The sequence below is a fragment of the Oncorhynchus kisutch genome, linkage group LG3, assembly GCF_002021735.2.
Source record: "Oncorhynchus kisutch isolate 150728-3 linkage group LG3, Okis_V2, whole genome shotgun sequence".
Taxonomy (NCBI): domain Eukaryota; kingdom Metazoa; phylum Chordata; class Actinopteri; order Salmoniformes; family Salmonidae; genus Oncorhynchus; species Oncorhynchus kisutch.
The window spans coordinates 47,822,087-47,936,301 of NC_034176.2; the positions used below are offsets into that span (position 1 = coordinate 47,822,087).

At 41.7% G+C, this 114,215-nt stretch overlaps 2 protein-coding genes across 3 annotated transcripts; both read right to left on the reverse strand.

Moving 5' to 3' along the window:
• Nucleotides 1-6,908: 6,908 nt before the first annotated feature.
• LOC109880079 (myosin light chain 4) lies at nucleotides 6,909-7,718 on the reverse strand. The gene has a single exon (XM_074933796.1). The coding sequence runs from the start codon at nucleotides 7,637-7,639 to the stop codon at nucleotides 7,043-7,045; it is 597 nt and encodes a 198-aa protein (XP_074789897.1). The 5' UTR covers nucleotides 7,640-7,718; the 3' UTR covers nucleotides 6,909-7,042.
• A 17,368-nt stretch (nucleotides 7,719-25,086) lies between these two features.
• Nucleotides 25,087-99,158, reverse strand: rgs3b (regulator of G protein signaling 3b). Of its 2 annotated transcripts, XM_020472334.2 has the most exons (23): nucleotides 98,908-99,158; nucleotides 98,062-98,112; nucleotides 97,604-97,662; nucleotides 97,091-97,185; nucleotides 96,853-96,921; nucleotides 96,141-96,201; nucleotides 95,069-95,207; nucleotides 93,795-93,874; nucleotides 80,193-80,274; nucleotides 74,065-74,170; nucleotides 72,113-72,503; nucleotides 71,609-71,648; nucleotides 65,390-65,658; nucleotides 64,662-64,742; nucleotides 50,742-50,853; nucleotides 50,157-50,200; nucleotides 45,377-45,499; nucleotides 44,058-44,822; nucleotides 37,438-37,508; nucleotides 36,965-37,063; nucleotides 36,392-36,453; nucleotides 34,421-34,587; nucleotides 25,087-25,756 (listed from the first exon to the last, which is right to left on the reverse strand). In XM_020472334.2, exons 1-23 carry the CDS (start codon nucleotides 98,984-98,986, stop codon nucleotides 25,559-25,561), a joined length of 3,243 nt encoding a protein of 1,080 aa, XP_020327923.1. In that variant the 5' UTR covers nucleotides 98,987-99,158; the 3' UTR covers nucleotides 25,087-25,558. The 2 variants fall into 2 exon arrangements, with proteins under 2 accessions (XP_020327923.1, XP_020327924.1); XM_020472335.2 differs by lacking the exons at nucleotides 93,795-93,874; nucleotides 95,069-95,207; nucleotides 96,141-96,201; ... (3 more) ...; nucleotides 98,062-98,112; nucleotides 98,908-99,158 and adding an exon at nucleotides 85,601-85,772.
• Nucleotides 99,159-114,215: the final 15,057 nt, after the last annotated feature.

A 114,215-nucleotide genomic window follows, 5' to 3' on the forward strand; every position in this document is an offset into this window, starting at 1 on the left:
GAATTCCATAAAGTCAGTGTGGAAGAGGTGAAAAAATTATTATTGTCTATCAACAATGACAAGCCAACGGGGTCTGACAATCTAGATGGAAAATTACTGAGGATAATAGCAGACGATATTGCCACTCCTATTTGCCACATCTTCAATTTAAGCCACCTAGAGAGCCTGTCTTGTTAGAGATCAGTGCAGCTTTTGACGTTATTGATCAGAGTCTGCTGCTGGAAAAACTTATGAGTTAGGGCTTTACACCTCCTGCTATAATGTGGATAAAGAGTTACTTCTTTGGGATAGGGGGCAGCATTTTCACTTTTGGATAAATAGCGTGCCCAATTTTTTTTAGGTCTGTGTCTGTTCAGTGAGTCTCGTTGGCAAACGATATTTCTTAGGAACTGGTTTTCAGTTCCTACCGCTTCCACTGGATGTCACCAATCTTTGGAATTTGGTTGAGGTTATTCCTTTGTGCAATGAAGAAGTAGGCCATCTAGGAACTGGGTAACACTGTGAGTGCGCAAGATGTGAAAAGTAGCATGGTTTGTTGTCTTCCTGTATTGAACACAGATAGACCCGTCTACAATTTGATAGATTATTAATGTTTAAAAATACCTAAAGTTGCATTACAAAAGTAGTTTGAAATATTTTGGCAAAGTTTATAGGCAACTTTTGAAATATTTTTTAGTGACGTTGCGTTTTTTGGAAGCTGTTTTTTTTGGATCAAACGCGCTTTATAAATTGACATTGGGATATATATGGACGGAATTAATCGAACAAAAGGACCAATTGTGATGTTTATGGGACATAATGGAGTGCCAACAAAAGAAGCTCGTCAAAGGTAATGCATGTTTTATATTTTATTTCTGCATTTTGTGTAGTGCCTGCAGGGTTAAAATATGCTACCCTCTTTGTTTACTATTGTGCTATCATCAGATAATAGCTTCTTGTGCTTTCGCCGAAAAGCCTTTTTAAAATCTGACATGTTATCTTACATTTGTGATTTAATGAGTTTGATTTTTATATCATTTTTTTACATTTGCGGTGGGACGCAACCGTCCCCTATACCATAAGAAGGTAATGGAAGCCTATCAAATATTATCCTGTTAGAATCAGGAATTCCCCAGGGTAGCTGTTTAGGCCTCTTACTTTTTCAATTTTTACTAATTACATGCAACTGATTTTGATTAAAGCCAGTGTTTCTATGTATGCGGATGACTCAACACTATACATGTCAACTACTACCGTGACTGAAATGACTGCAACACTCAACAAAGAGCTGCAGTTGGTTTCAAAGTGGGTGGCAAGGAATACTTTAGTCCTAAATTAGAGGTCAACCGATTATGATTTTTCAACGCCTATACCAATACCGATTATTGGAGGACCAAAAAAAGCGGATACCGATTAATCGGCCGATTTTTCAAATGTATTTGTAATAATGACAATTACAACAATACTGAATGAACACTTATTTTAACTTAATATAATACATCAATAAAAATACATTTAGCCTCAAATAAATAATGAAACATGTTCAATTTGGTTTAAATAATGCAAAAACAAAGTGTTGAAGAAGAAAGTAAAAGTGCAATATGTGCCATGTAATAAAACTAACGTTCAAGTCCCTTGCTCAGAACATGAGAACATATGAAAGTTGGTGGTTCCTTTTAACATAAGACTTCAATATTCCAAGGTAAGAGGTTTTAGGTTGTAGTTAATATAGTATTTATAGGACTATTTCTCTCTATACCATTTGTATTTCATATACCTTTGACTATTGTATGTTCTTAAAGGTACTTTAGTATTACCAGTGTAACAGTATAGCTTCCGTTCCTCTCCTCGCTCCTACCTGGGCTCGAACCAGGAACACATCGACAACAGCCACCCTCGAAGCAGCATTACCCATGCAGAGCAAGGGGAACAACTACTCCAAGTCTCAGAGCGAGTGACGTTTGAAATGCTATTAGCGCACACCCCGCTAACTAGCTAGCCATTTCACATCAGTTACACTAGCTGGAAACTATCATTTAGAAAACAAAACGTTTATTATTTCAGTGAAATACGGAACTGTTCGGTATTTTATTTAACGGGAGGCATCCCAAAGTCTAAATAATCATGTTACATTGTACAACCTTCAGTTTTATGTCATAATTACATAAAATTCTGGCAAATTAGTTTGCAATGAGCCAGGCTGCCCAAACTGTTGCATATTCCCTGACTCTACATGCAATGAACATAAGAGAAATGACACAATTTTACCTGGTTAATATTGCCTGCTAACCTGGATTTTTTCAGCTAAATATGCAAGTTTAAAAATATATACTTCTGTGTATTGATTTTAAGAAAAGCATGGGTGTTTATGGTTAGGTACAGTTGTGCAACGATTGTGCTTTTTCGCAAATGCGCTTTTGTTAAATCATCCCCCTGCATTGCATCGATTATATGCAACACAGGACACGCCAGATAAACTAGTAATATCATCAACCATAACTAGTGATTATGATTGATTGATTGATTGTTTTTTATAAGATAAGTTTAATGCTAGCTAGCAACTTACCTTGGCTTCTACTGCATTCGCGTAACAGGCAGGCTCCTCGTGGAGTGCAATGTGAGGCAGGTGTTTAGAGCATTAGACTAGTTAACTGTAAGGTTGCAAGATTGAATCCCGGAGCTGACCAGGTAAAAATGTGTCGTTCTTCCCCTGAACAAGGCAGTTAACCCACCGTTCCTAGGCCGTCATTGAAAATAAGAATGTTAAATAAAGGTTTAAAACAAAAAAACAAAAATCGGCCAAATTGGTGTCCAAAAATACAGATTTCCGATTGTTATGAAAACTTGAAATCGGCTCTAATTAATCGGCCATTCCGATTAATTGGCCGACCTCTACCCTAAATATTTCTAAAACTAAACACACTGTATTTGGAACAAAAAACTCACTAAACCCTAAACCTCAACCAAATCTTGTAATAACTCATGTGGAAATTGAGTGAGTTGAGATGACTAAACTGCTTAGAGTAACACTAGATTGTAAACTGTCATGGTCAAAACATATTGATGCAAGGACTTATGAAAATTGCAACTGGCTCAGAACAGGGCAGCACGGCTTGCCCTTGGATGTACACAGAGAGCTAATATTTATAATGTCAATCTCTCCTGGTGGAAAGTGGAGGAGATACCTACTTAATCACTACTCCTTATTCATGAGAGGAATTGACATGTTAAACCCCCCGAGTTGTCTGTCTAAACTAGTGGCACACAGCTCGGATACTCATGCATACCCCACAAGACATGCCACAAGAGGTCTTTTCACAGTCTCCACACACACACACACACACACACACACACACACACACACACACACACACACACAATACATACACATGGATTTAGTACTGTAGATATGTGGTGGTGGTGGAGTTGGGGCTTGAGGACACACAGTGTGTTGTGAAATCTCTGAACGTATTGTAACGTTTTAAACTGCCTTAATTTTGCTGGACCCCATGAAGAGTAGCTACTGCTTTGGCATAACCGAATGGGGATCCATAATAAATACAAATACAAATACAAATTGAGATGGTTTGGGATGAGTTGGACCTGCAGAGTGAAGGAAAAGCAGCCAACAAGTGCTCAGCATATGTGGGAACTCCTTCAAGACTGTTGGAAAAGCATTCCTCATGAAGCTGGTTGAGAGAATGCCAAGAGTATGCAAAGCTGTCATCAAGGCAAAGGGTGACTACTTTGAAGAATCTAAAATGTTAAATATATTTTGATTTGTTTAACAGTTCTTTGGTTACTACACGATTCCGTATGTGTTATTTAATAGTTTTTATGTCTTCACTGTTATTCTACAATGTAGAGAATAGTAAAAATAAAGAAAAACCCTGGAATGGTTTGTTGTGTTCAAACTTTTGACTGGTACTGTAAGTATCCGGACCTCTGGCAGTCTCTATGGGGGTACCACAGGGTTCAATTCTCGGGCCGACTCTTTTCTCTGTATATATCAATGATGTCTTGCTGCGGGCGATTCCCTGATCCACCTCTACGCAGACGACACCATTCTGTACACTTCTGACCCTTCCTTGGACACTGTGCTAACTAACCTCCAAACGAGCTTCAATGCCATACAACACTCCTTCCGTGGCCTCCAACTGCTCTTAAACGCTAGTAAAACCAAATGCATGCTTTTCAACCATTCACTGCCCGCACCCGCCCGCCCTACTAGCATCACCACCCTGGATGGTTCCGACCTAGAATATGTGGACAACTATAAGTACCTAGGTGTCTGGCTAGACTGTAAACTCTCCTTCCAGACTCATATTAAACATCTACAATCCAAAATCAAATTTAGAATCGGCTTTCTTTTTCGCAACAAAGCCTCCTTCACTCACGTCGCCAAACTTACCCTTGTAAAACTGACTATCCTACTGATCCTCGACTTCAGCGATGTCATCTACAAAATAGCTTCCAACAACTCTACTCAGCAAACTGTATGCAGTCTATCACAGTGTCATCCGTTTTGTTACCAAATCACCTTACACCACCCACCACTGCGACCTGCTCTAGTTGGCTGCTCTAGTTGGCTGGCACTCGCTACATATTCGTCTCCAGACCCACTGGCTCCAGGTCATCTATAAGTCTATGCTAGGAAAAGCTCCGCCTTATCTCAGTTCACTGGTCATGATAACAACACCCACCCGTAGCACACGTTCTAGCAGGTATATCTCACTGATCATCCCCAAAGCCAACACCTCATTTGGCCCCCTTTCTCTCCAGTTCTCTGCTGCCAGTGACTGGAACTAATTGCAAAAATCGCTGAAGTTGGAGACTTTCATTTCCCTGACCAACTTTAAACATCAACTATCTGGGCAGCTAACCGATCACTGCAGCAGTACAGAGTCTATCTGTAAATAGCCCACCCAATCTACCTACCTCATCCCCATACTGTTTTTATTTTATTTACTTTTCTGCTCTTTTGCACATCAGTATCTCTACTTGCACTTCATCATCTGCTCATTTATCACTCCAGTGTTAATCTGCTAAATTGTAATTATTCACTCCTATGGCCTATTTATTGCCTACCTCCTCATGCCTTTTGCACACACTGTATATAGACTTTCTTTTTTCTACTGTGTCATTGATTTGTTTGTGTTATTGTCTTGTTTATTGTTTACTCCATGTGTAACTCTGTGTTGTTGTCTGTGTCACACTGCTTTGCTTTATCTTGGCCAGGTCGCAGTTGCAAATGAGAACTTGTTCTCAACTAGCCTACCTGGTTACATAAAGGTGAAAAAAAAAATAATAATAATAATATTAAATTCACACCCCTGAGTCAAAACATACTAGAATCACCTTTGGCAGCAATTACAGCTGTGAGTCTTTATGGGTAAGTCACTAAGAGCTTTGCACACCTGGATTGTACAATATTTGCACTTAAAAAAAAAAAATATTCATCAACTCTGTCAAATTGGTTGTTGATCATTGCTAGAAAGCCATTTTCAAGCTTTGTCATCGATTTTCAAGCAGATTTAAGTCAAAACCATAACTAGGCCACTCAGGAACATTCAATGTCACAAGCAACTCCAGTGTATATTTGGCATTGCATTTTAGGTTACTGTCTTGCTGAACGGAGAATGTGTCTCCAAGTGTCTTGAACCAGGTTTTCCTCCAGGATGTTGGTTGTGCTTAGCTCTTTTCTGTTTTATTTATCCTAAAACAACTCCTTAGACCTTGCCGATGACAAGCATACCCATAACATCACCACGCTTGAAAATATTCTTGAAAATATAAAGAGTGGTATATACAGTATTGTATTCAGAACATAAAGTTAATTTCATTACCACATTTTTCCAATTTTACATTAGTGCCCTATTGCAAGAATGCATGTTTAGGAATATTTTTATTCTGTACAGGCTTCCTTCTAACAATAGGTGCCCTACTTTGCGAGGCATTGGAAACCTCCCTGGTCTTTGTGGTTGAATCTGTGGTTGAAATGTATTGCTCGACTGAGGGACCTTACAGATATTGTATGTGTGGGGTACAGAGATGGGGTAGTCAGTTAAAAATCATGTTAATAAACACTATTATTGCACACAGTGAGTGAGTCCATGCAACTTATCATGGGATATGTTAAGCAAACGTTACTCCTGAACTTATTTAGGCTTGCCATAACAAAGGGGTTGTATTCTTCTTGACTCAAGACATTTCAAAAACATAATTCCACTTTGACATTATGGGGTTTTGTGTTTAGGACAGTGACAAAAGAAATATCTAAATGTGGAAATTAGGGTAGAGATAAATGTTATATTCAGGCTCAAATCAAAAACATGTGGAAAAAGTCAAGGGGTGTGAATACTTTCTGAAGGCACTGTATATTCAGAAACTGTGCCTGGGATTCAATGAATTTCAATCTGACACGCGCTGTACAGCGCTTGACATGAAAAGGTCATGAATGCAATCTCAGCGAACGTGGGGACCTTGGCTTCAGAAGGCGCATTGTCGACAGCGCCCTACAACATGCCTCAGATTGAATCCTGGCCTATGATCTATTGTGACCTTTTCAAAAATATAGCAAATCCTAGACCTTGTTGTGACATGTGGGGTATCAATCAGTCTTGAGCTCTGGAAAGCAGCTGGTGTGTGATCTGTCCCTGTAGGAAGCCTGTGATTGACTCACAAACCCAACTCTCACACTTACTAATTGATGTCATGTACTGTATTTATACAAAGTCCGTATTGTGACTTATTTGGTTTTGAATCAGACACTAAATGGGTTTCAACAGCTTGTCTTCACCGGAGATACATTCTGACTGTATTTCTCAGCAATGACCGTATATCATCAAACCTAGCCAACTTTGGAGGCTTATATCTACTGCTGCTGTTGCGTTTTAAACAGTATTTCTCAAAAAATGACTGAACACACATAGAATGATGGGCATTTATTTAGGAATCAACATTGTTCAGCATACAGACAGAAAGGGCAATATATGTTCCATTCAGTCCTTTGAGCCAGGCAATGTTAAAGTAGAATTTGTAATGTGACTCAAGAAAGAGCAGCTCACGTAGAGAGGATGTGTTTGACAAATTCGGTGTAATTGATATGGCCACTTGAGTCCTCTTGTCCGATCATTAGTTGGTCCACTTCGCTCTCCATCAGCTTCTCCCCAAGGGTAGCCAAAACGTGCCTGAGCTCGGCCCCCATCACCGTGCCATTCCCCTCTTTGTCGAAGACTCTCAGACCCTCCACAAAGTCCTCAAAGGTCCCTGTCTCCTTGGTTCGGGAGATATGCTGCAGCATTGGCAGGAAAGTCTCAAAGTCCACCAGCTTGGAATTCATCTCCTCAGCCTTGGGCTTGCCCAGCAGCTTCAGCACATCAGTGTTGGTGGGGTTATGACCCAAGGCCCGCATTAGGTCTCCGCACTGGGCGTACCTGATCTTCATCTCGCCCGTCGGTGTTTCATCGAACAAGGTGAACGCCTCCTTGAACTCCTCGATCTGGTCCAGCGTGAAATCTAGAATGATACTCTTGAGGTCCACCTCAGGCTCCTTGGGAGGCTCAGGTACAGGGGCCTTTGCTGGCTCTGCCTTGGCCTCTGCTTTGGGCTCTGGTTTCTTAGGCTCTACTTTCTTGGGTTCCACTTTTTTCGGGGCCATGTTGCCAGTATACCTACTGCCACGTCAATGTCTGCGGATGTGAGGAGAGAACGAGCGAGTGATACAGGGCACACTGTGCAAGCCTCTAGAGCTTTTATACTGTTCTTAGTGCGTATAAGATAAGGGTTATCTAAACCAGTACACTGATGCCTATAAAAGGAATATACTTTAAATAGAACCACTTACCGTTCACTTCACAATAGAACTTTTCCAGCAGCTGTCAAGATAGAGAGATTTATTACACGAGACGGAAATGTTTCTTCTGCTTTTTATCCAACCCACTGATACACACACACACACTAGGTTGGAGAGCCAGTCAAGCCTTCAACAAATTCTACACATTGGGGTTCAATTAGGATTTTGGAGGTTGGCTCTACCCTAATTTCCAAAATGACACCTTAGTTCAACTGCTCACTCAACATTGACTTGATTTTCAAAGGTACAGTGCATAAAACATTTCATACTAAAAGTATTTTGAGAACAGTTAAACCATTCAATATTTCCTTCATGGTCCTTCAAACCTGCTAGTGCAATTTTTTTCCAAGGTTAAAATTCATTGACAGTAATTACACATAAAAAAAATGAAGGGTCACACTTTAAACAAGGTATATCCAATAACGCTTAATAAAGCCCTTATAAGCCCTTTTAAGGCCACCAATAATGCGTCACAAATTATTTAGAAGCTAATGTCTACCATACCATCCTCACGTCTTTTGCTTTGTCATATGTGGCATAAGCCTTATATTACCCTTTTATATAGTTCAACATCTGCTTGTAAATGCTTCAGGCCTTATGATGGCTTCATAAGGTATCATTTGCTTACTGTGACCACAAAAATATATATATATATATCTTGTGCATAAGCACTTGACCACCAAAACTCAATTGGTTTCAGGCTGAGAAGTGAGAAGATAGGGCAGGAATGAGGCAAGTGATATCCCAGGAGCAAGAGTGGCTTTGAGCTGTTGAGAGAGAGAGAGAGAGAGCAAGAGAGAGAGAGCAAGAGAGAGAGAGCGAGCGAGAGCAAGAGAGAGAGAGCAAGCGAGAGCGAGCAAGCGAGAGAGAGCAAGCGAGAGAGAGGGAGGGAGGGAGGGAGAGAGAGAGAGAGAGAGAGAGAGAGAGAGAGAGAGAGAGAGAGAGAGAGAGAGAGAGAGAGAGAGAGAGAGAGAGAGAGAGAGAGAGAGAGAGAGAGAGAGAGAGAGAGAGAGAGAGAGAGAGAGAGAGAGAGAGAGAGAGAGAGAGAGAGAGAGAGAGAGAGAATCATTGTAGCATCTAAACCACTGTGAGAGAGAGAGAGAGAGAGAGAGAGAGAGAGGCCTACTGGGTGTCTGGCATACATCTCTGTTGATGGAGGTGCTATTTCGGGTGATATGAGCTCAGCTCGTAAAGGACTGATAGGAACCATTCACATTCCAGACGATCCCCGTATTGTCAGCCTCGATCAATTCACTTTTCTAAACACTTGAAAGCCCATCTCAATCAAATGTGAGTCTCCCTAATAACAGGTATTGAAATAAAGAGGCTTATCACAGTATATGGCCCCTGGGGGCCACCTTCTATATCGTTTATCATTATGACCTTGTGAATAATATGGTGTGGAAATCAGCATCATGATCACATCTGGACCAAATTGGTGGTCAACTCTCTCTGTACTATATGTGTCAGAACTGTCCCGAACTGTCCAAATGTCCAGACATAACACAGTCCTGTGTCCCCTGTGGTGTCGGGGGGCTTAGACCTTTCAGTTCAAACTTATGCCCCCTCAGTTTTAGTTTTTTGTCTGTACATAAAAGTTGCAAAAAACATTTGAATGCGTGACAGCTTGGGGCCCAAATATCGGTGTTTCTGCTGCACTGCGTTGCTGTTTGTAGGCAGCCTGGTCTCATAGACTAGATGTAACATAGTAAATGTAGATCCGGGACACTCAAAATATATGTTACATTTGGTATGGTTACATAATACAGAAGGTTACTTAATAAAGGTGCAAAATGCAGAAATCGTTCTGCTATTTCCTGGTTGCTAAAATTGTCACGATCGTTGGAATAAATGGACCAAGGCGCAGCGTGCGTAGAGTTCCACATGTTTATTAGATGAAACTCACCAAAAACAATAAAGAGTAACAAAACGTGAAGCACATTTTTTTAAGGACATTGAACATGTTTTTTTGTTTGTTTTTCTCACAGGCACTACACAAAAACAAGATCCCATAAAAACCCAGTGGGAAAAGGCTGCCTAAATATGATCCCCAATCAGAGACAACGATAGACAGCTGCCTCTGATTGGGAATCATTCCAGGCCAACATAGAAATGCAAAAACTAGAGTACCCACCCTAGTCACATCCTGACCTAACCAAAAAAATAGAGAATAAAAAGGATCTCTAAGGTCAGGGCGTGACAAAAATTGCAATAGTTTGCCTAATTTCAGTTTATGTGAAAAAACAAGCAGTCATTGTCTAAAGAATCATTGTAGCATCTAAACCACTGTGAAATATATTTTCCCGTAACATATCATACAAAAATGGATGATGGACAATCTCAAATTAATACATATATATCACTTTAATAAATAAAGTCAACCCTCCTGTACTCCCTGTTCACCCATGACTGCATGGCCAAGAATGACTCCAACACCATCATTAGGTTTGCGGACGACACAACAGTGGCCTGATAACTGACAACAATGAGACAGCCTCTAGGGAGGAGGTCAGAGACCAGGCAGTGTGTTGCCAGGATAACAACCTCTCCCTCAACGTGATCAAGAGAAAGGAGATGATTGCGGACTACAGAAAAAGGAAAACGGAGTACACCCCCATTCTCATCGACGGGGCTGTAGTGCAGTAAGTTGAGCGCTTCAAGATCCTTGATGTCCACATCTCCAACAAACTACCATGGTCCAAACACACCAAGACAGTCATGAAGAGGGCACGACAATGCCTATTCCCCCTCAGGAGATTTGGCATGGGTCCTCAGATCCTCAAAGTTCTGCAGCTGCACCCTCGAGAGCATCATGACTGGTTGCATCACCGCCTGGTATGGCAACTGCATGGCCTCCGACTACAAGGCACTACAGAGCGTAGTGCGTACAGCCCAGTACATCACTGGGACCAAACTTCCTGCCATCCAGGACCTCTATACCAGGCGGTGTCAGAGGAAGGCCCTAAAAATTGACAAAGACTCCAGCCACCCTAGTCATACACTGTTCTCTCTGCTACCGCATGGCAAGCAATACCGGGAGCACCAAGTCTAGGTCAAAAAGTCTTCTTAACAGCATCTATCCTCAAGCCATAATTCTCTTGAACAGTTAGTTAATCAAATGGCTTCCCAGACTATTTGCATTGTCGTCACCCCCCCATTTTTACGCTGCTGCTACTCTCTGTTTATTATCCATGCATAGTCACTTTACCTCTACCTACCTGTACATATTACCACGACTAACTGGTGCCTCACACATTTACTCTGTACCAGAACCCCTTGTATATAGCCTCTCTACTCTTACTTTATTGTTGCTCCTTAATTATTTGTTATTTATTTTTAAAACTGCATTGGTGGTGAAGGGCTACAGCTTCAGTTACAGTGGCAAGAAAAAGTATGTGAACCATTTGGAATTATCTGGATTTCTACATAAATTGGTCATAACATTTTATCCGATCTTCATCTAAGTCACAACAACAGACAAACAGTCTGCTTAAACTGCATTGTATATTGTATTTTTCTTGTCTATATTGAAAACATAATTTAAAACATTCACAATGCAGGTTGGAAAAAGTATGTGAACCCCTAGGCTAATGACTTCTCCAAAAGCTAATTGGAGTCAGGAGTCAGCTAACCTGGAGTACAATCTCTGAGACGAGATTGGAGATGTTGGTTAGAGCTGCCTTGCCCCATAAAAAAACTCACAAAATTTGAGTCTGCTATTTATAAGAAGCATTGCCTCTCAGAAGACCCAAGATTAAGAATAGTTGACTGGCATAAAGCTGGAAAGGGTTACAAAAGTATCTTTAAAAGCCTTGACGTTCATCAGTCCATAGTAAACAAATTGTCTATAATTGGAGAAAGTTCAGCACTGTTGCTACTCTCCCTAGGAGTGGCCGTTCTGCAAAGATGACTGCAAGAGCAGAGCGCAGAATGGTGAATGAGGTTGAGAAGAATCCTAGAGTGTCAGCTAAAGGCTTACATAAATCTCTAGAATATGCTAACATCTCTGTTGACGAGTTTACAATATGTAAAACACAAAAGAATTGTGTTCATGGGAGGACACCACGGAAGAAGCCACTGCTGTCCAAAAAAAAACATTTCTGCATTTCTGAGGTTCGCAAAAGAGCATCTGGATCTTCCACAGCACATGTGTGGAGGGAAAAAAATGCACAGCACACCAACATCAAAACCTCATCCCAACTGTAAAGTATGGTGAAGGGAGCATCATGGTTTGGAGCTGCTTTGCTGCCTCAGGGCCTGGACAGCTTGCTATCGTCGACGGAAAAACGAATTCCCAAGCTTATCAAGACATTTTGGAGGAGAATGTTGGGCTATCTGTTCCCCAATTGAAGGTCAGCAGAAGTTGGTGATGCAACAGGACAACGACCCAAAACACAGAAGTAAATCAACAACAGAATGGCTTCAACAAAAGAAAATACGCCTTCTGGAGTGGCCCAGTCAGCCCTGAACTCAACCCGATTGAGATGCTGTGGCATGACCTCAAGACAGCAGTTCTCACCAGACATCTGAAGAATATTGCTAAACTGAAACAGTTTTGTAAAGAGGAATGGTCCAAAATTGCTCCTGACCGTTGTGCAGGTCTGATCAGCAACTACAGGAAACGTTTGGTTGCGCTTATAAAGTTAAGAATTAGCCTAATAGTTTAGCAACATTTTAAACTAAACGTTCTGACCTGTTGCATCAGCCTCATTGCGTAAAACATGTTTTTTGATGTTAGTGGTTGTATTAATTTGGGATCTATCGCATCCCACAACTGTCCCAGAATATGTTTGGAATATTTATTTATTGCACAAAATACAAATGTTTGCCATTATCACGGGTGGCACTGGGGGATGCTGGCCTCCTAGGCAGATTTGGAAAGTAAAAGCCATATCTCAGACTGGCCAATAAAAAGAAAAGATTAAGATGGGCAAAAGAACACAGACACTGGATAGAGGAACTCTGCCTAGAAGTTCAGCATCCTGGAGTCCCCTCTTCACTGTTGACATTGAATCTGGTGTTTTGCGGGTACTATTTAATGAAGCTGCCAGTTGAGGACTTGAGAGGCATCTGTTTCTCAAACTAGACACCCGAATGTACTTGTCCTCTTGCTCAGTTGTGCACCGGGGCCTCCCACTCGCCTTTCTGTTCTGTGAAGGAAGTACTACACAGCGTTGTACGAGATCTAGTTTCTTGGCAATTTCTTGCATGGATAGCCATAATTTCTCAGAACGAGAATAGACTGACGAGTTTCATTAGTTATTTGTTTCTGGCCATTTGGAGCCTGTAATCTAACCCACAAATTCTGATGCTCCAGATACTCAACTAGTCTAAAGAAGGCCAGTTTTATTGCTGCTTTAAATCAGCACAACAGTTTTCAGCTGTGCTAACACAATTGCAAAAGGGTTTTCTAATGATCAATTAGCTTTTTAAAAATGATGAACTTGGATTATCTAACAACGTGCCATTGGAACACAGGAGTGATGGTTGCTGATAATGGGCCTCTGTACGTCTATGTAGGTATTCCATAAAAAAATCTGCCGTTTCCAGCTACAATAATAATTTAAAACATTAACAATGTCTACTGTATTTCTGATCAATTTAATGTTATTCAATGGATTATTCAATCAAATCAATGATAGGCATGCGGGTGCATAGACATGTTACAATTTGTAGTACATCACTACATGTTGGGCGGCAGGGTAGCCTAGTGGTTAGAGTGTTGGACTAGTAACCGGAAGGTTGCAAGAATCCCCAAGCTGACAAGGTCATCTGTCGTTCTGCCCCTGAACAAGGCAGTTAACCCACTGTTCCTAGGCGTCATTGAAAATAAGAATTTGTTCTTAACTGACTTGCCTAGTTAAAAAAGGTTAAATAAATAGTAGTTCACTTAGTTATTTTTGTTTTTCATTCAAAAACAAGGACATTTCAAAGTGACCCCAAACACTTTGAGCGGTAGTGTGCGGTAGTGTGTGTGTGTATATATATATATATACACTGCCTACATTACTACAAATATTAACAGCTATTTATGGAAAATAAGATAAACAGGATATATATATATATATCCTGTTTATCTTATTTTCCATAAATAGCTGTTAATATTTGTAGTAATGTAGGCAGTTTATGGAATGTTGACCTCTCACCAGTCTCGCCATTACCAAAATTACAGTATGACAAGCAATTATTATTTTAGCAAACTATTTTTGTGATTCATCCTTTATTGTCCCTAACATCTTTTACTCCCTCGCAACAGTTGTGGGATACATACACACACTCAACCCCTTTCCCCCACAACAACCATAGACTCTAGATTCTCAACAGTTGCACCATCCCAGAGCCCAACTCAAGAAAGGTCTTGATTTACAAATGCACATACAGTTGCAGCCTTATGAGAAGGCCTGCAAATGGGCAGAAATGGGGAGATTTGATTAAACATTGTCACGTCCTAGGTGGAAGTCAGATATACCCCCTTCCCCTGAAATACCCACACAGTCCCCCATTTTGACCATATTCCCAAGCATCTCTGTGCAGTCAGACCTTTGATTTTGTGCCACCAGGGCCACAATAATATTCCCCCTCTCTGAATGTCCGAGTGTGACCCCTCCCCATGTTGCCAGCACAGCCACTGCCTGGGTGGGGGCACCCCACCGGCTAGGTACAAGGTCGTCAAGGTTCTCATTAGCAGCTTTGAGAATTTCCTTGTATATTATGCTCTCCCATCAGGGGGCTCTGGCTTTGCAGGACCAACCCTGTCAGGCAGGCTCAGAATCCTGGGGGAAAGGGAAATCTTAACGCTACAGCATACAATGACACTCTAGACAATTCTGTGCTTCCATCTTTGTGGCAACAGTTTGGGGAAGGCCCTTTCCGGATTCAGCATGACAATGCACCCGTGCACAAAGCGAGGTCCATACAGAAATTATTTGTCGATCGGTGTGGAAGAACTTGACTCGCCTGCACAGAGCCCTGACCTCAACCTTATTGAACACCTTTGCAATGTAAGGGGTGACTGAAAAAGTAAAATTTTTGCCGCCAGCCAGCAGTCAAAACATTGCAATATTGCAACACCGTGTATCGCTTCATGAAATGTTTGGCATAATCTTTAAGGACTTCTACTATTAGTAGAGTATCCAGACACTACTTTTTGCGATTTCACTTGATTTAGAGAAACTTACCCCACTAGCAATCGACTTCCTCATGCTTGTTCTGCAGTTTGTTCTGCAGTTGCAGTGGGGACAGATAACATGAACAAAGGTTCCAAAAACATCCAAATACTTCATTTTAGAAACAACACTCTTCAGTATAGTGGTGCAGGTTGTCATGACTCTCTCTCCTTGGTGAGGATCAAATGTGCCAGATCAATTGGCAATGGCTGAAAGATAGCCAGAACCCCCCCCCCCCCCCTCTCCCACAGGAGATTAGAGGTTTAGAGAACTTTTTGCCCTGCAGTATTGGGAAAGAAATTCCTTTGCTGCAGAGAGACTCTTACCTAAACTCTAATGTCCAAATATTGGACATTGGAACAGTATTTCTGCCATCCAAATGTTTGGAACGGTATCTAAAGAATAATCATGTTAGTGTTTATTATTTTGTGATGTCATTAACTTCTTGGTGACAGGCAGTATTTTCACTTCCGGATGAAATGCATGCCCAAATTCAACTGCCTGCTACTCATCCCCAGAAGATAAGATATGTATATTATTAGTATTTGGATAGTATTTGAATAGAAAACACTCTGACGTTTCTAAAACTGTTTGAATCATGTCTGTGAGTATAACAGAACTTATGTAGCAGTTGAAACCCAGAGGAAAAACATTTCCGATTTCTTTTTTTGAGGTCACTCTTTTCATTGGGAATCCAGATCTTTAAGGGACTTTCTTGCAGTTCCTTCCGCATCCACTGGATGTCACTAGTCTTTAGAAATTGGTTGAGGTTTTTCCTTTGTGTAATGAAGAAGTAGCCCTGTTCAAAACGAGGGTCACTTCAAGTGTACAGTTTGTTAGAGGCGCGTGACCAGAAGGTAGCATACTACCTGTATTGAACACAGATCATCCAGTCTTCAATTTTGTCGATTTATTTACGTTAAAAAAATACCTAAAGTTCTATTACAAAAGTAGTTTGTAATGTTTTGGCAAAGTTTACTGGTAACTTTTGAGATATTTTGTAGTCACGTTGCGCAAGTAGGAACCGGTGTTTTTCTGAATCTAATGCGCCAAATAAATTGACATTTTGGATATCGACGGAATTAATCGATCAAAAGGACCATTTGTGATGTTTATGGAACATATTGGAGTGCCAACAGAAGAAGCTCGTCAAAGGTAAGGGATGATTTATATTTTTATTTCTGCGTTTTGTGTTGCGCCTGCAGGGTTGAAATATGTTCTCTCTCTGTTTACTGAGGTACTACTCTTAGATAATAATTTTTATAGTAATTTACTTGAATTTGGCACTCTGCATTTTCTCTGGCTTTTGGCCAGGTGGAACCGTAGCGTCCCACATATCCCAGAGAGGATGGTATAACTAAATAACTATCTCTGAAGGTGTACACATTCTAGTTGTCAGGTTTACATCTAAATGTTGTATAAATATAAGTATGACAATACTTTTGTGAAGATAGCAATGTGATTTTAGCCTTCTAAATGAATTGTTTTTCATCTAAACTTGTACCCAAGTCAGTAGCCATGCCCCAGTGAGCTCAGAGTTCCTGCCAGCATGATGGAACGCCCCTTTGGCCAGAGTGCTAAGAATTAACATACTAGACCAAGTAGACGGACAGTGTGAACTGGAACTTAAAACTACAAGACCAGTGTGAGCGGAACGTTACGAAATGGTTAGAAGCTCTGAAACTCTCAATCTCTACAGAATGAATAATTTACCAAGGAGACCAGAAACGTTCAGTCTGCAGCTGTGCATGTAAAAAGTGGTCCTAGAACTTTGACTAAAAGACTTGCGGTGGGAAGGAAGACAATCCCCTTTGAGACAACTGTTGGTACGTCTGAAGTATCTATCTAACGAACACTCCAAGACCATAGAATCTCTACAACTAAGGACATTGTGACCTCTGGTGGACAACCAGAGCCTTGCATTACCTATAGACGAATCAATTGGTTTCAACAGAGATCGACAGAGAAAAACAGCTACGCGTAAGTATATATATTGCATTCCTAATCCGAATGAGCGGGTGTTAGGGTGCTAAGTATTCATATTTCCGTGACCGTAACTTCCAAATGTATGTAAGATAAGTTGACTCCATCTTTCCCCACCCCCTCTTCCCATTGTGTAACAAGCCGTCATATCATGTCAGTCCACTAGGGACTTCTCATGTAAGTATGTCTATTCTGTTATTATTTAGTTAGTTAATAAATAAATAAATACATTTGTGTAGTACTGAATATTCAAAAGGGAGGGTTCTTGTGGATCCATGGGTTATGCGACATTCAAAATGAGACTGAGGTAGTAATTGACTGTTATTGATGTAAGAGATATCTGTATATTCTTAGAGTTGAAGTCGGGAGATAGTAACTCATTAAACAACTTTTCCGATGGTGCCCCAAATTCCTAATGAGTTAGTTGTTACATGATTCATTTAATCAAGTAACAATTAATCAAACATTTTATGCGACGTTTATATTATTCTATTTTGTTGGACTTGAGCGATACTTCTCTGTCTAGCCTGTGCATGCGCACATGGAAAAGTATCGCTCGAGTCCAACAAAATGGAATATTGCAGATTAAGTCGGTTCTTCAGATTGGAGCATAGAAAGCGGTGAAACACTACAAACTCAGTGTTTGTCAAACAAAAAAAACTCAGTTCTTGGTTCAGTCTACTCCACTGGACCCAGAGTTACAGTAGGAACATTGGTACACTTAATTGTTGCTGTATTGTCTCCTGCTCGCTTCTCAAACATGGCAATCAACAAATTCTATTAATAAATAAATAAAGCCGCAACCAAGTCTGTAGTGTCCTCCATATGGCATCCTATCCCCGTAGTGCACTACTTTTGACCAGGACCCATAGTGCACTTTATAGGGAATAGGGTGCCATTTGGGATGCAGACTAAGAGTCACTCAGTCAGCAAGGAATCATGAACAATAAATGTTGTATTTAAAAAAAAAGATTTTACACCCCCCATAGAACACTCACTCCCCACTAGGTGCGATCTAGAACCTAAAAGGGTTCTTCGCTGTCCCCATAGGAGAACCCTTTGAAGAACTCGTTCCAGGTAGAACCCTTTTCGGATCCATGTAGAACCCTTTCCACAGAGGGTTCTACATGGAACCAAAAAGGGTTTTCTTATCGGGACAGCTGAAGAACCCTTTTGGAACCCTTTTTTTCTAAGAGCGTAGTTTGCCAAAACCTATTCCCTCGAAGCGGGAAAAAAACACCAGTTGAACAGGAAACTCTGTGTCCTGCACGTCCTGACTTGAACTTGTTTCCACATCCGTCCAGAGTGTAGGGTGCAGGCAGAGAAATCAATATCTCAGGAAAATGGTTGCCTAGATGGATAGTGGTCTGGAGGACACCCAATCCTCAGTTTGTGTGCTGTTTGCAAATAATATTACTTGACCTTATGTCCTCAAGTTCATGTAAATGTATATTTTAACCTCTCGTCTTTCCTAAACTTGTAGAAATACCTTTTAAGTAATTGTTTAAGTGAATTGCAATTGCATATTGCTGGCCCTAAATTTGACCAGTGACCGTGGCTTTCATTTGAAATGATAAAATGTGTATTAAAGTAGTAAAAAGTTGAGTATTTGATTGCATATTCATAGCACACAATGACTACATCAAGCTTGTGATTCTACAAATTTGTTGGATGCATTTGCTGTTAGTTTTGGTTGTATTTCAGTAAATGGTAAATGAGTGAGAAAGTTACATACATGATGCACATGTATCTACCGTCTTTGTTGTAGTCATTCCTATTGTATGATTGTCACTGCCCTCTAGTGTTCTGTAGGTGACAGTACACAGTCCACCAGCTGGCCCTCTATGCAGCTGCAGTAGCAATTACTAAGTCCTTTGTCCGGGCCCATAGGGAAGGAAGCTAGCTTCTGTTTCTGTAGCATTTAGCAGCTTGATGTGCCCCCTGGACAGGACAGTAGTCTAATGCAGGGACTTACCCTCAATCCATCTCCTTAATGCCAAGCAGAGGCATCAGAACCCATCTTTAAAGTACACCTCGACCTGGGATCGAACCTTCTAATCTTAGTGAGGGCACTAACCACAACTTCCAGTGTCCTTTGGGCTGTGGAATAGCTTGACAGTTTATGCAATTAAATGATACGAGGCCATGTTATACTTGATTTTATTGTATTTTGGTATTGATAAAAACAAGACTAGTCTGACATGACAAGATTAGACTGACATTTTTATTGTATTTTTTGTCTAAAGCAACAGCCATTTCAGAGTACTTTATTTTGCCTAATGGTGGAGAACAAAAGTAATATTGTGGTCATACTGCATTGAAGTTAATGTTAACAATACATTAAGAAATACAGTAAAACGATCAGTATATCTCTTTGCATCCATTGAATAGGAACTGACAATTAAAATGATACAAGTTCAGAATCTACAGTCCCTGCTCTTATCAGTCATTTTATTTGAAGGTCTGATCTAAGCCCTTGGTTCGCGTTATCTACTAAGCTAACATGTTTTAAGATAGTCATACCATGGATCATTTAGCTAAATAGCTTTTTAGGACCCCTGTAGGTATAAAATAATGAATTTGTATTTTACTGTTATAGCCCATAGAAACACATTGATAACAGATTCATAAATGGCAAAACAGCCCAAAAAGAAATCAAAAAGAACATGTTTTTGAAATGTCTGTCCTATAGTTCGAGTCAATAGTCACGTAATAATAAGGAATTCCCCTCGACCACGCTCACAAATTGGGGAAAACAAATATTTCCATTGTACAAGAGCCAACTCCGTCGTTGATTTTGCAATGCTCCCACGTAGGAAAATGGAGCCTGAGAGAAGAGCCCTGTGGCTTCAGGCTATTCAGCGTAAGAGAGTGTTTAGTACAGTCAGTTTGTAACTCCACCCACTACTTGTATCTGTATAGTCAGTTTGTTTGTGTTGTTGGTCTTGGCTAGCTTAATGTTCCGGTCGGTAGCTACCTAGCACACACGCTCGCTCGAATGGCTGCAAGCTTCGTCATGAAAAGGGGCATGAGGGAAGACCTACAATATTACATCTTTCTAAGTAATGAGAATGCTATGGAGCAGGCAATGCTGAAAAGTTATCTTTATACATGTTGTACTTTTCTTAAATGTAGTTTTGTAATTGACTAAAACAAGCAGACAACTACAAAACTATGTTTTGAAAAAGGTCAAGTTGTTGTTGTGAGCCAATAGAGTAATCTAGGTTACCACAGTTTGTTTCCCCCACAGGCAGGCTGGGCCGCGACAGTCCATGTAATACCGACTGGGACTATATGTAGGAGATATAAGCAACATTTTATTTATATATATAACCTGTGAAAATAGCACAACATGAATAGGGTATAAAAAGTACCATAAACAAAGTGACTAAATATGGATATATATATATATATATATATATATCCAAATATATCCAAATATACAATTTTCTATTAGTTTGTAGCTCAAACGGACTTCTGTGAGAAGACATCTTTGAAATTAAGATGTGGGTGTCAAAGTTCAGACGACATTGTCATGTTTGAGTCTCCTCTTTGATGGGGTCGTATGAGTTGCCAGCTCAAAAGGTTCGAGTTTTAAATATGATTTTGTGACAATTTTCTTGTCTGGATCCTCTCATGTGTAGAAAAACACCGCTTTCACAAACACTATATTATGACATAGGCCAAGCTTTATATCAGTGGATAGGGGATTGAGCTGCAGCCACGGAAAGAAACAGTAAATCTCTAGAATAAACACATTGGGAGCTAATCAATATTCAAAATTACGTCTCGCACATGTCAATTAACTATAGGCTAATTAAAATGCTCCATATGTTAGATTGTACATAGTGAATACACCAAAATGCACTCTTATTAAGCAAAGCGTCTTTATACATTTGCAGCATAAGTAACAAACCAGTTATTCTATAACTTCAGTCTCTCTTTTTCATATGACCCATTTGTTTGGTTAACGTGTTTGTTTTTTCTCCTTGAGGATAAATGTTTCTCCTTAGGGGTCTCTAAAAGTCAGATATGTGCTGTGGATGTCATGAGCTTAATTATTGATGACAAATTGCTTTTCCATTTTATCCCTGTTTGTTACTTGTATGTAGTATATGAGCCTCCCTAAAACAATTACTATTATATAAGATACTATAATACAAAAACGTACAGGGTAATATACTATTTCTCCTTTATACAGTACCTTCAGAAAGTATTCACACCCCTTGACTCTTTCCACATTCTGTTGCGTTATAGCCTGAATTTAAAATAGATTAAATTAAGATACTTTTCGTTACTAGCCTACACATAATAGCCCATAATGTCAAAAATGTCTGGAGTCAAGTGTTCGACTCCCAAATAAATTAATGAGTAAAAGTTTGCTTAACAAGTCACATAAGTTGCATGGACTCTGTGCAATAATTTTATATAGCTTACAGTTTATTCACCATTAGTCAGCACCTCTACATTAAAATCATTTTCTCTGGGTGTGTGCCAGCAAATGCATTTTATTAGACAATAATAGCGTTTAACATGATTACCTCATCGGTGTACACAACACATACAGATAATTGTAAGGTCCCTCAGTCGAGCAAGCAAAAAAAATAAGAAATTGAATATCCCTTTCAGCATGGTGAAGTTATTAGTTACACTTTAGATGGTGTATTAATACACCCAGTCACTACAAAGATACAGAAGTCCTTCCTAACTTGCTAGAGAGGAAGGAAACCATTCAGGGATTTCACAATGACATCAATGGAGGAAACGGGTAGAAATGTATCTATATCCACAGTAAAACGAGTCCTATATCAACATAACCTGAAAGGCCGCTCAGCAAGGACGATGCCACTGCTCCAAAACCTCCATTAAAAAAAGCCAGACTACGGTTTGCAACTGCACATGGGGACAAAGGATGTACAGTGCCTTGCGAAAGTATCGAAAGTATCGGCCCCCTTGAACTTTGCGACCTTTTGCCACATTTCAGGCTTCAAACATAAAGATATAAAACTGTATTTTTTTGTGAAGAATCAACAAGTGGGACACAATCATGAAGTGGAACGACATTTATTGGATATTTCAAACTTTTTTAACAAATCAAAAACTGAAAAATTGGGCGTGCAAAATTATTCAGACCCTTTACTTTCAGTGCAGCAAACTCTCTCCAGAAGTTCAGTGAGGATCTCTGAATGATCCAATGTTGACCTAAATGACTAATGATGATAAATACAATCCACCTGTGTGTAATCAAGTCTCCGTATAAATGCACCTGCACTGTGATAGTCTCAGAGGTCCGTTAAAAGCGCAGAGAGCATCATGAAGAACAAGGAACACACCAGGCAGGTCCGAGATACTGTTGTGAAGAAGTTTAAAGCCGGATTTGGATACAAAAAGATTTCCCAAGCTTTAAACATCCCAAGGAGCACTGTGCAAGCGATAATATTGAAATGGAAGGAGTATCAGACCACTGCAAATCTACCAAGACCTGGCCGTCCCTCTAAACTTTCAGCTCATACAAGGAGAAGACTGATCAGAGATGCAGCCAAGAGGCCCATGATCACTCTGGATGAACTGCAGAGATCTACAGCTGAGGTGGGAGACTCTGTCCATAGGACAACAATCAGTCGTATATTGCACAAATCTGGCCTTTATGGAAGAGTGACAAGAAGAAAGCCATTTCTTAAAGATATCCATAAAAAGTGTTGTTTAAAGTTTGACACAAGCCACCTGGGAGACACACCAAACATGTGGAAGAAGGTGCTCTGGTCAGATGAAACCAAAATTGAACTTTTTGGCAACAATGCAAAACGTTATGTTTGGCGTAAAAGCAACACAGCTCATCACCCTGAACACACCATCCCCACTGTCAAACATGGTGGTGGCAGCATCATGGTTTGGGCCTGCTTTTCTTCAGCAGGGACAGGGAAGATGGTTAAAATTGATGGGAAGATGGATGGAGCCAAATACAGGACCATTCTGGAAGAAAACCTGATGGAGTCTGCAAAAGACCTGAGACTGGGACGGAGATTTGTCTTCCAACAAGACAATGATCCAAAACATAAAGCAAAATCTACAATGGAATGGTTCAAAAATAAACATATCCAGGTGTTAGAATGGCCAAGTCAAAGTCCAGACCTGAATCCAATCGAGAATCTGTGGAAAGAACTGAAAACTGCTGTTCACAAATGCTCTCCATCCAACCTCACTGAGCTCGAGCTGTTTTGCAAGGAGGAATGGGAAAAAATGTCAGTCTCTCGATGTGCAAAACTGATAGAGACATACCCCAAGCGACTTACAGCTGTAATCGCAGCAAAAGGTGGCGCTACAAAGTATTAACTTAAGGGGTCTGAATAATTTTGCACGCCCAATTTTTCAGTTTTTGATTTGTTAAAAAAGTTTGAAATATCCAATAAATGTCGTTCCACTTCATGATTGTGTCCCACTTGTTGTTGATTCTTCACAAAAAAATACAGTCTTATATCTTTATGTTTGAAGCCTGAAATGTGGCAAAAGGTCGCAAAGTTCAAGGGGGCCGAATACTTTCGCAATGCACTGTACTTTTTGGAGAAATGTCCTTTGGTCTGATGGAACAAAAATAGAACTGTTTGGCCATGATGACCATCGTTATGTTTGGATGAAAAAGGGGGAGGCTTGCAAGCTGAAGAACACCATCCCAACCGTGAAGCACGGGGGTGGGAGCATCGTGCTGTGGAGGTGCTTTGCTGCAGGAGGGCCTGGTGCACTTCACAAAATAGATGGCATCATATGGAAGGGAAATGATGTGGATATATTGAAGCAACATCTCAAAGCTTGGTGGCAAATGGGTCTTCCAAATGGACAATGACCCCAAGCATACTTCCAAAGTTGTGGCAAAATGGCTTAAGGACAACAAAGTTAAGGTATTGGAGTGGCTATCACAAAGCCCTGACCTCAATCCTATAGAAAATGTGTGGGCAGAACTGAAATTCATGTGCGAGCAAGGAGGCTGACAAACCTGACTCCGTTACACCAGCTCTATCAGGAGGAATGGGCCAAAATTCACCCAACTTATTGTGGGAAGCTTGTGGAAGGCTACCTGACATGTTTGACCCAAGTTAAACCATTTAAAGGCAATGCTGCCAAATACTAATTGAGTGTATGTAAACTTCTGACCCACTGGGAATGTGATGAAATAAATAAAAGCTGAAATAAATCATTCTCTCTACTATTATTCTGACATTTCACATTCTTAAAATAAAGTGGTGATCCTAACTTATCTTAGACAGGGAATTTTTACTAGGATTAAATGTCAGGAATTGTGAAAAGAAAAACTTAGTTAAAATGATATTTGGCTAATGTGTATGTAAACTTCAACTCTATAGTTGTGGCTGCATCATGTTATGGGTATGTTGTAATCGTTAAGGACTGGGCAGTTTGCGCTAAGCACAGGCAACAGTTCAGAGGAAAACCTGGTTCAGTCTGCTTTCCATCAAACACTGGACGATGAATTCACCTTCCAGCAGGACAATAACCAAAAACACAAGGCAAAATCTACACTGGAGTTGCTTACCAAGAAGATTGTGAAAGTTCCTGAGTGGCTGAGTTACAGTTTTGACTTAAAATCTACTTAAATCTGTTGTCTAGCAATGATCAATAAACAATTTGACAGAGCTTGACTACTTTTGTAAAGAATGGCAAATGTTCCACAATCTAGGTGTAGAAAGCTCTTAGAGACTTACCCAGAAAGGCTCACAGCTGTAATCGCTTCCAAGGGTGATTCTAACAGGTATTGACTCAGGCAGTTGAATACTTATCTAATCAAGATATAATTGATTAGGTTTAATTTTCCTTTTATATCTATATATATTTTTGTACATATGTTTGAGTATTGTGTAAATCGTTGATAAAAAAATTACAATGAAATACATTTTAATCTCAAATGAGGAAAGGTTGTGTGAATAGTTTCTGAAGGCACTGTACATAAAACATTCATATTGCACTTAGAATCTGGATGCTGATGGTGAAGGTTTTCTGTAAGCAGTGGCAACCACCTTGTATTGCAGAGATTCCAATGCTGAAATATTAAAAGATCATATAGGATTGCTTGTATAATGTTTGGGCGGGGGGGGGGGGGGGGGGGGATTTAATTGCACCATGTTTGCTGATTGCATAATGGTTTGAATACACTGGAAGGCCTCTTGGCTATGTTGAACAACTCCTAGATATAGTGTATAGCATCTTCTAGTCTTTGGAATAGTGTCAGAAATCTGCCTGTGTTACACACAGAAATAGAAGGCAGTGAAGGTTTGGGCTATGCCACAAACAGGAAGGCCCATGAGGATATGGAAGCTGTATTTGGTCAAAACATTTTTCAAATTAACTCGTCAGAAACCAATGACCACAGAACCAGGTTGGGAAAATGCCCATGGAGAATCAGATGAGGTAAGTATATAACACTGACAAAAATAGTACCAAACCATAATCTAAACCAATTTAGACAACGTGAATGTCACCTGGGCACAGCTCTCCAATGTCCATCCCTCTAATGAACACAAACCAGGGCTCCAAGTCATCCAATGTCCTCAATCTCTCTTCCAACTCAGGGCAGATCTGGCACCATGGCGTTGAACCTCTTTTGGTTGGTCAAGTCCCTGTAGAGGTCCGAGCGCAGGAAGCGAGGGTACGGGTCCTTCTCCATGAGGCCATAGATCCTGTTCTGGGCCAGGTCAAAGGTCAATGCCGAGGTGCTCTGCAAGTTCTCCTTCGTGACCTCTCGGGTATAGGAGTCCAGATTCACCTGTTATTGGAAGGAGGCTCTTAAAAGGGATCTGCAGTAGCTACATACATTTATAAATTAATGATATGTATACATTGATTTTTGTAGAATATAACGTAAATGCCTCATGGGCGGAGTTCAACTGTTGTACCCCATCAGAACCCAAAATATAAGCTTGTTTTACTCCGTAAGCAAAGTAATGTAAACAAACACCGTATAGCCTCAAAACATGGTTAAAACTATACTTTTGCATCCATAGTTCGGTCTATGCATTTGAGTGGTTAGATTTCTCCAGGCCCATCCCTCAGCTTTTTAGCAAAACCGTGGCGGGAGAACACTTTATTGTTTCAACCGCTGATTGCCACATTAAATATCACACCCTGCTAACGTTTCATATACTCCGGAGTGAGGTTTCCCCTAGGCACAAATCTCGGATCAGCTTCCCTTCCCCCAATCCTAACCTTAGTGACTCCTTAATTGAAACAAATTGGCTACCTCTGTTTTGGTAAAAAGCTGAGGGACAGGCCTGGAGAAATGTAACCACTCTCAAATGCATATAGACTGACCATCCATCATATCAAAATTATAATTTGAACCATGTTTTGAGGCTATACACTGTTTGTTCACATGTACAAAAAAAGTGTATATTTTGGTACAACAATTGAAATAAGCTCCTATATATCACCAATTTATACATCCAAAGATGGATGGAGTAACTAAGGATTCTAGATTTAAAGGATCAATGCAGAGTTAAATACTGTACCTTACTGTGATTTGTTTTCATTCAAAATGGTAAAGAAACAAAAATAGCTTCTTACCAAGAGCAATTTCTTAAGCAATAATTGTCTGGGAGTGGTCTGAGTGGGGAGGGGAAAACGGAAAACTCCATTATTGGCAGAGAGGTTTGGAACTCTTTCTTATTGGTCTATTAAAGGGGAGGTTTACCTAAAAACCAACATTTCCCAAGTGATTCCATACACTGAAACTAGGTAGGTGGCGTTTGCCTTTTTCCCCTCTCAGAAAATGTGTAGTTTTCCACCTAAAACGATTGCGATTATTTTATATCATTAATTTATGTGGCAGACTGCAACAGCAGAGCTCTCGTGGGGGAATCCCTTTACATAAAAACTGCACGTAAGGCCCTTATTCACAATCAGAGGCTAGTTTTTTTTCTGAGGAAAAGTGAAGACAGTAGCATAGTGTTACAGATTAGTTTTAAGAAGTAAACAACAACCTACAAACGTGTCTGACGACGAAATACTTGTGAGTGATGGAAAAAACTAGTGGAGGACGCTAATGTATCGTTGAATGGTACTTTTTTATATTTTGTTTATGAATTTACAGTTTTACAAACAGACAGATAATGAAAACAAACAATATAGTACCCCCCAACCGAAGACAGAAAAACAAAAACACAACACAACAGGAATTGGCAACGTGATTATGGATTATGCTCCATTAAAAATAATTACTTTGGATCAGGGTGGGTTGCAGGTTGTTACCCATCTTCATGTGAATGATAAGCCAAACCACTCGATTTCATCCCTACGTTATATCGGCATCGAACAGGTCACCCTCCCTAGGAGAGGGGGTGACCTCGACCATTTATTATTAAAATGAGAGGCTGCCTGGATCTTTAATTAATTTAAAGACCCTTGCTCCCTTCGGTGTTAATGTAGACTTTGATCTGAAGCCATTCTAGTGATAATTGTAAATGTTTGTAGGCCTATGTAGCCAAATTGTATCTATGATCGTATGCTATCCTTTCATGTTTTTGGTATGTTATTTTTTACATCTGAGAATTAACCAATGATATCAGGCCACACCCGCCAATGATTACAGACACCTGTGTGTATCCTTTGACACTATATAAACTAGTCACCACTCAGTGTTTGTCCTTATACCCTGATGAAGACATCTTGTCTGTCGAAACATTGGTTATTAGGTTATTAAATTATTGCATCTGAGCTCCTAGAGTGTGCAGCTCTCCCTTTAATTTTTCAAGTGTTCTACTCCGCTAGCCAGCACCTCGCCTATAATATGTTTGCGTTTCTTTCGCTTCTAAGCCAAAAAGGGCTGCCCATATCTTAACGTGCTGCTTGGAAAGCACTATGGTGTGTCCTCCGTGGTAAGTCCTCTTGTGGTAAGACATTGGGTCCAGGAGTCCGGATTCCAGTCCCATCCTGCGTGGTAAATGCCATCCGAGCCAAATATCTATCGCCTTATGGGGTCTACACTGGTTTTCAGGAAGTGGAAGAATCCAAGGACTTGTGAATAGTCGAAGTTACAGGTAGAGTGCATTCAAAAAGTATTCAGATCCCTTGACTTTTTACACCTTTTGTTACAACCTTGTTCTAAAATTGATTACATTTTTAAAATCAATCTACAAACAATACACCGTGATGAAAGTAAAAACGTTTTTTTTTTTATGTTTGCAAATTTATTCAAAATAAAAAAAACTGAAATATCACAATTACTTAAGTATTGAGCCCCTTTGGTTGCACAACTACTTCCATGTCTCTCCAGAGATGTTCGATCGGGTTCAAGTCCAGTCTGGCTGGGCCACTCCCGAAGCCACTCCTGCATTGTCTTGGCTGAGGTCCTGAGTGCTCTGGAGCAGGTTTTCATCAAGGATCTCTCTATACTTTGCTCCTTTCAACTTTCCCTCGATCCTGACTAGTCACCCAGTCTCTGCTGCTGAAAAACATCCCCACAGCATGATGCTGCCACCACCATGCTTCACCGTAGGGATGGTGCCAGTTTTCTTCCAGACGTGATGCTTGGCATTCAGGCCAAAGAGTTCAATTTGGTTTGAGTTTGGTTTCATCAGACCAGAGAATGTTGTTTCTCATGGTCTGAGAGTCCTTTAGGTGCATTTAAAAAAAAATCCAAGTGGGCTCTCATGTCCCTTTTACTGAGGAGTAGCTTCCGTCTTGTCACTCTGCCATAAAAGCCTGATTGGTGGAATGCTGCAGATATTGTTGTCCTTCTGGAAAGTTCTCACATCTCCACAGAGGAACTCTGGAGCTCTATCAGAGTGACCATCGGATTCTTGGTCACCTACCTGAGAAAGGCCTTTCTCCCCCGATTGCTCAGTTTGCCCGGTCGGCCAGCTCTAGGAAGTGTCTTGGGGGTTCCAAACTTCTTCTATTTAAGAATGATGGAGGCCACTGTGTTCTTGGAACTTCAATTCTGCAGAAATGTTTTGGTACCCTTCCCCAGATTAGTGCCTCGACATAATCCTTTCTCTGAGCTCTACAAACAATTTCTTCAACCACATGGCTTGGTTTTTGCTCTGACATGCACTGCCAACTGTGGGACTCTATATAGACAGGTGGGTGCCTTTCCAAATCATGTCCAATCGATTGCATTGACCACAGGTGGACTCCAAGTTGTAGAAAGGATCTCAAGGATGATCAATGGTAACAGGATGCAATTGAGCTCGATTTCGAGTCTCATAGCAAAAGGTCTGAATACCTGTTTTTAATTTTTAATACATTCGCAAAAAAAGGTTAGGTACTGTGACTGGAAAAATAAATAAATACAAATAAACACACCAGGTGGATCTTGGGCCAAGCTATTCCACGCAATCAAAAGTATTTATAACAGCTTTTTTACGTCAGCATTAAGGGCTATACAGAAACCCAGCCTAAAACCCCAAACAGCAAGCAATGCATATGTAGATGGACGGTGGCTAGGAAAAACTCCCTAGAAAGGCAGGAACCTAGGAAGAAACCTTGAGAGGAACAAGGCTCTGAGGGGTTGCCAGTCCTCTTCTGGCTGTGCCGGGTGGAGATAAGAGTACATTGCCATTTATGCCAGGTTGTTCTAAAACGATTTTCAAACATTTATAGATGACCAGGATAGTCACATAATAATCACAGCGGTTGTAGATGGTGCAACAGGTCAGTACCTCAGGAGTAAATGTCAGTTGGCTATACAGTTGCCTGACATGTTGTCATGCTAATACGCCATGGCTAGGCAACACATCAGGAAAAGGTGTGAAAATATACAGTTGACAACATCAACTCACATGGGTTCTTTGAGGCCAGAATCGGCGAGTGAGTTGGGGTCATTGACCTCTCAGTTATTTGTGACACAATGGTAGTCTGTTATATATAAAATTGTAAACGTGAAAGGAATTGACAGTTGGTATAGTATGGGTTATTGCCAAATTATTATTCTTGTGTATTGACAAAGCAAAACTTCCATCCTAACACAAGTATAATGTGATACCATGTTTGTAATCTCTAATGAATGTTTGTTTTTTATGGCCATGGGGCTAAAAGTAATTATATTGTTAGGATACTCATGGCCGCTATCGTCAGGGGAGGTGGAGGTTACGAATACACAATAGAACAGACTACATGCAACCAAATAGGCCTACCTGGGGCCATGTAGTTCACGCATTGCAAAACTGTCACACCCGTCTTTGTGCTTGTCTCCCCTCATTATCCCCTGTGTAAAACCTGTGTTCTTTGTTTGTCTATTGCCAGTTCGTTTCGTTCGTCAAGCTTACCAGCGGTTTCCCTCTTGCTCCTGTCTTTTTCCTAGTTCTTGTTTCCCAGTTTTGACCATTCTGCCCCCCATCCGGTACCTTTCTGGATTACTGACCTCTGCCTGCCCTTCTTGACTTGACCTGTCGTTTTTTGCCTGCCCCCTGTTCGAGTAATAAACGTTTGTTACTTTGACACTGTCTGCATCTAGGTCTTCCCTAAAACATGATCTATACAGTTGTTAAAAGCAAGAAATGTTAAATGAAAATAAACCATGGCTTGCACAACACACATCAGACATTGGAGATTCTGATTATGAAATAAGTGAGTAGACAAGTAATTAAAATGCAACAACCTTACATTTTAATCTGTCTATTCTGCAGTGTTAGGTGACAATTCCTGTCTCATCTCTTCAAACCCCTTGTCATAAAGACAGGCCACACATGCTAACCGGTAGAGCGCCCAGGCCATATCTAGATTATACAGTGCAATGGTTACAACACAAATAAGATCAACTCAAACTGCAATGATTAGATTACCAACCACCAGATGCTCGCTTTGACACTTTTCTCATAAGCGCCTCTGTATTTTGGCACGGTACCATATCCAGTCGATGGGAATACAAATCAAATGTTATTTGTCAAATGTGCCGAATACAACAATGCAGAATAGAGAAGGAACCGTTGTCTGAGTTGTGTGTTTTTTTTGTATATCTCTTTCGTAGTCAATGAAGTGCAAGGCTATTACACACATTTAGATTGGCTGTAGGAGTGTTTACATAGAATTTACAGTTTTTTTTCATTGCTACGAGCCATCTACGAAACAGTGACATTTTGGGTCTTCTTCCCTAGATTTCTTGATAGAGCTCTTGATACCATCTTCGGATTTTCACTTTTCAGAAATAACTTCAGGCTAACTGGTTTTAACTTTTGCGCCAGCTCCTTCTCCCCATAAAACTCACACGGAAACTAAACCGGCTGCGCGTGCGCACATTTATTTGTCCCCCCACACCAAACGCGATCACGACACGCATGTTAAAATATAAAAAACTCTGAACCAATTACATTCATTTGGGGACAGGTCAAAAAGTATTAATGGCAATTTAGCTAGCTAGTTTGCAATTGCTAGCTCATTTGCCCTGGAATATAAACATTGAGTTGTTATTTTACCTGAAATGCATAAGGTCCTCTACTCCAACATTTAATCCACACATAAAAACGGTCAACCGAATCGTTTCTAGTCATCTCTCCTCCCAAGGCTTTTTCTTTGGACTATTGCGATTGGCAACTTTCATAAATTAGGTGCATTATCGCCACCGACCTCGTTCGTCTTTCAGTCACCCACGTGGGTATAACCAATGAGGAAATGGCACGTGGGTACCTGCTTCTATAAACCAATGAGGAGATGTGAGAGGCAAGACTTGCAGCATGATCTGCGTCACAAATAGAACTGACTTCTATTTTAGCCCTTGGCAACGCAGATGTTTGTTGGCGCGCGTGAGCAGTGTGGGTGCAATAATTGAATAATATATATATTCTTTTTTTAAATTGCAGCGCTCGCGCACTCGATGCGAGCTGTGTAGTCACCCTGCAAGAGTTTGCCTCATGAGAGTGCACATGCGCAGTTGTTAGCCACATCTGCTGTTTGCAGTCAGCCAAAAATAATATGAAATAATAGGTGGAAAACATTTTCTGAATCAAAACCGATAGTAGGTGTATATATACAGTACCAGCTAAAAGTTTAAACACACCTACTCATTCAAGAGTTTTTCTATATTTTTACTATTTTCTACATTGTAGGATAATAGTTAAGACAAACCATGAAGTAACACATATGGAATCATGTAGTAACCAAAAAAGTAGTAAAATAATATATTTTATATTTGAGATTCTTCAAAGTAGCCATCCTTTGCCTTGATGACAGCTTTGCAAACTCTTGGCATTCTCTCAACCTGCTTCATGAGGAATGATTGTCCAACAGTCGAAGTAGTTCCCACATAATGCTGAGCACTTGTTGGCTGCTTTTTCTTCACACTGTGGTCCAACTCATCCCAAACCATCTCATTTGGGTTGAGGTCAGGTGATTGTGGAGGCCAGGTCATCTGATGGAGCACCATCACTCTCCTTCCTGGTCAAATAGCCCTTACACAGCCTAGAGGTGTGTTTTGGGTCCTTGTCCCACTAAGCACAAACCTAATGGAATGGCGTATCGCGGCAGAATGTTGTGGTAGCCATGCTGGTTAAGTGTGCCTTGAATTCTAAATAAATCACATAGTGTCACCAGCAAAGCACCCCAACACTATCACACCACCTCCTTGCTTCACGGCGGGAAGCCCACATGCAGAGATCATCCGTTCACCTACTCTACATCTCGCAAAGACACGACGGTTGGAACCAAAAATCTCAAATTTGGACTCATCGGACCAAAGGACAGATTTCCACCGGTGTAATGTCCATTTCTAGTGTTTCTTGGCCCAAGCAAGTCTATTCTTCTTATTGGTGTCCTTCAGTAGTAGTTTCTTTACAGCATTTCGACCATGAAGGCCTGATTCACGCAGTCCCTTCCACAGTTTATGTTGATGTGTCTGTTACTTGAACACAAAACATTTATTTGAGCTGCAATCTGAGGTGCAGGTAACTCTCATGAATTTATCCTCTGCAGCAGAGGTAACTCTGGGTCTTCCTTTCCTGTGGTGGTCCTCATGAGAGCCAGTTTAATCATAGTTACGTAACAACCCTATTCTAAAATGGATTAAATAAATATTTTTCCTTTTCGATCTACACACAATACCCCACAATTACAAAGCAAAAACAGATTCTAGAAATGTATATGTATTTTTTTAACACATACCTTATTTACCTAAGCATTCAGACCCTTTGCTATGAGACTTGAAATTTAGCTCAGGTACATCCTGCTTCCATTGATCATCCATGAGATGTATCTACAACTTGATTCGAGTCCACCTGTGGCAAATTCAATTGATTGGACATGATTTGGAAGGGAGGTGACCAAGAACCAGATGGTCACTCTGAAAGAGCTCCAGAGTTCCTCTGTGGCGATGGGACATGATTTGGAAGGGAGGTGACCAAGAACCAGATGGTCACTCTGACAGAGCTCCAGAGTTCCTCTGTGGCGATGGGAGAATCTTCCAGAAAGATGACCATCTCTGCAGCACTTCACCAATCAGGCCTTTATTGTAGAGTGGCCAGACAGAAGCCACTCCTCAGTAAAAGGCACATGACAGCCCGCTTGGAGTTTGCTAAAAGGCACCTAAAGACTCTGACCATGGAGAAACAAGATTCTCTGGTCTGGCGAAGGTTAACCTTCCAACAGGAAACGACCCTAAGCACACAGCTTAGACAACGCAGGAGTAGCTTCGGGACAAGCCTCTGAATGCCCTTGAGTGGCCCAGCCAGAGCCCGGACTTGAACCCAATCGAACATCTCTGGAGAGACCTAAAAATAGCTGTGCAGCGATGCTCCCGAACAATGGAGTGCCAAGCTTGTAGCAGTCAAGAAGACTCGAGGCTGCAATCGCTGCCAAAGGTGCTTCAACAATGTACTGAGTAAAGGGTCTGAATACTTGTGTAAATGTGATGTTTCAGCTATTTATTTTTAATAACTTAAAAACCGTTTTTTGCTTTGTCATTATGGGGTAAAATGTGTAGGAAAAAAAAACAATTTAATCAATTTTAGAATAAGGCTGTAACGTAACAAAATGTGGGGAAAAAATCATGGGGTCTGAATACTCCGAATGTACTATATATATATATCATGGGGTCTGAATACTGAATAATGAAATCATGGGGTCTGAATATTCCGAATGTACTATATAATATATATATAATATATAATATAATATAATATATATATATATATATATATATATATATATATAATATAATATAATTTAATATAATATATATATATATATAATATAATATAATATATAATATAATATATATAATAATATAATATAATATAATATAATATATTATAAATTATAATATAATATATATATATATATATATATATAGTATAAATAAATAATCACTGGACAAACTGACCCAAGATCAGCACCTAGGGGCAACACACTTTCTCACAAAAACGCACTGCTCAAATAGTAGCAGCATCACTAAATTATTACTCTAAAGATGAACCATGGTGTGTGTACTGTGTATTGGCTTTACCTCTTTACAGGACTGTATGGACATGTATTCTGAGAAGATTTGTTTTGCTCGGGAGGCCATTTTGAACTGGGATTTGATTTTCCTGTACTTCTCACAGGCCAACCAGAAGTCCAAGTTCTCCTCACTGAACTCTGTCTGCAGGAACCTTTGGAAGACTGCCACTCCATCTGTCCAAGACAATATATCATATTATATAGTATGTATCAACATACAGGACCACAATGGAAATAAGTCTGTTGACTGTGTTCTTATGCTGGCTGTATTTACATTGCAATTGTATATTTCAAAATGGTCAAATTCATTCATTCAGTCATTTTGAGACCAAGGTATTTTTTGTATGGCTCCCTTGGAAAATATACATTGCCTAAACAAAAGCCTAAACAAAAGTTAAAGGTGATGCACATGCATTTTTGCATTATATTTCAGAAAATGTCCATAACGTATCTGGCACTAATAGTGGGATGATAGTGTTTCACAGTATTACTTACAGTTTTGTAATCAAATCAAATTTGATTGGTCACATACACATGGTTAGCAGGTATTATTGCGAGTGTAGTGAAAAGCTTAAGCTTCTAGATCCGACAGTGCAGCAGTATCTAACAGGTAATATCTAACAATTCCACAACAAAACCTAATACACACAATCTAGTAAAGGAAATGGGATAAGAATATATAAAATATAGATGAGCAGTGAGCGACAAGAGCGGCTAAGATGCCATAGATAGTGTTGGATACAGTATATACATGACATAAGTAATGTGAGATATGTAAACATTCTTAAAGTGGCATTATTAAAGTGACTAGTGTTCCATTTATTAAAGTGGCCAATGATATCAAGTCTGTTGGTAGGCAGCCGCCTCTCGGTGCTAGTGATGGCTGTTTAACAATCTGATGGCCTTGAGATAGAAGCTGTTTTTCAATCTCTCTGTCCCAGCTTTGATGTACCTCGCCTTCTGGATGGAAGCGGGGTGAACAGGCAGTGGCTCGGTTGGTGGTTGTTGTCCTTGATTATCTTTTTTGGGTGTTGTAGGTGTCCTGGTGGGCAGGTAGTTTCCTCCCGGTGATGTGTTGTGCAGACCGCACCACCCTCTGGAGAGCCCTGCTGTTGTGGGCGGTACAGTTACAGTACCAGGCAGTGATACGGCACGACAGGATGCTCTCGATTGTGCACTAGTCAGGGTTTTCTGGGACAAGCCACATTTTTTCACCCTCCTGAGGTTGAAGAGGTGCTGTTGCACCTTCTTCACCACACTGTGTGCGTGGACCATTTCAGTTTGTCGGTGATAGGAACTTAAAACTTTCCACCTTCTCCACTGCTGTCCTGTCGATGTGGATACAGTGGTGCTCCCTTTGCTGTTCCCTGAAGTCCACGATCATCTCTTTTGTTTTGCTGACATTGAGTAAGAGGTTATTTTCCTGACACCACACTCCAAGGGCCCTCACCTCCTCCCTGCAGGCTGTCTCGTCGTTGTTGGTAATCAAGCCTACCACTGTTGTGTTGTCTGCAAACTTGATCATTGGCTGAGATATTCGTCTATTGATGACAGGCATCTGTTGCCAAAATGGGAAAGCGGTTCTGACATTGTGGCTGTGTTATCTAGTGGAAAGCTCTCATTTTCTGCTTGCTAAAATTCTACACTTCGCTCAATTTCAATTTATGTGAGAAAACAAGCACTGAATAGTGTAGGGAATCATTGTACCATCTAAATCGCTAGGAACCAGGAAATGACAGAGCTATTGCCACCAGATAGCACAGCCACAAAGTCAGAACATCTTTCTGGCAACCAACAGGCAAATATCACAGCCAATCACAACACTGGCGGGGAAGTAATACTGTGAAATACTATCATTCCACTATTAGCGGCAAATACATTATGGACATTTTCTGAAATTACAATAAAAAATACTATGTGTAGCACCTTATAAATAAAAAATAAAGACATTAGGATCTTAGTGCGTTGAAAAACGTACATTTGTGAGCCAGCAGCGTATCAAAGCATTCCCCCCACTTTAGGGCCTCCTCTGGCGAGGGCCTAAAAATGACAGCACAGAAAGACAAAGGACATCACGTTTCGTATTATTGTGTGTGAGCTTTTCAAAGAAAAACCCTTCTCTCACACTGTGCCTCTGGTACTGTAAGTGTTTATCATTATAATCTGACTATGATTAAATGTATTTCCTACTGTGAGCAGCACGGAGTTGAGGTGATTGAGGAAAACGGTGACAGTAACTGTTCTCTCATTGCAAAAACATGACATGCTGACCATAAACTGATCGACAGGTGTTGGTTTGTTACTGTAATGCTTTTCAAATGACTAGTGTATGAAGTCAGTTTGAGTTACAGTATCCTCTTCTGAGGTCTTGGGATGCACCAGTGGATGGAGTGTGCTTTACAGTGAAGTTGCCCCTAGACGATGATCTTGGGTCAGTTATGCATTTCCACCACTAATGGTTAAGGACAGGATTGGACGAGGGGAAGCTGGTCCTAGATCTGTAACTAGGGGAAACTCATATCTAGAGTGTTCTTTACAAGGAGGCTCTTACTTGACTGACTTCAGGACTTTCTCCAGCCCGTTTGTTGGGTTGCTGCCATGGAAATCGTTCTTCCTCAAGAAAGTCAAGCGATTTTTCATGTCTTTGGCCCTGTGGAAAACATATATTTTTATTATGAGTATAACCCATGGAGTCTAGCTAGCTAGGAGATTCTATGATGCTGCTAAATAACCAGCTTGAAGAAAATGAAAAAGGTTTGGATGAAACAACAACATTCTAGGTAAATCAAAAAGAAGATAAATCAGATTTGTTTTTAAATGAAAAAGCAAATGTCTCTAGTCTCCACAGTTCTTGCTCCAAAATGAGGAGAGATCATTTTGGGAATGAAAATGAGAGTAGTTATATCATGATAGAAATATTTGAGCATAGCAACATTTGGTAATGATTGTGATTGAGTCTGCATCTGCTGAAGAACAGAGAAGAAAACAGAGGAGGAGGTCAAATAGGATTTTTTCAGGACTTACAGGTTCATGGATTTCTTCTTTTTCGTGCAGCCATGTTTAAACTCACAGTTACAGTCGGATTCACTGCATACCTTGGAGGAAAGAAAGAAACATAAAGAGAGAGAGTTAGAGAGAGTTAGAACATGAGAAAGGCAGAGAAAAATAAGAGAGCAAGTACAGTACCAGTCAAAAGTTTGGACACACCTCATTCCAGAGTTTCTTCTTTATTTGTACTATTTTCTACATTGTAGAATAATAGTGAAGGCAAGAAAACTATGAAATAACACATGGAATCATGTAGTATACAAAATTGTTAAATCAAAATATATTTTATATTTGAGATTCTTCAATGTAGCCAGCCACCCTTTGCACACTCTTGCCATTATCTCAACACCATATATACATCTTTAAAAAATATATTTTCCTTCATCATTTTCCACTAACCATACTACACTTCCTCTAATTCAAGTAAACTAATGAACAGCAACAGGCCTCTACTTTCAGCTTATACATACTATATATATATTTTACGGACACAATCTATTTTACCGTGGCTGTATTTTGTTTGTTTTTAATCCTCTATCCTCAACTTCTCCCATCTATTTTTGGTGTCCATCCAGTTTGATTTATATTTGCCATATATTTTTAACTGTGCTGTTTGGGGTCACTTAGACATTTCCTTGTTTTTGAAAGAAAAGCACTTTTTTTGTCCATTAAATGTGCAAGTAGCGATACTGGGGTGCAAAGGAGCAAGATGAATAAATAAATAAATACAATATCGGGATGAGGTAGGTAGATAGATGGGCTATGTACAGGTGCAGTGATCGGTGAGCTGCTCTGATAGCTGGTGCTTAAAGCTAGTGAGGGAGATATGAGTCTCCAGCTTCAGTGATTTTTGCAGTTCGTTCCAGTCATTGGCAGCAGAGAACTGGAAGGAAAGGTGACCAAAGGAGGAATTGGCTTTGTGGGTGACCAGTGAGATATACCTGCTGGAGCGCGTGCTATGAGTGGGTGCTGCTATGGTGACCAGTGAGCTGAGATAAGGCGGGGCTACCTAGCAGAGACTTGTAGATAACCTGTAGCCAGTGGGTTTGGCAACAAGTATGAAGCGAGGGCCAACCAACGAGAGCGTACAGGTCGCAGTGGTGGGTAGTGTATGGGGCTTTGGTGACAAAACGGATGGCACTGTGATAGACTGCATCCAATTTGTTGAGTAGAGTGTTGGAGGCTATTTTATAGATGACATCGCCGAAGTCGAGGATCGGTAGGATGGTCAGTTTTACGAGGGTATGTTTGATAGCATAAGTGAAGGATGCTTTGTTACGATATAGGAAACCGATTCCAGATTTAATTTTGGATTGGAGATGCTTAATGTGAGTCTGAAAGCAGAGTTTACAGTCTAACCAGACACCTTGAAGCTCGTCTGGAGGTTAGTTAACACAGTGTCCAAAGAGGGGCCAGAAGTATACAGAATGGTTGTCACGCTCGTCTTAGTAGGAAGTAGTAGGAAGGATCGGAGGACCAATGCACAGCGTGGTACGTGTTCATGATGATCTTTAATAAACTCAGAACACTAAAACAAAAATAACAAAGAGAATGACACGAAACAGCTCCGTCAGGTGCAAAACACACTAAACAGAAAGTATAATCACCCACAACTCAAAGGTGAAACCAGGCTACCTAAGTATGGTTCTCAATCAGGAACAACGATTGAGAGCTGCCTCTGAGAAGCATACCAGGCCAAAGACAGAAATCCCAAATTATAGAAAAAAGAACATAGACTGCCCACCCCAACTCACACCCTGACCATACTAAAACAAAGACAAAACAAAGGAACTAAGGTCAGAACGTGACAATGGTGTCGTCTGCGTAGAGGTGGATCAGAGAATCACCAGCAGCAAGAGCGACATCATTGATGTATACAGAGAAGAGAGTCAGCCCGAGAATTGAACCCTGTGGCACCCCCGTAGAGACTGCCAGAGGTCCGGACAACAGGCCTTCCGATTTGACACACTGAACTCTATCTGAGAAGTAGTTGCTATACCAGGGGAGGCGATCATTTGAGAAACCAAGGCTGTCGAGTCTGCCAATAAGAGTGCGGTGATTGACAGAGTCGAAAGCCTTGGCCAGGTCGATGAATACTGCTGCACAGTAATGTCTCTTATCAATGGCGGTTATGATGTCGTTTAGGACCTTGAGTGTGGCTGAGATGCACCCATGACCAGCTCTGAAAACGGATTGCATAGCGGAGAAGGTATGGTGGGATTCAAAATGGTCAGTAATCTGTTTGTTAACTTGGCTTTCGAAGACCTTAGAAAGGCAGGGTAGGATAGATATACAGTGCCTTGCGAAAGTATTCGGACCCCTTGAACTTTGCGACCTTTTGCCACATTTCAGGCTTCAAACATAAAGATATAAAACTGTATTTTTTTGTGAAGAATCAACAACAAGTGGGACACAATCATGAAGTGGAACGACATTTATTGGATATTTCAAACTTTTTTAACAAATCAAAAACTGAAAAATTGGGCGTGCAAAATTATTCAGCCCCTTTACTTTCAGTGCAGCAAACTCTCTCCAGAAGTTCAGTGAGGATCTCTGAATGATCCAATGTTGACCTAAATGACTAATGATAATAAATACAATCCACCTGTGTGTAATCAAGTCTCCGTATAAATGCACCTGCACTGTGATAGTCTCAGAGGTCCGTTAAAAGTGCAGAGAGCATCATGAAGAACAAGGAACACAAAAGGCAGGTCCGAGATACTGTTGTGAAGAAGTTTAAAGCCGGATTTGGATACAAAAAGATTTCCCAAGCTTTAAACATCCCAAGGAGCACTGTGCAAGCGATAATATTGAAATGGAAGGAGTATCAGACCACTGCAAATCTACCAAGACCTGGCCGTCCCTCTAAACTTTCAGCTCATACAAGGAGAAGACTGATCAGAGATGCAGCCAAGAGGCCCATGATCACTCTGGATGAACTGCAGAGATCTACAGCCGAGGTGGGAGACTCTGTCCATAGGACAACAATCAGTCGTATATTGCACAAATCTGGCCTTTATGGAAGAGTGGCAAGAAGAAAGCCATTTCTTAAAGATATCCATAAAAAGTGTCGTTTAAAGTTTGCCACAAGCCACCTGGGAGACACACCAAACATGTGGAAGAAGGTGCTCTGGTCAGATGAAACCAAAATTTAACTTTTTGGCAACAATGCAAAACGTTATGTTTGGCGTAAAAGCAACACAGCTCATCACCCTGAACACACCATCCCCACTGTCAAACATGGTGGTGGCAGCATCATGGTTTGGGCCTGCTTTTCTTCAGCAGGGACAGGGAAGATGGTTAAAATTGATGGGAAGATGGATGGAGCCAAATACAGGACCATTCTGGAAGAAAACCTGATGGAGTCTGCAAAAGACCTGAGACTGGGATGGAGATTTGTCTTCCAACAAGACAATGATCCAAAACATAAAGCAAAATCTACAATGGAATGGTTCAAAAATAAACATATCCAGGTGTTAGAATGGCCAAGTCAAAGTAAAGACCTGAATCCAATCGAGAATCTGTGGAAAGAACTGAAAACTGCTGTTCACAAATGCTCTCCATCCAACCTCACTGAGCTCGAGCTGTTTTGCAAGGAGGAATGGGAAAAAAATGTCGGTCTCTCGATGTGCAAAACTGATAGAGACATACCCCAAGCGACTTACAGCTGTAATCGCAGCAAAAGGTGGCGCTACAAAGTATTAACTTAAGGGGGCTGAATAATTTTGCACGCCCAATTTCAGTTTTTGATTTGTTAAAAAAGTTTGAAATATCCAATAAATGTCATTCCACTTCATGATTGTGTCCCACATGTTGTTGATTCTTCACAAAAAAATACAGTTTTATATCTTTATGTTTGAAGCCTGAAATGTGGCAAAAGGTCGCAAAGTTCAAGGGGGCCAAATACTTTCGCAAGGCACTGTAGGTCTGTAGCAGTTTGGGTCTAGAGTGTCACCCCCTTCGAAGAGGGGGATGATCGCGGCAGCTTTCCAATCTTTGGGAATCTCAGACGATACGAAAGAGAGGTTGAACAGGCTAGTGATAGGGGTTGCAACAATTTGGCTCTTTCAGAACATCAGCTCTCTGGATTTGGGTGAAAGAGAAATGGTGGGGGCTTTGGAGGGTTGCTGTGGAGGGTGGACTATCAAGGACTATATCTTTTCCTAGTTCTACATTTTTGGAATGGGGCATGCTTATTTAAGATGGTGAGGAAGGCACTTTAAAGAATAACCAGGCATCATCTATTGATGGGATGAGGTCAATGTCATTCCATGATAAACTGCTTGACATGTTTAATGAACATTTTGCTAAAGCTGGGCATGTATTTGATAATGATCTCCTTCCTAACATCTCAAATGAGGCTGTGAATAAACATGTCACATGCCGGTCTATGGTTCATCTATTTAATTTTACGAGATTGAGCTTTCAGAAGTTGTAAAGGAACTCAAATCTATTGATATTAAGAAAGTGGCTGGCCTGGATTAATTAAACCCTTTTTTTTTTTTTATGGTGCAGAGATCATTGCTGCCCCGCTCACTGACATATTGCATATTTCATTGGCGAGTAATACCATTCCAAAAGTCTGAAAATCAGCCTGTATCATGTCTTTACATAAGGGTGGAGATCTGTCACAGTTGGATAACTATCGTCCCATATATAAACTGTCTACACTGGAAAAAGTTTTGGAAAAGAATAAAGGACAAGAAAAATCACTGTTTCACTTTTTATTGACTTATCGAAGGCCTTCGACACTGTTGGCCATGCCCTGCTGTTTTATAGACTAAAAAAGGTTGGTTTAAGTGTTGATGCATTGGATTGGTTCCAAAATGACCTTTCTGACAGATGACAGTGTGTAGCTCAGGAGGGTATTAAATCAGAGTTTCGAAGGCTTACAAACAGAGTTCCCCAGGGCTCAATTTTAGGTCCGTATATAAATTGTATAAGGAAGAATGTTGACTCGACATCTGTATGCTGATGACAATTATTTATTCTAGCGCTAATATTGAGGCTAATATTAAGGCTTTTCAGGACTTACAGTTGGCTTTTGATGTTATTCAAAGGCAGCTTTTCCAATTGAAACTTGTGCTTGAAGTTTCAAAAAAAAAAAGTTAACAGATGGAGTCACTTGCAGATTGATTGATTGAGCAAATTGATAGGGTCACTTCCTTTAAGTATCTTGGGATTTGGTTATATGAAAAGCTGATTTTTAAACAGCACATTGATATCTTCACCAAGAAACTGAAGAACAAATCTTGCTTTTCAATGTTAGTCAGAAAGGATCTTGTTTAAAGCACTTTTTTTATCAGTACTGGATTATGGTGATGTTGTCTATATGCAGGCCTTCACCTTCCTGACCAAGGCCCTTCTCCCCCGATTGCTCAGTTTGGCCGGGCGGCTGGCTCAAGGAAGTATCTTGATGGTTCCAAACTTCTTCCATTTACGAATGATGGAGGCCACTGTGTTCTTAGAGACCTTCAATGCTGCAGACATTTTTTGGTATCCTTCCCCAGATCTATGCCTAGACACAACCCTGTCTCAGAGCTCTACTGACAATTCCTTCGACCTCCTGGTTTGGTTTTTGCTCTGACATGCAATATCAACTGTGGGACAGGGGTGTGCCTTTTCAAATCATGTCCTATTTATTGAATGTACCACATGTGGACTACAATCAAGTTGTCGAAACGTCTTAAAGACGATCAATGGAAAGTATTTTTATAAAAACCTCTTCACTTTGTCATTATGGGGTATTGTGTGTAGATTGCTGAGGATTTGTATTTATTTAATCCATTATAGAATAAGGCTGTAAGGTAACAAAATTTGGAAAAAGTCAAGGGGTCTGAATACTTTCCAAAGGCACTGTATATATATTTTTCTCACAATCCCTACCATGGCTATTATTGGGTGTTCCATTATTCGACTCCTCTATAGGAACTTTGTCATATTTAGAATAGCCATAGAGTAGTATTTGTGTCTCGGAACATTTGATTATCAATATACAGTTTATCGACTACAAGAGGAGGGTTAGGTACAGAATTTTGCGCCGTTCTGCAATTTCCTTCGGGACCAGATCATTCATGACTATTTTTGTGCCAGTAAGACTTTTACCCAGGCTTTTAACCAGTATTTTATCTTTAAAGAAAGCAAATTTGAGCTAGTCTGAATGTCAAGCAAGGCTAATCTCAGAAAGATGTTCTCCTTTTTAAGTTCATTAACGTCCGTTTCAATCTTAAACGGACGTTTAAGCTTGTTTGTTGCTTTCTCCATTGTCGCAGCTTTTCATCACTTATGTTGAGGCTTGCATTCAACTCCTTTATATCTGTACTGACCAATTCAAGTCTGCCCAGTTTGTCATTTATCGATTTTAACAGATCTGTTTTCACCCTTACCTTTCCCGGTGGTGAAAAGCTTAAATCGTCTGTGTCCATTACGCTCTGTCAAGTTGCTTGTTTTCATAATATTTGTCGATACATGATTTGTTTTGTTATCCAGATTAAAGGTTATTGCCCACCAGTATGTGAAGTGCTAATATTTAGTCTAAAGTTTTTATCTTGAGGTGAACAGCACCGCCATCTTACTTGCAGTGGTAATTGACTTACCTTCCTCCCTGAGAGGAGCATGTAGAGCTGGTGCACCGAGCCTCCGTTCCTTGTCAACTCCTTCCTCAGGGTCTTGGGGGAGGGCCGCATCCAGCCGCCCGGTGGGGGAGTGTGGCCTCTGTCCAGGCGGTGGATGGTGCTGTCGGAGATGAAACGTGGCGAGCGCAGCTCCTGCAGCAGACTGCCCTCGCTAAGCGTGCGTCTGTGGAGGACCCTAGGCTCGTCACCACCACTCACGCCCTCACCCCGCTTTCTAAAGGGAGAGCACTCCCCAATGCTCTGACGTTCCAGGCCGTCTTTGTCACAGTCCTCCTCATCTTCTTCCATGGGTTCTGTGTTGAAGGAGCGATCGAGGAAGCTCACGTCTGGGACTGTGAGCGAGGAGGACGGAGAGGGGGATAGAGGTATGGCACCCATGCATGCTGTCTCTGACGTCTCAGTGGTGCTCTCTCCCTCACCCTGCTGCCTCTCCTCGTCTCCCTCCTCCACTACCTTCTCCCTTTCCTTCCAGATGCCCGTTCTCTCCAGGCTCATACTGTTGCAGGTTTTACCTATGGTACACGGCGGGGGCGTGAGGGGCAACTTCTGTCCGAGGTCCTCTGTGCTGCGCACCACCAGGGGGATGAGGTTCGGAATATTGGCTGGCGGGCTGCTCATGCTGCAGGGTTCGGAGGAAGGGCCATGCGAGGAGGGCTCTTCGTTGGCTTGACGGCCCAGATTTAGGATACCGAGCTCACAATGGACATCAGCCATTGGTTCCAACATCTGTCAAAACACAGCGGGGCAACTCTCAGCTATTAAATCATTGGTTCATTGCTTTAGCTTTGGAGGCCATCTAGAATGTAGCGAATATGCCTTTGAAATAACTACATTGCAGTGGGATTGTGCAGAATCCCTGAATTACAAATCCCCTCAGATCCAAATAACTACATATGTGATCAAGGTTAACCATTCTTCAACTTGCCTTTCTCAAAAGGATATCCTTTTGTATAATTCTAGCCTCATCTGACAGTGCACAGTGTGACTTTGAATGGACTTGACAAGAAACAAACATATTCACAATCCTATGTTGCTAGCCAAAACTGAGGAGTCAGATATGCAGACAGTAGGAAAATTGCAAAAGTTGAAAAATGTACATAACTTTCCAAAAATGTCCTAGTTTTCCAGAAATCCTGGTTGAAAGATTCCTGGAATCAGGAGGGCATAAGCAGGTAATATGGAATTCGCCAACCAGAATTTCTGGAACTCCTGGGAATTTTGGGAATGTTGAAAAGAAGTGGAGGGTGTCCATTTCAATTTGACCCTAGTACGCAGTGTACCTGATCATGTACAAGTGTATCCCTCTGCTCCAGATGCTTGTCAATGTTCTCCCGCAGGCACTGATGTACCTGCCTCTTCTGCTCCACCGTGTACGCCTCCAGACTGAACAGGCACTCACTCCTCTACAAGACAACACAGAGAAATAGGGGTCGCATTTACTACTGAGAGTTGAATGCCCGCGGTCTTCAGTAACTCAGCTGTCCTACGTGTTTTTCGAAGAATGACCGCCTTTGAGGTGGTCATTCTTCGAAAAAGGTTTCAAAATGTTTAGCTAAGGTTCTAGATCAAAATGTTTAGCTAAGGTTCTAGATTATACATTACAAGCTAAAATATCAGATTACTGACACTTGAAAAAATAGATGATTTCTTCTTGGATTACTTTTAAAGGGTGACTACACATCCTGATTTGGCTTTCAATGTGTCAAAACAAGGCTTTATAATAGAGAGTGTAAACATTTTAGTTATATGTATACAGTCACCTCAAAAATTACCACTAATAAAGATAAGCAAAAATGACTGTATAAAATACATAGTATTGCCCTTTCAAATAACCTATGTTCATGGAGGTGGCGTCTAATTGTGCATTTGGAAACTTGGTGATCCCAAGATGCAACCAAGTTCTGTAATTCTCCTGTGGCCCTTGGACTTTTCATTGCCTCCCGAACCATCCTTTTCACTGTGTGTGAAAAGTGTGTGTGCTAGCTAGTTTGCTTGATTATTTAGCAGGCATCTTACAGTAGCCAGTTCGAGTTGAAACATTGAAAGCAAGCTGGCAACATGCTTCAAACCTGTCTTCAGGTGCAACGTTAGCTAGGTAAATCTTCCTCTTACATTACACGTTAGGGAGAGGCATTTGTATTTAGCTAGTTACATCACAGTATCATAGCAGCATAGCCTATTAAATAATGACATGTAGCAGCTAGCTATAAAACAAAACTTAGCTACTTATCAACAACACCAGTCTCAAGTTTTACCACTGACAGCCCAAGTAGGAGCTGAATTACACAAGAATGAATGTTTCTGGCTCATATCAATGCAATTTAGGCCATTTAAAACCAGAGAGATTGGCTCTTAAGCGGCAGTAGACCTTTAAATTCAGAAAGGATGTTTGTGAAAAAATACATTGAAACCTTTGTTTTCCCTTCTGACATTCAATTCAGCATTGAAAAAGCATGCCTCATAAACGGAAAGTAACAAGGTAATCAGATTACGTTACTGAGTTTGGATAATCCAAAAGTTACGTTACTGATTGCAATTTTGGACAGGTAACTAGTAACAGTAATGGATGCATTTAGAAAGTAACCTACCCAACCCTGTACACATGCGTCCTTTACCAGGCAAGATTACCATAGCACCAGTGGTTTTAAACTTCTTAATTGTTGTCCTAATAGTGGTAAGTGGTATATTAGATTTCTGTTGTACCCATTGCCTGATTTATGAAAGTCAACAACCATTAGTCTTTTTATTTGAGAGTTTGTTATTTTGATGGAATTTATTCAATACTTTTTCATCCTTCCACAAAATATAGTCCCGAAAACACATCTAGGGTTGCTACCCAAGCCGGCTGGTCATTTGTTCTATTGGTTCGGTTGCTAGAGACGCGACCCAGTCATTCAGTCTTTTTATAACTTCTCTGAATGGGCTGATGAGACCGTTGCAGTCAGATGGAACAGAGTAAATAGGCATTTTAACATCATAGATTTAGCCGGTGGTAACTTCTGGAATAGACACCGGCTGGAATGCACTTTTAACCAATCAGCATTCTCTCCTGTCTCTCTCTATCCAATAAACATACAAAGAGATATTTAAAAAGTAGAATGTAAAAGCAGATTCAATTTTGTTTGAATTTATTTCTAAGAATCTTTAGGGATGCCAATCATTTTTGTATATTTTTTACTTGTTAACAATCTTTCTCTAAGCGATTGTATTAGAATAAAATAATATAATTTCCTACATTTTTTTTATCATACAATATACAGTGCCTTGCGAAAGTATTCGGCCCCCTTGAACTTTGCAACCTTTTGCCACATTTCAGGCTTCAAACATAAAGATATAAAACTGTATTTTTTTGTGAAGAATCAACAACAAGTGGGACACAATCATGAAGTGGAACGGCATTTATTGGATATTTCAAACTTTAACAAATCAAAAACTGAAAAATTGGGCGTGCAAAATGATTCAGCCCCCTTAAGTTAATACTTTGTAGCGCCACCTTTTGCTGCGATTACAGCTGTAAGTCGCTTGGGGTATGTCTCTATCAGTTTTGCACATCGAGAGACCGACATTTTTTCCCATTCCTCCTTACAAAACAGCTCGAGCTCAGTGAGGTTGGATGGAGAGCATTTGTGAACAGCAGTTTTCAGTTCTTTCCACAGATTCTCGATTGGATTCAGGTCTGGACTTTGACTTGGCCATTCTAACACCTGGATATGTTTATTTTTGAACCATTCCATTGTAGATTTTGCTTTATGTTTTGGATCATTGTCTTGTTGGAAGACAAATCTCCATCCCAGTCTCAGGTCTTTTGCAGACTCCATCAGGTTTTCTTCCAGAATGGTCCTGTATTTGGCTCCATCCATCTTCCCATCAATTTTAACCATCTTCCCTGTCCCTGCTGAAGAAAAGCAGGCCCAAACCATGATGCTGCCACCACCATGTTTGACAGTGGGGATGGTGTGTTCATGCTGTGTTGCTTTTACGCCAAACATAACGTTTTGCATTGTTGCCAAAAAGTTAAATTTTGGTTTCATCTGACCAGAGGACCTTCTTCCACATGTTTGGTGTGTCTCCCAGGTGGCTTGTGGCAAACTTTAACCAACACTTTTTATGGATATCTTTAAGAAATGGCTTTCTTCTTGCCACTCTTCCGTAAAGGCCAGATTTGTGCAATATACGACTGATTGTTGTCCTATGGACAGAGTCTACCACCTCAGCTGTAGATCTCTGCAGTTCATCCAGAGTGATCATGGGCCTCTTGGCTGCATCTCTGATCAGTCTTCTCCTTGTATGAGCTGAAAGTTTAGAGGGACGGCCAGGTCTTGGTAGATTTGCAGTGGTCTGATACTCCTTCCATTTCAATATTATCGCTTGCACAGTGCTCCTTGGGATGTTTAAAGCTTGGGAAATCTTTTTGTATCCAAATCCGGCTTTAAACTTCTTCACAACAGTATCTCGGACCTGCCTGGTGTGTTCCTTGTTCTTCATGATGATCTCTGCGCTTTTAACGGACCTCTGAGACTATCACAGTGCAGGTGTATTTATACGGAGACTTGATTACACACAGGTAGATTGTATTTATCATCATTAGTCATTTAGGTCAACATTGGATCATTCAGAGATCCTCACTGAACTTCTGGAGAGAGTTTGCTGCACTGAAAGTAAAGGGGCTGAATAATTTTGCACGCCCAATTTTTCAGTTTTTGATTTGTTAAACAAAATTGAAATATCCAATAAATGTCGTTCCACTTCATGATTGTGTCCCACTTGTTGTTGATTCTTCACAAAAAAATACAGTTTTATATCTTTATGTTTGAAGCCTGAAATGTGGCAAAAGGTCACAAAGTTCAAGGGGGCCGAATACTTTCGCAAGGCACTGTAAGTCTCTGCAAGTTCCTGTGGTAATTGGGATTCTCTTGGCTCCAGCAATACAATCCCTCGATTGACTGGTCTTACTGGTGCCCTCATGGGCTGGAGCCCATTCTGCCATGCTCATTGCCTGAAATCAGCTCTGCCTGCCCCAGGACGTCTTCCTGGGGGCTTGAAAATTGCCCCGACCCCTCTGCCATTCCCGCAGAGTACCAGGACCTCCGGGGGAGGTTCAGTAAGGCCTGGGCCACTTCGCTTGCGCAACACCGACCGACCAGCCTGATACGCTGGCACACCGCTACAGCCCTGCGGCTACACTCCCTGAAGCCGAGACCACCCCCCTGCTCCAAAATCATTAGCCCCTCTGCTGGTCGTCCTCTGTTGCCCCGTACCTCCGGTATACTTCCTACTTGTCATGTGTCTAGATGTAAACCCATGTCTCACAGCCCTTTGTCTCCTGTTTCAAGGCCCACCCCTCTCCCATCGACGGCCAACCGGCGTACAGGGTGATACGTCTCCTGAAGGTTCAACCTCGGGGCAGTGGACTGCAGTACCTGGTTGACTGGGAGGGTTATGCCCCGGAGGAGAGGTGCTGGGTCTCCGCTAGGGACATCCTGGACCCAGGCCTCATCTCTTAATTCCAATGCTGACACCCGCTCAACCAGGTGGCGTCCCTAGAGGGGAGGGTACTGTCACGCCCTGCTCTGCTTCACCTGTCCTCGTCTCCACCCCCCCCTCCAGGTGTCACCCATCTTCCCTATTATCCCCTGTGTATTTATTCCTGTGTTCCCTGTTTGTCTATTGCCAGTTCGTCTCAAGTCAACCAGCGTTTTTTCCCCAGCTTCTGCTTTTCCCCAGTCTCTTTTTCTCTTCCTCCTGGTTTGACCCTTGCCTGTCCTGACCCTGCCTGCCTGACCACTCTGCCTGAGCCTGCCCGCCGTACTGTACCTTTACTCATTATTATCGACCCCTGCCTGCCTTGACCTGTCATTTGCCTGCCCCTGTAATGAACATTGTTACTTCAATGCAGTCTACATTTAGGTTTTACCTGAAACACAATACAGTATTTGTATTTTCTTTGGAAATTTGTCTTCTTGCTTTCTTATTCAAAACCAGACACACATTGTATTGTTGGATTTGTAAATAATAAGACAAATAATTAAAAAGAAATTACAAAAGTTCATTCATGTTTACCTCTGTCCAGTGGATGATGTACAACCTCAAAACATCAACAGGAACTGTACGGGATGAGAGAAAAAAGACATCTCACACAGCATAGAAAAACGGACAGCAAATCCCACATCCTTAAATAGACATTTTTCATCCTTTGATCGCCTCATCCAAAAATTCATCCTTCATATCACTTCCATCCTCTGACATTTCCAAGTACAGACGAGTAGGGAGGAATTTGATAATTCAGCCCTATAGGACATTCCCACATAGATCCCCCAGCTGATGAGTGCTGCTATGGAGTGTAACAGGAAGGTCAAGGATACACAGCCGCCCCCCCCCTCCTCCCAAACACCCCGCCTGCCTCTGTACTCGTCGGAGCTGGAGACAAGTCCATTGTTCGAAGCAGACAAGGCATCAATGGGGCATCAGCTGAGCTCCAGTTCAAAAGTCACTGAGGCCTCCACAGTCCCCAAATCCACCCGGCCCCATCCCCCCAGCACAAAGAGGTCCCAAGAGCCAACAAATACACAACACAGGCGTGTTTGTAAGTGTGTGTGTACTATGTGTAACTCGTGTGTGTGTGTGTGTGTGTGCGCGCGCGCTCACCATCCCGCAGGCGGAGCTGGTGGAGGTACAGGGGGCTCTGCAGCACATTACAGTGGCCTGCCTCATCCTCCCTAGTCAGCAGCATCAGGTCTGTGTAGATGAGCAATGTCACCTTCAGGGGGAGACAGAGGGCAAGGCACTGAGTCACAGAGCGTAGTACACAGAACAAAAATAAACACAGTTACAGTTCATACAAGGAAATCAGTCAATTTAAATAAATTCATTAGGCCCTAATCTATGGATTTCATATGACTGGGAATACAGAGATGCTTCAGTTGGTCACAGATATCTTGAAAAAAGGTAGGGGCGGGGATCAGAAAACCAGTAATTTGCCTCATGCAGGGTGACAGATCTCCTTCACATAGAGTTGATCAAGATGTTGATTGTGACCTGTGGAATGTTGTCCCACTCTTTTTTAATGATTGAGCGAAGTTGCTGGATATTGGTCGTACATGTCAATCCAGAGCATCCCAAACATGCTCAATGGGTGACATGTCTGAGTATGAAGGCCATGGAAGAACTGGGTCATTTTCAGCTTCCAGAAATTGTGTATAGATCCTTGCGACATGGGAATTATCATGCTCATACATGAGGTGATGGGGCAGATGAATGGCACGACAATGAGCCTCAGGATATCGCCACGGTATCACTGTACATTAAAATTGCCATCAATAAAATGCAATTGTGTTCATTGTCCATAGCTTATGCCTGCCCATACCATAACCCCACCGCCACCACAGAACACCTCTGTTCACAACAATGACATCATCAAACCGCTCACCCACACAATGCCATACTGCCTGGTACATCTGTGCCTACTGAAGATGGTTATGAAGTCTAACTGCAGTCAGGTGAAGACCCTGGTGAGGACAACGAGCACGCAGATGAGTTTCCCTGAGACAGTTTGACAATTTTTGCAGAAAGTCGATCGGGCAAACCCACAGTTTCATCAGCTGTCCGGGTGGCTGGTCTCAGATGATCCCGCAAGCGAAGAAGCTGGATGTGGACGTCCTAGGCTGGCGTTGTTACACACTGTATGCGGTTGTGATGCTGGTTGGATGTATTGCCAAATACTCTAAAACAAGGTTGGAGCTGGTATATGTTGGAGAAATTAACATTGAATTATCTGGCAACGGATCTGTTGGACAGATGCCAATCACACTCTCCCTCAACTTGAGACATCTGGGGCATTGTGTTGTGTGACAAAACTGCACATTTTAGAGTGGCCTTTTATTGTCCCAAGCACAAGGTGCACCTGTGTAATGATCATGCTATTTAATCAACTTCTTGATATGCCACACCTGTCAGATGGATGGATTATCTTGGCAAAAAATAAATGCTCACTAACAGGGATGTAAACAAATTTGTGCACAAAATGTATTTGTTCAATTTTTTGTCTTTGGAATATTTCAGGAATCTTTATTTCAGCTTATGAAACATGGGACCAACATGTTGCATTTTATATTTTTGTTCAGTGTATATACAGTCAGCTCCATAATTATCAGCACCCTTGAAAAGATCAGTAAAAAAGACTGTATAAAATAAATGGTAACACTTTATCTGGAAAGTCCATCCATAATACAGATACTGAGCTATATTATTGTATTCAACAAAGGAATGGATAAATTACATTATTTTATACTAATTACAATTGCTTAACAAGTAATACAAAATAAAGAAATAGTGGTAAAAAAATATTGGCACCCCTGTTTATAATGCTCTTACACCCTACCCTTATGATGATAACGACACTGACACTTTTTCTAAAATGTTTTATGAGATTGGAGAACACATTGGGAGGGATCTTGGCCATTCCTCCATACAGGATCTTTCCAGATCCTTGATATCCTTTGTTTGCTCTTACGGCTGCTGTCCTCTATTCAAACCACAGGTTTTCTATGGTGTTCAAGTCCAGGGACTGAGATGGCCATAGCAAAATGTTGATTTTTGTGGTCAATTAACAATTTTCTTTGTGGATATTGATTAGTACCTGGGGTTATTGTCTTCCTCGAAGACACACTTGTGGCAAAGTGTCATCCTCCTGGCAGAGGCAACCGGGTTTTTGGCTAAAACCTCCTGGAACTTGGTAAAGTTTATGATGTTGTTGACCTTTAACAAGGGCCCCAGGACCAGTGGAAGCAAAATAGCCACCACCATATTCTACCGTAGGTATCAGGTACTTTTCTGCATATGCTTCTGGTTTTCAAAGTCAAACCCACCCAGGGCCGTAGCGTCAGTGCCTTCAGAAAATATTCACACCCCTTGACTTTTTCCACATTTTGTTTTGTCAGCCTGAATTCAAAACAGATTCAATTGAGATTTTGTGTCACTGGCCTACACACAATACCCCATAATGCCAAAGTGGAATTATGTTTTTAAAAATGTTGACAAATTAATTAAAAATTAAAATAAATGTCTTGAGTCAATAAATATTCAACCGTGTTGTCATGGCAAGCCTAAATAAGTCCGAGAATTTGCTTAACAACTCACATAATAAGTTGCATGGACTGTGTGTGCAATAATAGTGTTTAACATGATTTCTGAATGACTACCTCATCTCTGTACCCCACACAAACAATTATCTGTAAGGTCCCTCATTCGAGCAGTGAATTTCAAACACTGATTCAGCCACAAAGACCAGGGAGGTTTTCCAATTCCTTGCAAAGGGCACCAATACAAATTGAAAACAAAGCAGACATTGAATATCCCTTTGAGCATGGTGAAGTTATTAATTACACTTTGGCTGGTGTATCAATACACCCAGTCACTACAAAGATACAGGCATCCTTCCAAACACGTCATTGAGTACCACTGTTCACAATTTCAAGCATGCTGGTGGCTGCATCATGTCATGAGTATGCTTGTCATCGACAAGGATAAGGGAGTTTTTTTAATAAAAAGATACAGAATAGAGCTAAGCACAGCAAAATTCTTAGTTCACTCTGCTTTCCAACAGAAACTGGGAGACAAATTCACCTTTCAGTAGAACAATAACCTAAAACAAGGCCAAATATACACAAGAGTTGCTTTCCAAAACTTTGTTACAATTTTGCCTTAAATCTGCTTGAAGATCTAGCAGTGATCAACAACCAACTAAAACTTGAATTTTTTTTTAAGAATAATGTTCAAATATTGTACAATCCAGATGTGCAAAGCTCTTACAGACTTACCCAGAAAGACTCACAGCTGTAATCACTGCCAAAGGTAATTCTAACAGGGATGTGAATGCTTATGAATTCAGAAATTATTCAGACCCCTTGACTTTTTCAACATTTTGTTACGTTACAGACGTATTCTGCAATTGATTACATCGTTCCCCCCCCCTTATCAATCTACTCATAATAACCCATAATGACAAAGCAAAAAAAGATTCAGAAATTTGAGCAAATTTATTTAAAAAAATTGAACTGAAATATCACATTGACATAAGTCTCAGCGATCACTGCCTTATTGCCTGCGTCCCTAATGGGTCCCCGGTCAAACGCTTCATTAAACACTAAAGCGAGCAGGCCTTTCTAATAGACCTGGCCCGGGTATCCTGGAAGGACATTGACTTCATTCCGTCAGTAGAGGATGCCTGGTTACTCTTTGAAAGTGCTTTCCTCACCATCTTAAATAAGCACGCCCCATTAAAAAAATGTAGAACTAAGAACAAATATAGCCCTTGGTTCTCTCCAGACTTGACTTCCCTTGACCAGCACAAAAACAGCCTGTGGCGTACTGCATTAGCATTGAATAGCCCCCGCGATATGCAACTTTTCTGGGAAGTTAGGAACCAATATACACAGGCAGCTGGGAAAGCAAAGGATAGCTTTTTCAAAGACATTTGCATCCTGTAACACAAACGCCAAAATGTACTGGGACACTGTAAAGTCCATGGAGAATAAGAGCACCTCCTCCCAGCTGCCCACTGCACTGAGGCTAGGAAACACTGTCACCATGATAAATCTACGTTATTCGAGAATTTCAATAAGCATTTTTCTATGGTTGGCCATGCTTTCCACCTGGCTACCTCTACCCCGGTCAACAACTCTGCACCCCCCACAGCAACTTGCACAAGCCTCCCCATTTCTCCTTCACCTAAATCCAGATAGCTGATGTTCTGAAAGAGCTGCAAAATCTGGACCCCTACAAATCACCTGGGCTAGACAATCTGGACCCTCTCTCTCTCAAATTATCCTCCGCAATTGTTGCAACCCCTATTACTAGACTGTTCAACCTCTCTTTTGTATCGTCTGAGATCCCTAAAGATTGGAAAGCTGCCACGGTCACCCCCATCTTCAAAGGGGGAGACACTCTAGACCCAAACTGTTACAGACCTATATCTATCCTACCCTGCCTTTCTAAAGTCTTCGAAAGCCAAGTTAACAAACAGATCACCGACCATTTCGAATCCCACCGTAACTTCTCCGCTATGCAATCTGGTTTCCGAGCTGGTCATGGGGGCACCTCTGCCACGCTCAAGGTCCTAAATTATATCATAACCGCCATCGATAAGAGACAATACTGTGCAGCCTTCTTCATCGACTTGGTCAAGGCTTTCAACTCTGTCAATCACTGCATTCTTATCGGCAGACTCAACAGCCTTGGTTTCTCAAGTGACTGCCTAGCCTGGTTCACCAACTACTTCTCAGATAGAGTTCAGTGTGTCAAATCGGAGGGCCGGTTGTCCGGACCTCTGGCAGTCTGTTAACAAACCTCCAGACGAGCTTCAATGCCATACAGCACTCCTTCCGTGGCCTCCAACTGCTCTTAAATGCAAGTAAAACTAAATGCATGCTCTTCAACCGATCGCTGCCCGCACCCGCCCGCCCGTCTAGCATCACTACTCTGGACGGTTCTTACTTAGAATATGTCGACATCTACAAATACCTAGGTGTCTGGTTAGACTGTAAACTCTCCTTCCAGACTCACATTAAGCATCTCCAATCCAAAATTAAATGTAGAATCGGCTTCCTATTTCGCAACAAAGCATCCTTCACTCATGGTGCCAAACATACCCTCGTAAAACTGACTATCCTACCGATCCTGGACTTCGGCGATGTCATCTATAAAATAGCCTCCAAAACTCTACTCAGGAAATTGGATGTGGTCTGTCACAGTGCCATCCGTTTCATTACCAAAACCCCATATACTACCCACCACTGCGACCTGTAAGCTCTCGTTGGCTGGCCCTCACTTCATATTCGTCGCCAAACCCACTGGCTCCAGTTCATAAGTATTTTCGAGGTAAAGCCCCACCTTATCTCAGCTCACTGGTCACCATAGCAGCACCCACCCATAGCATGCGCTCCAGCAGGTATATTTCACTGGTCATCCCCAAAGCCAACTCCTACTTTGGCTGCATTTCCTTCCAGTTCTCTGCTGCCAATGACTGAAACGAATTGCAAAAATCACTGAAGCTGGAGTCTTTTGTCTCCCTCACTAACTTTAAGGATCAGCTGTCAGAGCAGCTTACCGATCATTGCACCTGTACACAGCCATCTGTAAATAGCCCACCCAACTATCTCATCCCCATATTGTTATTTTTTGCTCCTTTGCACCACAGTATCTCTACTTCCACATTCATCTTCCGCACATCTATCACTCCAGTGTTTAATTGCTAAATTGTCATTATTTCACCACTATGGCCCATTTATTGCCTTACCTCCCTAATCTTACTACATTTGCACACACTGTATATAGATTTTTCTATGGTGTTATTGACTGTATGTTTGTTTATCCCATGTGTAACTCTGTGTTGTTGTTTGTGTCGCACTGCTTTGCTTTATCTTGGCCAGGTCGCAGTTGTAAATGAGAACTTGTTCTCAACTGGCCTACCTGGTTAAATACAGTTGAAATAAATAAAATAACAAATAAATAAATGAAAAAGTATTCAGACCCTTTACTCAGTACTTTGTTAAAGCACCTTTGTCAGCGATTAAAGCCTAGAGTCTTCTTGGGTATAATGCTACAAGCTTGGCACACCTGTATTTCTCCCATTATTTTCTGCAGATCCTCTCAAGCTCTGTCAGGTTGAAAGGGGATCATCGCTGCACAGCTATTTTCAGGTCTATCCAGAGATGTTCGATCGGGTTCAAGTCCGTGATCTGGCTGAGCCACTCAAGGACATTTAGAGACTTATGAGTGCTCTGGAGCAGGATTTCATCAAAGATCTCTCTGTACTTTGCCTTGTTCATTTTTTCATTAAACCTGACTAGTCTCCCAGTCCCTGCCGCTAAAAAACATCCCCACAGCATTATGCTGCTAACACCATGCTTCACCTGATTGGTGAGGTGCTGCAGAGATGGTTGTCCTTCTGGAAGGTTCTCCCATCTCCACAAATGAACTCTGGAGCACTGTAATAGTGACCATCGAGTTCTTGGTCACCTCCCTGAACAAGGCCCTTCTCCCCCGATTGCTCAGTTTGACCGGGTGGCCAACTCTAGGAAGAGTCTTGGTGGTTCCAACCTTCTTCCATTTAGGAATGATGGAGGCCACGGTGTTCTTGGCGACCTTCAATGCTGCAGACATTTGTTGTACCCTTCTCCAGGTCTGTGCCTTGACACAATCCTGTCTCGGAGCTCTATGGATAATTCTTCAACATCATGGCTTGGTTTTTGCTCGGACATGCACTGTCAACTGTTACTGTGGAACCTTCTATAGACAGGTGTGTGTCTTTCTGTTACGGTTTTCTTCTGATGAAGGAGAGGAGGACCAAAATGCAGCGTGGTTATTTTGATTCATGTTTAATAAAATAATTAACACGAACAATACAAAACAAGAACCGTGACGTGAAAACCTAAACAGCCTTATCTGGTGCAAACTAACACAGAGACAGGAACAATCACCCACAAAACACTCAAAGAATATGACTGCGATAAACACCTGCCTCTGATTGAGAACCACTTCAGGCAACCATAGACTTTTCTAGATAACCCCACTATACCACAATCCCAATACCTACAAACAAAAACAAGACAAAACACATAAGTAACCCATGTCACACCCTGGCCTGACCAAAATAATAAAGAAAACACAAAATACTAAGATCAGGGCGTGACAATTTCCAAATCATGTCAAATCTATTGAATTTACCACCGGTGGACTCCAATCAAGTTGTAGAAACCTCTTAAGGATGATCACTGGAAAAACAGGATGCACCTGAACTTAATTTCAAGTCGTATAGCAAAGGGTCTGAATACTTATGTAAATAAGGTATCGGTTTTCAATTTTTTATAAATTTAGCAAACATTTTAAATAACCTGCTTTTGCTTTGTCATTATCGGTTACTGTGTGTAGATTGATGAGGAACATTTTTAAATTTCATACATTTTTGAATATAGCCCCAATGTAAGAAAATGTGGATAAAGTCAAGGGGTCTGAATACTTTTTGTGTTTTTTCGGGTCTCCTCCATACTGCACAATGAGTATGAGATAGTGAGTAGCATTTTTTTGTTGCCTTTCTTATACTAATAGACTTTTCAAAGAGGGATGCAAGTTTGCTCTTGTTTGCTGAATGTTAAATACAGCAGCCAAAATAACTTGCGGGAAAGTTTGAAAATAAAGAACGCAATAAAGAATAAAGAAAGTCACCTTTTACTAGAGAGTATTACACGGTTATCAAAACGTCACGCCATGGTAAGCCTACACGAAACACAACCCTTATTTTAAGAGTTTCTAAAATCCCCTATGGGAAAAATTTATGGTGGAAAAACCATTGGAACTATTTCCTTGTTTGACCGCTAGGTTTAATGGGCATTATGACTCATACTGTGGTACTCTTTTGCCATCTCAGTCTCTGGACTTGAACTCCATTGAAACCTGTGGTTTAAATTAAAAAGAGGGCACAAGCACAGACAAAGAATATCAAGGATCTGGAAAGATTCTGTTTAGACTGTTCTCTAATCACATAAAACATTTTTAGAAAAAGGCTCAGTGCTGTCAGGGTGCTTGGATTACTGAAAACTGGGTTGGCAATCATTTTGACTCCTATCTTTTTAAGATTTTTTTTTACTACTTGTAAAACAAAATCTGTCTCTAAGCAATTGCAGTAGTATAAAATAATATACTTTTTGTGGTTGTTGCATGCAATATAGCACAGTATTTGTATTATTTATTTTATGCAGTCTTTTTTGCTCATCTTAATCAAATGGTGTCAATACTTATGGACCTGACTGTAATAATGTATAGCATAACATTTAAAAAAAATAACAGAACCATGAAATATATACATCTGCGCACTGTTGAAGAGAAGCAAAGCTAAGCTGAGACAATATGCCTGACTTAAAATACTGTTCCAGGACTGCCTGGAAAACAGTGGCAAGTGTTACTCAGTGGACAATCCCGGCTAATAAAAAGTTATTATAAACTCAATTAATAAGGACCATAAAATGTAAACTCGGCAAAAAAAGAAACTTCCTCTCACTGTCAACTGCGTAAATATTTGTATAAACATAACAAGATTCAACAACTGAGACATACACTGAAAAAGTTCCACAGACATGTGACTAACAGAAATGGAAGAATGTCCCCCTGAACAAAGGGGGGTCAAAATCAAAAGTGACAGTCAGTATCTGGTGTGGCCACCAGCTGCATTAAGTACTGCAGTGCATCTCCTCCTTATAGACTGCACCAGATTTGCCAGTTCTTGCTGTGAGATGTTACCCCACTCTTGCACCAAGGCACCTGCAAGTCCCCTGACATTTCTGGGGGGAATGGCCCTAGCCCTCACCCTCCGATCCAACAGGTCCCAGACGTGCTCAATGGGATTGAGATCCAGGCTTTTCGCTGGCCATGACATTCCTGTCTTGCAGTAAATCACACACAGAACAAGTGCATGGCTGGTGGCATTGTCATGCTGGAGGGTCATGTCAAGATGAGCCTGCTGGAAGGGTACCACATGAGGGAGGAGGATGTCTTCCCTGTAACGCACAGCGTTGAGATTGCCTGCAATGACAACAAGCTCAGTCTGATGATGCTGTGATACACCGCCCCCAGACCATAACGGATCCTCCACCTCTAAATCAATCCCGCTCCAGAGTACAGGCCTTGGTGTAAACGCGAATCCGACCATCACCCCTGGTGAGACAAAACCGCAACTCGCCAGTGAAGAGCACTTTTTACCAGTCCTGTTTGGTCCACCGACGTTGGGTTTGTGCCCATAGATGTTGCCTTTGATGTCTGGTGAAAACCTGTCTTACAACAGGCCTACAAGCCCTCAGTCCAGCCTCTCTCAGCCTATTGCGGGCACAGTCTGAGCACTGATGGAGGGATTGTGCATTCCTGGTATAACTCAAGCAGTTATGTTCGAATGCACCGATCCTGTGCAGGTGTTGTTACACGTGGTTTGCCACTGCGAGGACGATCAGCTGTCCGTCCTGTCTCTTTGTAGCGCTGTCTTAGGCGTCTCACAGTACAGACATTGCAATTTTTTGTCCTGGCCACATCTGCAGTCCTCATGCCTCCTTGCAACATGCCTAAGGCACGTTCACACAGATGAGCAGTGACCCTGGGCATCTGTCTTTTGGTGTTTTTCAGAGTCAGTAGAAAGGCCTCTTTAGTGTCCTAAGTTTTCATAACTGTGACCTTAACTGCCTACCGTCTGTAAGCTGTCAGTGTCTTTACGACCGTTCCACAGGTGCATGTTCATTCATTATTTATGGTTCATTGAACAAGCATGGGAAACAGTGTTTAAACCCTTTACAATGAAGATCGATTTGGATTTTTACTAATTATCTTTGAAAGACAGGGTCCCGAAAAAGGGACGTTACTTTTTTTGCTGAATTTACTGTAAGACACATCAAATCCAGCCATCTCCTTTCTTCTTGGTGAAAAGGCAGCACACATTTGTATTACTTTATCATAAACCGTCAGTCTGTATCTGAGAAGTAACTATATCAAGTTCTGTGTATCCTACATCACCATTAAAGAGACCCATATCATTGCATCCGAATTGGCACCATATTCCCTTTATAGTGCACTTCTTTAAACTTGGTCAAAAGTAGTGCACAACATAGGGAATGGGATGGCATTTGGGACACAGTCATAGCATTCCATTTCTCACACATTGTTCAGTGATATGGATCTGGCTTTTACCAGGTAATGTTTAATCCGTCCTAATAATACTGGTTGTGCATCTCTCTATGGGGTGTCACTGGAACAAACTAGAAACCTGACAGAGAAAATTGACATTTGTGCTGAAAAATGACTCTGGTTGTCACGCCTTGGTCATTGTGTTTTGTGTTTTCGTTATATATTTGGTCAGGCCAGGGTGTGACAGGGGTTTATGTTATTGTATTTCGTATTGGGGTTTGGAGTATTTGGGATCGCGGCTGATTAGGGGTGTTGTATAGGCTTGGCTGCCTGAGGCGGTTCTCAATCAGCTGTCAGGTGATTCTCGTTGCCTCTGATTGGGAACCGTATTTAGGTAGCCTGAGTTTCGCTTTGTCTTGTGTGGGTGATTGTTCCTGTCTCTGTGTAGTGTTCACCAGATAGCCTGTAATAAGTTTCACGTTCCGTTTGTTGTTTTTGTATTTATAAGTTATTTCATGTATCGCCGTTTTCTTCATTAAAGATCATGATTAACCACCACGCTGCATTTCGGTCCTCTCCTTCAACAAACGAAGAACGTCGTTACAGAATCACCCACCACACACGGACCGAGCAGCGTGGAAACAGGCAGCGACCGCAGGAAAAGCGAAAGGAGGAATGGACATGGGAAGACGTATTGGATGGCAAAGGTTGTTACACTTGGGAGGAGATACTGGCTGGAAGAGATCGCCTCCCATGGGAACAGGTGGAAGCACTGAGGAGAGCAGAGGCAGCTAGAGATAAGAGTCGACGATACGAGGGAACACGGTTGGCAAGGAAACCCGAAAAGCAGCCCCAAAAATGTATTGGGGGGGGGGGGCTCAGAGGGAGAGTGGCTGAGTCGGGTGTCAGACCTGAGCCAACTCTCCCTGCTAATCGTGAAGAGCAGTTGCAGTGGGAGAGGCTGCATCACTTGGAGAATTGGACATGGGAGGAGGAACTGGACGGAAAAGGACCCTGGGCTCAGCCTGGAGAATATCGCCGTCCCAAGGAAGAACTAGAGGCGGCTAAAGCAGAGAGGCGCTGGTATGAAGAGGCAGCACGGCGACGCGGATGGAAGCCTGAGAGTCGGCCCCAAAAATGTATTGGGGGGGGGCGCTTACAGGGAGTATGGGTATGCCAGGTAGGAGACCTGCGCAAACTCCCTGTGCTTACCGGGGGACTAAAGAGACCGGGCAGGCACCGTGTTATGCTAGTGAGCGCACGGTGTCTCCAGTGCGGGTGCATAGCCCGGTACGGTTCATACCAGCCCTTCGTATTGGCCGGGCTAGAGTGGGCATCGAGCCAGGTAAGCTTGGGCAGGCTCGGTGCTCAAGAGCTCCAGTGCGCCTGCACGGTCCGGTCTATCCAGAGCCACCTCCAGACACCAGTCCTCCGGTAGCAGCTCCCCGCACCAGGCTTCCTGTGCGTGTCCTCGCTCCAGTATCACCAGTGCCCGCACCACGCATCAGGCCTACTGTGCGCCTCGCCTCTCCTGCTCTGTCGGAGTCTCCCGCCTGTTCAGCACAGCCAGAGCCTTCCTTCCCTCCTGCGCTGTCGGAGTCTCCCGGCCTGTTCAGCGCAGCCAGCGTTTTCCCCCTCTCCTGCGCTGTCGGAGTCTCCCGCCTGTTCAGCGCTATCAGAGCCTTCCTTCTCTACAGCGCTGCCGGAGCCTCCTGCCTGTTTGAAGCAGCCTGAGCTGCCAGTCTGCAGGGTGCTGTCAGCCTGCATGGAGCAGTTAGAGCTGTCAGTCTGCATGAAGCAGCCAGAGCTGTCAGTCTGCAAGGAGCTGCCAGTCTGCAAGGAGCTGCCAGTCTGCAGGGAGCTGCCAGTCTGCATGAAGCAGCCAGAGCTGTCAGTCTGCAAAGAGCTGCCAGTCTGCAAGGAGCTGCCAGTCTGCAGGGTGCTGTCAGCCTGCATGGAGCAGTCAGAGCTGTCAGTCTGCATGAAGCAGCCAGAGCTGCCAGTCTGCAAGAAGCTGACAGTCTGCAAGGAGCTGTCAGTCTGCAAGGAGCTGTCAGCCTGCATGGAGCAGTCAGAGCTGTCAGTCTGCAAGGAGCTGCCAGTCTGCAAGGAGCTGTCAGTCTGCATGAAGCAGCCAGAGCTGTCAGTCTGCAAGGAGCTGCCAGTCTGCAAGGAGCTGCCAGTCTGCAAGGAGCTGCCAGTCTGCAGGGAGCTGTCAGTCTGCAAGGAGCTGCCAGTCTGCAAGGAGCTGCCAGTCTGCAAGGAGCTGCCAGTCTGCAAGGAGCTGTCAGTCTGCAAGGAGCTGTCAGCCTGCATGGAGCAGTCAGAGCTGTCAGTCTGCAAGGAGCTGTCAGTCTGCAGGGAGCTGTCAGTCTGCAAGGAGCTGTCAGTCTGCAAGGAGCTGTCAGCCTGCAAGGAGCAGTCAGAGCTGTCAGTCTGCATAGAGCAGCTAGATCCGCCAGTCAACCAGAATCTTCCAGATCTGCTAGTCAACCAGAATCTTCCAGATCTGCTAGTCAACCTGAATCTTCCAGATCCGCCAGCCAGCCAGGATCTACCGGAGCCTACTACCTACCTGAGCTTCATCTCAGTACTGGGCTTCCTCTCAGTACTGGGCTTCATCTCAGTACTGGGCTTCATCTCAGTTCCGGGCTGCCCCTCAGTCCCGAGCTGCCCCTCAGTCCCGAGCTGCCCCTCAGTCCCGAGCTGCCCCTCAGTCCCGAGCTGCCCCTCAGTCCCGAGCTGCCCCTCAGTCCCGAGCTGCCCCTCAGTCCCGAGCTGTCCCTCAGTCCCGAGCTGTCCCTCAGTCCCGAGCTGTCCCTCAGTCCCGAGCTGCCCCTCAGTCACGAGCTGCTCCTCAGTTCTGTGGGGTTCTGGGTGAGGACTATTAGGCCATGGTCGGCGGCGAGGGTGGATTATCCCAGGACGCGAAGGGGAGGAACTAGGACATTAATGAAGTGGGGTCCACGTCCCGAGCCGGAGCCGCCACCAAGGACAGACGCCCACCCGGACCCTCCCTATGGTTTTGAGGTGCGTCCGGGAGTCCGCACCTTGGGGGGGGGGGGGGGGTTCTGTCACGCCTTGGTCATTGTGTTTTGTGTTTTCGTTATATATTTGGTCAGGCCAGGGTGTGACAGGGGTTTATGTTATTGTATTTCGTATTGGGGTTTGGAGTATTTGGGATCGCGGCTGATTAGGGGTGTTGTATAGGCTTGGCTGCCTGAGGCGGTTCTCAATCAGCTGTCAGGTGATTCTTGTTGCCTCTGATTGGGAACCGTATTTAGGTAGCCTGAGTTTCGCTTTGTCTTGTGTGGGTGATTGTTCCTGTCTCTGTGTAGTGTTCACCAGATAGGCTGTAATAAGTTTCACGTTCCGTTTGTTGTTTTTGTATTTATAAGTTATTTCATGTATCGCCGTTTTCTTCATTAAAGATCATGATTAACCACCACGCTGCATTTCGGTCCTCTCCTTCAACAAACGAAGAACGTCGTTACACTGGTGCAAAGGCAGACCAATAATGTAGGAAATATAACTATTCAAAAATTCCAAGACTAAAGAAAAAAGGCGTATTGGTAGGAAATGTCAATGTTAATTGTTGTGCATACCTTATGTGGTCATTGTTCTAACATTACGTTACTTGGTATTACAATGGTAATTCAGTAATTGTGTTATAATTGAAACAAAGTTTAGCTTTTTTTAATTGCACAAGAAGAATAGGGACTGTTCCTTATTCCACTGGTGTAAAAACAAGAACCACTCAACTTCATCGCTGTGCAATTACAAAGCTACGGCTAAACTATTATGTAATAATCTAACCATGTCATTACAGTGTAATGACACAGGTAGAAGAGCAACAATGTGAAGTGTCAGCGTAAATGACACAACAGAAGAGAAAGGATGTTGTACCTTGATAGACATGCACTGGCTCTCATGCAGGATCATCTCCTCTGAGAGAAGAAGTGTTCGCTCGCTACACAGTTCCAGGGGCTACAAGAGAGAACACAACAGTAAACACCCCTGTGCTAATAATGCATGATTTGATATCATATATACTGAATATGCCATTTAGTACACTCTTTTATCCGAAGCGACTTACAAAAATTGTATGCACGCATTACTGTATGATTTGCCCCAGCACGAATCAACCTACTATCCTTGGTGTTGCAAGCACCATGCTCTACCAAGTTAGACAAAATCATATCCTGTGTGTATATCCTATCTTTCTATCTCTCTGAAATCAAACCTCTTAGGTCGAGTTTAAATCGGATGCTAAATAACATTACACCATCACAATCATGAATCTCAGTAATGCTGGGTCATGTTCACTAGGCCCGAAAGGGAAGAAAACAGTCAAATGGGGAGGTACTGTTGGAACTTGTCAAATAAGAAACAATCGTTTTCGCTTTGCGTTCCACAACAATTTGATATGTTTTGCTATAACGTCACATCAAACACTACCCTGCTGTCAGTTTGATAGTCTTCTACTTGCTTCTCATCCAGACACCCCAATCATGCATCTGATCAGTTCAGCCAAGGGACAAATATGACTGACAGCAACAACAACAGACCCACCAGTCAGCTCAAGAAAAACATGATCATGTAATAACACAAATTAATAAAACAAAAGAGCCAACCTGAACAAAGACGGGGAAGATGAGGGTTTTGGGCGCCAGCGTGACGTAGGTTCCGTAATTGGAGTAGGGCAGATGAGACTGGACAATGGTGCAGTTCTGGTAATTGCCATAGCTGGGTTGGTAGCCAGATGGGGGTAGCATGGTAGCCGTCTTACCGATGATGGAGCGTTGAGAAGATAAGCCTGTGGCCTGTAGCCCGCTAGCAGTGTCCTGTAGAAAGCCATTGCCCTTCTGAAGTCCACCGCTTGGGTGACTTTGATAAATCTTACCTGTTTTGGTAAAACATGAATGCAAGAATATCCTCTCAGAAAAATATACATAGAAAGTTAACATACTGTACAGTACACTCCCCTATGTATTTATTTAGACAGTGAAGCAAAAACATTAAATTTGTCTCTAAACTCCAGCATTTTGGATTTGAGATCAAATGTTTCATATGAAGCGACAATATAGAACCACAAACTCTGGACACTGGACACTCGACGCTGACAGACACAGCAAACCTTCTTGCCACAGCTCGCATTGATGTGCCATCCTGGATGAGCTGCACTACCTGAGCCACTTGTGTGGGTTGTAGACTCTGTCTCATGCTACCACTAGAGTGAAAGCACTGCCAGCATTCAAAATTGACCAAAACATCAGCCAGGAAGCATAGGAACTGAGAAGTGGTCTGTGGTCCCCACCTGCAGAACCACTCCTTTATTGGGGTGTCTTGCTAATTGCCTATAATTTCCACCTGTTGTCTATTCCATTTGCACAACAGCATGTGAAATGTGTCAATCAGTGTTGCTTCCTAAGTGGACAGTTTGATTTCACAGAAGTGTGATTGACTTGGAGTTACGTTGTGTTGTTTAAGTATATTTTTTTGAGTAGTATTTATTTCAGCTTTTATTTCTTTCATCACATTCCCAGTGGGTCAGAAGTTTTCATACACTTAGTATTTGGTAGCATTGCCTTTAAATTGTTTAACTTGGGTCAAACGTTTTGGGTAGCCTTCCACAAGCTTCCCACAATAAGTTCCCACAATAAGCTCCTGACAGAGCTTGTGTAACTGAGTCAGGTTTGAAGGCCTCCTTGCTCGCACACGCCTTTTCAGTTCTGCCCACAAATTTTCAAAAGGATTGAGGTCAGGGCTTTGTGATGGCCACTCCAATATACCTTAACTTTGCTGTCCTTAAGCCATTTTGCCACAACGTTGGAAGTATGCTTGGGGTCATTGTCCGTTTGGAAGACCCATTTGCGACCAAGCTTTATTAACTTACTTTTAACTGATGACTTGAGATGTTGCTTCAATATATCCACATAATTTCCCTTGCATATGATGCCATCTATTTTGTGAAGTGGACCAGTCCCTCCTGCAGCAAAGCACCCCCACAACATGATGCTGCCATCCCCGTGCTTCACGGTTGGGATGGTGTTCTTTTGCTTGCAAGCCTCCCCCTTTTTCCTCCAAACATAATGATGGTCATTATGGCCAAACAGTTCTATTTTTGTTTCATCAGAACAGAGGACATTTCTCCAAAAAGTACAATCAAACGAGCCCGCCCGTTCTTTGTCAGTTGCAAACCGCACTCTGGCTTTTTTATGGCGGTTTTGGAGCAGTGGCATCTTCCTTGCTGAGCGGCCTATCAGGTTATGTTGATATAGGACTCATTTTACTGTGGATATAGATACTTTTGTACCCGTTTCCTCCAGCATCTTTACAAGGTCCTTTGCTGTTGTTCTGGGATTCATTTGTACTTTTCACCCCAAAAGTACATTCATCTCTAGGAGACAGAACGCGTCTCCTTCCTGAGCGGTATGATGGCTGCGTGGTCCCATGGTGTTTACAATTGCGTACTATTGTTTGTACAGATGAACATGGTACCTTCAGGTTTTTGGAAATTGCTCCCAAGGATGAACCAGACTTGTGGAGGTCTACAATTTGTTTTCTGAGGTCTTGGCTGATTTCTTTTGATTTTCTCATGATGTCAAGCAAAGAGGCATTGAGTTTGAAGGTATGCCTTGGAATACATCCACAGGTACAACTCAATTGACTCAAAGGATGTAAATTACCCTTTCAGAAGTTTTTAAAGCCATGACATAGTTTTCTCAAATGTTCAACTTAGTGTATGTAAACATCTGACCCACTGAAATTGTGATACAGTGAATTAAGTGAAATGATCTGCCTGTAAACAATTGTTGAAAAAATTACTTGTCATGCACAAAGTATATGTCCTAACCGACTTGCCAAAACGATAGTTCGTTAACAAGAAATTTGTGGAGTGGTTGAAAAAGGAGTTTTAATGACTCCAACCTAAGTGTATGTAAACGTCTGACTTCAACTGTATCTAGTCCCCCCATTTTGAAGGTGTCATAAGCATTTGGACAAATTCACATATGAGTATTAAAAGTAGTGAAATGTTTAGTATTTGGTCCCATATTCCTAGCACGCAGTGACTTCATCAAGCTTGTGACTCTACAAACTTGTTGCAGTTTGTTTTAGTTGTGTTTGAGTTTGTTGTACCCAATAGAAAATAATGGTAAATAATAATAATAATAATGGAGTCACTTTCATTGTAAGTAAGAATATAATAGTTTCAGAACATGTCTACATTAATGTGGATGCTGCCTTGATTACGGATAATCATTAATGAGTCGTGAATAATGATGCGTGAGAAAGTTTACTGAGGCACAAAGATCATACTCCCAAGACATGCTAACCTCTCACAGAGGAGGTACATTTTTGGGGGGGGAGTATGATATTTAGATTTGCTTCATTAAGAAATGCTAGCAGCCATGACTGAATTCAAACGTGAGTTGTTTCGGGGTGTGGTTTGATGTGAGTGTCTCTTGTGTTTGGTTGCAGGTGGGGAGAGTTAGCCAAATCATTTAGCCAATTAGCTTCAGCCCGCTGGTGTGCAACTGTGGCAAAGTTGGTTTGACTTTGGATAGCCTATCTCTGGGGATAGTTAAGGACCGTCAATAAATTACACCATGTAAATGGGATAATATTTTCATGTTTGACATCTTTTAGTTGTCTCATTAAATGCTTTCAATATTTGTCAATTAATTTCAACAATTTACAGTATAGTTGATTTAAAGTTTAGTCATTGAAATTTGGAGCTATTGACATTTTAAAATATTGTCCCATGTACATTGCGTAATTTGTGACCCTATTCAGGAAACTAGGCATGTCACAAGGCACGACTTCAAATATTTTTTTTTATCAAAATGTGTTTATTTTAGCAGAAATGCCTTCTCGAACATGTGAACTTTTATGTGCCTTAATAACAAACTTGTATGCTATCTGTAAATACAAATACATTTGTTAAATTATGAGCCTTGTTGGTTCAGCCCTAGAAAAAGTTAGCAACCTTCCCTCTAGCCATGATTGGAGGAGTTCGGGTTGGTCTGCCATTTTGAAGGCGTCTGTCTATTTGAGCTCGTCAGTCTGTGTTGGTAATCCTGTCGAACACGACCTTCCCTGCACTGCATAAGTGTTCCTCTCCATTTTCTGGGGATCAAGTTTTGAAATCAGTGGAATTAGAGTATGATAGCTAAAGATGGAGAAAACACCTGTCTCCGGATTACATCTTCAAACTAAGGGCAACCATGGTATGGCATTCCTGACAGGGGGAAGCATGTTAATGTACAGGTAAGATAGCTAGCTACATTTTCAGATATTACACATTTCTAATTTTGACAGAAAGTGGTTTCATTTCAAACTAAAGTGTACAGTTAGCTAGCTAGCTAACGTTAGCTGGCTGGCTCCCTAGCTTATTATTTGTTTCCCAGAGCCGTTTGCTTTTCTAGTTAGAGCCTAATGTTAGCTAGCTAACATTGGACCTGGTTGGTTAGCTCCCAGCACTGTGGCATTGTTGCCACTTTGTTCATTGTTGTTTAACTAGCTAACGTTAGCTGGCTAGCTTGTTATCTAACGTGACGTGTGTACAACACCCGTTGAATATGGCTGGTGTCAGTAAACATCGGCAAAAAAGCGTAATGAAATTGTTGCCAGCAGAGCTGGTTAGGCTGTTATGTTATGACCAGAATTGTTTTTACTGTACATTTTGTAGTAAATTTTGACACCAGAATAAATGTTTGTCTCTTATCGATGCCACATAGGTCATTTTCAAAACAAGAAGTTGTTTTTTGTTGGTCTTTAGAGTTGGTCTTTAGAGTAGTCAAAAGTTTAGTAATTGGTCCTATATTCCTAGCACGCAATGACCACATCAAGCTTGTGGCTCTACAAAGTTGTTGGATACATTTGACGCTTGTTTTGGTTGTGTTTCAGATTATGTTGTGCCCAATAGAAATGAATGCTAAATAATGTACTGTGTCATTTTGGAGTCACTTATTGTAAATAAGAATAGAATATAATATGTTTTTGAACACAATTAAACACATTCTCCTTGATATGTCACACCTGTCAGGTGGATGGATTATCTTGGCCAAGGAGAAATGTTCACTATTTCTGTCTATAATTAAGCCATTTTGTGGTGGGGAAAAACTCATTCTGATTGGCTGGCCTTGGCTGCCAAGCTTCCCTGGATCAGCATCCATAGATTAGGGCCTTTTGTATTTATTTCAATTGACTGATTTCCTTATATGAACTGTAAGTCAGGAAAATCTTTGAAGTTGTTCCATGTTGCATTTATATTTTTTGTTCAGTATAAAATCTGCTGCAGATGGAGTGGGCCTCTCTGAGCTGGATCTGTCTGAGCTGACTTCTCTGTGTGTGAGCAGCTTGCAAACGTGATTGCTGTCCTCAAATGATCAACTTTGCCCTGTATATCTAAAAATGCCCATTTCTTAGCTACCTGCCCATTGACTCTGGGGCCGACAAGAGCTTAGTGGATGCTACCCTGGTGTCGGAGCTGGGCATCACCACACAACCCCTCTCCATTCCCATGGACGTCTGAGCATTGGATGGGCGCTCTATTGGCAGAGTCACCCACACTACGTTTCCCATTAGCCTGAGAGTGTCGGGCAATCATAGTGAGAGCATGTCTGTGTCCGTGTATCGACTACCGGGGTCTCAATGACATTTTGAGCCTCTCCAGGGAGCAACCATCTTCTCCAAGTTGGACCTTCAGAATGCCTACCATCTGGTTCGGATACGGGAAGGGGATGAGTCTTTAACATGGCTAGCGGGCACAAGGAGTACCTGGTGATGCGGTTCGGACTGACCAACGCTCCCGCAGTGTTCCAGGCCCTTGTCAATGATGTGCTCTGAAACATCAAGAGCACGTCTTCCATGTCTGACAGGTCCTCCAGCGTCTCCTGGAGAACCAAGCTGTTCGTGAAGGCAGAAAAGTGTGAGTTCCATTGGTCCACCATCTCCTTCCTAGGATACGTCATCACTGCAGGGAGTGTTCAGACAAGAGAATTACTCAGTGTCAAGATGGCGTTGGAGGAGTGGAGGCACTGGTTAGAAGTGGCAGAACAGCCATTTTTGGTGTGGACGGACCATTAGAACCTGGAATATCTCCGCATCACCAAGCGCCTCAACTCCAGGCAGGTGAGATGGGTCCTGTTATTCACTTGCTCCCATTTCGCTGCTTCCTTCCGCCCGGTGTCCAAGAATGTGAAGCCTGGCGTGCTCTCACGTCTTTACAGCCTGGCTACTACACCCTCGGACCCCGAGACCATCCTCCCTTCTAGCGGCTGCTATTGTCTGGGGAATTGAGAGTCTGGTCTGCAAGCCACAGTGTTCCCAGCCATACCCCGGGGGCGGGGGATCGGTTTCCCAAAGCCTCTCTTCTCAGACCACTCAGGCCGCTCTTCTCAGACCACTTCCAGGTACCGACGACAGGTGGACCGCCACCGGAACCCTGCTCCCCGCAACTGTCGTGGGCAGAGGGGATGGCTGTCCACTCGGGATCTGCCCCTCTGGGTAGAGTCCAGAAAACTGTCCCTCCATTTTATCGTCTCTTTCTCCATCTCCAAGATCCTTAGCCCCTCTTCTATTGCGCCGTTCCCTCCATATACATTCCACTATCTCACAACCCCTTGTCTCCTGTGTTCTCTGTCTGTTGCCAGTTCATCTTGTCTGGAGTATAGAGCCAAATTAAAAGTTGCAGCTTCACAACCCAAACAAATACATATTATAAGCCTCATACATGCTTTTAACAAGCATTAAAAAGCATTATACCTGCAAGCTTACATTTTTTAAGTGTTTAGTAAAGTGTTACCAAATCTACTGACTGGTTAGTTAATCTTATGAAAGTTGCTTACCAAGTGTACCATTCCGGTCTTGATAAACGGGATGCAAGATCTGAGAAGTAAAAAAGGATTAAAACCGTCTAGTGAGGTCAGAAGATGACAAGGGTTAAAGGTCTACAGTTTACAGTATGGACGGTGGTGCATGCGGTGACATGTATAATTTTGGTATTTGGTATTTTATTAGGACCCCCATTAGCTGTTGCAAGAGCAGCAGCTACTTTTCCTGGGGTCCACACAAACCATGAAACATAATATAGAATGACACAATACAGAACATCAATAGACAAGAACAGCTCAAGGACAGAACTACATACGTTGAGTAAAGAGAGAGGAACAGTGAGCGCTAAACCTAAGCTTGCATTCAAAATGGCACCCTATTCCCTAATTTGTGCACTACTTTTGAAAAAGTAAAAAGTAGTGCACTATATAGGGAAAGAGGGTGACATTTGGGCATACAGCCTATGAGTCACAAAAAGATTTGCTGAGCTCCATGGATAATGTAGTCTATACAATCACCTGGCTTCCCGGGTCCACAGGGGAGAGGATAATGTAGTTGTCACCATTTGATGAGGTCACCCGGGTGCCTTTGAGGGTCCGAGTCGTGATCTTAGTAGTCCCGTAGTCTGGCTCCTGTCCCTTGTAGTACTCTCCCTTGTCTTCTCGCTTGTCCCTCCACAAGGATCCATGGCCGCCCTCTGACACCAGCCCTTGCTTACGTCCACTCCATCTGCCATGGGTGGGTTGGGTCAGCAAAGGCGGGGTCTTGTCTCGTTTCTTCCCTGCCGGGGACACCACAGTGTCGTAGGCAGAGGCCTTATAAGACGGTCTGTGGATCAGGCCCTCAAAATACGGCTTCATAATAGGTAGGGTCCTCCATACCACTACAGTGATCTCATTGTGGCAGTTTCTGTGAACGGAGAGGACAGTTGATTCAGACAACACATTTGATAGGAGAGAACCTGTTGCACAGTATGTACTGTAGGGCTGTCCCTGGCAACAACAACAAAATCTTGGTCGACCGAGAGTCATCCTGTTCTTTCAACCAATTGATTGGTCTAAATGTTTAAATGCATATTTCCATATTCCATATCCATATGTTTGAATAAATTCAACTACATATGCACTGAGCTTGTCTGATGCTTTAAGCACACTGTTTGATTAAATAACAAAATTACGACTCAAGAAGGAGACCGATGGTCAAACTGTGCTAAAAGAATGACAGTGAGTGCCCGTGTGACTGGAGTGAAAAGCCAATTAAAAAGGCACCACAGGACAGCAAGTGATTATTGCGCTGTCTGTGCTGAAGCTGCAACATCACTACAGCCATTTAGTTTCTTACTTGTTTCTGACTGAAACATTATGTTACCAAATCCATTCCCTATCCCTCAAAAACATTTTCCCTATTCCCTCAACCCTTGCTCTCTTTACGTGACACATGTAAGCATGTTTCACGTAAAGAGCATTAAGTTTGAAATTTTTAATACATTTGTAAACATTTCTAAAACCTGTTTTTGCTTTTTCATTATGGGGTATTGTGTGTAGATTGATGTAGAAAACAATTGAATCCATTTCAGAATAAGGCTGTAACGTAAGAACATGTGTAAAAAGTCAAGCGGTCTGAACTTTCCGAATGCACTGTATATGATTGATTTATAAAGCCAGGCCCATATAACAGTCAGGCTATTGATTATAGACCTAATTAAGTCAGGGTTTATTCTCTCAATTTTCTTAGACAATTAGGCTAAGGAAGGGCTGCTCCTCGTCTCTGCTGCTGCTGCCTCTGCTGAATTTGGGGTGGCAGGTAGGCTAGTGTTTAGATGTTGGGTCAGTAACCAAAAGATCGAATCCCCTAACTGACAATGTAAAAATCTGTCGTTTTGCCCCTGAACAAGGCAGTTAACCCACTGTTCCATTGTAAATAAGAATTTGTTCTTAACTGACTTGCCTAGTTAAATAAAAAATGGTTCTCAATCCCAAAATGCTGGTTAACTTTTCTATTATGCATATAGCAACAAAGGGAAAGGTGCAAATTCTATGGCGCACGAAATAATAGGTTTCAGAACGACGACCGACCGTATCCAATGCGGGAGAAAGTGCATTTGCTATAAAATAATATTTGATTTATCAATGTTGCACCATTGTTTTTAATTAATATAACCATATACAATTTCAGTATCAAGTCTTACAGTAATGGATTGTGCCATCCCTGTGGCCTCCAGTGGATTAGTACTGAGGCAGGCATGAATCAGACAGGTGTCTTGTACACCATAATATACATATTTTTTTATGAGATTACACACACAATAAAATATATATTGTGACTGCTCAACTAAAGAAATCTCTGTCGACCAACAGCCTATCGACCAAACAATCGACTAGTCGACTAAATCGGGTCAGCCCTAATGTACTGTATGTTCAGGACAGGTGAAACCCAAAGGGAGATCGGACAGTGTAGGACTGTAGGCTACCTGAATGCGTGAGCAAGGTCGACACACTTCCATTGCTCCACTGGTTGGCCATTGAGCTGCAGCACAGTGTCCATCTGCTGTAAGCCAGCCTGGTGCGCTGGACTCCCTGAGACACAAACGCGCACACACACAGAACCCAACAGAACACAATGACTCATGACGAAACAGGAAGTATAAATGAAAATGCAACCAATATCAACAATAATGCTACACAGTATGGTAGTAAAAGAAGCCACACATCCATTTAACTCCATGAACAACCACTAATGTTTAATCTCGCCAACCCAACACCAAATCTTGCGTGAGCATTGGCCTGCGGCGAGCTGGCGGGGTAGCAGACAAGTCCACACCCTCTCCTCTGAGACACTCTCGGGCCAAGTCTTTGGGCCAAATGAAGACCTCCCCTTACGAAATTCAAAAGATGCCAGGTGTAGGTGCACCCCCTCCTGACCAAGGCCTTTTCATTATCACAAGAGACTCATTTATAGACAATACCATTCAATGAAATAATTGTTTGGGAGGATGAATTAGAAAAAGGTTACTCTCAGACTCCTCATTGAACAGATACTCATATTATTACACCTTACCTCTCGTGGACAGACTTACGTAACATAATTGGTATCGTTACATCGGTCACCAGACTGTGGGATGTGACGAATAACAAGGAACTATTGTTCCGGTGTGCTGATTTTGTGTCACTGGATATTTTGTGCTGATTTTGTGTCACTGGATCAGAATTCACCTGCACCTAGCATGTTCTGAGTTTTGGAAGGGGAGAGGACATTTGCGCCATAGACATGTGGAAAGAGGGGGGTGGAGTTACTAAAGTGGTTCTGGCACTTCTGCTAGTTTTGTATCTCATACTTCTTCTCCCCCCTGAACCGAATTGTTGAAATTGTGTTAAGGTTCAGCATGCACATTTTGATGGGGCAAACCACAAACATTTTTTAGATGCATGCCAGCAAAGCCATTACACAACACATTCATTACACTATAACGGTGACAAACAGTGCACACAAACTGTTAGGCCCTACATAAAGCTGCCAACAGCAGTCCCAATACCTTACCACTGCTACACCTGGCTATCAGCGGAGCCTTGTCTGAGCACTGATACGTTTTAGCTATAATTTCTGTTCATTATTTCTCTTCATATGAAAAGGATTAAAAAGCATTTGCAAGGAGATTTGATTCACAATGATGACTGCCAGCTTGTTAGCTAAGATATTGAAAGTATGATGTTGACATAACCAGTCCAATCAAAGCTACTGTAGATATAACGTGATTTGACGTCATTTTATCTATGGCCAATGACCTTGAGCATTCTTGGGTGGGCAATTCTAATGTAACTCTATGGCAGCACCCAAGCTTGCATGGTGACGAGTTATTCACATGACTGGCCTATCTGTGTGATGTTTTTTCTCACCTGAATGATCTGAATCTAGGATTACAGGGACTCTCCACAACTATATTCAATGTGCGGGACAATATTGAGGCTATGATTAAGAAGTTGGAGCTCTTTGTCTGCATTAACAAGGACAACACACAGGTTTTTCCATCATTGTATGACTTTTTGTTTTCAAATGAACTCAAGATTCGTTATCCCTTTCATGCCCTGCCATGATATCAACATGATAGTTTTCACCATGTTTTGAGGCTGTGCAGTGTTTGTTTACACGTACATCATTTACAAACAATGGTGTAAAACAAGCTTATATTTGGGGTTCTGATGGGGTAAGATATTTGAACTAAGCTCATGAGAAATTTTTAAGTGATATTCTTCGAGAATCAAATGGGTATATATCGTTACTAGGTAAGTCCACACATGGATGTACAGTTGTGGCCAAAAGTTTTGAGAATGAGACAAATATTAATTTTCACAAAGTCTGCTGCCTCAGTTTATGCAAATTGCCATCATACATACTACCAGAATGTTATGAAGAGTGATCAGATGAATTGCAAAGTTCCTCTTTGCCATGCAAATGAACTGAATCCCCCAAAAATCATTTTAGCCCTGCCACAAAAGGACCAGCTGACATCATGTCAGTGATTCTCTCATTAACACAGGTGTGAGTGTTGATGAGGACAAGGCTGGAGAGCACTCTCATGCTGATTGAGTTCGAATAACAGACTTGAAGCTTCAAAGGAGCTTGGAATCACTGTTCTTCCTCTGTCAATCATGGTTACCTGCAAGGAAACACGTGCCGCCATCATTGCTTTGCACAAAAAGGGCTTCACAGGCAAGGATATTGCTGACAGTAAGATTGCACCTAAATCAACCATGAACTTCAAAGAGAGCTTTTCAATAATTTTGAAGAAGGCTTCAGGGCCCCCATGAAAGTCCAGCAAGCGCCAGGACCGTCTCCTAAAGTTGATTCAGCTGCGGGATCAGAGCACCATCAGAAACAGAGCTTGCTCAGGAATGGCAGCGGGCAAGTGTGAGTGCATCTGCAAGCACAGTGAGGTGAAGACTTTTGGAGGATGGCCTGGTGTCAAGAAGGGCAGCAAAGAAGCTACTTCTCTCCACGAAAAACATCAGGGACAGACTGATATTCTGCAAAAGGTACAGGAATTGGACTGCTGAGGACTGGGGTAAAGTAATTTTCTCTGATGAATCCCCTTTCCGATTGTTTGGGGCATCCGGAAAAAAAGCTTGTCCAGAGAAGACAAGGTAAGCGCTATCATCAGTCCTGTGTCATGCCTGAGACCATTCATGTTTGGGGTTGCTTCTCAGCCAAGGGAGTGGGCTCACTCACAATTTTGCCTCAGAACACAGCCATGAATAAAGAATGGTACCTACACATCCTCCGGGAGCAACTTCTCCCAACCATCCAGGAACAGTTTGGTGATGAACAATGCCTTTTCCAGCATGATGGAGCACCTTGCCATAAGGCAAAAGTGATAACTAAGTGGCTCGGGGAACAAAACATCAAATATTTTGGGTCCATGGCCAGGAAACTCCCCAGACCTTAATCCCATTGAGAACTTGTGGTCAATCCTCAAGAGGCGGGTGGACAAACAAAAACCCACAAATTCTGACAAACTCCAAGCATTGATTATGCAAGAATGGGCTGCCATCAGTCAGCATGTGGCCCAGAAGTTAATTGACAGCATGCCAGGGCGGATTGCAGAGGTCTTGAAAAAGAAGGGTCAACACTACAAATATTGACTCTTTGCATCAACTTCATGTAATTGTCAATAAAAACCCTTTGACACTTATGAAAAGCTTGTAATTATACTTCAGTTTTACTTAGTAACTTCTGACATAAATATCTAAAGACACTGAAGCAGCAAACTGTGGAAATTAGTGTGTCATTTTCAAAAAATTTACAGTGCAGTGGCGTGTATTCATGGATGCCAAAGGAAGCCAGGCTTCCCCAAATATTTGACCAATAAAAATGTACAATTATAAAATAATTTGTCTTTCATCTCTCTGTGTTTTCATAATTTTCTGTAAATTCGCAACTGGCTGAATCAAACCCGAGAAATCCGATTGAGGGAACAGCGTCCCTGTGTCTCAGTATGTGTAGCCCATGTATCTGTCTGAACAAAAGAGTATGACATATTGCTGCCATTGCATTTGATTGATCGATGCCAGCAAGTAAGCAACTAGATAGACCACCTTGATTTTTTAAAAAAACATTTAAAAAAATGTGCCAATCAGTGTTGACCTGAGCTCAACTGTGGGTTTTCCTGGAGCAGCAAAATTCCCCCCATGTTTGGCCAGTTTGGATTTGGATTCACACCAATCAAATCAAATCCTAAGCAAAATGTCATCATTGTCAGACAAACCTGTTTGATTCTGGTCTGCTTGTGTTTATGTCCTGCAGTAGCTAGCTTGCTAAATCAGCCCTTTCCTAAGCCATGGATGGAGATGTGGACTTAATTCTCTGTACAGGTCAATGATTATGACAGCAATTCTGATCTAACCATACATTCATATATTGTGCACTGGCCTGAGACAATTGAAGGTCAATATTTTATTTAACTAGAATCTTCATTTGGGTATTGGTTAGACTCCAATTAGGGTGTGGAAATGTTATGCTCTTAGTACTGAAGCCTTCTCCCGACCGTCACGTTGTACAGCACCATATTTTCCGTTCCATCCTAACGGAAACCCTAAGGGTTTAATTTTGTATGGAATAGAAAAACCATAAAATGTATCATATTAATTAAGCTACATTTTTTAAAAATCAATCCCGTATACTGTTCTTACAAAACAGGTTTTAAATTCTCTGGTACAGCCAATATTGAAGGCTATCAAATGCTCCTCAAAGATGCCCTCTGGTGGTCAAACTAGCACTAACTAGCATTAATGGTAACAATGGCTGAAATAACGTGGCATAGAATTCTGCGGCAGCCCGCAAGGTGTGCTGCAGTATGACGCAACTTTTAAAAGGAGAACCATTTTAACACCCACCTGATTAACATGGAAGCCAGCTGCACCAATGATGTCGGAGGAAACACCGTTCAACTGATGACCGAGGTCAGCCTGCAGGCACCCGGCCCGCCACAAGGAGTTGCTAGAGCATGATGAACCAAGTAAAGCCCCCCCGGCCAAACCCTCCCCTATCTCGGACGACGCTGTGCCAATTGTGCGCCGCCCTATGGGACTCCCGATCACGGCAGGTTGTGATACAGCCTGGGATCGAACCCAGGTCTGTAGTGACGCCTCTAGCATTGCGATGCAGTGCCTTACATGCTGACCACACCACTTGTGTCGCAAAATAAATGTACACATACATGTTATTCAAACATTGCACCCACACTGTTCGTGAGCGTCTGCATTGCCAGGCACAAAAATAAAACTTTGTTGTCTCGCCTCTTTCAACTCATTGGTTTTTAGGAGCATATACCCACGTGGGTGATTGAAAGATGAACTGAGGTCCACACTCCCGTCCAGTTGGTGGGGGTAATGCACCTTGAAGTTGATTGCCAACAGGCAGTCCAAAGAAGAAGAAGCCTGAAGTAGGAGAGATTACTAGGGGCGCAGGGTAGCCTAGTGGTTAGAGCGTTGGACTAGTAACCGGAAGGTTGCAAGTTCAAACCCCCCGAGCTGACAAGGTACAAATCTGTCGTTCTGCCCCTGAACAGGCCGTCATTGAAAATAAGAATTTGTTCTTAACTGACTTGCCTAGTTAAAGGTAAAATAAAATAAATAAAAAATGAACTCTTTTTATCTGTGGATTAATTGTTGGAGTAGAGGACCTTGTGTATTTCAGGTAAAATAACAACAATGTTTATATCCCTGGACAACAGCAAGCAAGTTTAATTGCTTTTCAACCTGTCCCCAAATTAATATAGTTGGTTCAGAGTTCATTTTGATATTTCAACCTGCGTGTCCTAAAACGCGTCTGATTTGAGTGGACAAAATCAACATGCGGACGCGAGCGGTCTGGTCAGCATGTTAGAGAAGAAGAACAATTCTTACACTATTATACACTATGTGCACAGTTATCAGTTTCTATCTGGTTTCCCACATTCTTCAATTGACGTCATTCATTCAGTGAGTAGAGAGACACATTACCGCCTGTGTACCAATGCTTTACACTGAACCCAAAAGCATAATCAGCATTCTAACTCCCCCTTGCAGTGACGCAATATACTGTACTATATCATAATGTATCTCAATGCACCGCAGCACAACTTCAAAACTTTAAATTGGAGGAACCACTGTAGGAACTAAGGATTATAGCTTTAAACAAACCATACTATGCACAAAGACAACTCTTAACAATTTCTACTGAATATTTTATTTAAAAACACATTTACTTGAAGAACAGTGCAGATGCAAAGTTTGGTAACAGAATGAAGGCACAAACAGCACAAACTGTCATTCTGTTACCAAACTTTGCATCTGCCCTGTTCAAGTAAATGTGTTTTTATGAAATATTCAGTGGAAATTGTTAAAAGTCGTCCTTATGCATAGAGTAGTATGTTTTTGTTTTTTTACTTTGCAATCATTGTTTTTGGTTTGATATACATTTTAAACCAGCATCATTCTGTTACCGTGGAATTGCCCTGTTATCACGCGACCCTGGAGCAATTAGCGTTAAGTGCCTTGCTCAAACATCCTTACCATAGTGCTGGCAAGAGAGCACAATTAGATCTGGGACCAGGCAACAACTTACCTGGATCGACAGCCTGAACACGCACAGGTGAGTCCGAGCAGATGGTGAAGCCGAAGCCATCTTTACCCCGAAGGATAGTCACCTGCCAGAGCCAAAGAGATCATATTACTTTGAATTCCCATTGAACTTGCTGCCTTCCTACCCATGTAAGAAAGTGGAGCTAGATTAGGGAGCACATTCATAAAGCGTCTCAGAGTAGAACTGCTGATGTAGAATGAGGTCCCTCCATGTAATTGTATTCATCAAAATTTAAAAAGGAAAAACTGACACTGAATCATAGAATTAATCAATCACTGTCTAAGTGTACAAACATTGAGAAATAATGCCTTTTTACACTGCATTGTTCTTAGCCTGGGCTGAAATCTCTTAACCCAGGGCTAAGAAGGCTGTTAACCCTGGGCCCCTACAGCCACTAATAGCAGCAGCAGCGCAGAGTCCCTTGTAACCAGGTCAGGAAAAAAATAAAAAAGTTGGGCTCCATGGGAGCTTTCCCAGGACAAAAGCTTTAATGCCACGGCCTCAAGCCGCCAGCGATATTAAAAACACTAAGAAGCCAGTGAAACAGCGGAGCACGCTGTTGCTGGGAGATCTGACCAAGGAGACCTTTGCTGACAAACATGGGAACTGTTCCGAACATCCTTAAGGGTCGTTCATCATTTCTGTAGTTAAAAGCAGATAAGATTAGCATTCATGCAACATTATTTTCTTGAAATATAATTTGATCTCTAAGCTAATTGATTTCCCACAAATTGTCCATTTAATTTGATAGGTACTGTTGAATATTATATGAATCTTAACATCCAAGTTGGACTAAACTTTGAGGAATCCAAAGAAATGGTCAAAGCCACCCATGGACCCCCCCACACCCAACACCAATCCCAGCCCAACAACGAATCTACAGTATCAGTTCTCTATGTCTGACAAGTAGTATGGAGCTGTGGCTCTGAGTATCGTTTCTTCATGCATTCTCAGTGAATTTGGTGATCAGAGAAATTAGTTATTGAAGTTGTTAGGTTTATGTCCCATACTACATCCTGATATTACTAGGTTCTGACCACTAGATGGTGCAGTTCCTGCTATTAGGTGATTTTTTTGTTTAAAAAAATATTCCCCCTCTCAACTTTAAAAGGGATATTTCACCCAAATTGCACATTGCTGTCCTTGTAAGCAGTTTATGGACAAAGTATGAAAGCAACCTGTTTTGTTTACCTGGCCAAGGTTTCAAATGCTAACATTTTTGTATTTGTGATACAAATCCAATGCAAGTCAATGGACACTATATTAGCATTTTTATAAGTAACATCATTGAGCTACACAATCAATTTGTAGATACTTTAGCATGATTTGGCCATGAAGCATGAAAATGACTTGCATTGGATTTGTGCCACAAATGCTAAAAAGTTAGCATTTGAAACAGTGGACAACAAAACCAAAGCACGGATTGCTGTCATACCTTGTCCATAGACTGCTTACAGGAAACCAATATTTCATTTTGTAATTTGAGTGAACTAAACCTTTAACATTAATAGCAGGAACAGCACCATCTAGTGGTCAGAACTATTTGTGTGGATTCTTCTGGTCTAACTCATTGTTAGAAAAAAGTGTGATTCAAATCGAATGTTAGGTAATATATTTATTGAATATTATATGAATCCTATAAATTTAAATGGCCAATTTGGGTGCAATCAATTATCTTAATTTCTCAGAGATCAAATTATAGTTCAACAAAATAATGTTGCAGGAATGCTAGTCATATTTTTTTAGCTACAGGATTAATTTCTCAACAATCAGATGGTGGGGGTCGAAATCCTCTTTGTGTTTTTTGAGGTGGACTGACCTTTAACTTACTAACCACGGCTTGGACTAACAGTAAAGACAGTGACAGTGTTTGAATAGTCCCAATCAAGATGTCTGTCTAGAGGCACCAGTTCAAACAGAAATGGGGAGAAAAGCATCTCAGCTCTGGTTATGTGGACTTAGGTCTATAACACTCGAGCTACTCTGGTGTGCTTGGCTGGCACAGTTATTCTGAAATGATTCAACTAGCATTCCGATGAATTCCTTTAGCTTAGTATGGGTTGGTGCCAAGAAAGCAGTCATTTTTATGGATGATAAACAGGTTTTCAACACAATGAGTTTCACAGATGATGACTGGCTTTACAGATGTTGGATCTTAACTTGATCACTCTTGTCGCAGAGGATTTTCTTGCTGCATAAGGAAATTCAAATGAACCTTGCAAATCACTGAAAAATAGCAGTTTAGTTTCTCTCCATGCAGGGGCAGTCAAGTCATTGGGATCAGGGCTTGCTATCCAAATAATTATCTCCCGGTTGTTCAAATGCTAGTCCTACGTCCTATTCCTGAAACATTCAAAACGTACAAAAATGTATCTGAAATGCAGACATGCACATCAACAACCATCGTTTTCTATAGATGAATAACCCCAGATAGATACTGGTCTCCACTAAGCTACGACATACATGTGTATCCTAAGGTCAAAATGTTGTTCAAACATGGCCTGCGGTGGTCTAGGGGTTGGGCCACTGCCTTCAGCGTGCACATATTAGGCCTACCAGGTCCGCGTGGGTTTGATTCTGGCCCACACCCTTCTGTACAAAGTACTCAATTCCCCGGATTGACTTTATGTATTTACACATTTCAAATATGGACTGTCCAGGGATATTTTACCCATGATCTTGATAAGAAATTACCATATCAGACACTTTTGGATGACATAAAATAGGAAACAAATAAAGTATTAACAATAAGCCACACCAACATTAGTTTCCAATCATACAATACCAACCAGAGGGCGAACATATCTTGAAAGACTTTGGTTGCAAACAGGACTAAGGTAATAGTAATTCGGGCAGTTAACCCACTGTTCCTAGGCCGTCATTGAAAATAAGAATTTGTTCTTAACTGACTTGCCTAGTTAAATAAAAGGTCAAATAAATAAAAAATACAGACATATTTAAGGTTGACCTATAATGGTTGCAATTGAGATCAGCTGTGCAGGGGAGTTCAGCACGGTTAGATGAGACGTCAGCTGGCGAGTCATAATCTGGCGATAATCTAGTGCGATAATGATCGATGGTTGCAATAATATTTGATTATATTCCAAAAAGCTATATTCTGTAGACTACCCGTTAGCCTATCCACAACCATAAGACCCACAAATAATTATATTATTTTATCAAAATAATTGCACTTTTTGCAATAATCACTGATCTGGCTCTCAAGTCGGTCTATGAAAATGCCCTTATGTTACAAATTTAACCAGCACCATGCACATTCACTAATAATGTACATGTAGAATGCATTATAGAGAATTAGCACAGTTCTCATAAACAATCTCTCAAGCTCACGTGCTGGTGAGTAGCTAGCTAAGCTATGTATTTCAAGTTTAGCCAACTTAGATCTACAGTTGAAGTCGGAAGTTTACATACACTTAGGTTGGAGTCATTAAAACTCGTTTTACAACAAATCCACAAAATTCTTGTAAACAAACTATAGTTTTGGCAAGTCAGTTAAGACATCTACTTTGTGCATGACACAAGTCATTTTTCTAACAATTGTTTACAGACTGATTATTTCAATTATAATTCACTGTATCACAATTCCAGTGGGTCAGAAGTTGACATACACTAAGTTGACTGTGCCTTTAAACAGCTTGGAAAATTCCAGAAAATAATGTCATGGCTTTAGAAGATTCTGATAGGCTAATTGACATTATTTGAGTCAATTGGAGGTGTTCCTGTGGATGTATTTCGAGGCCTACATTCAAACTCAGTGCCTCTTTGCTTGACATCATGGGAAAATCAAAAGAAATCAGCCAAGATCTCAGAATAAAAGTAGACCTCCAGAAGTCTGGTTCATCCTTGGGAGCAATTTCCAAATGACTGAAGGTACCACGTTCATCTGTACATACAATATTACACAATTATAAACATCATGGGACCACGCAGCCGTCATACCACTCAGGAAGGAGACGCGTTCTGTCTCCTAAGAGATTAACGTACTTGTGTGAAAAGTGCAAATCAATCCCAGAACAACAGCAAAGGACCTTGTGAAGATGGAGGAAACGGGTGCAAAAGTATCTATATCCACAGTAAAACGAGTCCAATATCGAACATAACCTGAAAGGTCACTCAGCAAGGAAGAAGCCACTGCTCCAAAACCGCCATAAAAAAGCCAGACTACGGTTTGCAACTGCACATGGGGACAAAGATCATACTTTTTGGAGAAATGTTCAATGGTCTGATGAAACAATGTTTGAAGGAAAGAAGTGGAGACTTGCAAGCTGAAGAACACCATCCCAACCGTGAATCAAGGGGGTGACAGCATCATGTTGGGGGAGGGAATGTTTTGCTGCAGGAGGGTCTGGTGCACTTCACAAAATAGATGGCATCATGAGGTAGGAAAATTATGTGCATATATTGAAACAACATCTCAAGTCATCAGTTAAAGCATGGTCGCAAATGGGTCTTCCAAACGGACAATGACCACAAGCATACTTCCAAAGTTGTGGAAAATGGCTTAATAACAACAAAGTCAAGGTATTGGAGTGGCCGTCAAAAAGCCCTGACCTCAATCCTATAGAAAATGTGTGGGCAGAACTGAAAAAGCGTGTGCGAGCAAGGCGGCCTACAAACCGGACTCAGTTACACCAGCTCGGTCAGGAGGAATGAGCCAAAATTCACCCAACTTATTGTGGGAAGCTTGAGGAAGGCTACCTGAAACATTTGACCCAAGTTGACAAAAAATAAAAAGGCATGCTACCAAATACTAATTGAGTGTATGTAAACTTCTGACCCACTGGGAATGTGATGAAAGAAATAAAAGCTGAAATAAATCACTCTACTATTATTCTGACATTTCACATTCTTAAAATAAAAAAGTGGTGATCCTAACTGACCTAAGACAGGGAATTGTTTATTGGATTAAATGTCAGGAATTGTGAAAAACTGAGTAGAAATGTATTTGGCTAAGGTGTACAAAGGAACTCAACTGTGCAGCTCAGATGAAATCCCCGAAGCTTCAAGTATGAACAGCATTCCTCCAGCAAGTCTTTGCTCGACCGGTTGAACATGCAAACTACAGTACCATCCAGAATATTGACATGACTGAAACTAACTTGAAGCTACCAATACAATCCCCTATAGGTACAGATCTCAGATCACCTTCCCCCCAATCCTAACCATTAGTGGGGAAAATGCCAAGATCAGTGTCTAGGGTCAATGTCCCCCTGCACCTATCGAATGAGAGCACTGCTAATACAACACTGCTGATATATTACATGTATTAGTCTCCCATTGCACACAATCACAATAATCTGTTTCCCAGTCCTTCTCTACTACCCCCCCCCCCCAACTGTGTCAGACCTGAAGAAAGTAGTGTGACAAACCTGAGGCAGATTCCGTCCGATGCAGACCCTGCAAAGCCCGTGGATGGTATGCATAGCTTCAGCAGATTAAATTATACATGCGGCAGATAGCATATTATTCAGTAAGATATCAGATAGAGCAAGTGCAATGTGAAGTGGGACCAGTAGCCTGCTTTGCTGGACTCTAATGCTGTGAACCAAGCATTTCCACTCATGGGAACCCAACTCGGCAGAAGAATAGCAGGAAACCACCTTCCAACCCCCAACCTGTGGCCAAGCAGTATGTCTGTGCTTGATAAGCCAACGTGTTTCCTGAACTAAACAGGCACAGTGGTGTCCCTCCACTCTCGGTACATTTACCCTAGTCTCGTGTGACTCATGTTAACCCACACACAAATTCCCAATAAATGTACTTCTCGTCACCTTCATAGGAATCAGGGTTTGTGAAAAGTACTTTGAAGTGCCTTCATGGAAGGACTAGGAAGGATGGTTTTAGTAGAAAAGTTTATTGTACTATCTATTTTCTATTTATTTCCAAATGTTATCTTTGTGTTGTTTTTGTGTTACGATTAAATGACTCAACATAAGTTATTTTTAATTTCCACCACAGAATAACAGTAATGCTTTGGACAGCAGACAATACAACACATTTTTTTTTTTCAATCGTAAAGAAATTAAAACATTTATTCAAAAAGTGAGGGTTTGTGAATCCCTGATTCTGAGGCGAAGAAAAGTAATTTGTTTGACCAGCTTCCACTGTGGGCTGAAAAGGCCCCTCCCTCTACAGGAGGGAAAACACAGAGTGCTTCCAAAATGACACCCTATTCCCTGTATACTTTAGTGCACTACTTTTGACCAGAGCTTCATAGGGCTATTCTCATAGGTTCTGGTCAAAAGTGGTACACTAGACTACATGGGGAATAGGGTACCATTTCGGACACACCCACAGTACTTGTAAGTGGAATCAAACAGCAGATTAAATTTAAAACACTGCGATGCCCCAGCTTCATATTACAGCCAAAATGTTGGCTTTTGCTACTTCCCATCTTTGTCTGTGGGACTAGGAAACGTAGAGACTGCCAAGCGGACCGGGGGAAGGTGGAGTAAGAGGGCAGGACAATGAAGTGCTATTTGAAAGACACCAACATCAATAGCCTACACTTCCCTGTCATTATTTTGCCTTTTACTATTATCAGCATAAGCACTTTTAACTTATTACAGTAAGAGTGGGGGGGGGGGGGGGGGGGGGGGGTCCACCATTGACATGATTGGTTTGTGGATGTTGTTGCTAGTCCATTCCTTTCCATTAAAACTCTGCTAGAGAAATGCTGATGCAAAACCTAATAGCAGAAGTCAAATTTGACATTAAAATGTAAAAAGATGATCTATATGGCTAAGGCTATATATACAGTACCAGTCAAACGTTTGGACACACCTACTCATTCTAGTGTTTTCTTTATTTTTTATATTTTCTACATTGAAGAATAATAGTAAAGACATCAAAACTATGAAATAACACACATGGAATCCTGTAGTAACCTAAAAAAAGTGTTAAATCAATATATTTTTTATATTTGAGATTCTTCAAATTAGCCACCCTTTGCCTTGATGACAGCTTTGCACACTCCTGGCATTATTTCAACCAGCTTCATGACGTAGTCACATGGACTTAACAGGTGTGCCTTGTTAAAAGTTAATTTGTGGAATTTCTTTCCTTCTTAATGCGTTTGAGCCAATCAGTTGTGCTGTGACAAGGGGTGGTAATACAGAAGATTGCCCTATTTAGTAAAATACCAAGTCCATATTGTGGCAAGAACAGCTAAAATAAGCAGAGAAATGACAGTCCATCATTATTGTAAGACATGAAGGTCAGTCAATCCGGAAAATTTCTAAAACTTTACGTTTCTTCAAGTGCAGTTGCAAAAACCATCAAGCGCTATGATGAAAGTGGCTCTCATGAGGCCTACCACAGGAAAGGAAGATCCAGAGTTACCTCTGATGCAGAGGATAAGTTCATTAGTATTACCAGCCTCAGAAATTGCAGCCCAAATAAATGCTTCACAGAGTTCAACAGACACATCTTCATGGTTGAATTGCTGCAAAGAAACCAGTACTAAAGGACACCAATAAAAGAGACTTGCTTGGGTCAAGGAACACGAACAATGGACATTAAACTTGTGGAAATCTGTCCTTTGCTCTGATTAATCAAAATTTTATATTTTTGGTTCAAACCGCTGTGTCTTTGTGAGACTCAGAGTAGGTGAACGATTGATCTCCGCATGTGTGGTTCCCAACATTAAGCATGGAGGAGGAGGTGTGATGGTGCTGTGCTGGTGAGACAGTCTGTAATTTATTTAGAATTCAAGGCACACTTAATAAGCATGGCTACCACAGCATTCTGCTGCGATACGCCATCCCATCTGGTTTGCACTTAGTGGGATTATCATTTGTTTTTCAACAGGACAATGACCCCAAACACACCTCCAAGCTGTGTAAGGGCTATTTGACCAAGAGGGAAAGTGATGGAGTGCTGCATCAGATGACCTGGCCTCCACGATCACCCAACGTCAACCCAATTGAGATGGTTTGGGATGAGTTGGACCGCAGAGTGAAGGAAAAGCAGCCAACAAGTGCACTGCATATGTGGGAACTCCTTCAAAAAGGTTGGAAAAGCATTCCAGATGAAGCTGTTTGAGAGAATGCCAAGAGCGTACAAAGCTGTCATCAAGGCAAAGGGTAGCATTTTGAATAATATAAAATATATTTTTTTTAAATTGGTGGTTGGATACTACATGATTCCATGTGTTACAATGTAGAAAATAGTAAAGATAAACAAAAACCTTGAATGAGTAGGTAGGCGTGTCCAGACTTAAGACTATATCCAGCTGAAGTCGGAAGTTTACATACACCTCAGCCAAATAAATTTAAACTCAGTTTTTCACAATTCCTGACATTTAATCCGAGTAAAAATTCCATGTCTTTGGTCAGTTAGGATCCCAACTTTATTTTAAGAATGTGAAATGTCAGAATAATCAAATCAAATTTTATTTGTCACATACACATGGTTAGCAAGTTAATGCGAGTGTAGCGAAATGCTTGTGCTTCTAGTTCCGACAATAACCAACAAGTAATCTAACTAAATAGTAGAGCAAATGATTTATTTCAGCTTTTATTTCTTTCATCACATTCCCAGTGGGTCAGAAGTTTACATACACTCAATTAGTATTTGGTAACCTTCCACAAGCTTCCCACAATAAGTTGGGTGAATTTTGGCTCATTCCTCCTGACAGAGCTGGTGTAACTGAGTCCGGTTTGTAGGCCTCCTTGCTCGCACATGCTTTTTCAGTTCTGCCCACACATTTTCTATGGGATTGAGGCCAGGGCTTTATGATGGCCACTCCAATACCTTGACTTTGTTGTCGTTAAGACATTTTGCCACAACTTTGGAAGTATGCTTGGGGTCATTGTTCATTTGGAAGACCCATTCGTGACCAAGCTTTAACTTCCTGACTGATGACTTGAGATGTTGCTTCAATATATCCACATAATTTTCCTACCTCATGAGACCATCTATTTTGTGAAGTGCACCAGTCCCTCCTGCAGCAAAGCACCCCCCCCCAACATGATGCTGTCACCCCCATGCTTCACGGCTGGGATGGTGTTCTTCGGCTTGCAAGCCTCCCCCTTTTTCCTCCAAACATAACAATGGTAATTATGGCCAAACAGTTATATTTCTGTATCATCAGACCAGAGGACATTTCTCAAAAAAGTATGTTATCTGTCCCCATGTGCAGTTGCAAACCGTAGTCTGGCTTTATGGCGGTTTTGGAGCAGTGGCTTCTTCCTTGCTGAACGGCCTTTCAGGTTGTCGATATTGGACTCGTTTTACTGTGGATATAGATACTTTTGCACCTGTTTCCTCCAGCATCTTCACAAGGTCCTTTGCTGTTGTTCTGGGATTGATTTGCACTTTTTGCACCAAAGACTTGTAGACGTCTACTATTTTTTGAATCAGACTTGTAGAGGTCTTGGCTGATTTCTTTTGATTTTCCCATGATGTCAAGCAAAGAGGCACTGAGTTTGAATGTAGGCCTTGAAATACATCCACAGGAACACCTCCAATTGACTCAAATAATGTCAATTAGCCTATCAGAAGCTTCTAAAGCCATTACATAATTTTCTGGAATTTTCCAAGCTGTTTAAAGGCACACTCAAATTATTCTATGTAAACTTCTGACCCACTGGAATTGTGATACAGTGAAATAATCAGTCTGTAAACAATTGTTGGAAAAATTACTTGTGTGATGCACAAAGTAGATGGCCTAACCGACTTACCAAAACTATAGTTTGTTAACAAGAACTTTGCGGAATGGTTGAAAAACAAGTTTTAATGCCTCCAACCAAAGTGTATGTAAACTTCCCACTTCAATTGTATATACACTCCGGGATGCTGGCCTTCTAGGCAGAGTTTCTCTGACCAGTGTCTGTTCTTTTGCCAATCTTTTATTGTCCAGTCTGAGATGTTTTTTTCTTGGCAACTCTGCCTAGAAGGCCAGCATCCCGGAGTCGCCTCTTTACTGTTGACGTTGAGAATTGGGTTTTACGGGTACTATTTAATGAAGCTGCCAGTTGAGGACTTCTCAAACTAGACACTCTAATGTACTTGTCCTCTTTCTCAGTTGTGCACCAGGGCCTCCCACTCCTCTTTCTATTCTGGTTAGAGCCCATTTGCATTGTTCTGTGAAAGGAGTAGTATACAGCGTTGTACGAGATCTTCAGTTTCTTGGCAATTTCTCACATGGAATAGCCTTCATTTCTCAGAACAAGAATAGACTGACGAGTTTAAGAAGAAAGTGCTTTGTTTCTGGACATTTTGAGCCTGTAATCAAACCCACAAATGCTGATGCTCCAGATACTCTACTAGTCTAAAGGAGGCCCGTTTTCAGCTATGCTGAAATAAGTTTGTGAACCTAACGCACAGCCAATTTCTTTTTAAAAGGCAATCCAATGTTCGCAATTGAGAACACTATTGCAGTTAGCCATGACAGCCTTAGAACACTTTAAACCAACACCTAAATATTGCACATGGAGCAAAAACCAGGTTAAAGCAATTTTCTAATGATCAATTAGCCTTTTAAAATTATAAACTTGGATAAGCTAACACAACGTGCCCTTAGAACACAGGAGTGATGGTTGCTGATAATGGGCTTCTGTACACCTATGTAGATATTCCATTTTTAAAAAGTGGCCGTGGATAATGGATTTGTTTTTTGCTTTTCTTTCAAAAACAAGGACATTTCAAAGTAAAAAGGAATTAAACAATTAATGTTATAGTTAGCTAGTAGTGGGTTACAAAGCCAAACCATATGCACTTCATCCATGCATCTTCAATTTTAACACATAGTATTAGTAATTTCTGGTTCATGTTTGGAAATTAAAAGAACAATTTCAATATGCATACAAAAATCTGCCTTCTGTAAGACAGTCAAAATGAAAAACATTTAGCACTGGTGTGACCAACATGCAATCAGCTAATACAACTGTGTGAGTGCACATCAATTCATCATTTACGAATGTTTGATCGCCTCTGAACAAATATTTCCTCCCACATACTCAATTAACCTAAGGTTAACAGGTTAAAGCCACAATCCTGAGTTTGTGTTTTAGCCCAATGGTAGCACCACCACTGTGTTTACAAAAAAAGCTGAGGGATAGAGATATAGATAGGTGGTGTTATGGATGCAAGGACTGACCATCCATGACAACTTTCAATCATATTTTGAAGCTATACAGTGGCAAGAAAAAGTATGTGATCCCTTTGGAATTACCTGGATTTCTGCATAAATTGGTCATCAAATTTTATCTGATCTTCATCTAAGTCCCAACAATAGACAAACAGTATGCTTAAACTGATAACACAAATATTATTGTATATACATTGAATACATTATTTGAACATTCACAGTGTAGGTTGGAAAAAGTATATGAACCCCTAGGCTAATGACTTCTCCAAAAGCTAATTGGAGTCAGGAGTCGGCTAACCTGGAGTACAATCAATGAAATTGGAGATGTTGGTTAGAGCTGCCTTTCCTTATAAAAATAAAAAAACTCACCAAATTTGAGTTTGCTATTCACAAGAATCATTGCCTGATGTGAACCATGCCCTGAACAAAAGAGATCTCAGAAGACCTAAGAATTGTTCACTTGCATAAAGCTGGAAAGGGTTACAAAAGTATCTCTAAAAGCCTTGATGTTCATCAGTCCACGGCAAGACAAATTGTCTATGGAGAAAGTTCAGCACTGTTGCTACTCTCCCTAGAGGAGGCAGTGTAGAATGCTTAATGGAGGTTAAGAAGAATCCTAGCGTGTCAGCTAAAGACTTACAGAAATCTCTGGAACATGCTAACATCTCTGTTGACGAGTCTACGATGCATAAAACACTAAACAAGAATGGTGTTCATGGGAGGACACCATGGAAAAAGCCTCTGCTGAACATTTTGCTGCACTTCTGAAGTTTAATAAAAGTACACCTGGATGTAACACAGAGCTACTGGCAAAATATTATTTGGACAGATGAAACCACAGTTGAGTTGTTTGGAAGGAACACTATGTGTGGAGAAAAAAAAAGGCACAGCACACCAACATCAAAACCTCATCCCAACTGTAAAGTATGGTGGAGGGAGCATCACAGTTTGGAGTTGCTTTACTGCCTCAGGGCCTGGATAGGTTGCTATCGTCGACGGAAAAATGAAGTTCAAGTTTCTCAAGACGTGTTAGCCTATCTGTCCGCTGATTGAAGCTCAACAGAAGTTGGGTGATGCAATAGCACAACAACCCAAAACACAGAAGTAAATCATCAAAAGAAGAAAATACACCTTCTGGAATGGCCCAGTCAGAGTCCTGATCGCAACCCGATTTAGATGCTGTGGCATGACCTCAAGAGAGCAGTTCACACCAGACAGCCCAAGAATATTGCTGAACTGAAACAGTTTTGTAAAGAGGAATGGTCCAAAATCCCTCCTGACCATTGTGCAGGTGTGATCCGCAACTACAGAAAACATTTGGTTGAGGTTATTGTTGCCAAAGGAGGGTCAACCAGATACTTTTTCCACCCTGCACTGTGAATGTTTACACGGTGTGATCAATAAAGACAAATGTAAAATTGTTTGTGTGTTATTAGTTTAAGCAGACTGTTTATTGTTGTGACCTAGATGAAGATCAGATCAAATTTTATGACCAGTTTATGCAGAAATCCAGGTATTTCCAAAGGGTTCACATACTTTTTCTTGCCACTGTAAATTGTTTGTTTACAAACACTAAATTACAACAAAAACATAAACAATAGAGTACAACAACCTTGTGTTTTGGGTTATGATAGGGTAAGACAGTTAGTTGTACTTAGCTCATGAACCATTAAGGTATGATGGTACTATATAAATATCTGGGCATCTGGACTGATGAAAAGATATCTTTCAAAAAGCATGTTTGTGATGTATAATACATTTTTATAGGAATGGGTAACGCTTTTCATTAAATAACATAAAACAAATCATAGTTTATCATTATATCACTACACTTTATTACGAGCAATAGGTTCAGTACACATCACTGCATTCTGTATTAGAAAGTAGGATGGCTCGCTCAAGTCTCAGATCAAAGCACTACTCTCTTATTGTTTATAAAGCCCTCATTCAAACTTCTCCTATAACTCATTGTTAAATTACAGACATACGTGCCACCAGACCCAATCACAGGGATGGCTAACTCTAGGGGTCCCGTTGATCAGTACCAAATTAAGTACAGTAAACTTTCTTTGCGCCCCATTTATGAAACAATCTGCAGAGTACTCTGCACCTTCATGCTCTGGTGCCTCTAGGGCAATTCAGGTGTTAATTAAGGAATGTGTTTTGCTTTTTAAATTGCTTGTAACAAAGTATACTTATTACTTTGTATGTTGTAAATGTAATAAATTGTGTTCATGCAGAGCTCCCTTGAAAAAGAGCACTTGGTCTCAAGGGGACTCCCTGCTAAAATAAAGGTTAAATAAAAATATGCCTTTAAAGCTTTTAGAGGCCAAACACTGCCGATATCCATGAATCAGTATGAATTTTTCCAACACATGCTTTGGCAATCACATGGATGTCAAACACACTTTCATCTATACTGTACTGCCCTCTCTAGAACTAGAAAGGAGGAGAGATGGAGTACTACTCACTGTTAAGCATAGCATATTCTCTGGGCTTGAAGGCAGCACCGTCCCAGAGGCTGGAGCACCATGGTTGGACAAGGCAGCTTCTGAAACATAGTCCAAAGAATCCCAAGCTGAAGCACTGCTCTTCCAAAACATCTCAGCTCAAAAGTAGCAGCCACTTTGCAATGAAAGAAGCAGCGACCGGACTAGCTCTCTGCACTCTGATAGAGTGCACTGCTAAGCTTTCCAGTAGCGAGTCAACAAGGCTCTGGAGTTCAACTCAGAGAGAGTCGTGTGCTGAGAGCTCTGGGCTGTGGAGATCACTCTAGATTGCGGTTACATAGACTTCTGTTTTCAGAGAGAGAGAAAAAGGGATGCGTCCAATTGCATGACTCCTGCACCATCACTAGGGCTTCCTTAGTGTAACCTTGGTGATTACAACTCTCTCTCCAGTAACACTGTCTCCTAAAACATCCTGGATGAAAGGGAGCCATTCAGTGGAGACAATACCATTGGCTGCTTTCGCACATTCTAAACAGCTCCATGTCAGAGAGCCTCCTCCCTCTCCCACCTTTCCTCCTTCCACTCAGAGGAGATCAAACATAATCGCCTGCATGTCAAAGTAGATGAGAAAAATGGATGAGAAAAGAGCACGTTGAGGTATGTCAGGCATCTCATTCAGCAGCCTGCCTTTCCAACGGAGTTGTTTCCCTGATGTTGAATCACTCAGGACAATCCAAAGTGAAACACTTCAATTAATTTGTTTACGGGACATATCGGTTTCACTAAAGACATAGTTGTCACACCCTGACCTTAGAGAATAATAAGGATCTCTATGTTTGGTTAGGACAGGGTGTGACTCGGGTGGGAAAGTCTATGTTTTCTATTTCTTTGTTTTTGGCAGAGTGTGGTTCCCAATCAGAGGCAGCTGTCTATTGTTGTCTCTGATTGGGGATCATATTTTAGTTGTCATTTTCCTTTTGGGGTTTGTGGGATCATGTTTTCTGTTTAGTGTCTGTGCCAAACAGAACTGTTTGCTTTTTTGTATTTGTTTTTTTGGTGTCATCAATAAAAACACTATGTACGCCTACCACGCTGTGCCTTGGTCCACTCTTCCTTCTACAAACAAGAGCCGTTACAATATTAACGTTCGAATAGCCATAAAATGTTATTAGATATAGAGTAGCTGCGCAGCACTTTCCTTTTTCACAGTTGCAAGCAGGAAAAAGAATGAGTGAAAAATCTGTCTAAATGGACCCATTTTCCCGGCCCCTCATTATCCGGTGAATCCCACCTACCCCGTGGCTTAGAAGCCAGATGCGCCCGTCTCAATTCACCAGCAGAGTCCTGCCTGCCTGTGAGGTGTCTCGAAGCCACTTTCAGATGCTTGCTTCTCCCCAGCTCTTCGCCCAGGAGATAATACCAGCCACTGATCACCTAGCAGACACAGTATAATATGGTTAGTCAAAAGTCATAAGCCTCTGATGGTAGGGGGTGTCAAAATTAAACACTGTCTGATGATTGGTCACATTAGTGTTAACATTTATATGTTTCTGTGGGTTAATGTGTTTGTTGTTGTGAAACAGGATGAGTAAGAAAACAAGAGTAGGGCATTAAAGAGAGAGAGAAGAGAATGAATGAAGAGACAGATGACAGAGACAATGAAGAAAGAATAAAAGAGGTTAAAATAACAGACTGCAGGGAGGTTGATTTTTTTATATTCTACTTTGTGACTTTCAGAATGCTTTCATGACGAGGACGTGTAGCAGCGCCAAAGCCCTGCCCAGCTAACTTAATCTATCGCATGACCACCTACCTCAGGGTTGCATGCACAGTAACTTTGAGGTTCACTGCACTCCAGCAGCTGATGCCCAACCGAAGGCCAGCCCAGAGCCCACAGATGGCTGTTTGTGTGTGTGTGTGTAATATAAAGCTGTGTAGCGGTAAACAGTGGATGAGATTTTTTTTAAATAGCAGTTAATCCGGCAGAAATAATTGCCTCGACAGCACAAGCATATGTTCTGGTCACTTAATGATGTTTACATGCTGTTTTTCCCATTTTGTGTGTAGATGCTGTATTCTAGTCATGGTTCTCATCCTATATACTGTATATTTATATTCCGGACTCTGCTCATTCTGATATTACTCATTCTGATAGGTCTTAATTTCTTGTTATTTTTTATTGATATTGTATTGCTAGATATTGCTGCACTGTTGGCACTAGAAACATACGTAAGCATTTCGCTGCACCAGCAATAACAAACTGTGTCAAACTGTGTACCTGAACAATACATTTTTTATTCGTTTTTTCTTCTCAAACACACAACAAAAAACAGGAGTCCCAACCTGTAGTATTAGAAGATTAGTCACCTTTGATGAAGTTATGAGCGAGTGTGTTCCAAAACTCATGCAGCCCAGGAACTCACTCCTCCTGTAGACACAAGAGCTCCAGAGTTAAGTTTCCCTTAGATCTAGAAACAGCTTCCCCTTCCCCATTCCTAACCTTTAATGGAGAAAAGGCTAAACTGACCTAAGATATAGGGGCAACTATACCCTACATCCACGGTTCCAAAGGGAAATGTCACTATAAATATGACCCTTGTTTTTCTCATTTTCCCAGTCAATGAAAATGTAATCCAAGTTCTCCTTCCTCCATATCATAAATGGTAATCTGCCCAATACTGGAACAGCTGACAGGAGAGTGCTTCAAGGAGATGCTTGCCTGGAAATGTGAAATCTAGATCACAGTGAAATCTGCCTAAATTTACAATGATCTGCTTGTACTGTCCTGTGCCAAGTATTTCTCAACCTTTCTGATGCCAGGGACTGGCAAGCTATAGTTATCCTCTTTAGGGAGCTGCTTACATTAGCACTGTATAACTGATTAAATTAGGGTCAGTTAACCATCTCAGGGACCAGCCAGCAACATTCCATGGACCGGAGGTTGACAAACTTCGTCACAGATATAATAATACCATATATTAAATGAACAAAGCTATATACAACTAATAAGAATTATAATTCATCATTATCAAAAAATAAATAATACTTGAAATAATGAAAAACATGAAATACCAAATACCTGGAGGATGGGTTGCGATTCCACACAGTGACCAGCAGTCTCTTCTGATAATCCTCCACACTAATAGCCCTGAGTAACAGAGAGATAACACTTTAGCTTATTAAAATCTTCAGGTATAATGCTTTATAACTTGTTGGAAGTATGTAAGAGCTCTCATAATAAGGCTTAACATTTGTATGTATCAAACATTTCAACAGACTGAAGGGGATTTCACAAGAATTTAAAAAACACCACTCACAGCAAAAAGGTCTCAAGGAAGAGAGGATTTTTGCAGTCTAATACAGTTTCGGTCTTCCGATGAGTACTGTGATTGAGGTCTGGGATAATCGCTAGCTGAAATTGACAATAATTGGACTCATATAATACAAACAGACCAGCAGACAAGACATTTAAAGTTCAAATCTGGGATTTGTTTTTTCAGAAAAACTGCATCCCTGCCACTTGGTGGGTAAATGTAATGCTAGAAGGTGACATCCATACATACGGTAGTTGAATTTTTGGAGCTATGCATTTTTTGTTTATGTTCTTGTTGTTTGTAAAGAATGGAGTAATTGTTTTAACACCTAGGCCAGGATTCAATCCAATTACACATTGTAGAGCCATGTCGATAATGCGCCTTTCACAGAGATAAATGCTGCTTATGCAGGCTCAATCAAAAATTTGCCAATGTCAAGCACGCTACAACGAATGATCAGATTGAATCCCTGTGTTAGTTTCAACTGTAAACAAACTAAGGGAAGCAAGAATTTACCTTGACATAAAAATCACATTTCCTATTTTCATTCCCAAGGAGTCCTCTGGCTTCAATGACTGTGAATGAAGAGTTGTGACGAGTACACAAGAGGTTACACATCCAACCGTCTACTGCAGACCAAATAACATGGAATACTTACACAATACCTACGTCAAAATGGTGTTTAATGGGGCAAACAACTTGAGCCTGGGTTAGTTTTCCAAACGGTTTATTCAATCACAGACCCATATTATCATTAATCATTTCATTAACTTTACCACACATTCAAGATTCAACCACAACCAAGCCGTATGTATCTAGGAACTAGAGGAGGAGTGCTGATCTAGGATCAGGTCAGCCCTGTCTAAGTAATCTTATTCATTATGATCTAAATACCAAACTGATCCTAAATCAGCATTCTGAGACCCTTTATGAAAATGGGCCCTGATCTTCAGTATACTGCATAACATACTTACTCTGAATATTAAGGCAGCCATTGTGTGGCATTATTGACACTCTCAGCTGACCTAAATGTGAAAGAAGAAACATTCAGTAGGGCATACAGTAAAAAACAGGAGTAAGGCGCAGGAAGGGCTGTCCTGGATCATATGATGAAAGTATGCTATTAAAATGTGACAGTTTGCCACATTAATAACTTATTAAATCAGATAATTATGGCCTCCGTACAGATGATTAGGCATGTTTGATCACATGAAGGCCATAATGACTCACTGAGAGCAGAACTAACCAAGGACTGATCCTTCTAATTATTTTAACTAATTCAATTCCACAATTAAAACTAATTTTCAGAGCCTGGGGTTGAGTCCCAAATGGCACCTTGTTCCCTATATAGTGCACTACTTCTGACAAGAGTAGTGCACTAAATAGGGAATAGAGTGCCAATTGGGATGCAAGCCAAGGTTGGGTGTAGTGGTAGCGCTGCCAAATCAAAACTACACACAGTCGAACCCCAGGTTGGCCACTTTCCCGTCATGCTACTCTACTCTCTATTACTCTTTCAAGCATCCCACTGTTGTGCCAAACATTAATTATTCAATACAAAGGGGGTTTGGAATTACAAACTCCTTTTAGAAAAAAAACCCTGCTACGCCTCCAAAAAGGCCCCCTAAAGAACACCATAAAAATGTGCACATAAATAGGATGAAAAAACACCAAAATAAAATACACATTTTTGGGTTGATTCAATGTTTCAAAATAAAAACAAAGGCCTATTAGGTCATTAGGTTACTAAAACAGTAACATATTGTCAGCGTGCAGAAACAAGACAAACCCATAAAGAAAGTAGAAACAGAAAAACTCACCAAAGGTTTGTAAAAGGGTTGAGGATGTCTGTAACTTGACTTTGCCTGAATTTATCATTGGAACTTGACAGTCGTCCATATCATAATGATGCTCAACAGTAAACAAAGACTGAAGACTGCTAGCCTAAATTAAAAACCCTTCTCCACATTACTTGGCTCAATCCATGCTCCAAAGGAATCCTCAATGACCCAAATAAATCAGTTTGTCAGTGAATGTGTGGCCAGTCAAGAGAGAAAAAGACAACTGTGTGTGCTCATAATTCTTAACCACCTTTTGGTTTTGAACAGAATTTGGAAATGGGGGCCCTCTGATTGGTTGGGAACTCATTTGAATGGAGGGAGGGGCCAGTCCACCTGCTGCTACAGCTAGAAACAATTGAGTGACTTCTTTGCTACGTCAGTGCTCCAGATTGCCCTTTCACACCAGAGCATTATGACGGGATTTCACCCTGGAGCCAGCCACACTCAAAACATGGACCAGACCAGTCATGGGCCCCTGGAATGCTCTGAGGAACCACCTGAGCCCTTCCCAACACATTGAAACCCCTCCAATCTAGCTCCGGGGTAAAGTTTCCCACTCACTCACAGATCTAGGATCAGCTTCCCCTCTCCCAATCCTAACCGTAAAGTAACTGTCTAGCGAATATCTCACTTTTAAAAGTTCATATTTTGCTACCGCATACCGAAACAATGTTGTTGTATTATACTCATATGTGGCCAAAGAATCAATTGGAGAAAAAGCACTTCAAAAACCCCACCTCAAACGTGTATCTCAAACAGATTGTTTAAAAATACTTAGTATTTCCTCATAGAGGAGTTTGTCATCCTCTTGAGGAGAATGAGCTGGCCAATCAGCGGTCTACTATCATTCATATTTTTAATGACCGGTACACACCCACACTATTACAACAGAACATTTTCCTTTTAACAGACTTTATTAACCATGGAAAAATATTTAAATCATATTGAAATTCATCTGTTAACACTGGACAGTTACTTTAACCATTAGTGGGGGAAATAATAAACTGACCCAAGATCAGCGTCTAGGGGGCAACCTTACCCTTCACCATGTTTTACTGTTGCCAGTTCAGGTGAGCTCTAAGATCCTAGCCGTCCAAGCAGTGGTCTGTTATCTGTTAATGGACTTTCATCTTTATGAGTTACTCATTCTCACCAGCCAAGCAGCAACTTAAAGCCACACTAAGATGGTGATGAATGCCAGAGTGGGTCACAGACAACAAAAGGTGAACAATGCATCCCAAGGTTCATTCCATGGCATTTTTACAAAGCAAGTAGCACTTGGTTTATGGTATATCAGTAGTGCTAAACGAGTAGCAACTTTTTGACAGGAAATCATACAGACTGTCTTCTAAAATGCACTGTAATGAACGGTAGCCATTGTGTTTTCTCTCCTTCAATGCAGCCGAGGTGAGTAAGACATTTAAACATGTTAACCCTCGCAAGGCTGCAGGCCCAGACGGCATCCCCAGCCGCGCCCTCAGAGCATGCGCAGACCAGCTGGCCGGTGTGTTTACGGACATATTCAATCAATCCCTATACCAGTCTGCTGTTCCCACATGCTTCAAGAGGGCCACCATTGTTCCTGTTCCCAAGAAAGCTAAGGTAACTGAGCTAAACGACTACCGCCCCGTAGCACTCAAATCCGTCATCATGAAGTGCTTTGAGAGACTAGTCAAGGACCATATCACCTCCACCCTACCTGACACCCTAGACCCACTCCAATTTGCTTACCGCCCAAATAGGTCCACAGACGATGCAATCTCAACCACACTGCACACTGCCCTAACCCATCTGGACAAGAGGAATACCTAATGCTGTTCATCGACTACAGCTCGGCATTCAACACCATAGTACCCTCCAAGCTCGTCATCAAGCTCGAGACCCTGGGTCTCGACCCCGCCCTGTGCAACTGGGTACTGGACTTCCTGACGGGCCGCCCCCAGGTGGTGAGGGTAGGCAACAACATCTCCTCCCCGCTGATCCTCAACACTGGGGCCCCACAAGGGTGCGTTCTGAGCCCTCTCCTGTACTCCCTGTTCACCCACGACTGCGTGGCCACGCACGCCTCCAACTCAATCATCAAGTTTGCGGACGACACAACAGTGGTAGGCTTGATTACCAACAACGACGAGACGGCCTACAGGGAGGAGGTGAGGGCCCTCGGAGTGTGGTGTCAGGAAAATAACCTCACACTCAACGTCAACAAAACTAAGGAGATGATTGTGGATTTCAGGAAACAGCAGAGGGAACACCCCCCTATCCACATCGATGGAACAGTAGTGGAGAGGGTAGCAAGTTTTAAGTTCCTCGGCATACACATCACAGACAAACTGAATTGGTCCACTCACACAGACAGCATCGTGAAGAAGGCGCAGCAGCGCCTCTTCAACCTCAGGAGGCTGAAGAAATTCGGCTTGTCACCAAAAGCACTCACAAACTTCTACAGATGCACAATCGAGAGCATCCTGGCGGGCTGTATCACCGCCTGGTATGGCAACTGCACCGCCCTCAACCGTAAGGCTCTCCAGAGGATAGTGAGGTCTGCACAACGCATCACCGGGGGCAAACTACCTGCCCTCCAGGACACCTACACCACCCAATGCTACAGGAAGGCCATAAAGATCATCAAGGACATCAACCACCCGAGCCACTGCCTGTTCACCCCGCTGTCATCCAGAAGGCGAGGTCAGTACAGGTGCATCAAAGCTGGGACCGAGAGACTGAAAAACAGCTTCTATCTCAAGGCCATCAGACTGTTAAACAGCCACCACTAACATTGAGTGGCTGCTGCCAACACACTGTCAATGACACTGACTCAACTCCAGCCACTTTAATAATGGGAATTGATGGGAAATGATGTAAATATATCACTAGCCACTTTAAACAATGCTACCTTATATAATGTTACTTACCCTACATTATTCATCTCATATGTATACGTATATACTGTACTCTATATCATCGACTGCATCCTTATGTAATACATGTATCACTAGCCACTTTAACTATGCCACTTTGTTTACATACTCATCTCATATGTTATACTGTACTCGATATCATCTACTGTATCTTGCCTATGCTGCTCTGTACCATCACTCATTCATATATCCTTATGTACATATTCTTTATCCCCTTACACTGTGTATAAGACAGTAGTTTTTTGGAATTGTTAGTTAGATTACTTGTTCGTTATTACTGCATTGTCGGAACTAGAAGCACAAGCATTTCGCTACACTCGCATTAACATCTGCTAACCATGTGTATGTGACAAATAAAATTTGATTTGATTTGATTTGATTTAGTGTCAATGCTTTTCAAGATTTCTAAAGAGTAAAGAAACTACTTTTGCTGCTGCTGTTGCCTTAAAACATGAAAACAACATGACGTCTGGCTACACAAGACTACAGCGGCTCTATGCAAGGCTAATGTGCATGACTCTAGTTTTGATACGGCAAAACAACAGCCTTTTATATAACGCCACATCATATTTTTCTGTCACTGAAGATATACGGCATGTAGTGTTTATCAGGGTCACTTCCCTTTTCAATTGAGCAATGGACTTTACCTAGTAGCCTTAGGGAGCGGAGGATAGGAGAGTGCATACATAGAACTATGAAAAATGACATCCAGTAGGATAGATCATATACAATACATGACACATAACAAAGAGTGTAATCGTTCAAATATTAGCAACAGCAGCAAACAACACATGCTTGATTACTACTGAGAACATTTATTTTCAATCAATTGTCGGAATTCCTGAATACAACATTGTGCTTCTATATGAGGTTATAAAATGGCAATTGCCAGGGACCTCACGATACGATGTTACCATGATACTTAGGTGCCGATAAAAGTATTGAGATTTATGAGGTTTCTGTGTTTTACACTATAGCCATTATCTTATATATGATTGAATATTATCTGCTGTTGGCTTGTGTGGATGTATGTATGTGTTATGCAACATAGCTGACTTGAAACATTGTTAAAAGTTTCAAGGCCATGGGCCTTTCTCATGATGGAAAAGTAGCATGAAGACAGGAACTGTTCAATGAGTTGGGAGGGGGGCACATTCAGAGCGGGGTGTTGCGAGAACAAGCGGTCTTTTGTTAGATAACAGGAGCCAGGTGCGAGATAACGGTATGAGCGCATGGATGTTCTTCGCAGCAACAGTTACATCTATCAACAGAAGCGCCAAGAGGCGGGGACCCGCCTGAGCGCCTGCAATAGGCTGAGCAAGTTTAAACCACGCCCAGTCTCTACTGTGATAGGCCAACAGACGGGTTGGAACTGTCTATCACAGTATAAAGAATACTGTTTACATACATCTTGTCAGTTCTCTGTTTTGCCCTGCGAGGTGGGACAGAGAGCCCGTATATACGAAAATTGCATTTACCACTTATTGCTTAGCTAATAAAAAATTCATAGTATACAATCGGTGACTCATTGTCATATTTATCCTGATACCAGATTTGAATTGACGCAACTGTAACAGATTCGACACTGAGTATACAAAACATTAAAGGGGAATTTCACCCTGGCTCTGCCACGGCATATAGTCATTACTATATTAACGACATTACATTTTTATCGTAAACATCACAATTATCCAAACCAGAAGCTAGAACAAGCACATTTTTATTTCACTGGTAGAATCGGGAAGTTTGGACTCCCTGTTTATTGAGCTGCTCATAGTGAACCAAAGTCTGGCATTCAATGCTGATCCTGCCCACTAGGTAGAGGGGGGCATGCACACAAACCTGAATAATGTCATTGTTTTCTTCGAACGACCAACACACAGTAATCTCAGAACTTCTCTAGGCAATATTTTTTTTGATAACGTTTGTTTATCACTGTTTGTAACAGGAGTGAGTTCAGTTTTTGATCCCCACAGGATACAATAAGACCCGGAGCCAAGAAGACAGTATCCCGGATAGAGTCTCATGGGGGAGACCTATTCTTTTCTTTTGAACTATTATTTTAATAAACACCTTTGAAACTGAGCTAATCCAACTCTGTCCGTATCTAATCTGTGTACACGTTTTCAAATCAAATCAAATCAAATTTTATTTGTCACATACACATTGTTAGCAGATGTTAATGCGAGTGTAGTGAAATGCTTGTGCTTCTAGTTCTGACAATGCAGTAATAACCAACAAGTAATCTAACTAACAATTCCAAAACTACTGTCTTATACACACAAGTGTAGGGGGATAAAGAATATGTACATAAAGATATATGAATGAGTGATGGTACAGAGCGGCATAGGCAAGATAAAGTGGCTAGTGATACATGTATTACATAAAGATGCAGTAGATGATATAGAGTACAGTATATACGTATACATATGAGATTAATAATGTAGGGTATGTAAACATTATATTAGGTAGCATTGTTTAAAGTGGCTAGTGATATATTTTACATCATTTCCCATCAATTCCCATTATTAAAGTGGCTGGAGTTGAGTCAGTGTGTTGGCAGCAGCCACTCAATGTTAGTGGTGGCTGTTTAACAGTCTGATGGCCTTGAGATAGAAGCTGTTTTTCAGTCTCTCGGTCCCAGCTTTGATGCACCTGTACTGACCTCGCCTTCTGGATGATAGCGGGGTGAACAGGCAGTGGCTCGGGTGGTTGATGTCCTTGATGATCTTTATGGCCTTCCTGTGACCTCGGGTGGTGTAGGTGTCCTGGAGGGCAGGTAGTTTGCCCCCGGTGATGCGTTGTGCAGACCTCACTACCCTCTGGAGAGCCTTACGGTTGTGGGCGGAGCAGTTGCCGTACCAGGCGGTGATACAGCCAGCCAGGATTTTCTCGATTGTGCATCTGCAGAAGTTTGTGAGTGCTTTTGGTGACAAGCTGAATTTCTTCAGCCTCCTGAGGTTGAAGAGGCGCTGCTGCGCCTTCTTCACGATGCTGTCTGTGTGGGTGGACCAATTCAGTTTGTCTGTGATGTGTATGCCGAGAAACTTAAAACTTACTACCCTCTCCACTACTGTTCCATCGATGTGGATAGGGGGGTGTTCCCTCTGCTGTTTCCTGAAGTCCACAATCATCTCCTTAGTTTTGTTGGCGTTGAGTGTGAGGTTATTTTCCTGACACCACACTCCGAGGGCCCTCACCTCCTCCCTGTAGGCCGTCTCGTCGTTGTTGGTAATCAAGCCTACCACTGTTGTGTTGTCCGCAAACTTGATGGGTGAACAGGGAGTACAGGAGAGGGCTCAGAACGCACCCTTGTGGGGCCCCAGTGTTGAGGATGTGTTGAGGATCAGCGGGGTGGAGATGTTGTTGCCTACCCTCACCACCTGGGGGCGGCCCGTCAGGAAGTCCAGTACCCAGTTGCACAGGGCGGGGTCGAGACCCAGTGTCTGGAGCTTGATGACGAGCTTGGAGGGTACTATGGTGTTAAATGCCGAGCTGTAGTCGATGAACAGCATTCTCACATAGGTATTCCTCTTGTCCAGATGGGTTAGGGCAGTGTGCAGTGTGGTTGAGATTGCATCGTCTGTGGATCTATTTGGGCGTTAAGCAAATTGGAGTGGGTCTAGGGTGTCTGGTAGGGTGGAGGTGATATGGTCCTTGACTAGTCTCTCAAAGCACTTCATGATGACGGAAGTGAGTGCTACGGGGCGGTAGTCGTTTAGCTCAGTTACCTTAGCTTTCTTGGGAACAGGAACAATGGTGGCCCTCTTGAAGCATGTGGGAACAGCAGACTGGGATAGGGATTGATTGAATATGTCCGTAAACACACCAGCCAACCCCCTGGTCTGCCACAACACTGTTAATCAATTTTGCCTATGCCATGGTAGTCACTGCTAGACTGATAGCTACCTTCAGTAGAGTAAACATGTTTGTTTGTTCTTTCATTCTATCTTTGACTGATGTTAGCGAACGTAAACTAGTTAATTTTACTAGATAAAGAGTATCTCAATTTGGTAGCCATCTATTCTACACTTGTCTGGAAAACACTCCATTACTAAAAATATAATTGTCGATATAGCTAACTCACTGTGTGTTGGTAGCAATGATGCATTTCTATAAATCGTCTATGGTTGGTTAGCTGGTTCTCAGCCAATCTCAGCTGGCTGGCAAAGTTGCTGCCAATTTAGTGACACTAGTTAGCTCACAGCAAGGGAAAGGCCATCGTGCCTGGGGAACAGTGGGTTAACATGGTATAAACATGAATTGGGTAGTGTTTGTGTTATGGGGTTACAGGTGGTTAGAGGTAGCCTGAGGACAACAGTACCTTCCAGACGATGTAATCAATTTAGTCTAATCTTCAATTTGTACCTTTTCTCTTTGTAAAACAGGTTATCTGGAGTCATTCCACAGTGCCCTGCTGAAAAATACTGCAAAGCGGGGGGATTTTGTGTACACAAGCATGAGGGAGCTGACACACCTTGCGGTTATGGAGCACAACAATATTGTGGAACAGAAACCAGCAAGGGACACTGAAATGTAGAAAATCAAGACCACAACAGTAATTACAACCACCTCATTATTCTCTCTGCAGGGATTATCCTCAAAACACAATACCAAGGCACGTCTACAAAACTCCCCTGCAAAGGGCTACTATTGACAAGAATGATCAGTCAAAGTCAATGGGCTGGGGGAGTTTTACATACAGTACTTTGAGATGAGGAAGGGGGTTTTGGTTGAAAGAGTTGTGCTTAGACAGTAAATGTATGAGAACGATAGAGGAGAAATGACACCTCAATCTCCCATACACAACAATTCATACTGTGTGAGAACTGCCTTCCTAAGACTTTTCACACCTTTAGTCTCCCAGCCCATTCACTTTCTTGACTGATCTTTCCTCTCAAAAGCAGCTCCCAATGTCCCCTCATTGTCCATAATGAATATGCTAGCAGGTCCCATTAGGTTAATACCTTTACCAACAAAGGCGTGTTGCCCTACATCCCTTCCACAAAAAGTGTAAAATGCTAAGACCACAACCATGTCTTTCCAGGAGAGGTGCAGTACCAGCAAATATTCTGCAAGAGGAGCAAACAGTTGGTGGTTAGAAGCCCTACACCATTATCGGCAGAGTCTTATCCAGCTGGCCATTCACCACAGACAGGAGAAGCCCATTGCCATAAGCACAAAGAGTATCAGCTTCCCCAGCCCACCATTGCCAGTGTATCGAAGCCAGATGAAGGACTATGGCTGCTTTTACACAGGCAGTCCAATTAAGATTTTTTTTCCACTAATTGGTATTTTGACCAAACAGATCAGTTCTAAAAAAGATCTGATGTGATTAAGACCATTTAATGGATATCAGAATTGGCCTGCCTGTGTAACCGGTGCTAATTATTAGAATCAGGTGGGCTAGATTAGGGTTGGAGTGAAAACCTACAGGACTGTTGCGCTCCAGGAACAGGGTTGGATAGCCCTGATGTAGAACCACCATAGCATAAATATGGATATATTTTTTTTTAAATCTTCAAAATTTGTCTGCCCTTATGGATTCACAGAAGATCAAGTATTTAAATAAGCTTTACAGGGCTATGTAGCATCAACCAGATATCAAAAGAATGTTTGTTTATTTGTCAAATGTAAAATACAGAAGAGTGTACAATATTTAATCCTAACTCAAGAGACCTGGGTATTCAAGAACAATGGTATATGGTAAAAGTAACATACAAAACAAATAGTGTCAACAGTGTAGTACAGTTCAGTGTGTCCAAGTATTTTTCAGGTGTAAAGACACACAAATTCAGGGAACTGTAGTTAGAGATTGTTACAGAAGATAATGTGATTTACCCAAAGATTTTTGCTGACATCTTGTCGATTTCAAGTCTTCTCTCATTGATCGAGAGGAGCCTCATAAAATGTCCTTGTCCAGTGGCAGGGGTCAGTTTGAATTTAGAAAATGCTGTTATTAAAATAAAATAATTCTCCATTAAGTACTTCAAGAATATGTCCACCCCAAAGTGCTGCATGTCAGAGACCTGTCTCAATCAATGAGTGAGAAGACTTGAAATAGACACGATGGCGGCGCACATATTCTTGAAGTACTTAATGGAGAATTATTTTATTTTAATAACAGCATTTTCTAAATTCAAACTGACCCCTGCCACTGGACAAGGACATTTTATGAGGCTCCTTTTTCCCTGAATCGAGGATGAAGACAGCATCGCTAAGGTCGGTCAAAAATTATCTGTGCTACACCAAACAGTACCTATCCTGTAACTCCCAGTAATGGATAGCAAAAATGTTTGGTTAAATCACATTATCTGGTGTAACAATCTGTAGCTAAGAGAACTGGTGATCAGCAGATGATGGGTCATGGTGAAATTGCCATTCCAAAGACACATACAGTAGTTCAGGGAAGCGGTGGTTTGTGTGCAAAGTATAAGAGTACCAAAAGTACTCCCCCCCCCCCTCCCTCTCTCTCTCTCTCTCTCTCTCTCTCTCTCTCTCTCTCTCTCTCTCTCTCTCTCTCTCTCTCTCTCTCTCCCCCCTCTCCCTCTCTCTCTCTCCTCCCCCCCTCCCTCCCTCTCCCTCTCCCCCCATCCCTCTCTCTCTCTCCTCCCCCCCTCCCTCCCTCTCCCTCTCCCCCATCTCTCTCTCCCCCCCTCCCTCTCTCTCCCCCCCTCCCTCTCTCTCCCCCCCTCCCTCTCTCTCTCCCCCCCCTCTCTCTCTCCCCCCCCTCTCTCTCTCCCCCCTCCCTCTCTCTCTCCCCCCTCCCTCTCTCTCTCTCTCCCCCCTCCCTCTCTCTCTCTCCCCTCCCTCTCTCTCCCTCTCTCTCCCTCTCTCTCCCTCTCCCTCTCTCTACCTCCCTCTCTCTCCCTCTGTCTTTTGTAACAAGCAGCCATATTGGTGTCAGTCCGCTAGGGACCTGTTTTTAAAGTATATCTTTATCTTGTGTTACCATTTAGTTAGCTAGTAAATAAATAATTAAACCAATTTGTGTAGTACTGAATCATAAGTAAGGTTTGGGTTTTTGCAGATGCAAGGAGGTTACGACTGTTCAGAATGATGATATGACACGAGGTTATAATTAATAATTTGTTTATAGATGTGATAGGTAAAGACCTTTTAGAGTTTAATTTGAGAGGTGGTAACTCTAAAGAACTGCTCTGGTAGTGCCCCAGATCCTAATGAGTTAATTGTTACATGATTAATTTAAAAGTGGGACTGTAGTCCTGAAGTCAATTGTGTTAATCCATTCATTCAAGTTCTTCAAGTACCAGTGGAAAATGGTAGCTTGTTCCCTGCCCACATTTTCATTGTTGTATACCATTAAGTATTCAACCCTTTTGTTATTGCAAGCCTAAATAAGTTCAGGAGTAAAAATGTGCTTAACAACTCAAATAATAAGTTGCATGGACTGACTCTGCCCATCTCTGTACCCCTCACAATATTATCTGTAAGGTTCTTCAATTGAGCAGTGAATTTCAAGCACATATTCAACCAAAAATACCAGGGAAGTTTTCCAATGGTTTCGCAAAGAAGGGCACCTATTGGCAGATAGGTAAACAAATATCCAGTAGACAACATCAACTCACATGGGTGCCAGAGGAGCTTGCTGTTGAAGATCTGTAAGGAAATTGACCTTAGTTATTTTTGTCACAATGGGTTCATGACACATACAATTATAAATGTGAACGTTATTGACAGTTGAGATAGTATGGGTTATATGCCAAATTATTATTGTTGGTTGTATTGACAAAGAAAAACTTCCATCCTAGCACACAAGTATTGTCACATTCTGATCTTAGTTCTTTTGTTATGTCTTTGTTTTAGTATGGTCAGGGCGTGAGTTGGGTGGGTTGTCTATGTTCGTTTTTTTCTATGTTGTGTTTTGGCCTGGTATGGTTCTCAATCAGAGGCAGGTGTCGTTAGTTGTCTCTGATTGAGAATCATACTTAGGTAGCCTTTTCCCACCTGTGTTTCGTGGGTGATTGTTTCCTGTTTTATTGTTTGTGTCACCGTTCAGGACTGTTTCGGTTTTCATTCTCTTTGTTATTTTTGTATTGAGTCGTGTTCAGTTATTATTAAAGTATCATGGACCCTTACCACACTGCGTAGTGGTCCGATCCTTGCTACTCCTCCTCAGAAGAGGATGTAAAAGCTTAAAGCTAAAAAGCTGCTTAAAGCTGTAAAGCTATCTGAAGAAGAAAATAAAGAAAAAACAGAAGAATGCGTGCCGTGAATGGGGGGGGGTCAACCATCCCAGTTAGTGATTTAGGCTTATCATAAAAAATGTATTTGGGGTATCAGGTTGATTTGTGGAGGCCTGCAAACTGCGGAATTTAAAGTAATTTAGACTAAGAATGCATTGAGATACCAATCTGTCATTACAGCAAATGAGGGCTGTGATGAGAAAAGTTAATGGTACTTTTTGTCAATGTACGTTCTGCCAGTGTCGTCGGTGTGTGCTAAGTTGAGGGTTTTAAATTCAAGTGATATAACCAACGCAAAGCACTAAGGACTGTCATTCTAAATTTAGGTTGGATCATTTATTAATAGTTCGCCCTATAGGCGAGGCTTCTAGAGACAGAGCGATGCCCCTAAAATGTGAGGAGAGCCACTAGGTTGTAGCTTGGGCTAACCTTGCCCCAATCTCATTTTTATCAAGGTTGGTGTGAAACTGTTATAACATGTGTTCTCTCTCTTCCCTGTGAAAGTCAATATGGTTTCTAGGTGGTGTTGAACATGTGAGTGAACATTGTTCCAGATCAGGGATTGTTGGAAATTGACAAATTTTTTGTAACTGACTAATTGCTTGAGCAAATTTTTAGTATGTTTAGAACTATATATGTGGAGCAATTCATGTCTTATGATTTCGATGGAATGATTTATGTGCAAATGTATTTGTGGCCGGAGGCAAAGTACAAAGGGGGCCTGTCTCTGAAATATGTTTCTATATTGGTGAGATGGTAATCGTAGAAGGAGTCCTGAGCCAAAGGGACCAACGCAAGCCTGGAGTGGCCCAGAAGTTAATGCTTATTTAGAATGATTTTTTCCCTTCTTTTTTTTCTAGTTCAGACAGTTTATAAGGTCTGGTGTTGTTTATAAAGTACAGTACAGTCTGGCATTGTATAACTTGGGGTTGTGTGGTGGACCACACAGGGTATGGTATGGTGTAGTTATAAAGTCTATTTTAACGTGTGGCTATATAGTCTGGTATTGTAGCCTGGGGTGTACTGGCTCTCAGCAGCCTCCCAGGCTGGTGTATGAGGTCCACCAGATGAGCTCTGGGCTGGGGCTGGCACCCTGGGTAGTGGGATGTCCCAACTGAGAGGAGGACCTCATTCCACATCCGGTTATACTCCCCCCTCACCAGGCTACAACTCACACCGATACGGTCAGCCAACACCTTATAAAGCAGAGCCCTGTGGTAGTAAGCTCCCTTGCGTATCTGTCCAATGGGGATGATGTTGGACTGTAGTTCGTAGCGCAGCTCACTGAGGTGGAGCTCCCACAGGAAGTCATGCTGTCTGTCCACCTCCACTGCGCCGCCCATCACCTCACTCACCAGCCTGGCTAAGGCACTGTACTGTTCACCCTCCACGTGCAGCGGGAGGATGGTCTTGGTGGCCTCGGTAACCAGGGCGTGGAACGCAGCATCATACGGAAGCATCCACGGCTTCTCTGTTACCGTGGCTACCTTCTGCTGGGGCTTACTCTCATCCTCATCTCTCAGTTTCTCGTCCTCCTTCCGCCCTTTCCTGGGGGTCCTGGAACGCTTATTTAGAACGGCCAGTTTCGAATGACGCTACAATCAGCATTTGAACTGGCCACATTTCTTTCCTGAAACTATTTACACAAACACAGTCCTTACAAAGTTATGTCCAGAATGTGAGCAGTTTATTTTTGTATGCAATGTTCAGATATTCACAGAAGTATCTATAGCATAACACAATCATCCTAACAGGAAAAATTTGTCCTAGCGCTGAGGAAAGATTGACGCAACACAAGCAGTCATATTTTCTAACTCTCGGCTGACATAAACTACAATATGATTTAGCTAATAGCAATTACTATGTATAGTTAATCACATCACGGTTGAGCTCACCGTTTATCAAAATAATTGAGTAAAACACTTTCTAGAAATCGAAAGTAATCTGACGATGATTAGTTTCAGTGCGTAGCCATGCTTTTTTCCTCAAAGAAACCAAAAAGATAATAAGAGAAGACAAGATGAGTTTGGTCTGTTTATAGTATGCATGTTGAAGGGGTGTGTCGTTTACCATCGTTCACATCCCACCATTCACTTCATGAAGTTCTCAAAAAATGAGTGAACCTTTATTCACCTCATTTTGTTATAGCATCTTTGGTCCGATAGACGATTACGTGAACCCCAGAATGCATTGTATGTCAACAACATGGCTCCACACACATAGCTGGAATTAGCTTAGCTCATCAAAATCACGACAACCTTCAAAAAAGTATTTTACACACACACTATGTGCCCATTACAATCTATGCAACAATGCATGATTTATCACCGGTAATTGAACAACATGAGAATAATACAGTAAATATATCAATAATTACCACACAAAACATTTGCAGGCAGTCAATCACGTAACCGCTCACTCCGAGCCATTCAGTGTTGTTGTCTATGTATGTAGCTAGTGAGCTAAGCTGTAGCATTAGCAATGTCTTTCAAAAGGAGACAACTCACAAATGAGGAAATTCTGGAGATTTAAAACAATTCTGACAATGAGTCTGAAAGCCAGGAATCAGATTCTGACAGTGAGAAGCTGCCCCCCAGCCATTGAGAACCCTGAATCTGAGGACCCCTATACCACTGACAAAGTTCCAGTTCCCTTTGAAGATGCTGATGGTGTTGGAGGCAGACCGACAATGGATGAAGTACAGGAGTTCTGTGGTAGCTGGAAGGCTGCCAGCCATTTCACCCCTCCTGGCCCTGCTGTTTGCTTTGATGAGTCCCAGTCTGGAGTGCAACGCCCCTTGCCATTTCCATCTGTTCTTTCTGACAGAGGAGCTGGTGGGAGACATAGCAGAGACCAATCACTATGCCTTGGAGCTACAGGAGAAGAGAGCCAGGAGTGGGGGGGACAACCACAATTAGTGAAATTTATACCTTCCTGGTGACAGTCCTTCTCATGGGGATAGTAAAATAACTCCCTAAGAGAATACTGGAGCACAGATCCTGTGTTTGAACTCCCTTATTTGCCACATTCTTTAAACTGCATTTCATCAACAATGCTACTGCCATCCTAAATTACCCGTTATACAAAATAAGAAATGTCAACAGCTGGCAGTAAAGTGGCATGACAAACGAGACATCCATGTCCTCTCCACTGTCCACACAGCAACCATGCCGGTCACAGAGAAGGTGGACCACCTGACAGGAGAGAGAAAAATCTAACCAGACTGTGTGCTTGACTATAACCTCAAAATGGGGGCAGTGGATAAGGCGGACATGATAAACGGCTTTGTGGAATGCACTCAGAAAACGACCAAGTGGTATAAGAAGATATTTTAAAACATTTCCAGGGTAGCTTCAAAATATAACAAGCCAATACTTACAGAGCTAATAGAATAATGTAACTAGTGTAACAGATGTATATCGTACACTCCTTGTGTTGTGTTTTTTCCAAGTAAATCACATCAGCCAGTGGTCCCAGTTGAGCATAATTTATTTCTGTTGCTTTTGTTAAATGGGAAACAGCACGTTAGTTGTGCAGGGCTTAACGATATTGATGGCTGTCAATGGCAAAATCTGCTTCATGAAGACAACTGTGTTAGCAGTGGGCTTATGTGACCATTCCATCGGTGCATGCTAGCTAACACACTTATTTACAGCAATCATATGCCAAAGCACATCCCAGAAAGCCCCTCAATCCCTAACAGGTACCATATACCCACACATGTATAAATCAGTAACGTACAGCAAACTTGTACAAATTGTAAAATAGAAAACAGTATTCAGAACATGACCTACACCTTGCATCACATTTTTCATTACTGGGAAGACCTGACGTTCACGATCTCCCCCTATCTGCAAACGGGGCCAATCACAACAAACCTTATTGTCATCAGAGTAGAACTAACCAATAAGAATGCTTGAACATTAAATATACATTTCTTTAGAGGCAAGTGGAAACGTAACCAACACTGTTACACTAGCTACATAAGCACGATTGACTATAACACCATAAAGGTTATGAAATTAGTAACATTACCTTGCGTGTCTGCAGTTATAAGGAATATACACAAATATATTATGCTCCATACACACAGTGAGCTACAGTAGAAACGGTATAACACCACATACAGAAACTATTATAAAGTAATAAGGCACTAACTTTG

Bases quoted from the DNA above. Each gene is read 5' to 3' on its own strand.
- LOC109880079 (XM_074933796.1), bottom strand. From the start codon at position 7,639: ATGGCCCCGAAAAAAGTGGAACCCAAGAAAGTAGAGCCTAAGAAACCA.
- rgs3b (XM_020472334.2), bottom strand. From the start codon at position 98,986: ATGGACGACTGTCAAGTTCCAATGATAAATTCAGGCAAAGTCAAGTTA. The intron at 95,208-96,140 runs GTGACTAATCTT...TGTGTCTGCTAG, and splicing joins CGCTCATAACTTCATCAAAG to GTGATCAGTGGCTGGTATTA. The intron at 64,743-65,389 runs GTTGGCTCTTTT...TCTCTCTTGTAG, and splicing joins TCTTCCCCGTCTTTGTTCAG to CCCCTGGAACTGTGTAGCGA.